Here is a 144,179-nt window from a genome sequence, read left to right as displayed (position 1 = left end):
TTACATGTGGGGTCCCACAAGGTTCCATTTTGGGGCCCTTACTTTTTCTTGTGTATATCAATGTCCTTTCATCAGTAACATTACCAGATGCCAAGTTTGTTTTGTTTGCCGATGATACAAACGTTGCAATAAATAGCAAATCAAGTGTAGTCTAAGAAAGATCAGCCAATAAAATATTTGTGGACATTAATCACTGGTTCCTAGCCAATTCTTTGTCACTAAACTTTGAAAAAACACATTACATGCAGTTCAGAACTTGTAAGGGGTGTCCCAAGAGTATATGTCTAACATATGATGACAAGAAGATAGAAGAAGTGGACAGTGTTAAATTCTTGGGATTACAGCTTGATAATAAATTCGACTAGGAGGAGCACACCACAGAACTGCTGAAGCATCTTAACAAATCTCTGTTTGCAATGCGAATTTTGTCAGGCATAGGGGATATAAAAATGAAAAAGCTGGCATACTATGCTTACTTTCATGCCATAATGTCATATGGGATTATTTTTTGGGGTAATTCATCAAGCCAAGCTAAATTTTTCCGGGCACAAAAACGTGCAGTAAGAGTTATATGTGGTGTGAACTCAAGAACATCCTGCAGAAGCCTGTTTAGGGAACTAGGGATACTAACTACTGCTTCCCAATATATTTATTCTTTAATGAAATTTGTCATTAAAAATATATCACTTTTTCAAACCAACAGCTCAATTCATGGAATCAATACTAGAAATAAGAATAATCTTCACAAGGATTTAAAGTCACTTAGTCTTGTACAAAAAGGTGTGCATTATTCAGGAACACACATTTTCAATAACTTGCCAGCAGCCATAAAAAGCTTAACAACCAATGAAATTCAGTTTAAGAGGAGCCAAAGGATTTATTGGTGGCCAACTCCTTCTACTCCATTGATGAATTTCTTAATAAAACCAACTGATTTGTATATAAGTACAACATAACTTCTGCACAATTTCAGTGCAGTAATGTGTTCATTGAAAATTTGTGTGTGTGTGTGTGTGTGTGCGTGTGTGTGTGTGTGTGTGTGTGTGTGTGTGTGTGTGTTTGTGTGTGTGTGTGTGTGTGTGTGTGTGTGTGTGTGTGTAAGTATAATCTAACTTCTGCACCATTTCAGTGCAGTAATGTGTTCATTGTAAATACACTCCTGGAAATGGAAAAAAGAACACATTGACACCGGTGTGTCAGACCTACCATACTTGCTCCGGACACTGCGAGAGGGCTGTACAAGCAATGATCACACGCACGGCACAGCGGACACACCAGGAACCGCGCTGTTGGCCGTCGAATGGCGCTAGCTGCGCAGCATTTGTGCACCGCCGCCATCAGTGTCAGCCAGTTTGCTGTGGCGTACGGAGCTCCATCGCAGTCTTTAACACTGGTAGCATGCCGCGACAGCGTGGACGTGAACCGTATGTGCAGTTGACGGACTTTGAGCGAGGGCGTATAGTGGGCATGCGGGAGGCCGGGTGGACGTACCGCCGAATTGCTCAACACGTGGGGCGTGAGGTCTCCACAGTACATCGATGTTGTCGCCAGTGGTCGGCAGAAGGTGCACGTGCCCGTCGACCTGGGACCGGACCGCAGCGACGCACGGATGCACGCCAAGACCGTAGGATCCTACGCAGTGCCGTAGGGGACTGCACCGCCACTTCCCAGCAAATTAGGGACACTGTTGCTCCTGGGGTATCGGCGAGGACCATTCACAACCGTCTCCATGAAGCTGGGCTATGGTCCCGCACACTGTTAGGCCGTCTTCCGCTCACGCCCCAACATCGTGCAGCCCGCCTCCAGTGGTGTCGCGACAGGCGTGAATGGAGGGACGAATGGAGACGTGTCGTCTTCAGCGATGAGAGTCGCTTCTGCCTTGGTGCCAATGATGGTCGTATGCGTGTTTGGCGCCGTGCAGGTGAGCGCCACAATCAGGACTGCATACGACCGAGGCACACAGGGCCAACACCCGGCATCATGGTGTGAGGAGCGATCTCCTACACTGGCCGTACACCACTGGTGATCGTCGAGGGGACACTGAATAGTGCACGGTACATCCAAACCATCATCGAACCCATCGTTCTACCATTCCTAGACCGGCAAGGGAACTTGCTGTTCCAACAGGACAATGCACGTCCGCATGTATCCCGTGCCACCCAACATGCTCTAGAAGGTGTAAGTCAACTACCCTGGCCAGCAAGATCTCCGGATCTGTCCCCCATTGAGCATGTTTGGGACTGGATTAAGCGTCGTCTCACGCGGTCTGCACGTCCAGCACGAACGCTGGTCCAACTGAGGCGCCAGGTGGAAATGGCATGGCAAGCCGTTCCACAGGACTACATCCAGCATCTCTACGATCGTCTCCATGGGAGAATAGCAGCCTGCATTGCTGCGAAAGGTGGATATACACTGTACTAGTACCGACATTGTGCATGCTCTGTTGCCTGTGTCTATGTTCCTGTGGTTCTGTCAGTGTGATCATGTGATGTATCTGACCCCAGGAATGTGTCAATAAAGTTTCCCCTTCCTGGGACAATGAATTCACGGTGTTCTTATTTCAATTTCCAGGAGTGTAAGTATTACAGTAGTTGTATTACATGTTTATTACCTTATAAATAAATAAAAAACTTTTTTATTTTAAATTCAGTGCATTAGTATTTGTAAAATGACTCTTAGTGTTCATTAAAAAATGACGATCATTCCACTTGGGACCTGTGGAACGGTACATTAGCTTATTTGTTTTAGTTGTAAATATTTGTCATGTATTGTTGTTTTTCTGACATGTTCCACATCCTGGAGGACCTCCTCACTACAGATCAACTGGAATGAAAGTAAATCTAATATAATCTAAGAACATGTGCCTTTACAAGTACGACACAACATGTGGTTCATGCACGATGGAGCTCCTGCACATTTCAGTCGAAGTGTTCGTACACTTCTCAACAACAGATTCGGTGACCGATGGATTGGTAGAGGCGGACCAATTCCATGGCCTCCACACTCTCCTGACCTCAATCCTCTTTACTTTCATTTATGGGGGCATTTAAAAGCTCTTGTCTACGCAACCCCGGTACCAACTGTAGAGACTCTTCGTGCTCGTATTGTGGACGGCTGCGATACAATATGCCATTCTCCAGGGCTGCATCAGCACATCAGGGATTCCATGCGACAGAGTGTGGATGCATGTATCCTCGCTAACAGAAGACATTTTGAACATTTCCTGTAACAAAGTGTTTGAAGTCACGCTGGTACATTCTGTTGCTGTGTGTTTCCATTCCATGATTAATGTGATTTGAAGAGAAGTAATAAAATGAGCTCTAACATGGAAAGTAAGCATTTCCGGACACATGTCCACATAACATATTTTCTTTCTTTGTGTGTGAGGAACGTTTCCTGAAAGTTTGGCTGTACCTTTTTGTAACACCCTGTATACAGGCTCAAGTGACCAGGAAAAACTGGGCTGCAGAGAGTGCTATACACTTGGGCATAAGAACTATGCCTTGTTTGTGTTGAATATCAGCATTTTCCATGAAAGAAAACAGCTGCCCTTAGTCTCTGGCATGATGTACTTATGCAAATATTTTATCCTGTGACTCCTGTTACAATTTTATGTTGACAAGAGCCTCTATGTGTGGGAATTTACTAGTGAGCATTCATTCTGAAGTACACTAAATGTAACCTGGCTGCTATCTAAATCCATGACTTGGGATAATTCTTGTTTTGTCACATGTACATATGACAAGAGCCACTCAGCCTCAGCTAATCTAATGTACCATCATGTGATGTAACTTCACAAATATTTTTCTATTAATATTTTGTTATGTTTGTAAAAATAATTTTGTAACTGCTTATATACATTTTAGGGTCCACTCCTTTGGAAGAAGATATTTTTAGAAATATTGAAACCTAGGTCAAGGGCTCATAAACCTTCATTTTGCAGCTGGTTGTCTGATTTTTTCAGCCTCTTCAAAAATGAGTATGATGGGTACTCTGCAGTGCATTAGAATCTTTGCTGTACATACACACCTGAGAGTAGGATGTTCCAATGCTGCCCTATTGAACAAGGACACACCTAGGAATTTCAGATAAAATGCAACATTTTAGAACACATTCCTTATCCTAAAACTGGAATACTACACCCTCTGGTCAAGATGCAAAATGCACAAATTCATCCTCTCAAAATGTGGCATTGGTGCAATGCTGACATTGTGTTGGCATAAAGAACCTGCAACTCAATTTATTTACTGTTCATTTAGTTTTCCATCACAGTTGCATATAATACACAGTCCAGTCACATTAATGTTCTTTGATGTCAATGTGCAATAACCACTCACAGGCAGCAGCTGGCAGCACTGGCAGCGATTTATCTGATGTCCAAAGGAGAATGATCATTGGCTTTCAGGCCAAGGGTGGAAGCATTTCTGAAACAGCTAAGTTTGTAAACTGTTTGCATGCCACCATGGTTAAAGTATTCTGTGCACAGCAAAATAGCGCTATCCAAATCTGGCATTGAGGCAATTGTGGTGCACTGTATGCCAGAGATGACAGGGGTGGATGAAAGCTGCAGACATGTGTGCAAAAAGACAGACATGCAGTTGTTGAGAAACCGATCACCCAGGTGAACCAAAGGGCCCAATAGTGTCTCCTCAATGAGTATTCAGCAAAATTTGCTGCACATGAGCCTCTGCAGCAGGCACCTGGTTCAGCAACCATGCTGACTGGATGAAGGCTGGAATTTGCATGTCAATAACACAGTTGGAATGAGGGTGACATGTGGCCTTTTCAGATGAATCATGTTTTATACTCTATTAGACAGATCACCGTTGGTGTGTATGCTGTGAAATGTCTGGAAACAAACACTATGGGACTGTTATGGTCTGGGGTGTGTATGAGCACCAGAATGAGTTTACCGTATTCTCTAGCCACCAGATTCCCTGGATTTAAATGCAATCAAGAATATGTGGGGCTACCTTGACAGGTGCGATCGCATCATGGATTCTCAATTGAGAAACCTGGCATAGGTGGCCACAGCACTGGAATCAGCATGGCTCCATATCCCTGTCAGTACCTTCTAGAACTTCTTTGACTCTCTTCCTGCATGTCCCACAGCGATCCACATTGCAAAAGGTGGTTATTCAGGTTTCAGACAGATGGTTACATTAATGTTACTGGACAGTGTATCTAATGGTGACTAGTTTCAAATGCTTGCATGAATTTTCAAACAATAACAAATGTTATTTTGACTTGATGTATGAACAAGTCTTTCCACTGGAATTATGTTATAGTCAAATATTAGAGCTGTTGGCATTTGGAAATGAACCCGAGCATTCAAAACTAGTCACCATTAAAAATTATATGCAGCTATGATGGAAAACTCAATAACTAATAAAATGTGGTAAGTCTTAAATGTATATACTGCAATGACTATAGACTGATTTCTCACTAGGGTAAAAAGCTGTAACTCAGAGCACAGCCCCCTCCATATGGTATTACATCAGAGTGGTTGGATGATGGTGCACTACAAAAAAGTTACACTTGTCATTGACTACAGCTTGTTGTCACATACTCATAGCCAATCTTGCTCCCACTGACATGACTCTCTCACTTAGTAAGTAGATGATGAATAGCAGGGGGTAAAACCAAAAAAACTCTGCCCGTACAGGCCGTGAAGGTCCAATGGTACTGAGTGGCCACCAAGTTGAGCCCACAGGTGTCACTGGATGTGGGTATGGAGGGCATGTGGTCAGCACACCACTCTCCCGGCCATATGTCAATTTACAAGACCAGAGCAAGGGCTGAGTGCACCCAGCTCGCCAACTGTGCTCGCCAGACTGGATGGTCACCCATCAAGCCCAGCTCAACAGCACTTAACTTCAGTGATCTGACAGTAACCAGTGTTACCACCACAGCCAGGCCTTTGGCAGCAGGGGGATAAAGGCACATTTTAAAGCAACTCATGCCTGACAAGCTTCTTGGGATGCAATCTGTCCTGGAAGTTTTGTATAATATTTGATCATTTCTCCATCAGTGACACACAGCAGCTCTGCAATTACAAAATATTAAAGAATGCAACTTCAGTTGCATTCAGAATAATTTATTGGCCTTAAAATTTTTATGTAATGATCAGGTGGCTGTCATAGCATCTGATGTTGAGCACTTTGGTAATCAAAATCTGTAGTGAATGACAAATAATAAATTTTTAAAAGCAATTGGAGCTGAAGTCTTTAATATCATAGTTCTGTTTGATTTTTTCTGTACCTGAGTGCATTTATTGCATTCTTTGGAAGACAATTAGAACAAGTAACACTGTTTGCTTGATCACACATTGTCTATTACATTTGCAGCACTTGTCAAAATTACATTAAAATGTGTTATGGAGCTTAGCATCATCACCAAATGACATGTGTCTGAGTGGTAGACATTCATAAAAAATACTGTTCTGTGCAGGAAGGTGCATGGGAACTGAAGCATAAGTAAAACATGGAATGAATAAACAAACATCACTGTATAATAGTTATGTTGAGAATACTCAACTTATATGTTGAAGATCTGTATGTGATGCAGCATAAAATCCTTTGCCTACTGGTGGCATTGATTTGCACAATTGTAAGTCTCTGTATCATAGTTCTGTTGTGCCTGACTGAAGACAAAGTTCCACAAAGCCAACTATCCTAGCTCTGAGCTGACATCTCTGAGGCAACATAAACACTGAATAGCAATGTACATCTTTGTACGGCTAAGTGGCTCCACTGGCATCGTCATAGACTAGACTGGCTGGGACCCAAAGAGCAACTGGGAAGTAACTGTTGAGTAAGTGGAACTGCCACTGCAGATGGCACCTCTATATGCAGTTGGGTCTCATGCCCTGGTGGTGCTGCAGCCTAGGGGGCATGGGCCTGGCACCGCTCAGGGTTGGATGGTGCCTGTTGCTGTAGTGACTGCTGGTGGACAGCTGCTGGACTTGTGCTGCTAACTTCAGAGTCTTCAACAATGACGGCCTGGTGTGGTATCAATTGTGTAATGATCACAAATCTAATGTACACCGCCATCTCTAAAATTGAAACCCTTGCCCTCCATCACCTGGAAGAACATTCAACACCATCTCCATAAATTTTCCTACCTGTTGACACCCTACTCCCACCTTAGAGCACAACTACCCATCAGTACTTATCCTACCAATGATGAACCCTCTTGTCAGCCCCTCATAACACATAGACCCTGCATACCTGACCTTTCCAATTTGCCACATCCTCCAAAACTACCTCCCAACACTCCACAAAATCCAGAAACCAAACCAACCCAAAATATTGTTTTTATCCTTACCCCCTGAGCCCCACACCCAAGTATTTACAAGTTGGATGTGTCAAAGACCACATCCTACCATTCTCTAGAGTGGAAACACTTTTCTACCAATCCTTCCAACCAAAGCCAACCTAATTCCAACACTGAACCCTCCCAATTTCTAGATTGGAAACACTTTGATACCAATCCTTCCAACCAAAGCCAACCTAATTCCAACACTGAACCATGCCTCTCCCAGTTCATACCACCATCCAACAGTGAACCTAGCTCCATTCCATCTAACCATCCACTGGTCACCTTCCAGGAATTCCTTACCTCCAACTTGGCCTCACCATTTTTCCCCACATCCCTTTCTGAGGTCACTAACCTTTCAACAGAAGAAAGGGCAGCCATCCACAACCTTAAAACATTCTAATGTAATCATACTCCCTGCAGACAAAGGCTCCACCACTGTCATGATGAATCACAGGACTATCTGACAGAAGGCTTCTACCAACTGTCTCGCTCCTCCACCTACAAGATCTACCATAGTGATCAGAGAAGTCCAACACTACCTCTAATCTCCATTGAAATTCTCAGTATCATCCTAGAGCTTTTCCCAAGTCCATTTCCATTGTCATTCCAATAGCACCCCACACAACCACCTTCTACATGCTCTCCAAAATCCACAAACTAAACAATCCTGGATGTCCCATTATAGCTGGTTATTGTGCTTCCACTGAAAGCATTTCTGCTCTTGTTGACCAACACCTCGAACCAACTCACATAAAAAGTACTGACCCTTTTCACATAAAGAATACTAAACCCTTCCTTTACTGACTCTCTACCATCCCAATCCCTCTACTGCCTGGATCCCTGATTATCACTGTTGGTGCCAACTCCCTATACATGAACATCCCTAATGTCCATGGGCCTGCCACTATCGAACACTACCACTCCCAACATCCTTCAGACTCCAGACCCATTACCTCACTCCTTACATATCTTACGAACTCTATCACCACACACATCTAGAGGAAAGCTTCCTAGCCTCCAAATCCCTTACTGCTTCAGGTTGATTGATGATATCTTCATCATCTGGACTCAGAGCCAAGACACCCAGTCACTATTCCTCCACAACCTTAACACTTATTTCCCATCCACTTCACCTGGTCCTCCACAGCTCAATGTGCCACCTTCCAGAACATTGACCTTCATCCCTCCGATGGCTCCATCCATGTCTCTGTGCATACTAAATTCCCTAAACACCAGCAGCACCTGCATTTTGACAGCTGTCATACCTTCCACACCAAAAAATTGTTCCCATACAGCCTGGCCACCCATGGACAGTGTATCTGCTGTGATGAGAATTCCCTTGCCCAGTACTCTAAAGGTCTCATGTGGACTTCGCAGACAGGCATTACCCCCTGAAGCTAATCCACAAACAGATTTCCCATGACATATTGTCATATATCACTAATCCCCCCACAACCCCCAATAATCAGCAACCCCCATCCCCCTTGTCACACAATATAATCCTGGAGTGGAACAACTCAACCATATCTTTCACCAGGGTTTTGATTACCTACAATCATGCTCAGAAATGAAGGACATCCTACTCAAGAGCCTTCCTGCCCCTCCTAATGTGGTTTTCTGTCGCCTATACAACATGCACAACATAGTGGTCAACCTCTTGCCACAAGTGTCTTATTTCTGTTGAAGACTCAGATACAAGACCTGCCCAATACATCCACCCATCAGTTCCTACTCCAGTTCTATCCCACGAAAGCAATCATGTCATATATCAACTCTGCTGCATTCACTGCACGCTTTTTGTGTCAGTATGGCAGTCAACCAGCTGTCCACCAGAAAGAATGGCCACCACCAGTTTGTGGCCAAGAACAAACTTGACCACTCAATAAGTAATGTTTACAAATGAACCATCCACAGGACATGAACTATAAAATTTCCACTGAGCAACACCAGCTATGCATTGACATATGTTTGTGTAATTGCATTATCAGTGCTAATGCAATTGTTGTATTGATTTTGTGTATGCACTTTATTTGTTTCATATCTGTCAAGAGATACAACAAAGTGTTCTAGCTGGCTATGGGCATTGCTGCATCAGATGTAGCTGGGCAATATTGAAGTCCGACTGGCAGCCAGCAAGCTCCTGCTGAGTTGGAAGACATTGTCGTACTTTTCCTTTGATTAAAACTGAAACAGAATTACATGTAAAAATGCTGTTAACATTTTTGTCTCTGAGCTAGTAAGCAGGTCATTAAAATTTTTTTCTGTGAAAAAAATCTTCATCCAATGTCTAGCAGTGATTGAGATGGTTATGAATAGAAGTAATGTGGAGATTCGACACACAGAGCAGATATAATGAAAAAGCTACTATTTAGTTTCAAAAGACTTTGAGAGTTAAACCTCACAAGACAGATGGAGAATTTGAGGTTCTAAGTAAAGATTTGCATATTGACATCTTACAGGATGTACAGACATTCTTAAGCACAGGTTATTATGAGTGTGATATATATACACTCCTGGAAATGGAAAAAAGAACACATTGACACCGGTGTGTCAGACCCACCATACTTGCTCCGGACACTGCGAGAGGGCTGTACAAGCAATGATCACACGCACGGCACAGCGGACACACCAGGAACCGCGGTGTTGGCCGTCGAATGGCGCTAGCTGCGCAGCATTTGTGCACCGCCGCCATGCGTGTCAGCCAGTTTGCCGTGGCATACGGAGCTCCATCGCAGTCTTTAACACTGGTAGCATGCCGCGACAGCGTGGACGTGAACCGTATGTGCAGTTGACGGACTTTGAGCGAGGGCGTATAGTGGGCATGCGGGAGGCCGGGTGGACGTACCGCCGAATTGCTCAACACGTGGGGCGTGAGGTCTCCACAGTACATCGATGTTGTCGCCAGTGGTCGGCGGAAGGTGCACGTGCCCGTCGACCTGGGACCGGACCGCAGCGACGCACGGATGCACGCCAAGACCGTAGGATCCTACGCAGTGCCGTAGGGGACCGCACCGCCACTTCCCAGCAAATTAGGGACACTGTTGCTCCTGGGGTATCGGGGAGGACCATTCCCAACCATCTCCATGAAGCTGGGCTACGGTCCCGCACACCGTTAGGCCATCTTCCGCTCACGCCCCAACATCGTGCAGCCCGCCTCCAGTGGTGTCGCGACAGGCGTGAATGGAGGGACGAATGGAGACGTGTCGTCTTCAGCGATGAGAGTCGCTTCTGCCTTGGTGCCAATGATGGCCGTATGCGTGTTTGGCGCCGTGCAGGTGAGCGCCACAATCAGGACTGCATACAACCGAGGCACACAGGGCCAACACCCGGAATCATGGTGTGGGGAGCGATCTCCTACACTGGCCGTACACCACTGGTGATCGTCGAGGGGACACTGAATAGTGCACGGTACATCCAAACCTTCATCGAACCCATCGTTCTACCATTCCTAGACCGGCAAGGGAACTTGCTGTTCCAACAGGACAATGCACGTCCGCATGTATCCCGTGCCACCCAACGTGCTCTAGAAGGTGTAAGTCAACTACCCTGGCCAGCAAGATCTCCGGATCTGTCCCCCATTGAGCATGTTTGGGACTGGATGAAGCGTCGTCTCACGCGGTCTGCACGTCCAGCACGAACGCTGGTCCAACTGAGGCGCCAGGTGGAAATGGCATGGCAAGCCGTTCCACAGGACTACATCCAGCATCTCTACGATTGTCTCCATGGGAGAATAGCAGCCTGCATTGCTGCGAAAGGTGGATATACACTGTACTAGTGCCGACATTGTGCATGCTCTGTTGCCTGTGTCTATGTGCCTGTGGTTCTGTCAGTGTGATCATGTGATGTATCTGACCCCAGGAATGTGTCAATAAAGTTTCCCCTTCCTGGGACAATGAATTCACGGTGTTCTTATTTCAATTTCCAGGAGTGTATATATCTGACTTTATCCAATTTTGCTATTGTGAAATGTGTGTAACTTACTATATTGTTTTGGAGATTTGTCTGGTCATGAAATGTTCGTCTAGTAACTAGAACTGAGCGAGACCGGAGTGCACCAGCCGATGGGCCAATGGCGTCATTGGGTAATTACCAGTACAATGCAGACACATACAGCAGGGATGTCTGACAACACAGACAACTTGGCAAAATAGCAAGACCAGAGAGCAAAACCAAATCAGATACCAATACATAGCAACTATCAGTGGGCAGAACAATGATGAATAGATAAATGATTATCAGCACTGTCAGAACACGACTGCGGTCTGAGGCTGAACCCCTGTACTGCCAGCTTTATAGGACCACTGTGAGTGCCAATGGGCTGGTGCAGCAGGTGTGGCCCATGCATTGCACTGTGGCGGTGACAGCAGCACTAGCAGATTCTAGGGGCACTGCCTAGAGGCTGTCATCTATGTCCATGTCTTCTGGCAAGCTGTCGAAATTGTCAGACTGGGATACCAGATCTCCCTCCCCCCCCCTCCCCCCCTGAAATGGTTGCATAGGGCCCTGGACATTGTTTTGGGAGGTGAACAGGTGGTGTCCCATCAGTGGAGGCTGCCAGCTAGTAGAAGGAATGTGGGACTTTGGGCGCTGCGCTGGATAGCTGCAGTTGGGGGATGACTGCAGAGCAGATGAAGGCTGTGATGATGTCTCAATCTTCACACCCGTGCTCACGGGAGGTACCAACAGAGCCCTGGAGCACAAATGCTAGTCATGGAGGGATGAGCGAGGGTGGGGACACCAACTTACAGCGATCCACCACTGGAGGTGTAGGCTGGACACGGGGATGGGGTTGGTTCTTGTGCCAATTCTCCAGACCTCTTGGGGTATCAACTGTTGTAAGGCACCACCCATGAGTGGCCACTACTGTAGCTGGCATCCATGAGGGTTTTGTCAGATACGAATGTGCAGAAACGGCCAAACCTGGAAAGTATTGTCCAGCATGTCAGGTCTAGTGTACCTTGGGTTGGGATGCCAGGAGATGGAAGAGGGTTCGAGGCAGTCAACCATGGAGGAGTTCTGCTGGGCTGTGGTCATGGACAGGGGTGGAACTGTGGGAGCTCAGGAACATTGTGAGTGCTGCTGTCATGGTAGATGCATCCGCAGTCTTCGACGTTTGTTTCCTTTGTTTCCTAAATGTGGGCACAATCCGCTCTGCTTTGCCGTTGGAGCAGGGGTGAAATGGAGGGCTACACAAATGTTTGATGCCAATGGTGGCGCAGAATTATTCAAAAGCCATAGCTGTGAATTTGGTGAGAACCTGCAGCAGGGCATTGAGTGTGGCAGCTGCGGTGGTGGACACCATGCTGACCACATAGGAGTAGTCCGAATAAGTATCCATGGCAATGAGCCACATAGAGCCAAGGAAGAGGCCAGCAAAGCCAAGATGAAGGTGATCTCAAGGACAATGAGGGGTAGACCAAGGGTCGAAAGACAGGTGGAGCAGCCTGATGGTGAGCACATGAAGAACAGTGGCACACCATAGCCTCCACATCCTTGTTCAGTCCTGGCCAATAGACAAGTCACCTGGCAACGGCTTTCATCCATGATATACCCCAATGCCACCATGGAGAAGTTCCAAGGTGTGAGTGCATAAGGTACATAAGGTAGTTGGGATGACAACAAGGTGGGTACCCACCTCCGCATCTAACAGGAGCACATTGGAGATGACGGACCAATGATTGGAGAGACGAGCCCAGGCCTGGAGCTCAGGATCAGCTGACTTTGAAACTTAAAAGGGCCACCCATGGAGTACATAGTGTATGACACACCTCGAGATAATGTTGTGGCGCGTGTCTGCAACGATGTGAGTAGTCGTAATGGGAAACCTGTGTTGTCATTCCATGTCAATGTAAAAACAGGAGATCTCCAGTTGGTCAAATGCCAGGTCTGGTCCTCAGGGTACATGTAAAAGTGCATTGGTGTTTGCGTGTTGTACAGTAGGCTTGTTGTTGATGGTGTAATTTTAGGAGCTAAGGAAAAAAGCCCAATGCTGGGGCCTTTGAGCCATCTACCCTGGAAGCTGAGAGTGTGGTCCAAAGAGTGCTACTAACAGTTTATGGTCTGTAATGAGGGTAAACCACATCCCAAATAGGTACACATGGAATTTCTTCATGGCAAAGACGATCACCAATGCTTCTTTCTTGACCTGGGAGTAATTGGGTCAGGCAGGCGTCAGCGTTCTGGATGCATAGGCAATTGGATGCTCTGTACCATCATAATTACGGTGTGCCTGCACTGTACAAATGCTGCAGGGAGAAGCTTTGGCAACCAAAACAACGAGATGTGACAGGGAAAAGGGGGTAAAGCAGGTTGCAGAATGTAACATGCGCTCCAGCTGTGTGAAGGCCTGCTCACAGGCTGCTGACCCCTGAAACGGAACACATTTCTTCCACAATAGGGTGACGGGATGCATAATGTGTGTTGCCTGTGGTAGGAATAATAATTCACTTTCCCACAAAAGCCTGCAACTCCTGGAGGTTTTGGGGACATGGGTGAGAGTCAAAATCACAAACATTATGGTCAGTGGGCTGAATCCTGTCTTTGGTGAGCAAGTGACCAAGGTGGAACACTTGTTCCTGAAAAAACCTGGCATTTGTGCAGATGGTACTTGAGCCCTGCATCACGCAATGTAGTAAAGAGAGTACATGGGTTATGCAGGTGGTCTTGGTGTGTAGTACCCATAACCGTTAAGTCATGAAGGGAACTGGTACAAGCTGGGTTGGACATGGTTAACTGTTCCATGTCTATCTGGAAGATTGCTGGAGCAGAAGATTATCAGCAAGATCTATTTAAAAAAAACATTCACTTCCAACAGGCTTTAAGAGGAGATCCTCTTGATGTAGTATGGGGTAGGTTTCCACCAGAGCTTGGGCACTCATCGTTGACTTAAAATCTTCACAAAGCCGGAGGGAGCCATTTGGCTTCTGGACCACAACTAGGGGTGTGGTCCAAGCATTAGTTTTGACCAGTTATATGACCCCAGCGTCATGAAGGTGATTGAGTTTGAGCTTAACGGCCGTCTGTAAGGAGAGTGGAAGAGGACATGCTCAACAGAAATGGGGCACTGCATCTGGACGTAAAGAAATATGCACCTCAAAATTGGTGATGCACCCCAGACCAAGCTCAATCAGAGGCGCAAAAGAGGCACAAAGGTCATCAAGTTCCTGTAAGAGGACTGTGTTGGAAATGGTTTGAACTTTGTCCATGATGGAGAATCCAAACAGTGAGCAAGCATCCAGGTCAAAAATTTTGCCAGTCGAATGGCTGCTGACAACATACAGCATTAGTGGCCATGTAACCATCTTGTATGTTGCCATTGTTGTGAATTGACCTCTGAGGGGAATAGAGCTGTCACCATATGCAACCAGTTCGCGAGAGGGTGGGGCCAGTGCCTAGTAACCCAGATGAACGTATGTCGGGAGACTGACCAGCGACATCATCAGTCCAGTGTCGACTTGAAAATGAATGTCCTGATGAACAATCATGAGGTCAATAAACAACTTGGGAGTGGGCCATAAGATGTTCATTTACTACCTGCGCGATCTTGAAAGAGTGTGCTATTTTCAGTATGTCATCTAAAGAAGGATTGCCTAGCTTGAGGGCCACAACGCGAACTTCGGGATTGGGAGCCAACTGGACCACTACGTCACAAATCAGGAAATCAACATATGAGGTTTTACCAGGTGGGTTGGCACAGGTGAAATCACAACAATGACTCAGACCTTGCAAACCTGTCACCCATGAGCGATAAGACTGGCCAGATTGCTTGTAGTACTGATGGAGCTCAGGCAGGATGTGAACAGGTGGAACTACTATGAATAATAGTTTGACAGCAACAAATACATTTCCTCGAAAGTGAGTGCAACTGGGTTTGAGAAGGGAGCAAACTTCTTAGTAAGAAAAATGTCTCCAGAGTAGCCCAGGAAAGGATGAGTGACCAATGGAGAGCGTCATCAGAAGCCAGAAAAGTGGTGAGGTACTGTTTCAGGCACTGCAAATACATGCCCCAATCCTCCTAGGTATCGTTAAATGCAGAATTGCGGGTGGGCAAGACTACAGCTGGAAGATGACCACAGTCTGGACATGTTGTGAGCCTGGTACCCATAATCATTCTGTCACAAGCTGAATTTCCTGATGCATATGGTCTGTTTGCTGCTGGAACTGCTGTTGGAACTGCTGCTGCAGCAGCAGCTGTTGCTCTCGCTATTCCACAAGCTGCACAAATTTTTCGCCCATAATGCACTATCAACCTTTTACCTCGACACCAATTCTAGTAACCGGAATCGATCGAGACCGTAGCGCACTGGCCGATGGGCCAAATGGTATCAACAGGGAATCACCGGTACAATGCACACACATAACAGGGTGACTGATGAGGCAGACAACTCAGCAAAATACCAAGACCACAGAGCAAAACCAAATTGAATACCAAGATGTAGCAACTATCAGCGACCAGAGCAAGAATGAGCAGAAAAATGATCATGAGCACTGTCAGAACACGACTGCAGACTGAGCCCCTGCACTGCCAGCTTTATACGACTACTGTGAGTGGCGATAGGCTGGCATGGAGGGCGTGGCCCATGCATAGTGCTGTGGCATGACAGTAGCACTTGCAAATTATAGAGCACTGCCTGGTGGCTATCGTCTACATCCAAGCCTTCTGGCTGTCAAAATTGTCGGACCAGGATATCAGAATTTCAGTGCTGCATTAGAAAAATATGCAAAGTCAGTGACTATATGGGCGAATTTCATATGCGTTTGAGCCATGCTGCATGGATGTAGCTTGCACCAAGCTTGTGAGTATGTCTGTGGTGCTGTGATGTGAGGCTCTCTTTGGTTTGCTTGGACAGAGTAGGCTGAGGCAGCATGCAGGGAGCAATTTCTAGTGGTTTCCATTGAAAGAGGTCACTGGCAGTCTATTTTGGCTATGAGGTGCTCAGTATGGATGAACTTGTTTTGGAGATTGCTGAGCGAGTAAGCAGAAACAGCATAAACACACCAAGGAGGACATTCCTGCACTGAGGATGCACCACGACCAGAAAACTTGCAGCCTGTGGCGACATCTTTTTCCAGATCTTCCTGTTGGTGGTGATTTGTCCAGAGGATGAAGGCTTGATGCTCCTGACCTTATTACGACTGGGTGAGCATCATAATTATCCTCATACATTGGTGGTTTTCCTCAGATGCAGGCAGTGGAGTGTTAAGTACAGTTCTTGGAATATTATTTGACAGCTTGCCCATTTGCTCTGTTGTGGTGCATCACTTTCTTCTTTATTTCGACACCTGCCCATATTGCTTATTTAGTATGCTTTTGGCGTGTTCATGCTGATCTAGCAATGCAATGCTCGGACTCCCTCTTGGATGTAATTTGTTTGCACCTTTGGCTTCTATTGCCAAGCGTTTGTGTTGTATTGCAATCACCTGTTGATTGGGATCTATAGGTTATCATTTTCAGACTGGTGTACCTGGTACAAATGTTTTTGCTATTTCATGTTTGAATCTGTTAAAAGTTGCAACCTCTCTTGTGGTCCCCTCTTTTTTTTAATTACATTAAAGAATTTTGGTGTATTATAGAAATCATTTATCAGTCTTGGCATGTGCCTGTGCAGCCTAGCCAGACCTTGTGCATGCCTGTTTTGGTTGACGTGTTGGCTGGGGCCTTGGCTAGTTTCAGGACATGCTGTTGGCAATCACACCTTACAGGCACCACTTCTGTCTGTATTCTGCCCATTATGTTTGGTATTTTTGTCTTTTAGTTTTGTAAAATTTACTATTGTGTGTGTGTGGATTTTTTTTCTGTTTATGAGGACATTTGAATAAAACTTAAATGTGTCTTGAAACAGCACTCACATTCTGTTACCTATCTTGTAAGTTTTAATGGGGTTCTGTTTTATGTTCTTTCTAATGAAATAGTGATTCCCTTGTTAAAGTAACTTTAATTCACAATAATTATCTGAAGCTCAATTCGCATTTGTAATATTCCTAATGTGTTAATCTGAGCACACACAGAGGTATCATAGTGCCATGCCACATTCTGGTAGCAAGAGCATGGTTTCGTTGTTTACTTTCTGGGATTTCTGGTCAACTGAGCATTGTTCATTTCTATATTTGTTATTTTTAGGTTTTGGTTAATTCTGTTCTTGGTTCAGAGACTATCAGTTGTTGAAGTATGCAGGTTTTCTCTGAAATACCAGGTGATTGGGCTGGATGTATTGTGAAGGAGCAGCTCAGGTACAAGTGCAAGAGTCATGACCAATCCAAAGAGGGTGACATATTGGATTTGAGTTTATGACGTACTCGTGCTCCAAGTGCAAATTACGCCAGAGCGTACTGGGTAGGTAAGTGCTGTGCTGGAATACTGTTCAGCCTCTCCCAGTGATTTGGGTAATAATATTGACTTCTTAGAGGGCATTCCCCTTCTCAGTCCAAAATCTATAGGCTTCAGAAGCAGATTTCTCACTTAAGTAATCGTACCGAGGATTTAAGTTTTGTAACAACTGACACTTCTTTAAAAGGTGGGGTTAGCAAGTTACTCATTGGGATAATGGTCTTGCACAGAAAGTTAAGTGCTTTAGAGTGGCAAAAGATGTTACATGGAACCATCAAGGACAGTTTGTCAATGGAAAACTCCATTTAGGACCTATGTCTGTCAGGCGCCCAGAAGGATTGTGCTTCTGGGCATTTTGCCAAGTTTCTGAACTCTGTCTGCAATGTGATACAGGGAATAGATTATTTATCAATTGATGCTGTTTGTTGTTTAGTAAAGTTTTTGTTGTTTTTGGTCTACCTGGAAAGGCAGATCAGTGTTTTTAATATTCTTTGGGCGGTAGCTTTTCAGACGATATCTCCTTTGTGTAAAGGTTCATTAGCTGACTTGATTAGTGCTCTTTTAGCTGTTCATGGCAGTATACAAGAGTTGCAGGCCCACATTTTAAGAGAACAGCTCTCTGAAAGAGTTCGGAGTGATTTAATTAATCAGCATATTTTTCGTTTTCAGTGCACTGGGGAATTACTGGTTATGTATATAAGTGAAATACACCCTGCCAGGGTCACTTTTGATGTGAATTTATCAGAGTCACAAGTTGTCAGTGTTATTGAACAGGGAGTTAATCCTGAGGATTGTTCCCACATTTTGTTTTCAAAATAACCAGCCACCTACTAAGATGTAGATCTTTTGATTACTAATATCATTGGGGTTTCTCAAGTGATAAAATGTTGTCAGATGGAGTGATTTGCCCTTCGACCTTCCCCTATGTGTCGTCCATATTTTTGCTCAGAAAGGCAAATGGGGTGGTTTTCATCCTGTGCTTCATTATTGCACCTTGAATCGAAAGGTAGTTTTCGAATCTGTCCCTCTTCCTGACCTTCACCATTGCTTCACCTGGTCCACTGGTAGTACTTTATGGTAGTTGATCTAAATCAAGTGTATTACTGGATACCACTGGTGGAGGAATCCAAGGTTGCCACAGCATTCGTCATGGACTGGAACTTGTATGAATTTAACAGGGTACCCTTTCGTCTCTCTAAGCCATGCTGTTTAGGTTGCTGGATTCTGGTGTGGGTGACCTAAAGTTCCAGTTCATTTATAATTATTTGAATGATGTTGTGGTATATAGTAAAACATTTTCTGAGCATTTGGAACAGCTCCATCAGGTACTGGGTAGGCTGGTAAAGGCAGGTCTTAATGGTGAAGTCATCAAAGGTCTCAAAGGTCTACCACGTAGGCCCTGAAATTTATTTTTTGGAGCACCTGGTTACTGCTGGTGACATCCATGTGGACCACTCACAAACTCGGCCGCTAGATAGGTTCCAATCTCCAAACACCAAGAAAGGGATACCGAAGTTCATGGGTATGATAAATGTTCTTCGAAATTATATTCCACATTTTGCCCAGATAGCGACCCCTTTGAATGCAACTTTTCACTAAAGTTAGGAATCTTTGATGGATAAAGGACTGCATGGCTCCTCAAACTGACTCCCAAATAAATATTTTCATTGTATAAGGTAAGATTTATAATACAAAACTGTCCTTGCACAACATGGTGATGTGAAACCCATTTTAATACATTTTTTGTTTTTAATTCCACACATTTTTTCTTTAGTAGTAATTTTATTTGTGTGAGTCTGCTGGGAGGAGAAAGTGAGCTGCACATTGATAGTGGTATCTGCATTTTACTGATTGCTGGAGGAGGCGACTTTCTTTGTAACTGATACACTTTTCTAAATTCAATTACAGACAAAAGTACCATCACTGCATGTCTGTGTAAGAACACTAACTTAAGTTTTTACATGACTACTCTGAATAGGGTTGAAATGTAGTGTTGTGCCTTACAAGACATTTTAACCTCGTTATTAGGGCTCAGAAATTCAGGTAAATAAATATTTTTATGCAAATATGTATTTTAAAGATTTTTCTACAATTACATAAATTCCTATTTTTCAATTATTAGCATATAATACAAGATTATTATAAATGATTGAAGTGATTTGACAGATTTGCTGTAGCTATATTATTTGACCTATTGTCACTGGGCTTTGCACACACATAGAAAATCTCAAAAAGTATTTTTATTTTTATTTTTTAAGTGCTCCATACGTGTCCCCCTACTGATTCTGCAGATAGCAAGTCAATAATCATGTTATGCTCACATTTGGTGCGCCACGTCAGTCTATTCAAAACCACTGTTGATGTGAGCTTTTAGTTCTTGTGGGTTTGTCAGTAGCAGAGGCATAAACACTATCTTTCACATAACACCCACACAAAAAACTGCATGGGGCTAGGTCAGTAGAGTGTGGTGGTCATGACATGATCTGCTAATAATCAACCCCAGTATGACCGATCCATCAGTTTCTCAATTTTCTGTTTAGGAATTCACAAACTTCATGTCAGAAGTGGAGTGGAGCTAAAGTACAAGCAACAAAAAATTATTGTCTGCAGCAGTATGTTTGGAACTGAGGGGTATTTTTAGTTCAGATGGATGTGTGCTCTTCTACCAACCAAGTGGGAAAGCAATAAAGGTTGAACAGCAATCTCAAGTTACACAACACTTGAAGTTGAAGAAAAATATTGCTGCAGTTTTATCGCTGATGTTAGAACAACCTCTAATTAGTGATGCAGTTCCAGGTTCTTCTACAGGACTTCATACATTTTCATTTTATTATGAAGATTTATATAGGACATTTGTATCAGTTAACATACGACTTTCTATGATAAATAATCCAGTGTTAATGAAGTTTCTCTCCAAATATTCAAATCTTGATACTCCTGAAGAGTCAATGTTGAGAAAAAAGTTACCAAAAAAGGGTACAATAAATTCGGTGCATGTGTGAAAATGAGAAAATCTGGGTTATATTATATGAAACTTCAGACTCTTCTGGCAGGAAAGTAGGAAATGTCATTCTTTTGAAGAAATCTTTTGTGCTAGCAAGCCACAAAATTACTACTGTTAACCAAATGACAGTTACAAGATTATTTCATGAAGCAATGCAAACATTGTGTCCTGGTGGTGTGGAGTGTTTTGCTGTTAATCATACAAGGTGTCTGACAAATGAGCACTTGATTTCAAAATTAAATATCTTGATAACTAAGATCAACAGAGGAGTGTGACAAATGCTATGTCTATTGTGAAAGCTGTAACAATTTTATACTGAAGTTTTGAAATACTTCAAAAACCTATTAACATGTGGCACTGTAATCTCAATATTGTTTGTAATAAATAGTGCGCCACTGCTCAGAGCAATCAGTTCCACAGTTGGGACGTGAAAAAAGGTTGGAGTACCCAATGAATAGGTTGACATCATGTATTCCATTGAAGATGTTTTTCTGATACTGGAATACCACAGGTTAGAACACAGCCCTGTGGTGATGATTTAATGTTTCAAAAGGACACAATGTGAAAACCATTTGCAAGCTCTTTGCCAAGTTCCAATGGACAGGAAGTGTGGATGATGATCTAACAGGGAATGTTGGCCCTAAGCTCACTGCAGTTACTCCTCAAAATGTTGTCACAGTTTCCAGAATTATTTAGCAAGATCCACAGAAATCCTTCCCAAGAACTGCACCAGAGACTAGATGAAACTGTTCCAGTACGCAGAAAATACTGAGACAGACCCTACACATTTCTGTTCCATATCCAAAGCCACCTGTGGGAGCCAGATTCTCACAATGATTGATAATGAAGGATTTGATGTTGGCTGCATCTGGTTCAAATATGAAGCACATTTCCAACTAAATGTAGTCATGAATAAACAAAACTGGTGATTTTGGGATTCCAAAAACTCCGATTTGTGTGAAGTGACACCACTGTATTCCGCAAAAGTTAATGTTTGAGCCACATCACACCACACAGAGGTTTTGCTTTCTTGGTGAATACTTTGGGAACAGAGTCATTGTGCTGGATTGTTGCACTTTTACTGGCACAGGGATGGACTGGCCTCCATATTTACCCAGTCTAATTCCATGTGAATTCTTTTTATGGGGCACATTGAAATACAATGTCTACCAGAACCACCCCACCATGCTGGATGAGCTTGCATTTGCACTCTGTGTGGCATCTGAATCCACTTCCATTGAGACGCCACAGGATGTGATGGCAAATTACATTGTTTATTTGCACCACCTCTGTACTGCGAGTGATGGACATTTTGAAAAGATTTTGAATGTGATTGCAAAGATTGTTTGCAGAGGACGAATTTACTTATGCACACTGATACTGTATGAGCTACACAGTGTACAGTGCCATCTGTTGGCTTTTTGAACTATTTCAAAACTTCTGTATAAAATACTTACAGCTTAGACAGTAAACACACCTTTTGTTGCACTCATCTATCATTCTTAGTTTTTGAGATATTTAATTTTGAAATCAGGGACTCCTTTGCTGGTCACCCCATAGATGCTGCAGCATATATCAAGAAGGCAGCAGATCTTGTTAGTTATCCCAAAATGATGTTTGTTACATGCACTGCAGATGGTTTACACAGAGTATGTGAAGAAAATAGTGCAGTATATCCTAATGTGCATAAATTCATTTCTAATAGGAAAAGAATGTTCATTAATTTGCTGAGAATAATCCACGTATTCAAGGTTAAAAATCACAATGTACCACTGCCATCCACCCCAGGAATAATACAGTGGTGGAACTTGGCTTGCTGCCGTCCAGTCCAGATTGTTTTGATGGTTTTGCCTTAGTGATTACTATACTGGACAAAGATGATGCAACTACAGTTGGAATCCTTCACAAAATGTTAAGTGACACAGTGTTAAAAAATGACTTGCCATCTATATCTGCTAATATTTGTTTCCTTAGCAGCACAATTGACAAACCTGAAATGAGGTGCATCCTACTTTCAGAAACAGTTGAGCATATTCATGACATCAAAAGAAAAATTAACACTCTTAGTGGATCTGCAGCACAAATGTTACAAAATAAATTCAGACATGTGTTTGATAACAAATGTGAGTTTCAAACTATGTGCAAAATTTAAAACGTGTTACATCACCATCAAGAAGAGGATACCAATGTGCCCTGCCATAAATTTCCCAGACTGACACTACGTGGCATGGAGTGCTCATTTTGCCAGTATAAGGCAGTGCTTCACGATAATTGTCAGTCATTTGTGATGGACTACTTGAGGTTTAATCTCTTTGTGCATAGTAAATCATCAGCAGTTTGTGAGGCATAACAAAGTGCATTCATGAATGCTGCATATTGTTCATATTCTCATAAATAAACTGAACTCTAATTAAATACTTTTACTTTTTTGTCACATGATTGTGATTGCAAAGATTGTTTGCAGAGGACGAATTTACTTATGCACACTGATACTGTATGAGCTACACAGTGTACAGTGCCATCTGTTGGCTTTTTGAACTATTTCAAAACTTCTGTATAAAATACTTACAGCTTAGACAGTAAACACACCTTTTGTTGCACTCATCTATCATTCTTAGTTTTTGAGATATTTAATTTTGAAATCAGGGACTCCTTTGCTGGTCACCCCATAGATGCTGCAGCATATATCAAGAAGGCAGCAGATCTTGTTAGTTATCCCAAAATGATGTTTGTTACATGCACTGCAGATGGTTTACACAGAGTATGTGAAGAAAATAGTGCAGTATATCCTAATGTGCATAAATTCATTTCTAATAGGAAAAGAATGTTCATTAATTTGCCGAGAATAATCCACGTATTCAAGGTTAAAAATCACAATGTACCACTGCCATCCACCCCAGGAATAATACAGTGGTGGAACTTGGCTTGCTGCCGTCCAGTCCAGATTGTTTTGATGGTTTTGCCTTAGTGATTACTATACTGGACAAAGATGATGCAACTACAGTTGGAATCCTTCACAAAATGTTAAGTGACACAGTGTTAAAAAATGACTTGCCATCTATATCTGCTAATATTTGTTTCCTTAGCAGCACAATTGACAAACCTGAAATGAGGTGCATCCTACTTTCAGAAACAGTTGAGCATATTCATGACATCAAAAGAAAAATTAACACTCTTAGTGGATCTGCAGCACAAATGTTACAAAATAAATTCAGACATGTGTTTGATAACAAATGTGAGTTTCAAACTATGTGCAAAATTTAAAACGTGTTACATCACCATCAAGAAGAGGATACCAATGTGCCCTGCCATAAATTTCCCAGACTGACACTACGTGGCATGGAGTGCTCATTTTGCCAGTATAAGGCAGTGCTTCACGATAATTGTCAGTCATTTGTGATGGACTACTTGAGGTTTAATCTCTTTGTGCATAGTAAATCATCAGCAGTTTGTGAGGCATAACAAAGTGCATTCATGAATGCTGCATATTGTTCATATTCTCATAAATAAACTGAACTCTAATTAAATACTTTTACTTTTTTGTCACATATTTCAAGTATTTTTAAAAGATAGAAAATTTCCTGTATTTTAGCATCCAAAAATTTGAGGCCTGCTCATTATGCACCTTTCATCCTGGCTCAAAATGACAAAACTGTCAAAATAATTGAGGCAGCATTGTTGATACAAATGTTGAGTATTGTTATTGTTATTCAGCACTGTTGAGTTAAACACACTGTTTCTGGTTCATGTGATGCTTTGGTATTATTGCCATACATAGGCTGGCCTTTACATGCTCACATGTTTGGCCCAAAATATGTCATTTGAACAAAACATACCATTTGAAACAACAATGAGATTTTTTTGAAGGGGTTTAGTTTAGGATGCATAACACCTGCTTTTACATATTCTGAAGGTATCGGAATGTGGAATATCAGTATTAATATTACATTTAATCTGACAGATGGTAACCAGTTTAGCAGAAGAGTCATATTTCTAAATAATTTTACAACTGTAAAACTGGGCAACTTAGTTACACATTTAATTTACATATATATGGAACTGTATAACCTTTGTCCTTTAATTTTGAGAGCAATAAAGTTTTTATGTGCAATGAGATATTAAAAACACAGAATATTAATTGACACAAAGTCCCCCCCACCTCAACCCTCCAAGGTGTGGACAACGTTGTGACATGAAGCCTTAGACAGCAAAGGTAGACTTAAATTCACATGTCACATGATGGGTTGATTTGGTGTTTCTTTATGACACGCAGTTATAACTTTTTTATAAATTTGCCCAGCTGTATGAATTTTATTTTGTCCATACACCATAAAACATGTCAAAGTTTGCCAATTTTGAGAGATTTATTTTTCTAATTTTGTTAAAATCCAAGTTATAGACCTATTCTAACTGAAACAAAATGAGAATTTAAAAACTAAACTGCAGTATGCAAGGTAATTAAACAAAACTTATACACTCATTTATGCAAATGTTGGGGTGTAAATGTATGAGGAAAAAAAAGGTTGCTACACTTACATTTAACAAACTGCCCTCTAGGTAAGGTATTTAGTTCAAACTGATAGACACTTGCTCACAAGTTCAGTGGTATCAGAAGAACAGAGTCATGACACATTTAATATAATTTTCTAAGCAACTGTAAACTATATTTGCAAACAAAGTTATAATGTGAAATTAAAGTGTCTTTTTTACTAAATCATCCCTAATTCCATTAATGAGACTTGCTTCCTACAATTTCAACTGTCACACTTGTTTCTGCAGGTATATGTGGTGTCAGAGTTACCCCCATAAACTACAGAAATAACTTTTTTTTGTTTCCAGTGGCCAAATAAAATCTGTTTTAAAATTTAATTCTTATACAAAATGGTCAACATATGTAACTTATTTATTTCAACTTACCTACAGTTAGTCAGCTATTCAAAGCTGTCAACAGTAGCAGTTTCCAAGAAATCTATAAAGACATTTTTCCACCTGCAAACAAAATGGCTTTGCGACCAGCTGAAGTGAATGCACGCAGTTGTAGCTTCCATCACTAATGGCAGCACTATCAAGGAGCATACTGGAGTGGCAGCACTATGCAAGAACATACCGCAGAAGAGCTTTATGTTGGATGTTGATGTGAGTTACAGCATGTACGAATAAAGTGCTAGAGCACACTTTTATCACAAAGTTATACCTCTACCCAGTTTTACAGTACCTTCAGAATTCCTGCTATAACATGAAATGCTGTTAGAATGTAAAATAGTGACAACTTTCCCAAATTTTCTTTTCTTTCACAATTTAAACATGAAGTAAACAAAGTAAATAATAGATGTTTTTCCTCTAACATGAAATTAATGTATGTTGAAAAGTGTAGGTGATGAAAACAACTGGTTTCCTACAAAATGTATGTAAGCAAATCCATGGCAGTAAACAATAAATTCATCTCTGTGATTATACGTGCACACTTGCAATTTTGAAATATATGTTCATCTCTCATGGAACTATCAGGAAGGAAACAAATACATTAATCAGTGACAACATTTTAATGTACAAAACAAACAGTATTTAATCAGAGGTATTATAAAGTTTACATCCAATAGCTCTAGTATAGGTGCTCCTGACATTAGCCACTCTTACAATTTAGAGGTTACAGTAACATGATACACTCTGAAAGAATGTTTCTACTGCACTCAATATTAGAACATTACAATGTTCTTTCCAATAATGAAGGTGATACAAATATTACATGTTTTTCACTGTACATATATTAATACAATCAATTTTTAAAATTGCAACTTATGACATGCTGCATGCACAACAAAGAGTATATTTCAAATATGTTTTAGAGATAATGTAGCTTACAACAATTATGTATGAAATAGATTCCAAATAAACAATCACAAAATGTGTGTTTATAGGAGTGACCCAAAATTGAATTTTTTTGTGTGTGAATAAATAAATACATACATACATACATACAACATACATACATACAAACTTATGGTTCTCCTTGAGAGGCGGAGGTTTTGATAAACTGCTATGACGGTTTTTGCCAGATTATGGAGTATGTTGTTGTTCTGAATTCAAGAAACATGTCAGACATTACTTTGATATTGACATCATAATGCAATGATATCCCGCTGAACAGGTAAGTTTTCTTTCAAAAATAAAGTCATACACTGAAACCTTGAAAATTGTTCTTCCCACATAAAACTGACATAGTGCCACCGTAGCTTTAAGTTTAACCTGCATAACAAGCTCTCCAGTGTATTCTATGGCAATACTTATGACAAACCAAGAAACACAATTTCACTGCTCGTATCAAAATTTTGTCACAGAATAAAATTATTGATCATTGTTTGCTCCAGTTATACTCAGCAAATATTCTTCCAAACCGCTGTTTATCTTCTGCCGTCATAACATTGTACTATAAAAGTTTAATAGTTATGATTTTGCAATGTTTTAAGTATACTGCCTTTACAAGATGAAAATGCAAACAGAAAGCTGATCCATTTCCCTATGTGAACACGAATAGTTTGTCCAGCTTGCAAAAAATATTATTGATTTTCAAATAACTCCCAATTAGTTTTCCTCTGAGACTCTCTCTGCACCTAAGCTCCCACCACACTTTTAATTTCTGTATTCATACATGCTCGGAAATAATTGTTTCTTATGTTGAACAAATACATTTTCTGTGTGTTTTGGTATACAATACTTGAATGAATTTTAGATACGGACACAAAATATTTTTAAGAAAGCCATCTTTCACACACTACAATTCCAGTGAGAAGTAGCATACAGTAAAATGTTACATGACAGCATTACCTTTCATATAACACCCAAGCAATAGGTATTGTATTTAATTCTTTACATATTTACACTAATTGCTCAACAGTATTTAACATTAGTACTGTTAATCATTTAGTAAGTTTCACTTAGAACCAGGAAAAATGCATAAATGTAAGAAAGATGAATAAAATGTAACACTGAGAACATATCAAGTTTGAAAAAGGTGAGGGAGTAGTGGCTTGATGTAAGAAACAAAGAAACTGTCTCATTGCAGACAGCTAGTATCTTTCAAAAGAAGACATGGAAAAACATTTCTTATAGTGAGGTTTTCTTTTAGTTTCAACAAAAAAGTCTAACACATTTACCTTTTTGCCTTGGACTTCAGTTTCTTTACAGAACCAAATGTATAAAATCATGAGTCAGAAATAATAGTCAACTATAATAGTCAAGAGCCAGTGGAATAACATGAAAGCTGTATACATAAACAGAGCATAACAGTTATTTCACATGATCTTTGCATATTTTCTGAAATGCCTCCTAATAAGATTATGTCTACACAATGACACTTACCAGAGTTTGATTACAAACTTCTATATCACCTCATGCACCCCTTCATAAACTCAAGTATATTCACCAATGAGCAATATACATGGTGCACTCCCAAATTGTCTCCACTGCACTGTGCAATATACTGATTCTCCAAAGTGGTACAGGATGGATTCCACTTATGGTTAAAGACTGCTGGTGAAACTGAATCAATACTGAAGTCATTACATTCAACATTTTGGTGATTTGTATGTCCTACCACTGATAGCAAGTTTCTAGACGACAATGTTCCATTTCACTGAGCTAAGAATACTTATTAACTAACCTTTTATGGGAAGTAAAATATACACAAAGTGAACTGAAGTGCCAAAAAATTCTTTTGTTTATTTCTATCCATAAAATGCTAAGAATGTCCTGTGTAAATTCTTAAGGTGTTGCCCTAAAGATCTTACTTTCTTTCAGAATTGTTCACAGTTTAGAATCTAACTACAAATGATTGAAATTATCTGATAACAGCCAAGAGGTAATGACGGTACTTCACTTACATCGTTTTTCATATGATCCCATGATAATTACTGCACATGAAAGCGTACCTTTCCTTTGGATAGGCCACCTTCTTTGAGCCAAATAATATTTGGATGTTTAAAAATTTGTTTATATTTCAAGCACAATTACTTGACAAGAGCAGGCAGCATACAGACCATAGTAGAGTTCACAACTTTTAGGACTGTTTTCCCACATACTTACACAGTCCCCCATGGTCAATCATTGTTAAAGAATGCATCTTCTCATGATATTCCTCATTGTAATGAAACAAATAGTATGACTTCTGGATGACTTGCCCACGTATTTTCTATTTCTACCATTTCAGTCATTTTTAAAGCTTTTTTATGATTAAAACAGTGAATGAGAGGACAGTCCACTAGCGATCTTTGGGACAAAGTGCTGAGTGGCAGACAGGCATGCCAAGAGGAGAAAGAGGAGGAGGAGAAGGAATGATCAGTAATGCTTCCAAACTTCTTTTTAGGATTGGTAAGGATGCCTGTACACATTCACAAGTGCATAGGGTGAGGAGAGGGACGGGAACAGAGAAATTTCAATTGCTGTGCAGGTGACAAGAAAAGTGCTTGGAGGGTAGGTAACTTTCCTGCTCTTTTATTACTTTCTTCCTTTTCTATTTCTGTCATACTGTACACTCTTTTGCCTCCAAACTTTTCTGAAGTTTCCTTGTTACTGTTATTTTTGCCTTTCACCAATATTTTTATCTATCTTGTCTTTTTTATGACACTTTCTTTTCTACTTGAATACTGTTTCATGACCCTTCTGGATGACCATCAACCACTCAACACTTCATATTGATAGTGAATGATCTGGTACCCAATTACTATTCAAAATTGTTCAATTTCATCAGGAAATTCACCATGCATATTTCTTACAAGAAAAATAAAACTTAAATAACCTGTTTTCAGTGAAGTTTCTGGCAATGTGGTATAAATGCAGCTAATTTATCATTAAAATTTTATTTGGCCATGTATCTTCTCAGAAAATATATTTCACCAACACTCACGGACCTTCTGCAATTACAAAAAATATGCTGTCACAAATTTCATTGCAGGAGATACAACAATGATGAGAAAGAGGAAGAGTTGGAGGAGGAGGACATACACAACAAATAATAAAATAGAAGGTGTATATTAATGTGGGTGGTGGTGGTGGTGGTGGTGGTGGTGGTGGTGGTGGTGGTGGTAGTGGTGGCAAAAAGAGGGGAAAGAAGGGGGTGAGATTTACCAAACTACAAGTGTTTTAAGTTTTGCATAAACCACAGGCAAGTTACTCCGGGGTTGTGATTTAAATTAATGGAGAGCCATTAGACAAACTGTGGATGCAACCATATGCATGCTTCCATGTTATAACTCAGTCACTTTTAGAATGCTGCTACGATAAAGTATAAATAACTAAGTTTTGATGAAAAACAGTACAAACCAAATTATTACCACTTACAGCACAGGTATAGAGGTACCCTTTATTACAGCACCTAACTACATATTTCTAATGTGCATCTGTAACTAAGTTAGTCACATCACATCAACAGCATTTTTATCAATATTAACTTCAGGGCAGTCAGTAACAGAAATATTTAATCTACCGATTATCCATTTCCTTTCAGTTCTCTGAGCAACTATTTTTCCACTTTATTTTGCCAAATAGCAGTGCAGTCATTATACATAGCTCCATATTCTTCAAGCTATTTCCATAATTGTTAGCATGAAGCTAAATGTGTATACATATCTATATGTTCCAGTATAAACCAATTTTCATATATCATTTTTATCTTATTTCTAATCTAGTTTTCTGCTTATGGTTTAACATCTAATATACTATTTGTATCACTGTTTTAGAAGGCATTTAGAGCAATTCACAGTACTTCCAGAAAAAACCATCAATGTTTTTGGAAAAAAGAAAAATTGCTGTCACCCCTCGAATTATATACTTTATGCTTTTGGCCAGAAAACTAAATATTCCAAGGATAAAGGAAAATACGTTTAGATACTATTTTTGAATGCCACTTTTAGTACTTTCACACAAAGAGGCATCCAGTTAAGAGCAATGTTACCCCATCTTATAAAGTGCATTTAAGTTTACAAAATAAATAATCTGAAGTTGAAAAGTGAATTTAAGTTTGGCAGTGGTAATGAGATGTAACTTATATATGCCTTACTTATTATGCACGGCATATTTCATTTTCAAAAAGATGCACGATTAATAAATTGCACAAAGGAGCCATGGAGAAGGAGAAAGATACCTCTTATCCTAGCAGCTTTAGTACACACATTTCATTAAATTCAGAAAAAGGTATGGATCTCACAAAATAGCTACTCTTCCAAACCATTCATAATTTCTTTTCCCTACTCCAGGCACCATAAAGTATTTTCAAATGTATTGTCCCCTTCTAACTACTGTTTCAATGATTCATTCAGAACAAGTAAATTGGATCCAGCCAAGATGAATCATTTCACAACATTGTGCTTAACAGTATTCTAAAATATACATCTCTACATCATTTTCTCCATAACTACAATTCCTGTAACTATCCTTATCATAAAACTGCATATCACTCCATTCATTCATAGTGATGCAACTACTACAGGTCTTATGAACAATGATGTTATGAAATACTTTTCAAAGGCCAAAATTACGTTCACATTTGTATAAAAGTAGATCCGTAAGTTTATTGAGATTTGAGCAATGAACTGTTTACTATCCTCAATGTCAGTCAGTCTTGCAGTATTTGAATTTGTTTATAACTCCAGTTCTGTGAGCGTAAGTGTTCAAATCAACAATAGTATTTTACACACTGTGGTATATGAGAAATGAGCTTCAATTAGTTAATAATTTTATACAATGAGTGATTAAAGTAAAATAGAAACCTAAATTACTTTATAGATCATGTGTTAAGTTTAAATTTAATTGAGCTGTCTGAATAGGTAGAAGCTAATAGTTCAGTTCACAGCTTTTAAAGTCAATGTATTTTCTCTAGTTGCCTTAGTTATGAACGAATTACTTTTAAAAATGAGCCTTTTTCAGTCTTTCTTCATTTCAGTTAAAACTATGATTGTAAATTTGTTACCATAAGCCTTTTGTATCCGCATAATAAATGTTTGTGATAAAAATCTCTAGTCATTTACTGAATGATCTGTACAATATCTGTCGCAGCACATGTAACACCTGGCCATTCAGGAAAATTTTCTATGCTGTCAACAGAAATTAATATTGCAGACTTTGGTAATCTTTTGGTTTTCTTCCTTTTCACTATTTTATTACATCAAATACAGACCCAAAGATATACATATCATCATTATCTGTTGCCTACTCAAAAAATCATTAACAGCAACTCCTTACCAATAAAAATACTTTCCACCAGAGCAATATCATGTCACAAATTTTATGCTAATTTTCATTCTGCAGTTATCTGCCCATATTAAAACTCCCAACCATCAAAGAACTTTCCTTAATGCTTGTATTAAAGATTAAAAATTCAGATTCAGATTGTAAAATCCTAACAATATAATTGCATACAATGCATTTTACCTGAGCATTCACTACTACTGATGATATTAACAATGAACAAAGACACAGAGCCTATCCAGCTAGTGGGGAAATCCTGTCAATATCAAATATTGTGCAAATCCATGAACTTTGTATCTGTTACAGGTTTCTGGCAGTGTGCGGTCAGGTTGTGTTTGTAATTTTTTTTCCTATTGTTGCACAGTTATACAACAAATCTCAATACTACTCTGGACATACTGCACAGCAATCCTAAATTTGCAGATAAATTACAATTATTAATTTAAACTAATAGTCTTATGTTAGACATGCACATACCATTACGTCTATAACTTAATTTGGAAAACAAGAAATATCTTAATTTTAATTCAAGACACTGATATGTTAGAGAACAATAAAGCAGACAATAACTTTATAGCTACTGCTGTGGGAGTGGCTGATAAATATTCCATGCAGGGTACAACAATCTGAAAGAAGAGACAAATTTCACATTAGCTTACAAGTCATTTGCAGGAGCTTCAAATCAATTAAAAGATTCACACAACACACAGGATAATTTTTGGTTTTGTTAATACATAAAAATAAAAAGTTAAAATTATTGAATATGTTAGATAAATAATAATCTGTCAACATCAACTCCCCCCCCCCCCCTCTCTCTCTCTCTCTCTCTCTCTCTCTCTCTCTCTCTCTCTCTCTCACACACACACACACACACACACACACACACACACACACACACACACAAGGGAGGGAGGAAAGGGGGAAGTATGGAGGCAGGGACGAGAGGGAGGGTACAGAGGGAAGGAGGGAGGGAGAAATGGGGAGGTACAAAGGGAGGAAGAGACAGATTGGGGAAGGAGAGAGACGAATACAAGTAATTTGAAATGGGGTGTCTTGAGTGAAGACTGTTGTGTGAGGCTCTACTATTATTCTTCACACACAGGCAAAGTTCACATTCTGGAGTGGGCAGTCTGGCAATGCGGTCTATCCCTGCGGTTGAACCGCATCAACATTTGACATACAGATCCCACAATATCTGGCAATTTAGCTGCACATCTGCCTACCCCCAGGGTGGTTATAATATGCCAAGTTATACCTGTGCATTGGGTTTCTGTTTAGTTTTGTGCAGCATTTAAGACGTGTGTGTGCAGTGAGTGCGAGCAGAGTTCGTGCCACTAGCTGGCTGGCAGTTGGCGAGTGGTCTGGTGACATTGGCCAGCAGCTGAGGCAGCATGGCTCTACGTAGGTTTTTCGTGGGCTGGTCATGACAACAAAACTTTCAAGTTGAATTGTACTTATTTGTTCACGTGCAACACAAATATTGCTGAGCACAGGGAAGCACAAGGTGTCAAATGAAAGAGAATTTGATTACAAATGCAATGATATAAGGATATGATCTGGAAATGACATATGTGGTGATACAGACACAAAGATTTGAATACAACTAGTGCACTAAATAATTCGTAACTCTTAAAATGTTAATTACACCAGAGAGATGAAGCATTCAATTTGTAGGTCTCAGTAAGACACGTCAACAGAACTACTTACATGATCATTAACTTTAAAAATTAAGCTGTGAGAGACATTTTAATTGGAAAATTATTTGAAATCAGCATATTTTTTGAATGAAGACAGATATTGATAGCATGGCAGTATATTTTGGCATCAAGAGCTATCGACCACAAACACCATGTAGATGTTAAGATCTATTACTTTATTATCCATTTTTATTGTTTTATGCTAAATTTTCATAGTTTTCCCCAAAATTTAACTTTGATTAAAGATATATGAATTCTAACAACAGCAATGGAAAGAGGAGACAAAATACTATAAAACTGATGTACCACTCATATTTGTACAATAAATAGTAAAGGTACTATGAAAATGAACAATTCTCACCACTGCAAGCAGAAATTGTAAATATTTGAATTTTGAGGGCAAACTACAGTGGCTAAAAATTATTATTAATTATGTTTACAGTGTGGAATTTTAGCGTGCAGATAATGGCGCAATATTGATCACACTTGTCTATAAAAAGTTGTATAAGAGGACTGGTGATCACATGAGCCCTTATGTGACATCAATTGGTGTGCTTTTTGTGGGTGGGGGTGCCAAGAGATGGAGAAGCATTACAGTTTTCTGGAGGGGGTGACTGAGGTCAGCATCAGAGCTCCTCAGGGTCTTTCATCAGCAGTCAGTCAGTCTTCAGTTGGTGATTCGGTATGATCAAAGTTGGGAAGAGTTGTATGAGTGGTGGTCCAGCCTCTCTAGTTAGGTGTTTGAAATATTTCCCATTCTGTGGGATGTTATATATATATCCCATTCTGTTGGAATGCATTTGATTTCCTTCATCATCATTTTCTCAACTGCTGAAAACAAAGAAATAGTCTTCTTGCACACTTTTATTAACTTTCCATGAATTTATGTTAGCAATCAACTGTGAGAAACAAAGAATTGAACAAGTTTCTCATATGCATTAAAGGACACCATGACTGTAATGTGTATTACCAATGAATGATTTAGTGATGGTATAGTATATTTCAGATATCCATTTCAATAAATCTCTCAAAACTAATTTAAAAAGTAACAAACAAAATTATTCCACAGAGCCAATGAGAAGATAAATTAGTGTCCAGAATCTCACTGACAATGAGGTCATTATAGATGGGGCACAAACTAAGATGAGGAAGGAAGAAGAAATTGCTTGGCCGTGTCCTTGACAAAAGAAACATATGAGCATTCACCTCCAGTTATTTACAGAAGACACAGTTAAGCTAAATAAGGATATTTGGATTGTGATTCAAAATTCAATGCAAATCCAGTGTGTTAAACACTGCACAATCTCACAATCTTGCTCAGTCTGACATTTCAACTGATGGTGATGGCAGGGTGGGGGTGGGGGTGAGGGATTGGGGGGGGGGGGGGCGGTTAGTAAAAAAAAATCAAGGCTAAGATACCAGAACAGGCACAATTAAAAGGGTGCACGTGACTGTGGCTAGGCGACTACTTAGAAATAATGGGTGTCCGAGCTATTCTGTGACACATCGAAATCCCACACCTAATATTTTGGGATGAAGTCCACACATCATACACAAATTTAAAACACAAACTACAACTCATCTCATTATCCATTAAAAACAGATAGCAAGTCCTGTGGGAGACCCAGATCTGCCCTCAGATTGTAATAGAAAACACACACAATACGAACATGTCATATCGACAGCTATATTTCACATCTGTGAAAAACTGGTGGCCCTTCGCAACACTAGGCAATATCCCACTTTATGATTTGTAAGGGCTACTTCGTGAGTTTGCTGTGGTCAGAAGAAGGTAAGTCATGGTCACACTGAAGGTTCCACCAAATGCAGCTTATTATTCCTCACTTTCAGCCACTGAGCCTCCCACCAACATCTGATCTTCTTTGCCACAAATAAGGTAACAGCCAGTAGGGCAACTGAACACCAAGCGGGAGGCAGAAAGAGAGCAGCTCTCTTTGGCAGCCGCATTGGCGAGTTCATTTCCCCAGACCCCTACGTGCCTTGGAACCCAGCTGAAATGTATTTCCTTGACCTGTCTTTACAAGAGATGAAGAACATCCTGCACTTCTGATCTGTGGGGTACATCTGATCAATGGCACAAAAGGCACCTTGGGAATCTGAGCAGGTGAGGACTTTCTTGCCATGTAGATATCTCATCTGCTCCAGAGCCCTCAGGATACCAAACAATTCCACATAATAAACTTAAAACTGCTCTGGGAGTCCTATCCTGAGGACAATGTCAAGGAAAACAACGAAACAGCCAATAAAATCCCCTTGGTTAGACCCACCTGTGTAGTAAAATCCAAGTGGTGACTTGAAATCTCATTAAATGTAAGTTTAAAAATATAATCTGCGGTACAACCCTCCAAGCATGCAGTCAATTCGAGAAGAAACTTGGGCCTCTAGTATCCAGGGGGACTCCTTACTCCACCTCTGCCTTTGGACCTCAATACCCTCCACCTGCAGGAACTCGAGGCTCTTCCTGCACTAATCCCAAATGGCCATGTTGGCCCCAGACAGTTATGAAACAAATGTTCCAGTGGCAGTTGGGCAACAGAGATGAATGCTGGTGATTTTGGAACAGAGTCCCATATGCTTGGTGTACCACGAAGAGGAGATGGCAAGTAGACATTAGAGGATCACCAGCCACAGCACATAGGCTAGCAACTGATCTTGTGCGATAAGCTCCTGTTGACAGCGTAACACCCTTGTAGTGAACAGTGTCCACCATTCTGAGGTACAAATGTCTTGCAGATCCATAAATCTGGCATTCATATTCAAGTCAGGGCCACAAGAATACTTTAAAGAGTTGGAGCAGATGTGCCCTATCGGCTCCCAAAAAACCTGTGACATGCTTTTAAAGGTGTGTTTACACCTGTGCACCTTGCAGCTCATTGCCATGCAGCTGTAACTTATCACACATGGAAAAAGATGCGACCAGTGTGAACACAGATGTCAATGGAATTGTTCACATGCACATGTTGAGGAAGATGCATGCACCTGCACGCGTGATTCTACTTTTGTGTGGGACAAGCTACAGATGCATGGTGACAAGCCGCAAGACACACAGGTGTAAATACACCTTATGGATGAAACACCTTATGGATGTTTAAAGCCTTCAGGCATCTTGAGTTTTTTAAAGTGTGGCAGCCACATTAGACTCTCATCAAAAGTGAGGCCAAAATATTTCACTATTTCCTTAAAGGTGCGAACAGTATCCTTCAGATTTAAAAAAAAGGTGAATTAAAAAGAGTGTGGCTGTGATTAAAAGCTACACAAACAGTTTTCTACAATGCGAATTTAAAACCTGTGCTGTTTGACCATTTCTCCAGCTGCCTGATCGTCAGATTCAATTGCCAAGTTGCTGTTGCAAGGCTGGAGGAGGCACAAAAGAAGAAGTAGTCATCCACACACAAAAAACATTATACTGCTAATGTAATATAGTTTATTGCAATGGTGAATGCTGCAACACTTAAATAAACTCCCTTGAGGGACACCACTCTCCTGCTTAAAATCGTCAGACAGGTGATTCCCAACCTCATATCTCATATACCTGCCAGAAAGGGAGGATTGTACGAACCCCACTGAAAGGGCCGCAACAAAATACTGTGCCTCCGTTTACTATTACAGGCCTTTTCCAAATCAAAGAAGACACCAATAAAGTGTTGCTTACAGAGGAAAGCTTGTTGAATTGCTGCTTCCAGCAGGTTCAGGTTATTGACTGTGGTGTGCTACCTCCTGAACCCACAATTGGAGCGACTTCATAGCGTCCTGGTTTCGAGAACCAATACTAGGCACTGGTTGACCATACACTCCAATGGCTTTCCTATGCATCTTATGACACTAACGTTATGATAACTACAGGGGTTTAGTCTGATCCTTCCCTGGATTTAAAATCGGGATTAAAATAGATTCTTTCCACAAGCTAGGAAAGTCTCCAGTCATTCAAATTTCATTAAACAGAGGATGGAGAAGCTCCTTTGACCCATGTCCAACAGTTCCAAAATGCTGTACATTATTATGACTGGGCAGAGTATCATGAGCTACTGACGTGGAAACCAACTTCCACAGAGAGAAAGGGTGGTTGTATTCCTCAATGTTGGTGGAATGGAAAACAAAACCAAACCTCTACTGTGTCTCCTGATAATGACAGAATGCTGGATCATTGCTAAAACTGACTGTAATGCTCTCATAAATCTGAGCCATTATTGGAGCAATGCCTTTTGGTGATGTTAGGAGACACCCCTGCTCTCATACAGTTGCTATTGGCTGTCATTAGTTCTGCCTTGAGATCATCTTGATGGCTCCCCATACCTTACTTGCAAATGTGAACCTACTGATGGAGTTCAGGAACTCTTGCCAAGTCTTCTACTTACTCCCTCAAATTATTCTCCTCATCTTTGCCTTTGGCATTTGAAAGGTTGCAAGATTCGCATCTGTAAGGCACTGATTGAATCTTTGCATAGCCACCCTCCTGTCCCCGATTGCAAAACAACAATCATCATTCCACCAAGAGACAGGCTGCCTCTTAGGTGTTCCCCTGAATTTCGGGATAGCTGCATCAGTGGCACCACAGATCACGCCTGTAATGTGATCCGCCCAGTCCTGGACATCTTCACACTGCTCAGAAACAGCAAACTGCCTGTTACCAGTCAGCCTTTCTGAAGAGCCGTCTTGGTGACACCCTTTCAGGATCTGCTACATCCGACAGATGTATCTTGACTGGGTAGTGTTCGCAACAATGAAGGTCGTTGTCCACTCCAAATTGAGCAGTGTCTGCAAGAGCACGTGAACAGGAGAAGAGGTCTATAGCTGCGGATGATCCCGTAGTGCTGCTAAAATGTGTAGCCTGACCCTTGTTCATCAACAGATATCTGTAATTTGTGTCAGATCCTCAAGTATCTGACCCCAGGGGAAAAGTGAGGTTCTCACTGTCAATGGGCGCATGGGGAAGTAGGTACACAGAGCACACCATGACAGCAACATAGACCAAAATCCAAACAGCGACCACTTGTAGCATAGTGGTTAAAGGCACATGTGAAGAGTGCAAAACGTCCATGACGAACACTGCTACCCCACCTTTTGCCTTGTCACCAGTAACACTGTCTTTTCTGTAGACGTGATAGCCTCCAAGTACAGGTGCAGTCAGTCAGTTTAAAAAGAGTCTCTTGAAGACAGAGGCAGAAAGATCCATCCTATATGATGATGATCAATTCCACCAGATGGGTACTGTATCCATTCATATTCCACTGGAGTATGGGAGCTATTTCAGCAGTGTGGTTTTGACTTATCACTATCCTTCACCCAGGTTGGCAAAGCAGTTGTTGAGTGAGGGGTAGTGCAGGGGCTGCCTGGATATTGTGAGGAGGCACCTAAACCCATGATGCCCTCATCAGTGAGACATGGCACAAAGACATCTGATGTGCCCCAGCACAGCTTTTGATCCGAATGTCGTGACACTTCGATGATGATGGGGGAAGAGGGCACTGAGAGGCACTCTGCTTTTCGGGTGCGTTGTCAATGCTCGCTGTGAAAATGTTGCTGGTACTTTCTGTCATAGCTGCCTGGATCGCTACGTCTTTGCTTACTTTCCTCTGTCACATACAGGTGAAAGTATAGGTGCTGGTAGTGGATTATGGTGCACTGGACACTGTCTGTGTGGAAGTGTCGAACTTGGGAACAGGTTTCTCCACCATGGAAGCATATGAAATGGCAAATAAAGACGGTTTTGTCGCACTATATTCTTTTTTGGCTTCTGCTATAGTATCTGCTTGGTCACTTTTATTTCCTTAATTTTGTGTCCCTCAGCAAAAACAAGACAGTCTCGGCTCCAGACTGGGTGGCTCCCAGAGCAGTTGATGCAGACTGCTGTACACATACAACTGTCATGTTTGGCCAAATCTCTGGCATTTGTAGGACAGTGTAGGGTTAGGTATACAAGGTCCAACCCTAAGATGAAGGAACCTTGCCATAATATGTTCAAGCAACATTGTAGAATTGAAGGTCACAATTTCTCCATCATTCCTTCGCATCCTTTGCTCCACATTCCTGTGATGTCCATTCTTGTTTAAGTTCTGTGATGTCAATGTCCATATATCATGGTATGTGACTATCCCCTTGCTAAAATTAAGGGAGTTGTGCTAATCAACAATTACATCACAGTCACCCACTTTTTGTGACTTCCTAAGAAGTTCCACCTACTGTGCCCTGTTAGACTCAACTGACAAGGAAGCATTTTGTAACTGCTTAACAGACTTTAAGGTACCAGTAAGCCCTTTTAAGCCTTTATGGATATAGAAGGGGTCACTTTTTCAAACGTCCCCCCCCTTCTTCTCAATCACTACAAATACATTTTGGCTGCCTACTTCTTGAGCCCTGTTACTGAATACAAGTTGATTATCAGGAGGATTAGCCACCCTCATTCATTTGGACGAGTGGGTGCAAGTATTCTCAGATGATACACCCGTCACTCTGGGAGTTCATAAATTTGAGCTCAAGGATTCCGTCCCAGTCCCATGAGCAGCTAGAGAACTAAGAGACCACTCACACAGAGCTCCACTTTCCACATTAAGCCTTCTACAACTGAGGGGCAATGGTTTCCCAAGAGCTTGCCTGCTAACTTCTGTTCTACCTCAATAGCCATGCAACTCATCGGAGCACAGCACACCTTCAGACTCTTTACATATAGATTTTTACCATCCTGAAGCCAATATCCCCACACCCTGTGACACAAAGTTTCACTGCTGCACTACACAGTGTTTGTTGATGCATGCCCAGAATTTATGGTGACAGAGGACTGGTGGCACTTACTAGTCCCCAGCTGAAGAACCCTGGGGATCACCAAGCCCATATCCAGCAAATGAATGCTGACCCCCTGGGGGCACTGAAGACACATCAGCTCTGTCTTCAGGCTGAAGACTGACCATGATCTTCTAACTGAAGACTGATCATTGTCATAATCTTCAGGATGAAAACTGGAAAATGTTGTCATCTGCAGGCAGAATACTGGTCATTGTCATCATTGTCACTGTCATAATTGCCATCATCATCATCGTCTTTTTCAGTTTGGAGATGAACTGTCATCATCATCATCATCATCTTCAGGTAAAAAATAGGATGTCTCATCATCATTGTCTTCAGGCTGAAGAATGGTTGCCATCATTACAAGTGTCACCTTCAGGTTGAAGACTGGTCATCACTGTCATTATTGTCTTTGGACTGAAGACTGGCTGTCATTATTGTTGATGATGTCACCTTCAGGCTGAAGACTGGTCATGGTTGTCATCATCGTTATCTTCAGGTAGAAGACTGGTCATCGTTGTCTTCAGGCTGAACAGTGGTCGTCACTGTCTTCAGGATGAAGAGTGGTCATCACCATCTTCAAGCGGAGCACTGGTCATCATCGTCTTCAGGCCAACGACTAGTTGTCGTCTTTAGGCAGAATATTGGTCTGATGCAGCTTTCTATTATAGTCTATCCTGTCCAAGTCATCATATCAGCATCACCACTGCAATTTACATCCATTTGAACCTCCTTGCTGTATTCGAGCTCAGGTCTGCCTTTTCAGTTTTCAGCCTTCTGCAACTGCTTCCATATCGTATTGATAAGTTAGCTCAGGATGTGTCCTATCACCCGATTCCTGTCAGTTTGTTGTTTATCCAATTTGAATCAGTACCTCCGCATTTGTTACTCGATCTACCCATCTAGTCTTCAGCACATTTCTCTAGCAATATATTTCAAATGCTTCAATTCTTTCCTGGTCTGAATGTGTTAGTGATGATTACAGTACTCAATGTGGACAATTTTACCATTCAGCTAATTCTTTCATTTCTTTCCCTTAGTCCACATTCTCCTGCTATTTTTGTTTCTCTTTCTTTTCCTACTAATGAATTCCAGTCTCCCATTTCATCTCCCTTAACTATCTCAATAAATTCTTTTATTTCACAGTAGACTGTTTCAATCTCTTTGTCATCTGCAGAGTTAGTTGGCATATATATGGGGTAGACAAATGAAAATGAGACAGACTTTATAACGAGCATGGTGTGGATGTTGGTAACGAAAGTAGGTGTGTGTGAATAGAAGTGCCCTCATAGGGAATCTGAAAGGTACAGTGCAAATATTCACCACGTATCATTTCTCTGTTAAACATGCTTGATGTGAGGTCATCAAGTCGTATGTGCATCCGACTTCACTATGGAAGCCAGGAAAGGGGAACAGCGAGGTGTAGTGCAGTTTTTGACTGTAGAAGTAGTTTCAGGAAGTGAAAATCACACCCAAATTTCTGCAGTGTATGGTGAACACAGTATGCCACATGCACATGTGGAATAAACAATTTCAAGGCGGTCAAGAGTCATCTAAAGACAACAGTGAGCCAGGAAAGGTTCATTGTGTCCATACTCCTTGTCATTTCTGCAGTGGTTGCTGCCATCAGAAATGACCAATGATGGAAGGTGGAAGGTGGAAGACATTCAGCTCATGTTGGGCATCAGTCATGATACCGCTCATGCCATCATGGCAGAGCACACACCATCATGACAGAGCAACTGAATTTGAACAGAATGTCTACATCACTATGCCACCAGGAATAATATCACTGTGAAAAATACTGTTTCCTATCCTCTAATGTTGTAGGAGATGAAACACAGTGTCATCATTTTGAGGCTGAGAGCAACAATGGAAGCACATGGATTCACCCCACTGAAAAAATCCAAAACAGTACACACCAATTCCAAGGAAGTCATGATCAGCTTTCTCTTTGACTGCAACAGAGAGTACATTGACTTTCCGGAACACGGCACCACAATTAATGCACAGGATACTTCACAAAAATTGAAGCACGCCATCATGTCCAAACACCCAGGAAAGTTGATGTACACCATCATCATTGTGTTGCAGGATAATGCCTGCCCAAATATTGCCATAGATGTTTCACTGTGAAATCTTTACATGTCCTCCATACAATCCTGACCTCTCCCTACATGATTTCCACATTTTTTGGTGTGCTGAAGAATGGAATTTGTGGCCATCAGTTTGCTTCATATGAAGAGTGCACAACTGGGTACAATCATGGTTCTGCATACAACCACAAACATTTCTTCATGAAGGCATTGACCACCTTGTCTCATAGTGGAATAAATGTATTGACAGTTATGATGATTACTTTTGAAACAATAAGCAGTTTACTTACTTTTCTTCCATCTGTCTCATTTTTATGTGACTGCCCCTTATAAACTTGCACTACTATGGTGGGTCTCATTGTTATTAGATCTACTCCTGAACTATTCCTATTTGATCTCGTACTTAGAACCATGTACTCAGCTGATTAGAAGTTATTTTCTACTGGCTACTGCATTTTACTAAATCCCACTATATTTAACATCAGCAATCCAGTTCCCGTTTTAAAATTTCTAATCTACCAGGTGATCAAAAAGTCAGTATAAATTTGAAAACTAGATAGAGAGGTAAAAATTGACACACATGCTTGGAATGACAGAGTTTTATTAGAACAAAAAAAAAAAAACACTATATTGCTAGACGCATGAAAGATCTCTTGCGCGCGTCGTTTGGTGATGATCGTGTGCTCAGCCGCCACTTTCGTCATGCTTGGCCTCCCAGGTCCCCAGACCTCAGTCCGTGCGATTATTGGCTTTGGGGTTACCTGAAGTTGCAAGTGTATCGTGATCGACCGACATCTCTAGGGAGGCTGAAAGACAACATCCGACACCAATGCCTCACCATAACTCCACACATGCTTTACAGTGCTGTTCACATCATTATTCCTCGACCACAGCTATTGTTGAGGAATGATGGTGGACATATTGAGCATTTCCTGTAATGATCATTATCTTTGCTTTGTCTTACTTTGTTATGCTAATTATTGCTATTCTGATCAGATAAAGCACCATCTGTCGGATGTTTTTTGAACGTTTGTATTTTTTTTATTCTAATAAAACCCCATGTCATTCCAAGCATGTGGGTCAATTTGCACCTCTCTATCTACATTATTCCGTGATTTATTCAGTTTTCAAATTTATACTGACTTATCAGCCGGTACCTATATGAATAAGGGATCTAATGTTCCATGCTCTGACATGTAGAACACCAGTTTCGTTCTTCCTGACGGCAACATCCTCAAGTAGTCTCCATCCAGAGATACAAATGGGAGACTATTTTACATTCAAACAATGGAAAATCCTTGCTGGAATGTTGGCTCCAGCTGTCAGAGACTGTGGTTAGGTGTGTAAGATATATATATATATGTGTGTGTGTGTGTGTGTGTGTGTGTGTGTGTGTGTGTGTGTGTGTTCGACAAACGCCTTGTTGGCCAAAAGCTTACTTTCTGACAGTCTTTTTGCTGTGCCTATCTGCGACCCTGTTATATGGTGAGTAATAACTATCTTTTTCTTAATATTGTTACTATTTTACATTCGGAGTATAATAACCAAAAGATTCAGGGCTGCATGTGCTTGTGAAAAATAATGTCTGTAGTTCCCCCTTGCTTTCAGCCATTCGCAGCACAAATATGACAAGGTCCTGTTGACAAATGTTATAAGACACCACCAGTTAATCATTCAGACTGTTGCTCCTGCTCCTACTGAAAAAGTTGTTGCCATTCTTCAGAAACCACAGTTCAATTTGGCCTTTCCACAGATATCTCTCTGTTGTGGTTGCACCTACAGTACAGCTATTTGTATCATTGAGGCACCCAGGCCATCCCACCTCAGAAAGGATCTCTGTTCGGGGATTGCGGCTGGATATGCAAGTAAAATTAAAACGATCATTTTCTTTCCTTTGACACACCAATAAATGTTAACAAATGGCAAACTAGTGATTTTGAGGCATTTCTTGACGACGAAAGTAAATATAAGATACTGAGAAAAAAGGAGTGGTACACCAATAAATTCTAATTCTCTAATGCAGTCAGGGTGGTGTTCTTACTGTTAACCAAGCGACCTACTTGTTGAGCACCACTTACTGAGTGTTAGAAGGGATTCCTTTTCTCTTTCAGAGGGAAACTGCAAATTAATTACATGAGAAATGAGTAGGCTGCAATAGTTTACAATGACTGTCACTAACAAAGAACAAGACAGCATCTGTGCCTGTAGATGTACACATTTCCTGTAGAGTACCTTAAACAGTTAAGGGCTGAATTGCACTGTAACAAAACCAAGGTTTGGTAGTGGGGGAGGAAGGGCACGGGGTGGGGGAGGCTGGTAAAAGGTAAGATTACAGGTGGTATTGGAAGCACTGATAGGGAAAGAAACACAAATAAACATGGCATAGAGGAACTGGGAGCCAATGACTTCTCTTTGTCTTTTTTGTTTGTTTGTCTGTTTTGCACATAATTAGAACCACACATCGTTCAGTGTTACTTCATTGCATGTTTTATATCCTTACCAAATATAAATTGCATTTCGTAAGTAAAAAAATTAGAAGCTCACATAACTGCTGCATTCTTATGTAGCCAAAACAATTACTTTTGACATAAATACAGTTTACATACACGAACACAAAATAATCTGTTTAGTTACTGGTGGTATTTTGTAATCAACAGAACATTTTTCATCCTGATTGAAGGCCAATGTAGTCACTGGGTCCCTTCCCAATTGAGAACATTCAGAGCATTATGGACAAGACCCTCCAACCAGCTCGGGATTTTGACAATCTAACATGACAATTGGACAGAATTGCATTACTGACCTGTTCAATTTGTGAAGCTCTTTCTCTTGAATAAATCATACATTTTTTATGGAATTGTAATCATTTATTTGTCTGTACATGTACATCGCATCTACTGATTTCCATCCCATTTGGATAATTCCTAAGTGGTGCGTCCTTTTTTTTATCTTAAGAGTGTACACATGTACCAAGGTATATGTATATGTGGATGAATGTCTGAATTTTTCTACATCTGTAGACATATAGAACTTTTTGATGACTGCTGTAAATTTATTTTAATATTTAATCTCTACTTAGAGAATGATTAACAATTATGTTAACATACACACACTTTCTACATGTTACTCAGTTTGTAACAACCGTACAAGAAAACAGGACATGAGGATGAAATGTATTCTGTAAATCAGCAGTCATCAAACTGCAGCCCACAAGCCGCATGTGGCCCAAATCAAGTACTCATGTGGCCCACAGTGCTCATCCACATTTTATTATAATACTAGTGACCCACCCTAACTCTGCATGGGTAGCATGAAGTAAGTGTGGCCAGGCAACTTGTCTGACAAAGCAGTAATTTTGTTTACGGGGCGTCGTGTAGAGTTATGATTAAAATTCAGAGAACAATATAAGGTAACTAAATATAAACATTTCATATAAATTAAATGATTTAAGCAGCTCATGCCATTTGCCAGTATAAGGCAGCTGCTGAAGGAATCAGAGGACTGTCCGACTGCAATCCGCTAAAAATGAGCAGGGCAGTCGCACCAGTCTGCTGTGTGTGTGTGTGTGTGTGTGTGTGTGTGTGTGTGTGTGTGTGAGAGAGAGAGAGAGAGAGAGAGAGAGAGAGAGAGAGAGAGTGTGTGTGTGTGTGTGTGTGTTCTTGTTATTATAATAATTTTACGTGGCCCATGTTCTGGTGCAAGTCTTTCAACTAAACTACACTATGGCGACTTCTTATGTCTCCCTTACCAGTTGTCTAACCTGGAAAAGGTGACACACAGTTTTTCTTCTGGCAATTTAATTCCATGACCTTTTAGTTTTCAGACATGCGCTAGACCACCAGGCCTAACTCGGATTCTGCTTAAGCTTTGCTACTGTCTGGAGTTCCGGTGGCTGTACTGTTAGCTGGCATTATTTTATCTAGCAACTAGTATTAAGATCATGTAGCTTTCCTTGTCACTGACAAAAATATTCACAGATGCAGCAATATTTTAAAATTGTTTGGTTGGTTGGTTAACATGGCCATGAGCTAAGTAAGTTAGCTGCTTACCTCAGAGGCAGAGGCATAAGTAGTGTGCCCACTGCAGTGTTAGAGGATGTGAGTGGTCGAATGTTTTACTGTTTGTCTTCAAGTTACAACAACACATGGGCATGCACGACATACACTGATCAACTGCTGTGATATAAATTTTGACACAGATGTTACATATTTATGTATGCGCATTAGAGAGATGGTCATCTTCAAATGCAGTCTTATTTGTAGCAAGGAACATTAATTACGGCTGTTCTAATACAATGCAGTGTGTAGGAGAAAACTGACATTAAATGTCATTTGCACCCACAGTGAAACCAACACTTGACAACACAGCTGTAAGATCACCGAGGGTGGTAGCAATATGAAATAGAGAACAATCAACACAAAGTTTCCGAGTGGTGACTACTTTTAACTACTGGTACTTGCCCGGCAGCGTACTTCTTGCACCAGTATTACAGCAAGTCTATGGGGGCTCATGAAGACACTAATTTATGTAGATTACCAATTAATAACAAGGATGGCACATATGTTGTATGAGGTTCCATCCTGCAGTGTCAGTATTGGCTCTTGAGCAAAAATGTTTAACGATCACTGCTCTAAATGGTGATTAATTATTAAAATAAATTTACAATAGCCTTTGAATTAATTATAGAAATGAATGATAAGCTACACAACTTGCTATTAGCTACTAAACACTGGCTGCCATGACCAAAAGGATACACAAACAAAGCACTTTTCGTTTGCAGGAACGAAATACTGATGTTGCTCTGTGCTCAGTTTTCGGTTGACGGAGCACGTAAGTTTTCTCATGTTGGAGATGGAATGAACAAGAATATAACCATTTTGTTTGAACTGGACATTCTTTGTATACTTTCCATCGGAAGTGTGGACTACAGCATTGACATTCTTCCAGATATCACTCTTCCTCTAATGGAGGACATTTACAATTTCATCACTTAATATTCATCTTACAACCTCCACAGACTCACAAAATGCAGCTTTGTTAAAGGCCATCTGATCCTGACAATCGGTCCTTTCACCTTGTCAGTGCACAGCATGATTGTGCACTCAACTTCTGTAAGCAGTCATTACTAACCTCACTCCGGCACGCTTCAGTGAGTCGACGAGTAGGGAGTGACTGCAGCACACTGCTCTCACACTCATCATATTTGCAGAACTACAGCAGGAAGGAAAGAAGGAAGCCTTTATAGCACTGACGGAACAACGGCATCTTGATCTCTGTATGCAACCCTCAACATTAGACTCGTACTCGCACCATTTCTGATCTCTAGGACTTACCTTCAGGAGGCAGAATTCCAGTACTATGGTCAAAAAAGTAAGTTCAAATAAGAAAACACTATTCCTTGCTTCCAAAAATAATAGTTGAGAACTGAGGAAGGACCTGATAGTTCTGAATAATAGGATTAGTTTTAAATGTGTCTGTTAACAGTACTGGAATTTTATCTCCTAAAAGTAAGCACTGGCTGGCCATTCTGGCTCCAAACATATGATGCATCTGTTTTGTAATACACATAGAATCCAATATGCAAGGGCTATCCACAAAGTACATTATGTTTTGGAATTAAAAATAAATAAAGTATTGGAATTTTTTTTATATATACAGACAAAAGCCACACTTAAATACTACTTTTCTACATAGTTGCCATTTAAATTAAGGCACTTATCGTAGCGATGGACGAGCTCAGAAATTCCTTCGTCGTAAAATTCGGCCGCCTGCGCCTTCACCCAAGTGCTTAGTCAGTAACCCGGTAGAAATACGATTTTTGTGGATTTCCTGGAAAGAGGCACTACAATAAACTCTCAAAGGCATTGCCAAACTCTGAACAACCTCAGAAGAGCAATACAAAACAAGCACAGGGGAAAGTTGGGCTCAAAGATCTTGCCGATTCACGATAACGCCCGGGCCCACACGGCAAATGCCACTCGTGAAGTTCTCGAATCTTTTAAGTGGGAGTTGTTTCCTCATCCGCCGTACAGTCCCGACCGAGTGACTTCCACTTATTCCCAGCAATGAAGAAGTGGTTGGCTATGCAGCGTTTTCATGACAACGCACAGCTTCAAGAAGAGGTAACCATGTGGTTGAAGGCGCAGGTGGCCGAATTTTACGACAAAGGAGTTTCCAAGCTCGTCCATCGCTACAATAAGTGCCTTAATTTAAATGGCAACTATGTAGAAAAGTAGTATTGAAGTGTTGCTTTCATCTGTATATAATAAAAAAATTTCCAATACTTTATTTATTTTTAATTCCAAAACGTAATGTACTTTGTGGATAGCCCTCGTATTGTACTATTAAATGAAGATATGGTTCTGCAGAGGTTATTGCTTTATGTTACAGCCCCAGAAGAAACACCTTCATTTGACCAGTATTTGATGGCTGTGAACACAATTATGGAGAAAATTATTGTAGTACTATTTGGAGCAGGAATAACTAGAAAGTAACGCCATCCATTTTCACACTACTACTTTATCCTCACATAGACAGCAAGAAAAATAATTGTCAATTTTCCCCCATTTGAATCTCTCTTTGCAAAATGATGTACAATTTTGTATTAAAATTTCTGAGGGAAAAACTTGGTTAAAATAATAAATAAGTAGTCAAATCAGTTAGGATCATTTATATGTGAGGTATGAGAGAGACTTCTCCAGCTGCTGGATCTGTGAATATAGTAGCTTCAGTAATAGCATTTTGCATAGCTTTAAGCTGTGAGTTGGTATGATTACATAGTTACGGACGATTCAGATTCCCTAGTAGTACTCTAATCATAAACTGATAAACCATAAATACAACTGTCCTTTTTTTCTGCAAAATTAATCTCAAACAAGGGAACAAAAAATCTCATTGTTGTGTGTGCAAGTTTTATATAAAATTGTACAAGGGGAAAGAATATATATGGGAGAAATAATTTTTCTAATGGTTTTCCATGCCCTGCTACTGCGGTTAAAACTAACTACGAGAAAGAAAACAAAATTGCACATTTTCACAGCATAGCATTTTCTTTCTACCAGTAAGTTTTAATAGCAAACCTGTACATTGTCATTAAAAATAAATAAATGTATTTCCAATGTCCGTCTGAATATTTATTAGTGTACTGTGGAAAATTCTGAAGCAAATCAGCAAAGAACTTTTGAAATTTTGACTAACAACACTTCCCTTTTATATATTGCACATATTAAAATACATATAGCCCATGTCCATTTGAGCGTTTATTAGAGCATCATGTAAAAATCTGAAGTAAATCAGTCACATACTTTTCGAGATTTTTGGTAACAACATTAAATGACGACTTCTTTTTATATGGTACGAAGATAGTTTGAAAAGTTCTCGGATCAGAATAGAAAAAAAGTACTTACATCACTGAAACTTTTTTATTTTTCAATGTAGTCTCCTTGCTGATAAATGCACTTGGTCCAACGATATTCCAGTGCCTTGATCCCATCTTGAAAATGAGTTTCCTCCAGGCCTGCAAAATAGTTGTCAACTCCGGCTATCAATCCTTCGTTTGAAAGGAATCCTTGTCCACGAAGAAAAATTTTCATTTTTGGGAAGAGATGGAAGTCTGACAGAGCCATATCAGGTGAATAAGGCAGGTGTGGCAACAATTCATTCCTTAGTTTGTGTAATTTTGCCACACCGACGACACACACGTGCAGGCGCGCGTCAAGAGGCACAGCACCCATCTTGCAGATAATTTTTTCATTTTTAATTATGCTGTTAAAATGTGATATATCCCTTCAGATGACATCTGGAAAGTGTGAGCAATTTCATGCTCTTTAAATCGGCAATACCCCGCAACCATTTTGTGCACTTTTGAAATGGTTTCTGGAGTAGTGACACATCTTGGCCGACCACTATGTGTATCATCATCTAAGCTCTCCCAACCAAATTTAAATTCATTTGTCCACTTGGCAACAGTTGAATATGAAGGAGCAGAGTCCCCCAGAATATTCTGGAAATCGGCACGAATGTCCTTCGCTTTAATACCTTTCTTTACAAAGTACTTAATCACAGCTCGAAACTCTATTTTTTCCATCTTCACAAATCACTATACGTGTACAACAATAGAGCCACGTCACCACCACAACTCTCTTCCAAGAGCACTGACATGGCACATATTTACAGGCAACAGTCCAATGACTATCATGTGAACAACTCATTGTGCTAGCGCTGATCTCTCGAGGAGATTCCGAGAACTTTTCAAACCACCCTTGTGGTATAGATGACGAGAAACAATGAGTGAAGAGAAAAATATTCTGAAATAACATGTGAATTTTGTTTATTTATAGAAGTACTTGTGTTCCAGAGGACCAGAACAGCTTCATCTATTACACTCTTAAGAGTGAAACAATACTGCCACTAAATCATACAACACAAACCATCCACATTGTAAATAGTGTAAATTTTCGCAACTTCTGTTGAACATGTTTACAGTAAGAATGAATTTTCAAAGTAGTCAAGAATCAAGTAAATTACTGTCATCATCATAAAATATTAACTACACAGCAATAAGTGTTATCTCTGTCTTGGATAAGAACTATTTATCATGGTCAAAATATATGATAGCATTAACAAACAATTACACACAGTTACAATTTTTTATTATTATTATTATTATTATTATTATTTCTTTCTATTCTCAGATGTTATGTCTGGTCAAAAATGGACAGTGACGCGGACCTTGATCAAGCGTGACTTCCTTTTAACTGTACGGTATATGTTATATTGCATTTAGGAACTTTCGTGTCATTGAACATGTATCAATAATTACAGATTTTTGTAGTTGTATATATATGTTTGGATGTAGCTGTATTGCATTGATGTACTGGTGGATATTGTGAGGTATGACTCCTGTAGTTGATAGTATGATTGGTATAATGTCGACTTTATCCTGATGCCACATGTCCTTGACTTCCTCAGCCAGTTGGACGTATTTTTCAATTTTTTCTCCTGTTTTCTTCTGTATATTTGTTGTGTTGGGTATGGATATTTCGATTAGTTGTGTTAATTTCTTCTTTTTATTGGTGAGTATGATGTCAGGTCTGTTATGTGGTGTTGTTTTATCTGTTATAATCGTTCTATTCCAGTATAATTTGTATTCATCATTCTCCAGTACATTTTGTGGTGTGTACTTGTATGTGGGAATGTGTTGTTTTATTAGTTTATGTTTTATGGCAAGTTGTTGATGTATTATTTTTGCTACATTGTCATGTCTTCTGGGGTATTCTGTATTTGCTAGTATTGTACATCCGCTTGTGATGTGATCTACTGTTTCTATTTGTTGTTTGCAAAGTCTGCATTTATCTTTTGTGGCATTGCGGTAATATCTGGTGTTTATTGTTTGATCCTGTATTGCAATCATGAATCCTTCCGTCTCACTGTATATATTGCCTTTTCTTAGCCATGTGTTGGATGCGTCTTGATCTATGTGTGGCTGTGTTAGATGATACGGGTGCTTGCCATGTAGTGTTTTCTTTTTCCAATTTACTTTTTTTGTATCTGTTGATGTTATGTGATCTAAAGGGTTGTAGAAGTGGTTATAAAATTGCAATGGTGTAGCTGATGTATTTATATGAGTGATTGCTTTGTGTATTTTGCTAGTTTCTGCGCGTTCTAGAAAGAATTTTCTTAAATTGTCTACCTGTCCATAATGTAGGTTTTTTATATCTATAAATGCCCTTCCACCTTCCTTTCTGCTTAATGTGAATCTTTCTGTTGCTGAATGTATGTGATGTATTCTATATTTATGGCATTGTGATCGTGTAAGTGTATTGAGTGCTTCTAGGTCTGTGTCACTCCATTTCACTACTCCAAATGAGTAGGTCAATATTGGTATAGCATAAGTATTTATAGCTTTTGTCTTGTTTCTTGCTGTCAATTCTGTTTTCAGTATTTTTGTTAGTCTCTGTCTATATTTTACTTTTAGTTCTTCTTTAATATTTGTATTATCTATTCCTATTTTTGTCTGTATCCTAGATATTTATAGGCATCTGTTTTTTCCATCGCTTCTATGCAGTCGCTGTGGTTATCCAATATGTAATCTTCTTGTTTAGTGTGTTTTCCCTTGACTATGCTATTTTTCTTACATTTGTCTGTTCCGAAAGCCCTATTTATATCACTGCTGAATACTTCTGTTATCTTTAGTAATTGGTTGAGTTGTTGATTTGTTGCTGCCAGTAGTTTTAGATCATCCATGTATAGCAAATGTGTGATTTTGTGTGGGAATGTTCCAGTAATATTGTATCCATAATTTGTATTATTTAGCATGTTGGATAGTGGGTTCAGAGCAAGACAGAACCAGAAAGGACTTAATGAGTCTCCTTGGTATATTCCACACTTAATCTGTATTGGCTGTGATGTGGTGTTATCTGAATTTGTTTGGATACTAAGTGTGGTTTTTCAGTTTTTCATTACTATGTTTAGAAACTGTATCAATTTAGGATCTACTTTGTATATTTCCAATCTCTGTAGTAACCATCAGTGGGGTACACTATCAAAGGCTTTTTGGTAATCAATGTATGCGTAGTGTAGCGACCTTTGTTTAGTTTTAGCTTGATATGTCACTTCTGCATCTATTATCAGTTGCTCTTTACATCCTCGTGCTCCTTTGCAACAGCCTTTTTGTTCTTCATTTATAATTTTGTTCTGTGTTGTATGTGTCATTAATTTCTGTGTGATGACTGAAGTTAATATTTTGTATATTGTTGGTAGGCATGTTATGGGGCGATATTTAGCTGGGTTTGCTGTGTCTGCTTGATCTTTAGGTTTCAGATAGGTTATTCCATGTGCAAGTGTATCAGGGAATGTGTATGGGTCTGCAATGTAACTGTTAAATAATTTAGTTAGATGTGAATGTGTTGAGGTGAACTTCTTTAGCCAGTAATTTGCTATTTTATCATTTCCCGGGGCTTTCCAATTGTGTGTAGAATTAATTGCTCGGGTGACTTCATGTTGCAAAATTATCACTTCAGGCATTTGTGGTATCATCTTGTATGTGTCTGTTTCTGCTTGTATCCACCGTGCATGCCTGTTATGTTGTACCGGGTTTGACCATATGTTGCTCCAGAAGTGTTCCATGTCTGCTGTGTTTGGTGGATTGTCTATTTTAATGTGTGTGTTATCTGTTGTTTGGTAAAATCTCTTTTGGTTTGTGCTGAATGTTTGGTTTTGTTTCCTTCTATTTTCACTTTTTTTGTATCTTCTGAGTTGTTTGGCCAATGCTTGTAATTTCTGCTTTTTTTTCATCTAATTGCTCTATTGCTTCTTGTTGTGAGATTTTACCTAACCTTTTTCGTTTTTTGTCTGATATTTCATTTCTTATAAATTGTGTTAGCTGTCCGATGTCTTTTCTCAGTTTTTCTATTCTGATCTGTAGCCTGTGTTGCCATGCTGGTTTTGTGGGTTTCTTCTGTGTGTTGGTTTGTTCTGATCTCTGCCTAGTGTGTATATTTAATGTAGTGAGTGCTCCTATATAAACCAGTAGTTGTAACTCTTCCATAGTTGTGTTTTCATTTATTTTGTTGTGTATGATTGTGTTGATAGTTTTTATTGTTGTTTCGACTTGTGGGTTATTTGGCGGTCTATGCAAGAATGGTCTAATGTCTGTATTTGTGTCTTTGTATTCTATATATGTCAGCTGAAATTTCTCTTCTATATCTAACACGTGTGTCTCTTCCTGTTCTGTTTGTGCTTGTTCTGGTGGCTGTCTTAAGATTTCGTTTTCCTCTGATTGTTTAATTGATGCGTGTTGGTCTTTGTTTGTTTTCTCTGGGATGTTTGAGTCCATTACTGTATTTTCTTCTTCTTCTGATTGCACATTATTTTGTTCCAGTATTTGTTGTACCTGTTGTTTGATGTTTTCTAATTCTGACTGGGGTATCCTGTTATTTTTTATTTTTACACGGATCTGATCAGCTAGTCGTTGTTCTGTTAAAAATTTTAATTCTGGGTATCTGGTAATAAATGTTGTGTATACTTGTGATCTGTATCCAGTTGTGTTGGTTCCTAGGTTTGTTGCTTGGTAATAACAGAACATGAGGCGTCGATTAACTTCATCTGACCATCTCATCCTCTGTCTTTGTTTTCCTTCTAGGGTGGTTGCAGGAAGCATATCCTGCAAAACACCTCTATTTGGATTTAAATCATTTTCCAGTTGGCTAGCAGTGTCGTTACCATTGTGGGCGGGCATAGGGTTCAAGCGTTGTCCCCGACCATGACGGCACTTGTCTGAGGCTTCTTTAGTTCTCTCCTGAACCAAGTAATCACACTAAAAGGGGGGTTAGCCCTATTAGTGGTTTGTTCTTTTCGTCGCCTTTTACGACTGGCAGAACATACCGGAGGCCTATTCTTTTCCCGGGCCTCCACGGGGGTGGTTGTTGTTGTTGTTGTTGTTATTATTATACATGACAACCAAAATATCTATGATAGTTACCTTACACTTTTTCTTTCTTGACTTGTACCACTTCCTCCTGCTTCCCTCCACGATACAATTTGAGCAATTCTAGAGCCTCTTGAGCTTGCCGTTTCTCTGATAAGAATCTTCCACTTGCTTCTTTCAGTTGCACCAAAAATATTTCACTAGAAAAGTCAATATTTCATTATAAATATAGCTACATAGTTTCAGCAAGCAGGTAACATTTATACTTAACAAAACAACAGATCAACATTAAGACGTTGTATGAGTCAGTATAAACCAGAATGCAACTTCACGTAACACACTAAAATATTTAAAAGCCCATAAGGGTCTGGACAGCACAGCATGTTGTGCAAATTCTCAGAGCTTCACAATTACATGTGGTGGGGCATATTTTCATTGTTACAACATATCAGGACAGAGTCACTTTCACAACATATACAGAACAAAAAGGAAGGCAAGTAAGTGGTGCCATATTGTGCACCAAGCTGCTTCACGTCAGCACCTGTCATCCAGGAACAAGTACGGGACTACCTGCAACATTCTGTGTCAGCCTGCACCACTGATTTGAGACTAGCAGCAGCTGGACTATGGAATTACTGCCCCATGTGTAGGCTGCCATAACACAACAACAGAAACACCTGCATTTGGGGTAATGCTGTGACCAGGAGGCACGGACTGCTGATGAACGGCATCACATTATGTTCGGCGATGGATCGCGGTTCTGAAAATATGATGGAGACCTGTGGAGAGGTCCCGTTCTTCCAATGTTATGGAGAGGCACAGCGATATTACTCCTGGTGTCATGGTATGAGGAGCATCAGGTTTGACTTCTGGTCATGGCTGGTAGTGATTGAGGGAACTCTGAGGGCACAATGATGTGTCACGGACATCCCGCATCCTGGTGTGGTAAGTCTCATGTGACAGTATTAGATCCCCAGATGTGTTCCTGACAGAACGTGTGTGGGACCAGCTCAGGAATCAACTCTGTCCCAGCACCAGTATCCAGAATATCAAGGAACAGTTACAACACTTACGCTTCAGAAGAGGATAAAATCGGTGCATGCATTCAGGCCAGAGGGGGTGCACCTCCATACTGATAAATGGGCTCATACTGCTATATTCTTTGTAACTTTGACTCAATTTGTAATTACTGAAATAACATCACACATGCTCTCAACACTTGAAGTTTCATTTTGTTTTCTCCTCCCCTTCTGGGTGCTTCTTCTGTCAGGCAGTGTATGTGGATGTATATGTACAAAGTAATATACTTTGAAACACTGAGCGGATACCTATCAGTTATTGTAATACAATAAGTTTTGTGTGCTTTGTCACATTTGGTTCTTGGGGCACAATACATTATCAAACTCTCTGAATGACTAACATTAAAAATCGAAATTCTGGATGCTTGCTCCCGCCTGGACAAATTTCTGTCCATAAAGCCTGACTCTAGTGAGGGTTGGCTGATCTTCTGGACATGTTAACCATCTGACAACATCCAAGAGGTGTGTGTAACTTATAGGGTTCTATTGACACAAAAAGCATTACTCATAATTGATTAACAGTTTCAATGGAGGAAGAACAGATGGCCTTACTGGAATCAACGTAACTTGGCAATCATATGTGAATCAATTGTTTAGCAGTTTTCAAGTCGTGTAGATAAGCCAAACATTGGATCAGAGTTTGCAGTTTGTCTGGATGGGCATGAGAAACAAAAATTCTGAAGATCACTCAAAATGTTCTTAACTTGAACATGATTTTTCCATCTTTTATTAGCTGATTATTGCTACATGTGATGAAGCTACAAATGTTTATCGACAGATTTGTTAGGTAAGGGTTGTTACAATGCTTCACTCTGCTGGTGCTGTACAAAAAGCAGAGAAGAAAAAAATCAATACAACAAAAAACTGTTCACCACTAAGCGAGACAGAGAGGTGTTTAGCAGTAATGAGAACATATTTTTAAAACATTTGTTGTAAAAGTTACAGTAACATAACGTTACACGATATTTCTTACTATTGCAAAATCACACTGTAAAATTCTATGTAAGTACTGCCAATGACCCTAATATGACATATTTTTAAAAAAGAGAGAGAGAGAGAGAGAGAGAGAGAGAGAGAGAGAGAGAGAGAACAGAAAGAACATATATGCACTACTAAAGTAAAAAAGAAAAATGAGATTTTTAATGAAATAGTAGGATCACATCCACGATTCTTTAAAGAATTGAACTCCCATGTATAAACCAGCTTCAAATGTCTGAGTGCTTCGAGTTATATGCATTGAGACATATGTACAGTTTATAAAATTAATACTTGACTTATTGTGTTTCATCTTTAAGTGGACACAGATAGAAGGCTGCTAATACTTTGTGTGTGCTGTCAGGACTGAGCACACATAAATGCTTACAAACTTTGCAAAAGCATTGTCGCAATTTGCAACAACAAAGTGAATGTTATCTCAAAAGATTACGTTTGGTCATCAGGCTAATTTTGTGGCAAAGATCTTTCAGTGTGATCTCGTATCAAGAAAATAATATGTGGTACAATGACTTTACACATAATGAGTTGCGTATAAAAAAATGTGAAGTATGTCATTTTCATTGGGAACAGGAACATGTATTTTTTGTAACAGAGAGAAATGGCACATGTATTTGTTTTATGTATCAAATTACTAGTGCTTTCCTGAAAAATACAAACGCTGAGAGGCATTTCAAAACTGTATACCTAAGTGAGAAGGTTGAGTGTCTTTTATACTGTAAACTGAGGGGAAAAAAAAAAATCAAGAAACTTAAAAAGCAATTAAGTTTTCAGCAAAATCTGTTCACAAAATCAGTAGACAAAAGTGTTGCTGCCACTCTTGTTTCTTATTGTGTTTCAAATGTATTGGAGAAGAGGAGGAAACCCTCTGAAGGAGAACTCGTAAAAGATGCATTTTGAGAAGTAGCTGATGCATTGTTTCAGAATTTCAAAAAGAAGTCTGAAATAGTGGCTGCTATCGAATCCCTCCAACTTTAATCAAGAACAGCCACAAGAGAAGCCGAAACAATGGCTAAGGATGTTTTTCCTCAATTGAAAACAGATTTGGATAAGTGTTGCTACTTTTCAATGCAATAATACGAGCCCAATGATGCAACATACACAGCTCAGTTAGCAGTTTTTTTAAGTATTTCATCCTAGCTGACAAAACATCTATTGACTAACTTGTAAGAGCACCAAAGGTGGAGCTCTAGTCATAAGAGTTTCTAAAAAAATGTCTCACCATCAGTCTCTGTGTGGAAAGTTTTTAAATTTGAATGAAACTATGAAAACTGTTGTGAATATGGTCAACAAAATTAGGTCTCATTGTCTTTTGCCAGCTATCGAACTGTTTTTGAAAAACTAGATGATAATTGTTCCAGTATCACAAAGATTGCTGCTCCCTCCAGGATTTTCCATTGTTTAAAGATAATATTTTTTTTGCTTATATTGATAATCCTCTCTGCCTTATAACTTCTGCTTTCTTAACTGACCTAACAGGAACACTTAATGGACTAAACTTGAAATTTCACGGTAATGACAAACATATTGCTGATATGATATCTGAAGTAACTTCTTTTACAGATAAATTGTGTTTATGGGAGTGCTGCCTCAAGTGAGGTTAATTAACACACTTTCCAACTCTGAAGAAGCAAACAGAAGAGAATGAGATACCTAATGATAGTCAATGTCATGTACCAATGACATCCAATTTAGGGAGGATTTCAATGGCTGGTTTTCAGATTTCAGTAAGATATCAGTGATAATCCAATTTCTATCTTTCCCTTGGGCTAGCCTTGAACTTCTGGATAATCTTCTTCCATTAAAAATGTTTTTGATGTAGATAGGTTAGCTGGTGAACTTTAAATAATATCTTTAAAAAATGACTTTTATCTTGAAAGTGTTGCAGAACACAAAAACTGTTGGCCTATTTCCTCATAAGTACTCTATATCAATTAATGCTGCACGTATGCCTTATTTGCTTCTGCTTACATTTGTGTATCATTATTTCCAAATATGAATTTTATTAAAAATAAGCACAAAACATGGCTGGCTGATGAACACCTGAACTACTGTATTCAAATAAGTGTAAAATGTTATACACAAAACAGTAAGGACATTGTTATCTCAAGTTTCACATTAAATGTAAGATGATAATTCTGTTATGAATATAAGAATATAGTTGAAAAGTATAATGAAATAAAATTCTTACATTTTGAACAAATAGTGAAAATGTAAAACTTTTATTGTTAAATAGTTGTTTTATAATATCCAAAAATTAAAAATGTAGCAATTATTTTATTTTTATAAGAAGTAGTGCACTTTGATATGTTAAGATGGAATAGTCGAATGTGATTGATTTGTGGTTCTCTACCCCTGTCATGATTGTACCTCTTAATGTGTAGTTGTGACAGCATTTTACATTTTTATTTTAAACTTGGTCAATAATTACATAAAATACTGAAAAATCAAATTATTCTTACCCCATGGAAGTTGTTACATGGGCAACCTGAAACTGGAACCGGGTGATCATTTAAGAGCAGTTCCAAACTAGTAGCAAAATGCACTGGTTAGCTTATTTCTTTCACTGTACCAATGGGAACTCCAGAATGGAATGTAATACACATATAAGGATAGATCACTGCTAACTAAACGGAAGAGCTGCTGATCAGTGGACAAGCACAGAGAAAAATTGATGAACTGATTAGTTTTCAGACCTTGGATTATAGTCCTTTAAATGTGGCTGTGTGCTGATTAGCATCTCTTCTGTTTGGTGAATAGCTATCTGTCCTCAAATATTCATTAAAGATGTGTTTCCGTTACAAATCATAATTATGAATTGTAAGCATGCAATGTCTCAACAAAATTTCTTTTAGAGAGTACTGATAAGAAACTTTGGAACCTTGTGAACTTCGGATAATTTTAGTAATTTATATAGGCACTTGAGTAAAAGATGGACTATGCAATTTCTTTTCCATTTTTGAGTTCTGCATTGCTTCTTGTAGCCAACATAAAGACATATCATACGAAACGAGCTGCCTCCTGAGGTGCCTCTTTCTCTGCCTCCTTTTGGACTTATCTGGTACGTCTAAGAAGTGAGATTTCTTTGTTTAGTTATGTAATGGGCCATGTCCATTGAATGTTGCACATTTTGGAGTTTCGTACCTAGTGATTCTGGAGACTATAAAAGTAAATCAAAAAATACAACAGTGGTTACAGATTTGTGAGTTTTAAGACAAAATTAATGTGTACTGCTATATGGGGGTAATTTCAAAATAACAGTACTGCTTCTATGGAAAGGACAATGTTACAGTGTACAGCCCAGCAAAAAGCCACAGTGACACTAAGATATCTGAAACTATGTTAATGCCAAGTGGCAGCAATGAATAATTCTCATCTACACTGTGCAGTCACATTGATGTGACCACCTGTCAAAAGCCTGAATATCCACCTTTTGCAGCATGTGTCACTGCAAAATGTGCAGGAAGAGAGTCAATGAGATTCTGGAAGGTACTGACAGGGACATGGAGCCATGCCAGCTCTAGTGCCACGGCCAACTACACTAGGATTCTCAGTTGAGGATCCGTGGCATGAACAGCGTGATCGGGGTGGTCCCACAGGTTCTTGATTGAGTTTGAATCTAGGGAGATTGATGGCAGTAAACTCATCCAGGTGTTCTTTGAACCATGCACGAACACTGTGAGCTGTGTGACATGTTGCACTGTCCTGCTGGTATATGCCATTGTGCCGAGGAAAAACATACTGCATGTAAGGGTGGACATGGTCTCCAATGATAGATGCATATTAGTGTTAATCCACTGTGCCTTCCAGAATGACAAGATCATCCAGCTAATGCCACAAAAACATTTGGCCGACTGTAACTCTCCGTCCTCCAGCCTGGAGCCTTCTGACGATTGTTACAGAGTGTTTGCTTTCAGACATTTCACGCCGTACACACTAACGGCAATCTGTCATCTTAAAAATGCCACCTGTCACCATTCAGTGGATGTCCACATGTGGTATATGCATGCAAATTAAAGCCTTTGTCAGTGATGAACAGTTGTCAGCACAGTTGCATGAACCACGCACCTGCTGTGTAGGCCCATATGCAACAACATTCACTGAAAGTCATTGAGGAGACAATGTTGGTAGGCCCTCGGTTCATTCATCTGGGCAGTCAGTTGCTCAACAGTTGCATGCCTATTTGCCCACACACATCTCCACAGCCATCATTCACACCTGTCATTTATGGCCCGTGGTGCATCACAGCTGCATTGGTGCCAGTTTTGGATAGCGCCATTTGCCGTGCATGGAACACTTTAAGCATGGTGACACCCAAACAGTTTCCACCCTTGGCTGAAAGCCAATGATCATTCTCTTTTGAATGTCAGATAAATCACTCTGTTTCTGTATTATGACAATGGCTGCACTGTTTTTCACATTCCCCAGACACGCTTCACGCTTCATACACCCTCCACTGCTAGTGCTGCCATCTGCTGTCTGTGAGTGGTTACTGCATGTTGATGTTGAACATATGTGGTAGTCACATAAAATGTTACTGCACCATGCAGTTTTTAGAAGTGTAGAGAAATTGATGCTTTCATGAATAATTTTGCTATTTCTGTTTCAAATCCAGACTTGTCCAGTCATAAATACAGGAATGACCGTACTAGTAATGTGGATGCTCAAGACATAAATATAGCTCACAGGTGATTTTAAGCTTTGGGAAATGTGAATACACAGAACAATTTTGTTCTGTTCAGAGAAGGGAAGTGGCATGCCATAGGAACTCATATGAGAGACTAGATAAAAATTTAAAAAGGGAAAAGCTACTATTACTAGCTCACTCTTACAAGATTTATAGCTGACTTGAGCCGCTGTTTCAATGAAAAGTGTACAACTTCATACCAAAATTCATTTGTTTCTAGTCACTACCAACCTTTGCTTTCAATAATGTGTGTGAGGAGGTCTTCACTGAAGGTATTAACGAATTTAAAGCATTTCACATTCACTTACATATAACATTTCTGTGATTTCTAGCTCAATGTGTTATGTCCACTTTTGTTTACAAATATGTAGACAAGTCGAACACATTGTCATCTGCTATAACTGTGCGCACATAAGAAGGCGGGTGTTGGGACAATGAGCAGGGGCAAGGAGCACTGCAACACATTATGCTCCAGCCGTAGCATCATTCCCTTGTGCTTGCAGCATGTGCATCATGGTGTGTGTAGAATATTCAGCATCAATTTTCATGTTGGTTTAGCTACAGTGAGCATTCATTATGGGCAATATAAAGCAGACACAACATGGATTATGTTAAGAAGTGACAGTGATAGTTTTCCTAGCACACAAATGCTGCTAGGTACAATCAGAAGAAAAAAATACTGGCTGTGTGCAGCTATGTTGTCAGTTACCATGGTAGGCAATGGCTGGAATGTTAGGTGTGGGATAGAGAGAGAGGACACTGGCAATACCGCAAAATATTATCTGTCTCTCTCTGCACAGAACTCCCTGGGCTGGCACTGTCTCATGTGTGCTCCACTATAACTGCCATTGACATACTTTGATTAAAATTACTTTGTGATTGATGTTTCAGTGAGTCAAGTGGTACGGGCTGGTCAGCATGCTCCCCATGCTTGCCCTGGTGCCTGTTCTGTGGAGAACAGGTCAGGTGATGCAGCCAGGCAGCGCAGGTCGCAAGGCAGGAACGGAGGGGATGGGGCACCAAATATGCAGTGATTTTTGCATGTTCGGTTGAGCCACTTTCAAAATACTTTTGTGCAAATAAGACAAAACTATATCTACAGCTGAAGATAGCACTTTAGTCTCTGCACTAAAAAAAAAAAAAAAAAATAAAAAAAAAAAATAAAAAAAAAAAAAAAAAAAAAATTGAAAAGAATGTCAGATTTACAGTTTTTAGCAAGTGACCATAAATTAACTACTTGGTTAAAAACTTCAATTCTTTTGCATCTTACAGTCTCATATCATAGCTTGCCTTTAGTGGTTGTAGTTATTACAGTGTTCTGAAATTAAGAAAATGATGGCTCATGTTATTACTGTTATTCGTCTATAAAATGTAATTACGGTATCTTACGCATCACCATATCTACAGCAGCTGTAGCTACCCTCTCCACTACCTACAAAGACAATGGCAACAGTCCATAAGTGGACCATTTGTTTCTTTTTTGGTGCATGTGCAACCATCAGTCACATGAGCACATGGCATGTTGTTTATGAGCCAGCAACTTCTCTCCTGACCAGTTATTTGTCAACCACAAAAGTAATTTTATTCTGAGTATGGGTTGGGTCCACTGTAAAATGTGTCAGCATGACCAAGACAATTCAATGGAGCTATTCCAATCAGCCACCACACAGGAACTCTTCTTAGAGTGAACAAATCATACATGTATCCTCACAATGCATTCAAAAGAAGGTGATGATGTGGCATGCAAGTCAGTCTTCATGCAAGTGTTACAAATCAATAGCTGTCAGCTAGATTGTCTTCTCAAAACTTCGGTTGATGGAATAGCAAAATTAAATGGAATTAGCAAACACAACTTTTATAAGAACACTGATAGATCAACTACTAAAGGATGTATAGTTTTGTTTCTCACATAGTTGAGTCATTACTTTAGAAGACAGCACATGGTTGAAAACTAAACAAAATATATTACTTCCAAACTAAACATAAAAAATATAAATGACATGAATTTTGCGTTTTGCAAGAAAAGATGGTTGCAACCCATTATGGAATGTTATTTGGCACAAAGGGCTTACCTCTAAAGAGGACCAGATGAAATTAGATCATGTATAATTCAATACTGTAGTGAGACACTGAATGTTTTGTGTCTATGTAATGAGCATTGTTGTTTGAATAGAAGCCCTGTGATATTATCCTTAAGTTTGTTGACATGTGCAAGTACAGCAAGCGGGTGGCGCTGTGGACACAAGGGACAAAGACATGGTTAACCAGAGCGGGCAGCATGGAAAAAAAAGATGCACTCCTGACAGCGTTGTTTTCAACATGAGAATTTATTTCATGGTATCAACTGAGAAATTTAAAGTTGCCAGCTGACGTTTATTGTTGAACAGTAGCTCTATCTTTCAGTCACTTTTGATCACCCATGGAGTACAGAAAAAGGAAATTTTACACACTAGATCAGAAAGTAAAATTCATATCAGAGGTGGATGCTAACCCACACAAAATAAAATCTGAAATTTCTTCCGACTTAGAAATTGCCTATGCCACACTATGTATGTTCATCAGCAAAAGAAAAAGTATTTTGAATGAGTTTTAAAAATTGAGTGCAAAATCAACCAAATGCAGCTGTCAGCACAAAGCGAGACATGCAGATATGGACAGGGCAATGGTTCCAGCAAAAGCAAAGACCATAAATGTAGCTAGAAGTATGAACTTCACTGCTGATTTCACGGCTTATCAGGATAGTTACAAGGATTTAAAGAATGTCATGGAATCGTAAGGAGAACAATTTCTGGCAAATGAAAAGCTGTGGATGACATCATGGTGCAACACTGGATTGATAAGGTTCTGTCAGGTATCTTAAGCGTTTATCAATCTCAAAACATCAACAAATGTGATGAAACAGGTCTATTCTTAAGTCTGGTTCCTAGTAAAACATTAGCTGAAATGGTGACTCATGCCACGGAGGGAAGAAAAGTAAAATTTGTGTGACAGTCCCTCTCACCACAAATGCCGATGAATCTGACCAAGTTTGCCCACTTGTGATAGTAAACTCTAAGAATCCGAGGTGTTTCAAAGGTGTAAAGACGAAACCTATGGAAGAATCCAACAAAAATTCTTGGATGACTATCATTATAATGGAACAATGGTTTAAAAAAACTGGAATTAGAGTGAAAAAGGAAAAGAAAAAAAGAAAGAATATACTTCTTCTTATGCATTGATGTGCAGCACAAACGCTCCAAGTAATTTTGGAAAATGTTCAAGTGCAATTTTTCCCTCCAATCTGTACCAGTGTTCTACAGCCACTTGATTTGGGCATTATTGCAAATCTCATATTGCATTACAGAAAAAACTGGTTCAACATTTGATAGCACTGACTGATGCAGGAAATGGAAATCTCTCCATAAACTTACTACATGCTATGGGATTTATTTTGACTGCCTGGTGGCTGGTGTCATCCTCCACAACAGCCCCAACAGTTGTTTCCCTATAGCTGGTGCCATGCTGAGAGGCTGCTGCTGATGATGATGATGGTGAAGTCATGTCTGGTAATGAGCTAGCTCTGCTGTAGGCTACAGATTTCAACAGTTTTGTACATTCTGGTGATATCTCAACATGTGTGCAGAACTACAAGATGACGAGATTATTGCTAATTTGTGCCAGCAATGTGATGATGATCAAGAAGGTGTACCAGTTTCAAGTGACAGTGATGGAGATGACAACTTGAAACTTGAAACACCTAAACTGCGTGAAGTGTTAAGTGCAATTCACATGTGCATGTGCTACATCAGAGCAAAAAGTTGTGGTGAAAAAGCTCTGAATTCGTTATTAATGTTGCAAAATGAGGTTTATTAACTCAATGCATGAAAAGTGAAACAACTCAAATTGTCCGACTTCTTTAAAGCAGGATCAAGTTCAAAATAATGTATTTTCTCTTCAATACTGTATCTTTGTTGTTTGTACAATGCAAAGCGACTAATTAGAATACAGTATCTAATTTCTCTAAAGCAGGGCCAAATAATATTTTTCTTTTAATACTGTACTCTATTTTATTCATTTGTGAACTTTACACATGAAGGCCCATTGTATGTTTTTATATTTCATTTATCATTTTTAGTGAAAAATATGATATTATTAATGTATCTACATCCGACTACTAAGTAATTCAGACTTACAAGTAATATTTTCTCTTCTCTTTGACACACATATAAATCAGGTTCAACTGTATTTACATGCCTGTACAAAGGATAAAACTAGCATCAAAATCCAAAAAGTATAATCTGAGGTGGTGAGACAGCAGATAATGACTGTCACTTGTTGAGTGAATTAGAGAGCTTGTTATTTACAGAAAGGAGGCACCAATAGAAAGCAGCAAGTGCAATAGCTATAAACTCAGAGGCTTTGAATAGAACAAACCCACCAAATGGCAATAAAATTCCATTACTCTATGGGTGATATTTAAGATTAATCAAGTGTTGACTTTGCTAGACACAAGGTGGGTCTTCCTCAACTCACGTGGTGCACCCAGAAGAGGGAATAATCTCTGAGACAAAGCTAAAGGACCTCGAAAAACTTTTTCCTTACAACCTCCCTCCCCCCCCCCCCCCCCCCCCCCCCGCCCAATCTACAATGCCTTTTATCTTAATGTAACACCACACGATGGAGTTAAAGAAGAGTATGAGAAACAAATTACTGAAGATGACTATACCAACAGCTCTAGTGCTTGCAACAAAGGAAATGCTTTGGTTTCTTGAACATTTAGATATGCTGTAAATTTAAGATATCTGCTTGTAAACTTAAATGGAAATGTATACCTTGGTCATGCACCAGTATCCCTCAAAATCATAGCTGCTCTGCAATAAGAATTGAACTTTTTTTAGCAAATGCAAGCACTGGCAGGCAAACTTCATTGTAACTATATTTTCTATTTTTAATGATAGTCTAAACAAATACAAAAAAAAACAAGTTTTTCATCTGTGTTATTTGTAATAAATACACAGAAAAGTGAATAGTGTGATCTTATCAAGTCACAATATGAACATTGTCCCTTTTCTTACTCAAGTGTCCATATGGCTTAAAGTGAGATGATAACTTTCAACCAACTGCCAACCATGCACTGCCCGTTACTTTGCTACTGAACTTTAAAACTAAAATCAAAATTTTTATTTTGATACTTTGCAGGTCTCACAGTCATAAAATATTTCTACATACATGCATATATGGATATATGCTGCCACCTATCAATGAATTCAACACATTAAAAATATGTCAGACTGTGACACAACCTTCAGGGATATAGTATGAAAATGTAAAAAAGTCATTAAATTACATCTTTATCACGAATACCATAAATTTCTGCACTTTCATACACTTTTTCAGGTTTTAAGATTTCAAGGCATTGGTATTAGAGTCTCAAACATTTTCCTCAAGACCAAGTACTATTTTCTCCCATGATGTCAAATACTACTTATAATGGAAAGTGAACACAAAAAAATGAAATTTTTTTTGAAGAGGTGACTGTAGGATGTCTTATCAGTTCTGATCAGAATTACAACAATGCGTTTTTATCAGTACAATTAATTGCAGGTACATTTTTAAAGTTACAAAAAGCTCCATTTTGAACATATAACAGCAATGTGGAGAGTCATATAAGTTTCTTGTTATGCTGAATATCACTGAGTGATGGGAGAAGATTATAGCTGTAGACACATTGGTACAACACACGGAAGCTGAAAAGCAATAGAGCTACATGCAATTGCACAGCATACATTTTTTATCATCTCAACAATCAATACAGAAGGAAAAAAAAATTATTTTCTTAGCAGTAGTCACCACTGTCTTGTCTATATGCATGACATGTACACTACCAGGAGGTACTGTTTCTGCCTACTCTTTGGGAATAAGTACCTATATCCCTTCAAATGATTTTATTTAGATTTAAAACAGTTAACAAGCAATTAAAACAGTCTTCAAATTTAAGACCACCACCACCACCACCACCACCACAGCAGCAGCAGCAGCAGCAGCAGCAACAATTTCTTGGCATTTAATGTATGGCCACATACTAATTATGACAATCTGAATATTATTGTTTAAGCAATAACAAATTTTGCAAACCCTCATTGATATTTCTATTGTTTTGTAGACACTTTCACTGGCTAATAGGTTACTTACTGGATATCTTTTGTAGTAGAGTCAAATGTAAAAGATCAAAGGAAGAAAAACTCTATTATAATGCATTAGAGTCTTCCATCAACTGTTCTCTAACAGACCTTTGGGACACTGTAGCTGCATGTTGTGAAGATTATTTCAAATGATTGCGACTAGAATAATGTACTAATCATACACTACTGAACACAAACCGATGCACAGTGTGTAAGTACTTGCAGTTTCAAGCATTCTCATCAAGTTGTCTGAAGAGGAATCACATTGGGCTGACAATCACATGCCCATGCCAAAAAGCATAGATTATGAAAACATCAACCAAGTGAAACCCAACTCACACTTTTCACACAGGTCATATTGAAAGCTTTGGATCAAAGCAGCCAGGTAGAAGTAGTATTTCTTGGTTTCCAAAAAGCATTTGACTAAGTGCTACATCTACACTTATTGTCAAAATACAATCATAGAGAGTATCAAGTGAAATTTTTGACTGGACTGAGGATTTTTTGGTAGGGAGGATGTAACATGTTATCTTGGAAGGAGAGTCATCGTCAGAAGTAGAAGTAACTTCGGATGTGCACTAGAGAAATGTGTTGGTACCCTTGCTGTTCATGTTGTATGTTAATGACCTTGCAGACGATGTCAATAGTAACCTTAGACCTCTTGAAAATGATGCAGTTATCTAGAAATAAGTACTGTCTGAAAGAAGTTGTGTAAGTATTCAGTTAGATCTTCTTATCATCCCAAAGTGGTGGAAAATATTATATTGCTTTAAATATCCAAAAACATAAAATTGTGCACTTCACAAAATGAAAAAAAATGTAATATCCTATGACTATATCAATGAGTCACAGCTGGAAAAAATCAACTCATACAAATACCTAGGTGTAACAATTTGTTGGGATATGAAATGGGATGATCACATAGGATGTCCTGAGTAAAGCATGTTGCAGAATTCAGTTTACAGAAGATGGAAGAATAATGGTGCAAATTTATGTAATTAGCAGGTACATCAAATAGTGTGGATCCCCTTTCAAGTAGGACCAATTTGAATTCACACTCATCTGTATTCATTCTTTCCACAACTCAAAAACATTTCTACATGTCATTTCCAGCGAGGCTTCACAGAAGCTCCACCACTGTTGCCTTTTTGTCAAGTTCACGCCAGGAACTGCTCAACAAATAAGTCTTAAGCAGCACAAAGTTCTTTCATTCCATTTATGTGCTCGTAGTAGACGATATGTCAAATGATGAAGCCTGGTCCACAAAATAAAGTACCAGTTAACCTACAAATATAAGGAAGGCTCCAGTGACTGCGGAACTCTTTGATATGTAACACCAATATCTTATATTCATATCATATGAGCAGTGCATATTAATTCTTAAATGTATTATATCTGATCTGTGAATACATTTTAGTTGTCTGGACTGCTTTATGAGATTTTTACAGAAATGGACACTTCCATGTAGTACCGCAATTTTTAGTTGAGTATTTATTTAAATAGCAAAAGATTCACACCACATTATTTTCCTACAACTGCAAACTTATTGCCTGACAAAGCGAACTGCAGACCCAGCCATAGTGGGAAGTAACTTGGTCACATTGTAGATACAGCCACACTAAAGTTGAAAGTAGTGCACACCATTACCACGCAGTATGAGCACAGAAAGTGCTCATGAAAATGTCTTTATGGGTAGCTGTAATGACTTGCAGTTAACATCACTGAATTTACTGACAATGAGAAGGACAAATAATGACAATGCTGAGAGAAGTTCATAGAGCGTGCAAGCAAAATTTGGAAGTAGGGTTGATTGATAGTGAAGAAATTATGGCAGGAGGGACACACTGCTGAGTAGAGTGTAATTGCAGTATCTAAAAGCAAAGAGCACACAATAAATATCCCATTGACAATAGGGATAAATGTGTTATTAGACAGAAATTTCACCAACTTTGTGAAAATTCACAGCTTTTCTTGAACATCACTGAATTTCAAGGCTAGCAGGCAAACTCTGAGAAAAGTTTTCTATGTTAAGAACTGCATTATCCAATGCACAGATGTAGCAGTATATTTTAGTATAGACAATCAATTTCAGTCTAGGATCAGACCACCACTGGTCCCAAAAAACCATCTCATGTATACATTTGCACAATTGCAATAACAGTTATTAGATATATATTATTCCATCACTGATAGTAGCTGTATATACGTAGCATTATGTCAATTTAATACAACTATGTTTGCCACAAGTATGAGGTTAAATTGACATAATGTTACATATATATAGTACTATCAGTGATGGAACAATGTACATCTGATAACTGTTATTGCGCAATTATGCAAATGAATAGCTGAAATGGTTTTAGGACCCAATGGTTGTCTGATCCTAGATCGAAATCAATCTTCCCTAATAAAATACACTGGTACTGTTGTGTATTCTATAATGCATTTCGTAACATTCATTAAAGCGTCACAACACCCCATAAAATATTTCTAAAAATGATTCTGCCTATAATATTTGCACGGGCGCTGACTCCATGGGGCCTGCGGCGGCCAAAGCCCCATCAAAAATTCGTTATTAGTTATATTATGCTTTGTAAATTCACAAAATTATGTTGGAAATATTTATCTTCCTTGTTTGACAATAGTTACCTTTTAAAATACATTCAGTAATGAGTTAAAAAAAAATTATTATTGACTAAAAACGAGTGGTGTGAATCATGATAGTGTTATGGTGCTGCAGGCACACTTAGAATTTGTTCTGGTGTGCGAACCTTCAGGTAAAGTCTGGCGCCAGCTGGCCAGTGCTGCGGCTGCGGCAGCATCAAAAGGACTGGAGCAGAAGTGCGTGGAACCCTCCGCCTCCCGTCGCCTTGACACTTCGAGACATTACGACATTGCAGCTATATAAAGCCCACCCTGCTGTCGCAGTCATTCAGTGTAGATAGTTTCGTTCAGTGCATGCTGCAGATGTGTTTAGTGTTCCAACATTAGTGTCTAGTAGACTCTTTTATATGACTATATCTTATTCATTTACTTTAGTCTCTTAGTGTATTGTGAATTAAGTTTGCAATGAAGATTAGATGGGTAGATCACATAACTAATGAGGAGGTATTGAACAGAATTGGGGAGAAGAGAAATTTGTGGTACAACTTGACTAGAAGAAGGGATCGGTTGGTAGGACATATTCTGAGGCATCAAGGGATCACCAATGTAGTATCGGAGGGCAGGGTGGATGGTAAAAATCGAAAGAGGGAGACCAAGAGATGAATACACTAAACAGATTCAGAAGGATGTAGGTTGCAGTAGGTACTGGGAGATGAAGAAGCTTGCACAGGATAGAGTAGCATGGAGAGCTGCATCAAACCAGTCTCTGGACTGAAGACCACAACAACAATAGCAAATTTGTTACCAAAAAGGCATGCTTGGAAGTTGATGATACTGCAAGTCAACCTCCAACAATTATTGTCTCATCAATTGCTTCGGAGTCTTCAGGCGAGTGCCATTCACAGCCAAAACCTGGACAATCTGGTAAGGGAAGATCATTTCAGAAGTCTTGGTTGATCAAATATACATGGCTAGAATATGAAGCATCTACTGAGAAAGTTTTTTGCAAAACCTGCAAAGAGGCAGATGCTAAAAAACTATTACAATTTTCTTCAGAAAAGAAGATGCATTTACTTCCGTAGGGTTTTCTAACTGGAAAAAGGCTTTGGAAAAATTCAGTCTTCATGAAAATACGTTTACACATAAAGAAGGTGTTCTGAAACTAAATTCTATCACTAACCGAAGTGTGGCCTCCCAATTGAATGAACAGTTAGACAGTGATATGAAGAAAGGCCGTTTGGCTCTTGAGACGATTTTTACTACCATGCAATTTCTATGTCGACAAGGACTAGCAATTAGAGGGCACGAAGATGTAAACTCAAATTTTTTTTAATTGTTGGAACTCCAAAAGAATGACATACACGAGTTTAAAGATTGGTTAAGGTGTTCGGGGTATAAGTGGATGTCCCACGATATTCAAAATGAGATCATTGATGTACTAGGAAAGTCTGTGTTGAGAAAGGTATGAGCTTCAATCAAGAAGACTGAACATTTTTCTATTGTGGTTGACGAAACAAGTGATTCTTCGATTCACGAATAAGTGTCATTTTGTATTCATACTGTCGATGATACCTTAATCATCGGCGAAGACTTTATTGGCTTATACGAGACCCCCAACACTGAATCACAAACTCTGTTTAGTATTTTAAAAGACTTTTGCTCATCTTTATTTGTCAATGGATAACTTAAAGAGGACAGTGCTACGATGGTGCCTTGAATATGAGAGGTAAGTTCAAAGGACTAAAAAAGTTAGTTTTGGATATACAACCAAAAGCACGTTATGTGCACTGCACTGTTCACAGTTTAGACTTGGCAGTTGTAGACAGTCTCCGCCATCTCACGTCTATGAGGGATATTATGGCTTTAGCCAAGGACTTAATAAACACCGAAAGGGAATGCAACAAAAGGATGAAACTTTTCAAAAGCATACGCTGTGAGAGCGCCAACGACCAAACTGGTCTATGACCCCTTTGCCTGACTTGATGGACTATGTGAGCTTCTAGTATCTTGAGCATATTGACAAAACTTTGAAGAACTTCTAGAGTTTTTTGAAACATTTTCTGCAGAGGACAAAACAGAGGCAGGTTACAAATGTGCAGGCTACCTTGAGTCAATGTTACAATTCAAGACTTATTTCTTTTTACATCTTTAGTGCCACGCAATGAACCCAGTAGAGGATGCCAATGAAAAAATTCAGTGCCCTCATGTAAGTGTTGCTGAGATGGAAAAAATATATGAGGGCTTGATTTGTATATTGAATGGAAGGCATGATAGTTTTGAACACTTTTGTGAATTGTGTTTAAAAGAAAAACCTTCACAAGTTGTTGATCCTTCGCTAACTCGGAATCTAAGTATACCAAAGAAGTATGAAAAGCCAGCTCACTGCACACTTTCAAAACCCCAAAGGAATACTACAAAGCTATTTACATTGAAGTTTGTGAAACGGTGCAATCTTGCATTACTGAGCAGTTTGCTTCAACTGGACTCACACAGGTAACTGCAGTTGAACAAGAGTGCTTGCTTTCAGTAAACAGAGGTGAAACAAATTTGGAAAAATCAACTGAGTTTTTGAAAAATGACCTAGACATTGAGAGACTGTGTTTACACTTGAATATGTTAGGCGATATTGCTAGTAAAAAACAACTGGTCTTAAAAAACATGCGTGATGTAAGAAAGTACATTACACAAGAGCCTTCAGTTGAAGAAATGTTATATGAAGTAGTGGAGCACATTAAACTTCTCCACGTAGTTCCAATCATGACAGCAACAGCAGAACGGTCATTTAGCGCACTTAGACGTCTGAAGTCATATCTCCGATCAACAATGGGACAGAAACCATTGAACAACTTGGCTGTTCTTCATGCCCACCAAGCTGTTTTGGATGAATTGGATATCCAACTAGTCATCAACAACTGCATATTCAGTAATCCACTCAGACGGGTGACATTTGCACCTTTCTAAAGACACTCTAGCCCTAATAATAGCATTTAGAGCAATATTAAAAATCTTTATAAAATAGAGAATTAAATACATACATAATGTTAAATTTTCAGTTTCGAAATATTAGTACTGGTTTAGTACTGTATTACTATAGTACTGTATTAGTTATTTTCAAATACTTAAATATTTTTAGGGTGTAAGACCCAATTAAAACCCACTATTTACATACTTTTTGACTGAAAGTATTAGGCATACTATATTAACTTTATAAACTGTATAAAAGCATTAACTTTGAGATATTGTTTTTATTTAATGAACCCTGAGCTTTATTCAAAGTAAGCTTAAATTAGCTATTTCACTTATTAATCAAAGTGCTATTACTGTGCAACAGCAATATTTTATGTTTTATTCTTTTAATGATAGTTTAGAATTTATTTAAATATAATTTCAGTCTTTTCAGAGCTACAAATTCACTGCTCTGTAATAGTTTATAAGCACGATTATTATTGTAAATTAAATTAGCTTATTACAAAAATACTGTTCATGTTTGTATTTTGTTTCTTTTTTCAAAGCCAAAAAAATGTGTCAGGCTTGTCAAGTTTCCTAGAGTGTCGAGTTATCGAGAGTCCAGTTATTGGGATTCTAATGTTGATCATATGATTCTAAAATGCTTAAAAATAACTTTAAAACTCACCATTTTTCATCTAAAATTTAGAAAATTTCCCAGGGCAGACCCCCAGTATGGGCTCCCACCTCAATATTTTTTATAAGTCGGCACCCTTGAATATTGTTTCTCGAATGTAAACATATTGGTGCTGCCACCCCGACTGCATCGTCAGTTTGCTTTGCTGGGTAATAAACTGGTATCGAGTAAACAAAGTTTCAAAATGTCAACAGAAGATTACAGGGTGAATGCTACCAGGTAGAAAAATTTTAGAAATGCCCTCAACTTAGGCAGAGTTTGGTGAAGCTGAATGCTTTACCAATGTTGTATATCCACTACACTACTTGCAAGTCACTGAGAGGACAACAAAGTACATTTAACAATTTTCTCATTCTTCCTTACAAATTCCATATGACTACTGAAATTAAAAAAACAATAACTCGTAGCAATGGTGGTTCTTGGCAGAGCTAACAAGGACAGACTCCAACTTCTAAATTTTACATGGTAGCAGTCTTTCCATCGTGAGACACAGGAAAGGCTTTTCTTGTCAACATAAAATATTAAGCAATTCAAGACTGCACATTTAACTCTGGCACCTGTTTTGTGAATCCACTACAGATTTCATTACACTGTGTAGTAAGACAGTAAATGTTCCCCTACTAATACACAGTCTAGTCATATTAATGTGATCATCATAATGTAAATGTGTAATAACTATTCACAAACAGCTGGCGCCAGCACTAGCAGTGGAGGGTATATAAAACACGGCCAGGAGACACGGAAAACAGTGCAGTCATTGTTCTAACGCAGAAATGGAGCAATTTATCTGATGTACAAAAGGGTAGGATCACTGGCTTTCAGGAAAAGGGTGAAGACATTTCTGAAATGGCTAAGTTTGTCAACTGTTCACATGCTGCCATGGTTAAACTACACCATGTGTGGCAAAATGGTGCTATCCAAAACCTCTGTCAAGGCAACTGTGGTGCACCATGGGCCATAGATGACAAGAATAAACAATGGCTGCAAAGATGTGTACAGGGGAATAAATGTGCAACTGTTGAGCAACTGACATCCGAGATAAACCGAGGGGCTACCAACAGTATCTCCTCAATGACCATTCAGCAAACTTTGTTGCATATGGGTCTTCATCCATGGTTCATGCACCCAGGCTGACTGCTGTTCATCAGCGATAAAGGTTGGAACGTGCATATGCCAATAGCACAACTTGACATTCATTGTGTGGCAACAAATGGCCTTTTCAGATCAATCACGTTTTATGCTCCATCAGACAGATGACAATTTCTGCACACAGGGTGAAATGTCCGAAAGCAAACACCTGCAACAATCGCCGGAAGGGTCCAGACCGGAGGAGCGGGCATTATGATCTGGGTAATGTGGTCATGGCATTCCCTGGTTGATCTTGTCATTATGGAAGGCAAAATGAATCAACAAATGTATGCATCTATCCTTAGGGATCACATTCAGGCTTTTGACAAGTGATCACATTAACATGACTATGACTGGACAGTGTACAAGGGTGGTTTGAAAAGTTCTCGGAACAGAGAAAAAGTACTTACATCACTGAAACTTTTTTTTATTTTCAATGTAGTCTCCTTGTAGATTAATGCACTTGGTCCAACAATATTCTAGTGCCTTGATCCCATCTTGAAAATGAGTTTCCTCCAGGCCTGAAAAATAGTTGTCAACTCCAGCTATCAATCCTTTGTTTCAAAGGACTCTTCATCCACCATGAAAAATTTTCAGTTTCGGGAAGAGATTGAAGTATGATGAAGCCATATCAGATGTGGCAACAATTCATACCTTAGTTCATGTAGTTTTGCCATGGTGACAGCACATGTGTGCAGGTGCGCTTCAAGAGTCGCAGCACCCATCATGCAGATAATTTTTTCATTTCTAATTCTTCAGTTAAAATATGATATACCCTTTCAGATGACTTCTGGCAAGGGTGAGTGCTATGTCACACACTTTCAATCAAAGATCCACCATCACCATTTTGTGCACTTTTCCAATGATTTCTGGAGTAGTGACATCTTGGCCAACCACTGCACGGATCATCATCTACATTCTCCCAACCAAATTTAAATTCATTTTTCCGCTTGGCAACAGTTGAATATGAAGGAGCAGAGTCCCCCAGTGTATTCTGGAAATTGGCAAGAATGTCCTTCACTCTCATACCTTTCTTTTCGAAGTACTTAATCATTGCTTGACTCTCGATTTCGCAAATCACTACTTCAAAGCACAACACGATTTTATTCTTACAGACCTGAATATTTTGTCCCCAGTAATAAGATAAATCTACCTCACTGCTCCTTTGTTAAAAGGTGATTATTGCATCTGATTCTCATGTTTAACTGACATTTTACAGATATTAAATTCACATATTGCCTGTTTCTATAGTATGCTACTAACAATTAGTCACTACCACACTTTTACTTAGTCCAAAGAAAACTATGTTGCAAATTATTTCACAGTATTTATACTGTACTAAGTAACCAAAGGTAACAAGGAGAAAAAAATGAATAATTTAGAATTCCTGAATGCACAGTTGTGGTCAGCATAACAGTGTACGTAATATTTGTGAAGATCTCTCTCATCAATTGCTGATATATTGTACAAATTCAGATGTTTCCCAAAGACAGCCAAAACCATTAAATCAATCGTGGTTAAGGCAGTGGTGAAGGTAGTGCATTAGAAATAATCTCAGTCAAGTGAAGCAACAAGTTCATTGCTACCAGTCACACCTGATTTATTTCCACAGTGCATATATATATATATATATATATATAGAGAGAGAGAGAGAGAGAGAGAGAGAGAGAGAGAGAGAGAGAGAGAGAGAGAGAGAGAGAAGGAAACATTCCACGAAGGAAAAATATACCTAAAAACAAAGATGATGTGACTTACCAAATGAAAGTGCTGGCAGGTCGACAGACAGACAAACGAACACAAACATACACACAAAATTCAAGCTTTCGCAACAAACTGTTGTCTCATCAGGAAAGAGGGAAGGAGAGGGAAAGACGAAAGGATGTGGGTTTTAAGGGAGAGGGTAAGGAGTCATTCCAGTCCCGGGAGCGGACGGGTATACACTCGCGCGCGCGCGAGAGTGTATACCCGTCTTTTTTTCCCCCCTAAGGTAAGTCTTTCCGCTCCCGGGACTGGAATGACTCCTTACCCTGTCCCTTAAAACCAACATCCTTTCGTCTTTCCCTCTCCTTCCCTCTTTCCTGATGAGGCAACAGTTTGTTGCGAAAGCTTGAATTTTGTGTGTATGTTTGTGTTCGTTTGTCTGTCTGTCGACCTGCCAGCACTTTCATTTGGTAAGTCACATCATCTTTGTTTTTAGGTATGTGTGTGTGTGTGTGTGTGTGTGTGTGTGTGTGTGTGTGTGTGTGTGTATTTGTTTTATGTTAGGGTAACCAATTGCAGTTTCTTCAGTGGTCAAAGGCTCCTTTTTGATTTGATTTTTTGTGGGTCCTGTTTTATCATACAGCACAAATTCTACCACTGATAGATCGGACAGGTCAAAATGATGATATAGTTACACTTAGTATAAGCAAAAATGAAGTCCAAGTAAGCAAGTAGCTATTCTTGTAATCTAAAGTCATCAGTATGTGTTTAAGGAAAAGTCAAAATAAAGATACAGTAATATATAGTACCAGCAAAACAGTAGGCAAATTTAAATTAGGTACATATTCGTAAAATTTAATTTTTTAAGTAACATTTGTTTTACATATTCAGAGAATGTTTTACAGAATAGAGAGAGTGCTTTATTAGAAATGCTTTTTGTTTCATTTTAAATATTGGATACAAAGCAATTTTTATTTCCTCTGGTATGACACCAATGTTAATTATGCTCCTCTGACTGGATGATTGTCTGGAACATATTTGGTGTATATTTAATTTCCCTCTGGTACAGTAGTTGTGTACATTCTTGTTATGCAGCTGCCTGTTTCCAAGAGGTGGTTCATAGTGAACAAGATAGTTTCATAAACGAATAAGCATAGAATATTAAGAACACCAAGCTCAGTAAAGTGAGATTTACAGGACTCCATCTTTTTTTAAGGCCAAAAATTATTCTTAAAACTCTGCATTCTAAAATCATCTGTGCTACGAGTTGGTGTTCCCATAAAGTGATCCCATATCTGTGCAGTGAGTGGAACTATATGTAGTACGCCTGCTATACTGTTGTTTTGATTGTTGTAAACTTTAATATCCTTAAACCATTGCACACAGTAGAGAGTTTTTTCAACAAAGTATTTATATGCAGGTCCCATTTTAAGTCCTGTTGAACACACAGGCCCAAAACTTGTCAGACTTAAATTTTCTAGAAGCCAATTTTTTTAACACTTGCCTGCACAGATACTTGGCTAAATATGGAAAAATAAACAAAAGTTGACAAATATAATTTTCTCAGCATTTACAATACATTTTTAAGGTTTCTGCCTGCATAAACTTAGAACTATGCTGATGTCCGCAGCAAATAGGATAGCTTTTTGTGGACTCGTATATTCAACAAAGGTGTCCACACAAATCAAGAAGAGTAGCAGTTCTTGTATTGGGCCCTGAGGCATACTATACTTTATTGATAATTCACTGGAAACGAAAGAGTTGTTTCTTGTTTGATTCACACACTGAAGTGATACCTTCTGCCCACGATTTTTTAGGTATGAATACAACCAGCAACGTGCTACATGTCTTATACTTCATACGGTCCAGGACATAAATGGCTTTAGACAGGCCTCGGAATATACCTGCAGATAATTTATTAAATGCCTTTAAAGTACAGTTCCAGAACTCAAAAATTGCTGTTTGCATAATTTCAGTCTTCCTACAAGCATGTTGTTGGATGGTAATTTATGCACGAAACTTATGAAACTATGATAAAGTTTACCTAGAATTTCTGAAAAGCAACTTAACTGTGATACAGGTCAGCATTTTGAAATTTTATCAGAAGTACCTTTTCTGGCAGTGGTGAAACTTTTTTCAGAACATCAACAGATAGAATGAAAATTTGCCAATGATATTGCTATGTGATGAGCATATGCTTTTAAAATGAAGTGAGATACTTCACTATGATCACATGACAATTTATTGCTATATGATTTAATTTTAGTTACAATTTCATCAGGGTTTGTTTCACAGATATACACAGAGGCATCCAAGACACCACATGACTTGAGAAACATGGGACTGCTCTTTTGCAATTTGAATGAGATCAGCTAGAGAAGTGAAGTATTCACCAAATTTTTTACTACTGATTTTGGGCCTGTGACTTTTGAACCCTCTAGTGTTAACAATATACTCTGTTTCTGGTACCAAGTTACAAATTACTTTCTTTATAACTCTGCATATGAATCTCACTTTGTGAAAAAAAAACCTCATAAAACAAACTGTCAGTATATATTCTTTAAGAAATCAATGCTGTAATCACTATAACACACTAGTTTCATATTTAATGTACTGATCCTGTTCTGTAGAACCTCTAATTTGAGCATGAAGGCTGACAGATTTCCACCTGGTGCTCTGTATACATTAGTACATATGAAATAAGTTCTAACAATTTAGTAATTTAAAGTTTTAAATTTTCTTTTACTGTGTCAATACAGTGTTTGTTGACAAAACAGAAATTTATCTTCTGTTCTGCAAAGATAGCAGTATCACCCGTATGAAGAACTATCCATTAAAATGGCTCACAAATGTATACAGCGCAGTCAAATGAAAACAAGACAGATGGGGAAAAAAAGTAAGTAAACTATTTATTATTTCAAAAGTAATCACCGTAACTGTTAATACACTTATCCCACTGTGAGACAAAATGGTCAGTGCCTTCATGGAAAAATTTGTGGTTGCCTATGGAAGCATGATTGTACCTAGGTAGGCACATCTTTGTCCAAAACAAATTGACAGCCTGCCCACATTTTGCCAAGATTTATTTTGACTATGCTGCAGAAGTTTCACTGGGGAGCCCTTACATAACCTCCATACAGTTCCAATCTCTCCCCATACGATTTCCATATTTTTGAAGCCCTGAAGAAAGACATTCGTGGCCATTGATTTTCTTTGGACAAAGGGGTGCATGCCTGGATACAATCATGGTTCCATAGGAAATTGCAAACATTTTTCAATGATGGCATTGACCATCTTGTCTCACAATGGGGAGAATGTATTTACTTTTGAAATAATAAACAGTTTATTTTTTATTCCATCTGACTCTTTCATTTGACTGCTACTGAAGTTAGTTTTACTTCGTCATTTTGTAGTCAATGTTTAGTTATGAACATTATGTCTACATTTAGATTATATTCAAGCAGTACTTCTGATGTGGTAATTTTATTCTTAAGTGACTGAAAATTATGATGTAATACAACAAAATCAGGGCATTTTGACACCAGTTGAAACGATTTCTAGTTCTTTATCTAACAGCATTCCTAATACAGCACTTATCTTAAGAAGTCTTTAGTATCTTTGTTGTGGTACATCTCATGCACCACCACACTTTGTGAATATCTTCGGTCTCTCAGTATTTACAAAGTGTGGCAGTGTATGTGATGTAATATGATAAGAGAAAGAAGCCTGTTACCACTGAAGACAGTGCAACAGGCTACCCCATAGTCATAACACAACACATACATGCCATTTTAATTCAAATACATCCACATGGTGATGGATGTTTAATCCTGTGAAACATACTGTGGAAATAAATGAATTGTAACTGGTAACTTTAAACTTGTTGTTTCACTTGATATCAGTTAGCAGTCACAGTAACACCAAATCAAAAATGTTCTCATTTAAAATAATCTCAATGTTTTTATACCCATTAAAAGGTATATGTGGAAGTAATTATTGGGTACAGACTGTTTCAGCTTCTACAACACTTGTGATATCTAAGCAGTGCATCATACACAGCGTTGATACATGCCAAAACATTCCATATTCCTGAAAGTTTTCCTTCTGCTTAGTCTCTAGACACCACAACATATTTATATATGCTTGGACATAAATTTACTGGATAAGGTTTAAAATCATGACACAACATCACAAATAAGTACCAAATTGTGGTCTTTTTTAAACATGTCTTCACTGTTGAGTGACATCAGACACCCAAGAGAAACAGGCAGAAGTAGAATAGAATGTGAGAAATGACATGGGTTGGGGTATTGGTCTTCTAAAAGATAAGTAACATTTTAATATCCTATCAAGCTCACAAGTGATAGATTTAATGTTCAGAATGGAGAAGGAACCATCTCAATATTTTCCTCAACTGATTTAAAGCAACTGTGGAAGACCTAAATCAGGATGGCTGATTATGACTTTTGAACATTGTTGCCTGACAATATGATTCCAGTGTGTTAACAACTGTGTGACCTTGCTCAGCCAGCCATTTGTAACTCCCAATCAATAGACTCATCCGATGCAAGGCAATGAGGTGAAAGGAAACAAGGGAAGTGGTAACATAAAGTGATGGATATGAATTAAACAGTAAACATGCAGCATTGGTTTCAAGTATAATTTCCAATTTCTCCTTTTTTTCTGCCATCTTCAAGGTTATTACAGAGATATTAGCATCATTATGGCATTATTATTATTATTATTATTATTATTATTATTATTTCTTTTCTCAGACGTTATGTCTGGTCAAAAATAAAAGTGACGCGGAACTTGATCAAGCGTGACTTCCTTTTACTGTACGGTATATGTTACATTGTATTTAGGAACTTTCGGGTTATTTAACACTTATCAATAATTACGGATTTCTCTAGTTGTATATATAAGTTTGGATGTAGCTGTATTGCATTGATGTACTTGTGGATATTGTGTGGTATGACTCCTGTAGTTGATAGTATAATTGGTATAATGTCAACTTTATCCTGATGCCACATGTCCTTGACTTCCTCAGCCAGTTGGATGTATTTTTCAGTTTTTTCTCCTGTTTTCTTTTGTATATTTGTTGTATTGGGTATGGATATTTCGATTAGTTGTGTTAATTTCTTCTTTTTATTGGTGAGTATGATGTCAGGTTTGTTATGTGGTGTTGTTTTATCTGTTGTAATGGTTCTGTTCCAGTATAATTTGTATTCATCATTCTCCAGTGCATTTTGTGGTGCATACTTGTATGTGGGAACGTGTTGTTTTATTAGTTTATGTTGTAAGGCAAGCTGTTGATGTATTATTTTTGCTACATTGTCATGTCTTCTGGGGTATTCTGCATTTGCTAGTATTGTACATCCGCTTGTGATGTGATCTACTGTTTCTATTTGTTGTTCACAAAGTCTGCATTTATCTGTTGTGGTATTGGGATCTTTAATAATATGCTTGCTGTATATCTGGTGTTTATTGTTTCATCCTGTATTGCAAACATGAATCCTTCCGTCTCACTGTATATATTGCCTTTTCTTAGCCATGTGTTGGATGCATCTTGATCGATGTGTGGCTGTATTAGATGATACGGATGCTTGCCATGTAGTGTTTTCTTTTTCCAATTTACTTTCTTCGTATCTGTTGATGTTATGTGATCTAAAGGGTTGTAGAAGTGGTCATGAAATTGCAATGGTGTAGCCAACGTATTTATGTGAGTGATTGCTTTGTGTATTTTGCTAGTTTCTGCGCGTTCTAGAAAGAATTTTCTTAAATTGTCTACCTGTCCATAATGTAGATTTTTTATGTCGATAAATCCCCTTCCTCCTTCCTTTCTGCTTAATGTGAATCTTTCAGTTGCTGAATGTATGTGATGTATTCTATATTTATGGCATTGCGATCGTGTAAGTGTATTGAGTGCTTCTAGGTCTGTGTTACTCCATTTCACTACTCCAAATGAGTAGGTCAATATTGGTATAGCATAAGTATTTATAGCTTTTGTCTTGTTTCTTGCTGTCAATTCTGTTTTCAGTATTTTTGTTAGTCTTTGTCTATATTTTTCTTTTAGTTCTTCTTTAATATTTGTATTATCTATTCCTATTTTTTGACTGTATCCTAGATATTTATAGGCATCTGTTTTTTCCATCGCTTCTATGCAGTCGCTGTGGTTATCCAATATGTAATCTTCTTGTTTAGTGTGTTTTCTCTTGACTATGCTATTTTTCTTACATTTGTCTGTTCCAAAAGCCATATTTATATCATTGCTGAATACTTCTGTTATCTTTAGTAATTGGTTGAGTTGTTGATTTGTTGCTGCCAGTAGTTTTAGATCATCCATGTATAGCAAATGTGTGATTTTGTGTGGGTATGTTCCAGTAATATTGTATCCATAATTTGTATTATTTAGCATGTTGGATAGTGGGTTCAGAGCAAGACAGAACCAGAAAGGGCTTGATGAGTCTCCTTGGTATATTCCACGGTTAATCCGTATTGGCTGTGATGTGATATTATCTGAATTTGTTTGGATACTAAGTGTGGTTTTCCAATTTTTCATTACTATGTTTAGGAACTGTATCAATTTAGGATCTACTTTGTATATTTCCAATATTTGTAGTAACCATGAGTGGGGTACACTATCAAAAGCTTTTTGGTAATCAATGTATGCGTAGTGTAGCGACCTTTGTTTAGTTTTAGCTTGATATGTCACTTCTGCATCTATTATCAGTTGCTCTTTACATCCTCGTGCTCCTTTGCAACAGCCTTTTTGTTCTTCATTTATAATTTTGTTCTGTGTTGTATGTGTTAATTTCTGTGTAATGACTGAAGTTAATATTTTGTATATTGCTGGTAGGCATGTTATGGAGCGATATTTAGCTGGGTTTGCTGTGTCTGCTTGATCTTTAGGTTTGAGATAGGTTATTCCATGTGTAAGTGTATCAGGGAACGTGTATGGGTCTGCAATGTAACTGTTAAATAATTTAGTTAGATGTGAATGTGTTGAGGTGAACTTCTTTAGCCAGAAATTTGCTATTTTATCATTTCCAGGGGCTTTCCAATTGTGCATAGAATTAATTGCTCGGGTGACTTCATGTTGCAAAATTATCACTTCAGGAATTTGTGGTATCATCTTGTATGAGTCTGTTTCTGCTTGTATCCACCGTGCATGCCTGTTATGTTGTACCGGGTTTGACCATATGTTGCGCCAGAAGTGTTCCATGTCTGTTATGCTTGGTGGATTGTCTATTTTAATGTGTGTGTTATCTGTTGTCTGGTAAAATTTCTTTTGTTTTGTGTTGAATGTTTGGTTTTGTTTCCTTCTATTTTCACTTTTTTTGTATCTTCTGAGTCGTTTGGCCAATGCTTGTAATGTCTGCTTCTTTTCATCTAATTGCTCTATCGCTTCTTGTTGTGAGATTTTACCTAACCTTTTTCATTTTTTTTTCTGACATTTCATTTCTTATAAATTGTGTTAGCTGTCCGATGTCTTTTCTCAGTTTTTCTATTCTGATCTGTAGCCTGTGTTGCCATGCTGGTTTTGTGGGTTTTTTCTGTGTGTTGGTTGGTTCTGATCTCTGCCTAGTGTGTATATTTAGTGTAGTGAGTGCTCCTATATAAACCAGTAGTTGTAACTCTTCCATAGGTGTGTTTTCATTTATTCTGTTGTGTATGATTGTGTTGATAGTTTTTATTGCTGTTTCGACTTGTGGGTTATTTGGTGGTCTATGCAAGAATGGTCTAATGTCTGTATTTGTGTCTTTGTATTCTATATATGTCAACTGAAATTTTTCTTCTATATCTAACATGTGTGTCACTTCATGTTCTATTTGTGCTTGTTCTGGTGGCTGTCTTAAGATTTCGTTTTCCTCTGATTGTTTAATTGATGCGTTTTGTTCTTTGTTTGTTTTCTCTGAGATGTTTGAGTCCATTACTGTATTTTCTTCTTCTTCTAATTGCACATTATTTTGTTCCAGTATTTGTTGTATTTGTTGTTTGATGTTTTCTAATTCTGACTGGGGTATCCTGTTATTTTTTATTACTACACGGATCTGATCAGCTAGCCGTTGTTCTGTTAAAAATTTTAATTCCGGGTATCTGGTAATAAGTGTTGTCTATACTTGTTATCTGTATCCAGTTGTGTTGGTTCCTAGGTTTGTTGCTTGGTAATAACAGAACATGAGGTGTGTATCAACTTCATCTGACCATCTCATCCTCTGTCTTTGTTTTATCATCATCATCATCATCATCATCATCATCGTCGTCGTCGTCATCTCCTCAATTTTAAATACCGAGACTAATTTGTAAAAAGACAAACACTACACTAAACCTAACATGCAATTTGCAGAATCAATTACATCATTATAATGAACATAAGGAGTTTTAACTCCAAAAGAATAACAGCAAGTACAAATGTAAGAATTACATTTTATCATCTTTGATGAGTTTTTTATCTCACCCCAACCCACAACGACTTTGGCATTTGCTGGCACCCAGTGTCAGGTCATTAGACAATCAACTCATCCAGCACTAACATATCTTACATCGCAATTTCCTTCCCTGCACTCTTTGGTATCACAGCATGTGATGAATATGCCAAAATCTTTGTTTAAAAATATCTCCTTCTTATTTTAAAATTGTATCTTGACTTTTGCTCTTCATCCTTCGATGAAGGAATCCACAGTTCTACAGTTTCAAGGTTTAATTTGTGTTGACTGTAGACATATTTCCTCAGCTGAAAGGAACAGGTTCCTTACCGTTAATAATTTACAATGCAACTTTTAGTTTTTAATTTGCCTGCTTACATTATGTGAACATTCATATTTATATTCCGTGAGTTTGGTAGCCAAGATAAATGAAATTTATGAGTCCTTATCTTGGTACTACATCAGACTGTATTGCAATGTCAATAGTAACTCTGGGTCTGACATAACAGACCATTTACCTATGATTGGGTCTACATATGAGTTTACAAAGAGAGCTACCAGCACAGGTCACTGCTTAATAGTAAACAAGGTGTTCTCAGCAATGATCTCCTATATTTTACCAAGCAAAGATAGGTTCAATAAACCTAATGACAATTAAGCCAATTATGCTACTCATCTATTCTGAGAAATTTTAGCTATCATTTCACTGTAATGATGAGGAGTGGTATTCCTTTCAAATTTCAAAAAGTGAGATGAAATAAATGCCACACTCCCAGTGACTGTTGATCACAGGACAACATCTCACTGCATACAGATACTCGTGTTTGGAGAAATACTGGTTCACCAACTCATTACAGGTGAGACACAATCTTTCCCCTAAATGTTCTCTAATTTTATGCAGTCAATTAAGAGCTAGAAAATCTAACTATTTACACCTACACTTTATTTGTCTAACTTCTGTGCATAACAAGTATCTAAACTAAAAGTGATAACCCCTGTTCACAAAACAAAAAACTCACATGCCAAACACAAAAAACAATGTAATGAAAACTAATAAAAACTCCCACCCTCCAAGAAATACTGCACAATACCTTTCCTGATCTGCTACACTTATTTTCTGACTCACCTCAAATGTTCTGCCTATAAGGGGCTTGATGTACCTTCATTCCATCCAAGGTAATCTACTGAAGAATCACCACTACTGCCATTAATATCTATACTATCTTCTTCACTATCACTTTCAACTGTATCAACAATTGCAGGTGTTCCCTTTTGTGTTTGATCCAAGTGACCAAAACTAGTTTCTTCCTCACTTGTATCACTTGTTATTTCTGTTTCTGTAACACTTGCATTTTGGGAAAACTGTCAGCAAATAATTTACCAATACAAATGGACAGAGTTCAACTGCCCGACACAAGGAAATAATACAGCTTACACTCTATATCAGGAATATTTACAATAAAATGTGGAATTGTGGAGAGAGACCCCACATAACAATGACAGATATCAAAGTGTATATTTTATGTATCTAATTTTGTACAGAAGTACCAAAGGTTGTTTAAGAAAAATATTAACTCCAATTCATGAGCGATACTTTTATAAAAAAATTTGCATCTTTAAATGGTGATAGTACTGAAGCATTAATGTCTGTTTTAAATTTATAATCACTTTTAAGACTCCATCTCATTACTGCTATGCGTAATGAAGCATTCTAGAAAAATATATATTTATTATGAATACAACTAGATAATTTTGTGATCGTGTTAACTTTACTTTGGGATTGCACAAAGTGAAACTCAGTTACTTTGTACCTAATACCTGTAGCCATACTTCTTAATATTATGATTGATGCAACACTGTTTATAAAAGCAAATGTGAAAAAAAGAAATAATTTTCAGCCAGCAGCAATCAAATCTCCATTCATATGAAACTTTCTTCAGTGTTCTGTTCCTCAAGTGTACAGATTCCAGTTGCCCTACTCATGCCTCTGTGGTGTGTGTGTGTGTGTGTGTGTGTGTGTGTGTGTGTGTGTGTGTGTGTGTGTGTGTGTGAGAGTCAATTTCATGCTTTTATTACAAGAAAAGTTAACATTCACATGAATATGAATTTTAATTATACAGAAAGTACACAGAGAGCAAACAAGAATTTAGATCACAGAAAGAGGATGAGATTTAAAAAGATCAGAAAACACTCAATGAAAGTGTACCAACTGAAGAAATCTATCACTTGAAATGCTTTTTATTGTAATATGAAGATGTGGAAATAATGTCAATGTTTCATGAATTTTGTACAAAAAATTTTCAGCTAGATAATTGCTAAGTTTACAGGTCTGAAGTGTCTAGATTTATATTTATAATTTCAGTATAATTACTTATTTGAAGTGACAGAAGGGAGCTATTACTTTTAAACAGTACAATTTCGACGGGAAAAAAAGAATGAAGGAGGTTTTCCTACAGAAATTTTGTAAAACTCAATTTATGAATTAATAAATACATCACTGTGGATTTGTAGTTCTTTAAAAGGATTCCACATAAAGTGATACCTAAACAAACAATTAAAACAATTATGGATTCATGGGAAACAGAGTTTACAGAGATAAAAATTATGAAAAAACACTTTTTTATCTTACGGCAAGGCAGATGGCAATAATGATTATTGGCTTATCAGTTCTAGCCATATGATTCAATGCATTATGCATCTGCTTCTCCTCAAAACAAAAAGAAAATAAACAAGGTAAAAAGCAGTTAGTAATACATACTCTGCACTCAAAAATAGCTGCTAGCAATATCTTGTTTTTCTTGGTGAGCTTCACAAAATGAACTTCAGGAATGGATCAAAGGTATTATATTTAAGAATTTAACATGCATTCACCACTATGTGGTAATCCATGCAGTGTCTTGCAACTAATTATTCCTCTGCAATGATTTCAATGCCATTTAGCATTGTTTGTTTTTTTCCTTTTTACGCCAAGCTTTCATATACTGCACATATTTAACATAACATATTTAATCTCTTTCATTTTATGTTAATGATGATGACAGTTCATTCAGAAACTTCTTCATTTAACAATAATTTTAATGTAAGATTTTTTCCTTATTAATTCCAAAGAGACCTTCATTTCATCAGGATGAGATGCTACAGGTTGAGAGGCAGGGGGAGGCAGTTCGAAATTTATTTTGTTCTAATACATGAAATTAAGTGGCATCTGACCTACTTGATAATAAAGATATTTGCATACTGTAGCACAACATGTACAGCAGAAGTCTTATTTGCTCTCCATCAACTGCTTTGTTGGACTGCCAAACATGATCTCTTGACCTTATTATTTCAACAAAAGGATATCTCTGCAAAGCCTTCAGCTGCTCTTGCTGGTACAACATATGCCACACTGTTTCAGCACTGAAAGACCTAAGTCAAAACAAGGAATCTGATTCATAGCTTTAAGATACTTGTCATTACTGTGTCATTACTGTTCCACCTGGTATGCAGCATATAGGGGACTTATGACAAAGCCTAAGTATTCAAGAAGAATGCAATCATCACAGTACTAATGAAAGTAGATGCAGAGAGGTGTGAGTGTTGGTAAACAATGAGTTGAGTAAGAGATGGCTGCAAATACTAACTCCAACAATGTTAACTGGAACACACTTTTTGAAATTTTAGAATATGATGATGATAGTTTCAGGGCACTCAAATGCATGGTGGCAGACTGTTAATGAAGGTACAAGTATGAGGAATAGGTTCCCAGATATGCGAGTGGCTCGAAGATTTCTTAAGTAACAGAACCCAGTAAGCCATCCTCAATGTCTAGTGTTCATCAGTGAGAAGGGAATCATCAGGAGTGCCCCTTGGAAGTGTGCCAGAACTGCTGTTATTTTCTATATACATGCATGACCTGGTGGGCAGGGTGAAGCAGCAATCCTCGTTGTTTGCTGATGATGCTGTGGTGTATGGGAAGGTGTCATCATTGAGCGACTGTACGAGGGTGCAAGATGATTTAAATAAAATTTCTTGTTGGTATGATGAATGGCAGCTAGCTCTAAATGTATAAAAATGTAAGTCAATGCAGATAACTAGGAAAAACAAACCCATAATGTTTGAATACAGCATTGGTAGTATACTGCCTGACAGAGTCACATCAATGAAATATTTAGGCGTAACGTTACAAAACTGTATGAAATGGAATGAGCTTGTAATGATTGTAATAGGGGAGGCAAATGATTGACTTCAGTTTATTTGTAGAAATTTAGGAAAATGTGGTTCATCTGCAAAGGAGACTGCATACAGGACACTAGTACGACCCACTCTTGAGCACTGCTCAAATGTTTGGAAGCCGCATCAGGTTGGATTAAAGGAAGACATCGAAGCAGTTCCAAGGTGGGCTCCTAGCTTAGTTACCAGTAGGTTAAAAAAGAAAAAAACATGCAAGTATTACGGAGATGCTTCAAGAGGTCAAATGAGAATCCCTGGATGGAAGGTGATCTTTTTGAGGAACAGTATTGAGAAAATTCATACAACTAGCATTTGAAGCTAACGTCAGAACAATTCCATTGTCACCAACGTACATTTCGCATTAGTACCACAAAAATAAGGTAAAATAAATTAGGGCTTGTATGGCATATAGGCAGTTGGTTTCCCTTGGTCCTTTTCTACTGGAACAGGGAAGGAAATGACTAGTAGTGGTACAGGGTACACCCCACCACACATTGTATGGTGGCTTGTGGAGATTCACTGATAGGAATATACTGAACCATCATGGAATAGTTAATTGGGCAATGGAGAGAAATGTGTGTATGTGTGTGGGGGGGGGGGGGGAGGTTGGGGAAGGGGGGAGGGGAAGGGGGGGGGGACCAAAACATGACTGTAGCAAGCAGTAAGCAGGTTCACAGGTTCAAAGGTATGTAAGGCTGCAATAGTTACAAAGAGATGACGAGCCTCACACAGTACAGAATAGCATGGAGGGTTGCTGGAGACTGAAGACCATAACAAAAGCAACATGCAAGTTGAAGCACATGATAACTTTTGTCAACTACCAAACTACATCTTAAAAAATGAAAGGAGAGTTTAGGGCTTAACATATATTACCAAGCAGAAGATCCTTGGAGACAGAGACCAAGTTCACATTGGGTAAGAATTGGGGACAAAATAATGCTGCCTTTAGGAAAGGAACCATTGCAGCACGTCTTACATATTTTAGGGAAAGCATAGAAAAATCTAAATCTGGACGTTCAGATGGGAGTTTGAAACACAGTCCTCTCGAATGTGAGTCAGTTGTCTTAACCACTATGTTGCCTTACTCAGCGGAAAGGCTGGCAGGATAGCACAGTCCTCCACTTTAAAAACAATTCCATAAGGATAATGCTCCCAAAGTCAAAACAGCAAAAACTGGATGAAGACTACTGCAGATGAAAAAACCTCAAATGTCTGTAGCACTACAGTATACCCCTAACAGCTGAAAAGCTGCATTTCGTGCAGCACACAGGGCTTTCACTGTAAGTGTCTATTGATATGTTTAGTCTCTTATGGTCAGATGCAGTCACTATTTTCCATGTAAGTGCACCTTCCTGCAAATTACAACTATAGTGAAGTCCAGTACATTATTTCATGTCCATTATACTTAGACAAGGCAATCAAGTTAGTTTGTCCACATACACATGACATGTCTGAAACAGTGCCCTAAAACTAGAAAATCAGGAATGAGAGACCTAATTAGCCACAAATTTGAGGTGTCGATGTCAATCTACCACTACACTTTAAACCATCATTTCTTCTCCCCCCCCCCCCCCCCCCCCCAGCACCCTTCTTCTCAGAAGTGCAGTGAACACTGTCCTCAAATAGGAAAAAGGAATGCGGTATCATGACTGACAGATGAAAAAAAGTAAATCTGTAAACACTATTCAAAATATATGAGCACCAGTACATCATCTCACTCATCACTTAGCGCTCAGCGCTGTGCTCTCTGTCATTTTTAAGATGATTCTTCTTCATTCAGAAACAATGGTGTTGCTTACATTATCATTTTATACATTACAGGTTAATAAAAGATTTCTTTTAATGTACTGGGTTCATAATATAACAGTTGTCTCTAGAGAGAGAATTATTTTTCTGTTGGCTGTTCCTGACATGAAAAAGTTTAATCTTTCATTACTGGTGTCTTTTCCACATTCAATTAATCTGTCATATTTTCAGTGTACGTATTCTCTGTACAGTCTAGCTGTACAAAGAAAAGGCAACATAATTTAAGGCAGATAAAGACTGCAGCATTCAGTAGATTCAAGTCAAGACTGTAGAAGGATTTAGATGTACATTTAAAAACAAAAACCGAATCTTGTAGGCTTATGGATCAACTACTTATTCCTAGTGGCATTACAGTACCAAAAACCTATGAAATCTAAGACTAACCTGAGAATGGTGCAGTACACAAACAGTGTCAACAATAAATGAGGCTGAGAAATTTGCATGTTACTGTTTAGTCTCTGTTGCCTATTATTATCTCCTTTGTTCACATACGAACCTGACCTCTAGTGCATCTTTCTCGAACAGTGGCTTGAAAAATGTTTTTAATCAAGCCACTTCTTTTCCTTCTTCCAGCAGTATGTCTGTGTGTGTGTGTGTGTGTGTGTGTGTGTGTGTGTGTGTGTGTGTGTGTGTGTGTGTGTGTGGCGCGCGCGCGCGCTTGGGGGGGGGGGGGGGGGGAGGGGGGGACCAGAGTGTGAAATGAAAGCATATGTTTGTTACCTTTCAGGAAAGATGTCTATCAGACTTTCAGGATCCATGTTACTCAACAGCTCCAATTCTCTTCCACCTAACATCGAAATGTGAGTCAGATCTCCTTGCAGTCTATCGACCAAACTACTAAGTTCCTTGTCCTTAGGGCCAAACCTTGGTCCATCTGTTTCATCTGAGATTCGTCTTACTCTGGAAGAAAAAACAAATAAATAATCAATGCACTGTCATAATTAATTACTGATATGACATAATGGGTAAATACCATATAGCATTACAAACTTAGCCCTTCCAGTAACATATGATCATTTCTATTTGTGTTTTGTATCAAATGCTAAAAATTCTTATTGTTATAACACAAGGCAAGGATAATACCCAGAAATCTGTTTCACAGTGTCAAGGTTCCTTCAGATGGACATATGAACTTTTCTTCTTAACTTGCTCCAGTCGATTCTGGTTGTTAACTGAATACTTTTACATTTATAGCCACAAACATAAAAGATGAATGGGAAAAATTTTATGAAGCCAAAAGTTTCTTGATAATGCAACAATAACAATTAAGACTGAAAAATCCATTTACATACTATCATCCCATCCTGTCCATAAGCAGACTCGGTATTTTCTCTCCATTTTCTGGGTTTCTCTATAGAACATAAAACTCCACTGCATAATAGTTCAACACTGACTCATCTATAATTCATTATTTTGTAATATTTAGTCTACATTACTTGCCAGCTAAGCTTCACAAGTTACTCCATATACCTTCCTTCACACATACACCGCACCATTTTTGAATGTGTGTCCATATTTTTTTCTCTTTTTCCATCTGCCTCCATTTCAATGGGAGGGACAATGGTTATGACACTGGGGTAGCATTAAGCAGGAGGAGTATACAAAATCTTGCCCAGACATCTAGATATAGATTTACTGGAGATTTTCCTAAATTGTATCAAGCAAATAAAGATGACTCCTTTTAAAAGGCAGCAACTGATTTTCTGGTCCACCTAGTAATCATTCCAAGTGTGGGGTCTTAATTTGGTTCCTTTCATTAGCTTAGCAGACTGTGAACCTCAGATGAAAGGGAGATCATGAGTATGCCACTTGTCTGTCAATCAGTCCAATGTATTTTCCTTTTTAGCTCATTGTGCTTTTTGTTTCTGAAACAGAATTAAGAACAAAACTAGCATACACCTCAATGAGTGTGGGTGTGAAAAATCACGTAAACACCAAACACATGTAGGCTTGGATCTTTGGTGTTCCAAAAAATGGTCTCATCCAGTCAATGGATTCCATGTTCACACACATTCGCATACACACACACACTTGTTAAAACAAAGATTTTAACTATTCTTACAAAAACAATGTCAGTATATTCTTCTAGTTTTTCTGTCTGTCTTAGCATGCTCTCTGAGGGAACAAGTGAAGCAGCAACAAAGATGTTCTTGTTTCCTGTAAACAGTTTTCCTGATTAGACAGGCCATACTAAAACAGGTAAAATGTTGCACAGTACCCAGACTGTTTTTGCACACCAATGATACACTCTTCTGCACTCTGCAATAAATATGCACCAAGTATCCTTTCTTGACAGGTATTGTGTTTCTGAAACAGGACCTACAGCTACATCTATACTCCGAAAGTCACCTTATGACATGTGGCAGAGGGTACTTTTGGCCCACTATCATTTACCCCCTTTCCTGTCTTACTCACGAAAGTTATACTGGAAGAATGACTGTCAGTAAGGGACCATATGAGCTCCAATTTATCTGATTTTCTCCGATTGTCATTCTCGAGATCGTAATGCATGAATATAAAACGTGAACAGTAATGGTAAAGAACACATATTGTAATATGGCCTGTTAATATGGAGACTCCTGCAATGTCACAGAACAACCGCTCACCTCACCACTATTATTTCTAATTACACTCTACAGTTCAGTTTTTGTTAAATGTTACAAGCAACGTTAAGCAATGTTCTGTTCAGCAAATTAATTTCTCAGTATGGAAAATAAGAGAAGGGCAACCACTCACCTATAGCGAACTGATGCATGAATCACAGAAACACGTAACAGAAAACAACATTCATACTAGTTTCTGAGCCACAGCTCTTTTTCTGACAAAAGTACACACATTCACACACACAACCTCACAGACACCCAAATGTATACTTCTGTGGCCACAGAAGCCTATGTTTGGATGTCAGTGTGATTGTGCGAGTGTGAATGTGTGTACTTCTGTTAGAAAAAAGAGCTAATGCTCAAAAACTAGTGAGAGTGTTCTTTTTCTGTTACATGTATTTGTGCTCTGTGCATCAATCTACTACAAGTAAGTGGTTGCCTTTTCCTAATTTTATGTACTGCTCCACCAGGAATTTCCATTACTGTTAAATAAATTTCTCAGTTGCAATATGTTTCAATAAGAAGATTTAATTTCAAGTCCACACAAACAAAGCTGTAATAATTTGACATCAACACATCCTGAAATACTTATAGTTAAGATCGGTAGAACAAAACAAATGAAGACAAACCTGTGGAATTTCCCAGGTGGTAACCATTTTTCGTCATTCTTCAGTAGCATTACAACAGTATTCTTTTCCACTGTACTGAAGTACTCATCGTCATCAACTTCTGTTCCATCTTGTTCCAACACAATTTTGACTGGAACATTGTCCGGGACACCAAGTTTTCCACGAGCTAACAAAAATTGCAATACTCCCGGTGAACACAGGACACAGAAAGCGAAAAAGGTATAAATAAAAACATAGTGTTAAGTTATAAACTGGAGACATTTCAGTTGCTAGGTTGTATTTTAGAAACCTGTCAGTATTGTTATACTTCAATTAACAAAGGGTATGTAGCTAAAAGAAGCAGCAGTCAGGGACAGGAAAATTTCATGAAAATGATAACGCGAAACATAACAAGATATCTGATATTTTTAGTGATATAACATGAAATTGAAGATTTTTATTAAATTTGGCATTTTTTCCCATTCTAGAGTAAGAATGTCATAAATCTCAGGGACGTAGTATACTATTATCAATAACTGATATTTACTCAATACTGAACCAGAATTTTGACCTCTTTTCAATGTTGAGAACTGATTTCTCACGTAAAGAACTATTGCTCGGGATGTGGCAGTAAATGAAAATACACAATTTCCAATTATCTCTACGCCAATAACAGTTTTAGCCACCATTTCTTGATACTTTTGCAAACTGTACTGAACAAAAAATTGACTCGTTTTAGAGAGATCTTGATCTTGGTGCATCAATTAAACAAGAAGTTTTTGTAGTACACAAGTATAAACATGAAAAACACCAAATATGATACTTTAGCTGTGCAGAAACATAAATGAACTTGACATCTGATCACCTTTCAAGCTAACTTAGGCCCCAGTCTACACAACAGATCACACTGTCACCACAAACTTAATTCCCAAAATAGAAGAAATAATATTGAATAAATATTGAAATAAACTTTCTCAGTGTTCTGTTCTACGAACAGGAACATGTTTGCACGATATCACATGCTATACTCTGATGGGCTGACCGTGTGGGCATTGTGTTGATTTGTATGTTTGTGAAGCTGAAGTGTTGTATTTGGTGATTTTCGTATTTATACTTGTGCACTACAAAAATATGTGGTTTAATTTATGCACCACACTGTCAATCTGCCAAAAAGTGTTGCTTTTCATACTTTTGTGGGGCCACATAAAACTATTATCTTGTTGACATGGCAAAGAGCCTGTTATAGGTACTTAGAATGCCACGCCTCAAGCATGTCAGATATTCTGAAGGGATACAAAGCCCTTCATAATTTAGTGGAAAAGCAACCTTCCTTGCCAGCTGGATATCAGAGATTTTATCCACTTGAGAACTAGTTGCTTTCATCATGACCAACACGCAAGTCGTTGAAGTGGCGTCAAATAAAAAGACTTGCACTAGGTGGCCAAACAACCCCAGATGGGGTCTCCTGCCCAATAATGCCATACAATCATTTCATCAGAACACTGTCAAAAGTGTTGTGCTATCTGAAGACAGTTTGTCTTCCTTGTTCAAATTTAGACTCCAGGTTGCCGTTTTCACACTATAGTGAAGTGCTGATGGATTGACAGCGTAATGTCTCAGAGTTTTGAAATTACGACGATGCTTTCCTTTGAAAACCTTTTAACAGTGTATGGTTGTGAAATAATTGGTTCTTTAATTGACTAGATTTAAGGTGTTTAATATAAATGATACTTTCTTTTCACAATGTACACAAATGAGATTTGCAATGTCAATAAATACAATGTAACTAATTGGTATATTTTCATTTTTAACATAACACCGGAAATAATGTACTTCACAATAAGCTCTTATAAAGTAAAACCAAAACCAGACAAAAAACAATTCCAATCTTGTCAGGAAATAACACATAATAATCCAAAATTGGGAGAAAATAACACTAAAATTGACAAATAACAACACCAAAATTGGCCATCAAATAAAATTATTTTTCCTGTCTCTAGCAATAGCCAATATATTGTGCCTGCAAGGCAGCATAGCATTGTGTAAATGGGTTATATAACCGCTACTCAAAATTTTTATAATACTCAAATTTCTCATTTACAATCCCATCTACTCCAAAATATACTGAGAACATGGATAAAAAGTAAAGTATTTTACACAGTGCAAAAATTTCGAAGGTATAATAAATGACACAATGTTTTACTGCCAAAATATGTAAAATAAGAAACTGTAAAATATTACAATATCTTTACATCTGATATATTTATTCGGACCATCAAATACTGTGGCACATTTGTTCATAAAGATCAGCTTCTAAAATGTTATGATACGGTGCACTACTCATGAACATAACAGAAACAATACCACTCTAGTGCACTGCCTTTCGTAATTGTCTTCTCTTAACATAATTCCTAACTTAAGTTCTAATAGTGTATTTTTTATCAAGACATCAGTTAAATGTAGAAAATTTAAATGTGGTTAACTCTGCTCTGTTCAGCCTCTTCACTCCTTAAATATCTCTACAGTTTTTTCAATACAAATGGAAATTCATGAACTGTACATCCACAGATAATTAATAGGTACTCATTTCCAAAGATAGCATGACATAACAATGCCTAGTGAGAAGACAACCATACAGTGAAAATGTGACCAGATTAAAATTATTCACAGCCACCACAATACAGAAGAAACTGAATTGTCAAATTCTTACAACTGAATTTAAATTCAAGCAGGCAGAGACAGACTGATTACCCAGCTAACAAATCAAACAGCTGTGACTAATACACAAAATGTAGCATACAGAAATTACTTTGAACCTGTTATTAGGTATGGTATTGCTTTTTGGGGAAACTTGGCTAACATTGTGTGGATACTAAAAATACAGAGAGAACTCATTAGGAATACATCAGAAAGAGCCACATCACCCATTATTTTTAAAATAATGTTCATCCGGCCAGCACCATGTAGGGGCAAGACGGGAAGGTTCACATGTGTGCCAAAAAGAATTAGTTGGAAAGATGAAAAGTTTTCTTTCTTTGTGTGTGTGTGTGTGTGTGTGTGTGTGTGTGTGTGTGTGTGTGTGTGTGTGTGCGCGCGCCTGTCGACAACTCAAGACTTCTGCTTTTTAGTGATTGTCTCCTTTACTCCAAAGTATTTACATTCTACCAGAAATAAGATTATTTAGAAATCTAAAAATATTAACTCTCCAATTCCTATATAGTTATGAAATTATTATCTTTTTGTATACCAGACAAGAATTATTTAAGAAAATCATTTTTCCCATAAACATGACACAAGCACCTAATAAAACTGCTTCCCAAAATTGTATGAAGATGATGATGTTGTTTGGTTTGTGGGGCGCTCAACTGCGTGGTTATCAGCGCCCGTACAATTTCCCAATCTTTGCACAGGCCAATTTCGCCACTTTCCTGGATGATGATGAAATGATGAGGACAACACAAACACCCAGTCATCTCGAGGCAGGTGAAAATCTCTGACCCCGCCGGGAATCGAACCCGGGACCCCGTGCTCGGGAAGCGAGAACGCTACCGCGAGACCACGAGAGGCGGACCCAAAATTGTATCCCTAGACACCTCAATATATGACAATGAAAATTTATAATAAATTAAAAGGTGACACGTTCATGCAGATGAATGGTCCTCTGAAAAGAAAAGTATATGACACACTTGTGCTGAAGTGCTACTACTTAGACGATGAAATCATGCAGCATGAACAGCTAATTTAAGTTGGCTAGAACTTGTTACATATCCACTAAGCAGACATAACGCAGCCCGCCCGGTTAGCTGTGCGGTCTAACCCACTGCTTTCCGGGCGGGAAGGCGTGCTGGTCCCTGGCACAAATCCGCCCGGAGGATTAGTGTCTACGTCTGGTGTGCTGGCCAGTCTGTGGATGGTTTTTAAGGCGGTTTTCCATTTGCCTCAGCGAATGTGGGCTGGTTCCCCTTATTCTGCCTCAGTTGCACTATGTTGGCGATTGCTGCACAAACACATTCTCCACGTACGCATACACTGTAATTATTCCACCACGCAAACAATGGGGTTACACTCGTCTGGTATGAGACATTCCCGGGAGGGCGATGGGGGGGGGGGGGGGGGGGGGGTTTCACTGGGGGCGGAACCACACAATAACCCTGGGTTTGGTGTGGAGCAGCAGTAGGTTGAGTGGACTGCTGTAGCCTGTTGTGGAGTTGTGAACCACTGAAGGCTATGGCAGGGACGAAGCCTCTCTGTCATTTGTAGGCCCCCAGTTACATACAATACAATACAAGTAGAAATAATACTTTAGTGGAATATTATTATTTATTTCTGTAAAAATTATTTTAACTGTAATGTATATTTCTGCCCACCACACTAGCCGAGTGGTCAGTGCAACTGACTGCCATGTGGAGGGCCCGGGTTCGGGTCCCGGTACTGCAAGGGCTCTTCCTTGGGTAGAGGACTAGTATGGGGAGCACTCAGCCTTCTGAGGCAAACTGAGGAGCTATTCAACTGATAGTAGTGGTTCCAAGGTCAAGCAGTGTGCCTATCACGTGCCCCTCCAAACTACATCTAATAACATCATTGTTAGATGATGACATGGTGGGCAGTCAGATCCAACTGGCCCGTCTACAGCCAGAACGCACAATTTTACTTTTACCTACCACATATTTCTAATGTCTCCTGCACGCAAACCAAATGGGTTGTAAATTTAAGTCAGGAGATGAATAAACCACTATTCACAATATGACATAATTACGCTCCTACTTATTATTCCCATTGTCACACAGAACTTATGACCATTCTGAAAATATTTTACCATTCAAATATTGTAACAGAAAAAAACAGTATCTACTGATCTGATCCCTTTAATCCTACACATCCATCTGTTTCTTTACGTGAACTAATCTGTCATGCTGAAGTAGATTTCAAGTTGCCAATAAACACAGATGCTCAAAGTCTTTGTGTACCTGTCCATACGTGCAATTTCTTAGTATTCGTGCAACCTTCCACATTAGCTGATTAAGATTAATACACACTTGTATTTTTACAGCCTTTTCACAGTCACTTTCATTTTCTTTGTCTCTCTTTTTTAACTTACATCTTGAAAAGCTTCATTCTACGTACTTGAGACTAGTCCTCAGCTACTACGTTTCATGTTGGTCATGCCTTAGTTGGTGAATGTTGTTACAAGGACACACAACCCAAGTAATTAAAATTTTTGGAATGAAGCATCCTGCATGAGATATAACTATTTGTATCATGTAAACGTACTCTCCAACATTACCAAAATGCTGCACATCAGTGATAATACTGCAAAGAAAAAGATCATGATTCTGTACTAGGGCACTCAACAATAAAGTTATTAATACTCATATTAAAAGGGTGTGGTTTGATAGCTGAGTGAGTAAGGCTCTCACTATAGATACAAAGCTTTAAGTTTTGGTCCCCAGTTGAGTCTGTATCTCTTCTGTCTTTCATTGCTACTTTTACCACTGACTGTTATTCATTAGTGAAAAATACAAACTGCATTAATTTTTGGATTTTATGTTACACTGCATGCCATCCACCCCAACTTTCAGTCTGAGTAGGCTTTAGGCATACCACTTTTAATAGCATCACACCTAATAAATATTGTGCTATTCAAACAAATCCCAGAGATGAAGCCTACTTCATTTCTTTTTAAAGTATAGATAACAATAACTACAAGACATAGAGAGATTTGTTCCTCAGTTCTCCTCCGGATAACAAGCCACATGTTTAAAATATAAAAACTCAGTGGGACCGCAGTAATGAACAAGCCACTGTGCAACACTTGAAGAGGTTCTCTTATAGTTTGGGCACATTTTCACTGCATGCTTAGGTTGTGTACTGAAACTGAACCAGCCACTGAGGGCAAATTCCAATCTGTTGCATGAAAACCATGTGGATCACTGCACATGCCTACCAAAAACTCTGATCCCCAGGGGCAGTTGATGATGTAATGATGTCAGGAGTGAGACTGTTGTTTAAGCCAGATTCAACAGATGTTTAGCCGTAACAGATTACCTGACATTAATCTTTTGAACTTGTCTGGGACATGCTAAAACATCATACAACTGTGTGCAGCTATAAACATTGAACACCAAATATAATTTGTGAACTCTATCTTTAGTATGCATTTTGAGACCAGCTTTGGTCTTAGTAGACAGCTTTAATCAGTTAATTGAGTCTACCTGTGACCAAAGATCCTGGGATTCTTTGACAGCTATACGGATAGAATTTTTCTCTCAAAATTGTGGAAACTTCCGACTCTCAAATCTTTCTTAGCAGGTTAATAACAATTTGTTGCAAACGTTCAACAGATTTTTACCATTCCTCCAGATCTTACTTGATGAATAATCAGCTTGAGTGCGCAGTAACAAATATGGATTTAAAGTTAATGAGGCCCTGTAATTTCTTCTTCAAAGCTATATATTTTCATTTTGCTGAGCAAACAGTTTGTAAATGTCTTAAGGCGTATGTAGTAGTTCTGCTACAAAATGTCCAGTGCTACGGAAATAATATTAACAATGAATGAATGTAAGTGGTCAGCAACAATGCGGACTGGTCTGTAGCACTCACAATGCCTTCTGTGAAAATCTGAGGCCCCAAGAATGCCCAAGTGAATGCTCCTCAAAGTATAATCACATCAGTGGGTCATTAGTGGGGCACTTAGCATTGCTCTTGTTGCAAAGCCTCATTTGCAACAACATATGATAAGTGGTATGATCTACAACTCTCTTCTTTTCAAAACTGTGCTCCACAGTAAACTGCAACACAACTTGTCAACTATTCCATTTTACAGAGTGTAGAACCTTCTGACATCAGTCTGTATTTTTACCACTATTAACCACCAACTCAACCTATTTTCTGCCAAATACTTAAAAATCAGCAGCTCTTGACATAAAGTTTAGTAAAAGATTTCTTTGTGAAGTTGGTGCCTGTTATTTACTTTTCATGCCACATCATCTGCTTTCTGTTTAACATGTGTACGCTCATTTGCAATGGAAGGGGGTGGACAAATTTGCCAGTACACAGTTCTCGTATGACTCAAATTGTGTAGGCAGAACTGTTTTTTTCCTTATCTAATTTAAGGATATAGCTGCACGACAACACCGGGAACTCTTACTGCAAACAACTTGAAAACGGCACATGCAACATGTGTTCATTTAACCAAATAGCCACTTCCCTTGTGTGATTCACTCTGGCATCCCTCGAGATTGACTTACCATATCAGAAAAGTTGTTATCCCCATCAAAGTAGAAAAAATCTCTGGTTGACATCCTCCATGCATTCCCAAACCAGAGGACCACAATTAATTCTGGGTAGATTGTGGCTTGGTGGTAAAGTGCCAGACTCTGGATCCACAGGTCTCAGGTTTAATCTCCAGTCAGTCCTAGGATTTTAATCTGTCACTTTCCACTCCTTTCACCTCTGGAAATTTTATGTCAGTGTGAAAAATGCTGAGTTTTAGCATGGTTTGCAGTCAGCAATAAATTGTAGGTCCCTTCATAACAGGCTGGGTAAGTTAGTTCAAAGATCAAAAGAAGGCAATGGAATACCACTTCTAATAGGACTGTGCCTAGTAAAGCACTGTGGTGTTCAAACCAATCTTTGGTTTCATGAAAGCTTTACCCTTTTACCTTTTAAATTTACAAAAACTGTTAATTTTTTATTGATGAAGCTTACATATTCCAAGAAATTTAATGCAATTTACAGTTTATGAGTGTTTACCAGAAAGCATTGTGGTATGGCTCAAAGGATGTATCCTTTCTGCAGTATGTAAATGCATAGTTACCGTCTTTTCTGCATTAATGATAAGGCTGCTCCTGGAGAACCAGTAAGTGATGTGTGACATGCATACTTTGATTCCATTCTCCTGTTCATTTATAGTCTTCCCTTTTATTAGAATGTTTATGTTGTCTGCAAATTTTATACATGTTTGGTATGGGGTTGCTGATTTTAACAATCAAAATCAGTCACGGCTCCAACACAAAAGCAACTACAAACAATTGGTGAAAAAACTTGAGGATAGCATCAGAAACCAGCTGACAAATTTCACTGATGCCTCATCCGTATTATGACACCCCTTTTTGGCACATAAACAAGGAGAGCATCAGATTTCTCTCCCCCCTTGTGGCACATTTTCTTAAAGGTTTAGTCAAACATCAAAGCACTGGAAGTAATTAATAAAAGGTATTTGTCAGTCCAGATGCAGACAGATGAATGACAACTGTCTAACAGATGAGGCAAGCTGTGCTGGCTCAGTTGACTTATCAGTCACAGACAATGCCTCTTATCTGTGCAGTTGCACAAAAGTATTGTCAAGCTGCAGCTAACATATTCACACATCATTCTCCACAAACAACTAACCAGTTGCATAATTAAGCAAATGACTTCCATCCCATATCCAATATCATGTGTGAAGCTCTTGTGCCTTCAACCAAACTGTTAACATTCTGTACCACACACAAAATGTTTGCCACTAAATGACTACAAATTGTGAAATGACTCTAAAAATCTGTTTTATAGCAATTTTCTTAGCCTGTTACAAGCTTTGATTCATTTATGTGCTCAACAATTTCTTGAATAAAAAGGTCAATGCTATTTTACAAAGCAAAAGCAAACACTGAAACATATTAAATGTCATATTTTAAGCCGTGGTGGAAAATGAAATATAAGTACTATACTTTTGTTATTCAATGGATTTTTGTAACTAATGAACACACTGAGAAGTGGTAGATATCAGTAGCAGTTCCAAACGGCTACAGGAGTGCAAGTGTCAACACATATGATACGAAATAGGACCCACGAACAGGGATTATGTGCCAGAAGAGCTCTCAAGTTTCCTTCTCTAAATCGGGTTTGGAAAGGGGCTTGTCACGTGGACACAAAACCACTCTTCATGGAGTACACAGCAGTGGGACACAACACTCTTTTCTGATGAGATCTGTATCAGTCTCTACCCTCACAATACTGACATTCATGTGTGGAGGTACCAAGGAGAACATTTACACACTAAATCCATCACATAGCAACACACTTATCAAGGTGATTTAGTCATGTTTTGGGGAGGAAGAACGTATGGCTGCAAGAAACCGCTTATGCCAATCCAGTGGAAGATGACTAGTGCAAAGTATCAGCATGACACCCTTGGACGCATTGTGGCTCCATTTGTTGAACATATTGGAGTGGTATTCACACTGACTGATGACAATGCACACCCCCAGCATCACAATCTTGTGAAAACCTTCCTAATGGAGCACAGAATCAGGTGGATGAAATGGCTTCCATATTCTAAAGATATGGCATGGGCCATGCTAAACTCAGTGGTTTTCAATCATCCTGTCACCAAAGACTCTACAGAGTATTGCTGAGGTCAATGTGGAGGAATGGGACAATATCTCACAAGCTTATCTGGACAATGTGGTAAGGTGTATGCCTAAATACATTCAAAAGTATCTCCAATTACAAGGAGGGCCAATTCATTCATAAACAATGTGTTATGCAAGACGATTGCGAGAAGAAACAGTACTGTTTGCAGTGGAATCTTTTTTAAGTTCTTTTTGTGTTTATTATGTGGAAATGTGTGTATCTTCTTTATTATTGTTTTCTTTTGACTGTGCCTGACAGAAGAAAACCAATTTTGTTTCCTGTTCTCTCCAGAATTGACAAAAAAGCAACATGCAACATACATTTTGACCTTTGTAATTCTCACCCACCACCTTTTAACATGTTGACTGACACATGTGTAATAATGGCTGTTTCACCTGCAGGCCATCAGGTCTGAGGCCCTGCTGTGGCTGCCGACAGGCACAAGGAGTCAGGTGTTAGGTTCAGCAGTGGCTGGCAATAGCCTCATGGCAGTCAAAGTGAGAAATAGAAATTATTCTATGGAAGAGGAGGAGTTGTCAAGCAGCAATTTTTTCAGTCTGTTTTCAAATTTAAATTTGTTGTCTGTCACACATTTCGTATGGTTAGCTAAGTTATCAAAAATTTCAGTGACAGGATTATGAACCCATTTCTGTGGAATAATTAACATCATTTTTACTTCTCATATTGTAATTAGGTACATAATTATTCCTTTTGAATTTTAAGGGTTCCTTACAACAAACTTCACGAATGAATAAATACACTGTAAAGCACTAGTCTAAATGCCTAACCCCTTAAACAGATGTCTACAAAATTTTATTCTACCAGGAAATTTCTGAACAATAAAAACAAACATCGCTTCAACATTCTTGAATAAAAATACACAAAATATTGTAAATTACTTATTCGTGTCTTCTCAAGATTTTCAATGATTTTATGTGCAAATGTGGTTGAACTGAGTTGTTTTGAGAGTTCAAAAATGTTTTCATTCAGTTTAAATTCTCATCATACAAACTTTTTTTTAGGCCTAATGTTACACCCTAGTTATTATTTCTTCACAATGTGTTACATTTATTATTGGTGTGCAAAACTGAATAAGTTGGGCCCACTGATTTTTTTAAATTTTAGAAAAACATCCAATAATTCCTTTAAATACATTATTTACCATTTTGTATGTACATTTCAAATCATTACAATACTAGTGTCAGCTGCAAAAAGAACTAACTCTGCTTGTTGTATCTTAAACAGAATGTCACTTACAGACATGAGTATGCCTTTCTGCATTCTTTTGGTCATATATGACATTACATTATTGACTGGTTGACTATGCCATCATACATTTGGTACAACATGGAGATAGCTGATGAATTAAGCAACTGAGAATGGAGAAAACTGATTTTCCAGCAGGTAGCACCAAGTATCCTGCAGCATGTAATGTTGACATGCTGCAGGAGATGGACATTCACTCATTGACTGTGACATCTAAAATATTTTTCGTGTCATATAGACAAAGCAGGTTTGTTTAAGTTTACACAGATCCACAAATTCTTCTTTCAAAAGTGCTTTACCTAAAATTATTATTAAAATTGGAATTGGAAAATACACATTTTTAGATAGGTCAAAATGGAGATAGTATATGAGGTAGCATTTTTAAAATGCGAGAACAAGCTACATGTAGACTGCGTGTGCAATCCTATGCCACAATGGGGGGGAGGGGGGGGGGTTTACATTTAGTCTCCACAATCAATTAAAAAATTTTCAATACAGCTGCATCAACTTTGTTGAGAGAGAGAGAGAGAGAGAGAGAGAGAGAGAGAGAGAGAGAGAGAGAGAGAGAGAGAGATTTATGTAGTAAAAATGTATTTAATATTAGGTTTTCCTGAGGTTTTGTGACTGGTTGAATGCTGCATCATTAAGAATTTTATGCTTCTCTCAACAATAAAACACTTTGTCAAGATGGAAAATACTCCATCAGTTGTGTGGTATCATGTGCTATCAATACAATGCCATGCCAGTGCACACTTGGAAGTTGGCAGCAGCCCATGTAACTGCACCTCCAATCTGTGGCCGGCTCTGAGAGACACCCTCTCTTCAGCCAGCACAGCTAAACACTGTCCCGACCTCCAATCTGCCTGTTCATTTAGTTCTGTATGTCTAGTCGAAGCAATGCCATTCAATCTCTATTAATATGGATATCAAACCAGACTATCTCAAGGACTTGCTGTTATTCAAGTTAAGTAAAAGAAGTAATCAAACACTACATGTTCATCTCATTATTTTGTTCCTTGTCCCAACCCACAAACTCCTTGGCATTAACCACCAAGATAACCACACATCTGACAACACGGGAAAATTTGGTTTGGTTGCTACTTTGTTCTACTTCTCACCATACCAATAACTGGTGATGATATTAATTGTGTGTCTTTCTTGCAGAAATGTTGTCCTTAGCCGTGCTTGCCCTGTAATTAACTGTGTTTCTGTGCTTTTCACAGGCTGCTATTCCACGTGATTCTAATCTGTACCTTCCTGTAGCATAGTAGTGGTTGTGCTCTCTTTTCAAGTGTTATTTTTGTGTGTTCCACTATGTGCAGTCCCCACAAGAATTGTCAGTAACTCAGATCATTCAGTTACAAGTGTAGCAATTCATGGAGATGATGACCAGACTGCTCATTGCACATGCAAACACACCACCACCACCACCACCACCACCACCACCACCACCACCACAGCAAGCAGCACCTGTTTCCATACTGCCATTGTGTGTATTTGATTCTACACAAGAAGAATGGTTCACGTACTGCACACATCTTGACTTGCACTTCACAGTGCATCACACTGCACATAGGCACAGGCAACCCCATTTTCTTGCAACAGTCAGAGTGTCTGTTTACCCGTTAGCCGCCAAAGTTTTTCCCACCACCCACACAGAAAGTGTTCCTTATGAAGAAATAATTGAATACATAAGCAGTGGGTGGCAGACCTGCAATGACTTACACACCATTGCACATTCAAGTGAGAATGTAGATGTTACTATAGTGATGCCATGATTAGGGAAGCCAGTACTCAAAATGGGTCAGATTGTTAAATATCCTACACTCAGCCTGCAATAGTTTTGGAATTTGTGGAGCATCATGACTCCTATGATAAGGCAGCAGCAGACTTTGATTTCACTCCTATTTGTGCAGTACAGAGTAACGGCAAACAGGTTGTGCCAGTAGGTCACGCACTGCAGCACACAAAACCTCAGCCAGGGCAGTGATGTAAACAAACCCAGTATGCTAGGCAGCATGCTAGTGGGATTAAATCCTGCCCTCAGTGTTTCATGGCTCACAAGCGGCAGGCTGTCCATCGTGAGGTTGAAGTGGTGTTATTGTGGCAAGCACGGTCGTGTTCAATGTGTCAGTCTGCAGAAACAGAAGTCCAACTAGGCCTCAGTCTATTTTTTATTTTTATTTATTTATTTTTTTAATACAAGTAGTAATTTTGGTGCTACACAATGCAATCAAATGCAACAGGGAAGAAGTTACACATTTATTCCCTTCAGTGTCCCGCCTGTAAGTTGTTCATCACTCTGCAGATTGCTGGTCACAAAATACATATGCAATTAGGACTGCGTGTGTCAGTGATGCTTTTCGATGGAAGCACACACAAACTGCTAGGTAAACCCTCTCTACAGAAGGCACACACAACTCTTTCCAGTTGTGGGGGACATGATATTCCTGTACTATGTATCTGCAGCCAATCTGCCACATTTCGTAACATTACTAACACAGTTTTGTGCTCACGTAAAAGTAAAAATATTTTTGGCATTGACTCTTTTGATCTGTTTGGTTTGAAAATTCAATGCAATGTCCTCTCTGTGAACTCCTCTGTGCCACAGATAAGGTAGCTGAACTTTGTGATGAATTTAATGATATTTCTTGATATGGCCTAGGCAATACTAGTAATTTCAAGGCTCACATTACCACAAAAGACAATGCTGCGCATTACCCATCCCTCACACTATCACAGATCAAGCGGTACAGGAATTTCTATCTTAGCATGCCAATGATATGATTTCCACTGTAGCAGCTAGACAGTGGGCATCCCCTTTGGCTAGTCTAATGAAACCTACATGCAAATTGTGCTTATGTGCAGGTTTCAGCACAACAGTAAGTCCACAGATTGTGACTGACTCTCTTCCTTTGTCAACACCTGAGAGACTACGGACAAGCTTGGTGCAGGTCATTTCTTTTCCAAAATCCACCTTCACAGCACTTACTTGCAGCTTGCCTTGGATGAACAGTCCCAACGATTTTTTGTGATCAACACCCATACGGGGTTATTTACATTTTTGTGATTGCTCTTTGGCAGCACCTGCCATTTTTCAACATTACCTATCAAAGCTGATGACAACAGTTCCTTCTTGTTTGAACTATTTTGATGACATAGTCAATTTGGCTCACAATCTTAACAAATATCTTCCCATTCTCAAGAAAACTGTTTCAAGTTGCTCTCAGATGCTGGGTTAAGGTGTAATAAAGCCACATACTCCTTCTTCCAGACAGAGTGAGGATTTAGGTCATGTGATCGGCAGTCAGGGCATCCACCTTTTGCAGTCACACTTAACCACCATACAGAACCTCCCAGCTCCTAGGAACATCGGTGAACTCCAAGCTGTGTTGGGTAAGCTAACTTATTACATTTGGTTCATTCCCAACACTGCACAGATTGCAGCTCCACTGCATTGTTTTCAATGAAAGAATGTTCCGTTTGAGTGGAATAGGGAGTGTCGAGTCACATTTCAGAAACTGAAGGATGCCATATTGAGCAAGTGTTCTCTGGCAGATTCTGATCCAGCCAATCGAGTCATGCTTGCGGTCGACGCACCCTCTTACAGGATTGGCACTCTTCTCTCACACAAAGTTGAATCATTGGACAGGGCAAATGCTTTCACATTCAAACCCTTCAACAAAGCACAATGCAACTACGCACAGATTAAGAAGGATGCTGTTGCTATCGTATATGAGGTGACCAAGTTTCATCAATACTTGCACAGCAATAAATTCTACTTGGTGACCAATCATAAGCCTGTCACCTCATTGTTCAGCAGTTCAAAGCCAGTCCGCCCATGCATGGTGCAAAAGTTGCAGCATTCGTCTCTGTGCATCTCCAGTTACCCGTATGAAATTGTGTACAGGCCAATAGCTAAGCATTTGAATGCAGACACACTTTTGTCAACCACCAGTTGGCACTGATTCCGCATTCAACATCTCAGAAGATTCTTGTTTTCACACTGATGTCCAGTGACAGGGAAACACTTAATTGTTTTCCTATCAGGCACATATGGACTGTTCAGACAACAGCTGCAGACCCCAGTCTCACGATTCTGTTGCAGTACCTCTGCACTGCTTGGCCACATTCAATGAAACAGATTAGTGATCTGGTCAAACACCATTATATTGCTCTTTGGCACAGCTTATCAATCCAGCAGGGTGTCATCCTCTTAATGCAGACAACGATAAGTCCTGTGTGGTTGTCAACATTTGCTTCAGAAGGAAATTCTTTGCCTCCTCCATCAAGGCCACTGGGGCAACTCACCCGACACCACTGCACATGGGTCAGCATGGTCACTCAAACAGAACAATTGACTGAAGTCAATCAGTTGTATCCAGAATGTGTGGGACACCAGGATGTTCCACCACAAAAATTTTTCAACTGTCCCAAGCCCAGTGCCCCTTGGTAACGTTTGTATATCGACTTTTCAGGGCCCTGTTGGAAGTCACATTGGCTAATTTTGCTAGACACCTTCAACCAAGTTTCCATTCATGGTATCCATGCATCCACCATAACAGCTATCACTAGCAAGACTGACAGCAACTTTTTGCATCAAAGGTTTACCTAAAGTGTTGGTTTTGGACAACAAACCACAGTTCACATTGTCAGAATTTCAGCAGTTTTGTGATGTCAACGGCATCAAGTATGTGACAACCACACCGTTTCATTCTCAACCCAAAGATGAAGCAGGACACTTCCTCAGAGCTTTCAAGCAAGAGGTGAACAAGTTACATGTTTCCCATGCACAGGAGCATGCTTCAGTTCTCTTCCTCTCATCCTACAACTCCCAGTCCCGCAATGGTTAAATCACCAGTGCAGCTCTTGCATGGACATTGACATAGGACACTGCTTCAGCTGCTGCACCCTCCGCAGCAGTCAGTTCATCCTCTACAGTGTTCTAACTGTAATGTGCATGATTTGGTCTTTTTCAGAGTTTTTGCCAGACACAGGCGTTGGGAGCAGTGTATTATCACCTAAGTCTCAGGCTGCCCTTTGTAAGTTGTACTGGGTATGACCAGGCTGCAAGGCACAGAGTACACAAAGGAACTTGCCCTCCTCCTTGCAGCGGTGTACTGTAGGTCTCTATAAGAGCGTGGCGTTCCAAAAGACTGAAAAATGGCACAGGTCACCCCCGTTTTCAAGAAGGGACATCGAACAGATGTGCAGAACTATAGACCTATATCTCTTAACATCGATCAGTTGTAGAATTTTAGAACACGTATTATGTTTGAGTATAATGACCTTTCTGGAGACTAGAAATCTACTGTGTAGGAATCAGAATGGGTTTCGAAAAAGACAATCGTGTGAAACCCAGCTTGCACTTTTCGTCCACGAGACTTAGAGGGCCCTAGATATGGGTTCCCAGGTAGATGCTGTGTTTCTTGACTTCCGCAAGGCGGTTGATACAGTTCCCCACAGTCGTTTGATGAACAAAGTAAGAGCATATGGACTATCAGACCAATTGTGTGATTGGATTGAAGAGTTCCTAGATAACAGAACGCAGCATGTCATTCTCAATGGAGAGAAGAAGTCTTCCAAAGTAAGAGTGATTTTCGGTGTGCCACAGGGGAGTGTCGTAGGACCGTTGCTATTCATATTATATATAAATGACCTTGTGGATAACATCAGAAGTACACTGAGGCTTTTTGCAGATGATGCTGTGGTGTATCGAGAGGTTGTAACAACGGAAAATTGTACTGAAATGCAGGAGGATCTGCAACGAATTGACGCGTGGTGCAGGGAATGGCAATTGAATCTCAATGCAGGCAAGTGTAATGTGCTGCGAATACATAGAAAGAAAGATCCTCTATCATTTAGCTACAATATAGCAGGTCAGCAACAGGAAGCAGCTAATTCCATTAATTATCTGGGAGTAGGCATTAGGAGTGATCTAAAATGGAATGACCATATAAAATTAACCACCAGTAAAGCAGATGCCAGACAGACTCATTGGAAGAATCCTAAGGAAATGCAGTCCAAAAACAAAGGAAGTAGGTTACAGTACGCTTGTTCGTCCACTGCTTGAATACTGCTCACCGGTGTGGGATCCATTCCAGATAGGGTTGATAGAAGAGATAGAGAAGATCCAACGGAAAGCAGTTACACAATCATTTAGTAATCGCAAAAGTGTTACGGAGATGATAGATAAACTCCAGTGGAAGACTCTGCAAGAGAGATGCTCAGTAGCTCGGTACAGGCTTTTGTTGAAGTTTCGAGAACATACCTTCACTAAGAAATCAAGCAGTATATTGCTCTCTCCTATGTATATCTCGCGAAGAGACCATGAGGATAAAATCAGAGAGATTAGAGCCCACACAGAGGCATACCGACAATCTTTCTTTCCAAGAACAATACAAGGCTGGAATAGAAGGGAAAACTGATAAGAGGTACTCAAGGAACCCTCTGCCACACACCGTCAGGTGGCTTGCGGAGTATAGATGTAGCTGTAGAGAAGGCACTACGAAAACCAGTTTTGTTTGCGTGGGCTGCATGAAGCTGCCATGGGTTTTTCCATTTACAGATTTGGTGCTAAGGATGACATTGCAGCCTCAGCCACCTTCGGCTCCCTTGGTCCACGCCACCTGCACTGGACACAGAAGTATGGTGACACAGCATTGTCACCGCAGCCCCAGCCATGAGAGATGGGGCCACTTCACCCTGCCACCTTCCACTGGGGCCGCCGTGAACCCTCAAGTTGTTATCATGCCCCAGCTGATAGAAGAAAATGCTCAGTCCCTGGGTTTGAATGCACACTCTATGGCTGGTTTGTCAGCTGATGTTTCCAGCTATTTGTGAGATGAATGGTGGGACACAGGCAGGAGCTTGTCAACAGCTGAATTGCAGGCTCCTGGCTCCTCACTGGCACCTGAAACCAGCTGTTGGTCCCGTTCTTGCAGGATCTTTTTCCAGCCGAAGCGATGTCGGAGATTTGATGTTTTACGGGGTTCCTGATATTCACGGTACATTCGTGAAATGGTAGTATGGGAAAATTCCTGCTTCACTGCTACCTCAAAGATTCTGTGTCCCACTGCTTGTGCACCAACTATAACACCACATTCAGACTCACTTAAATCTTGATAACCTGCCATTGTAACAGCAGTAACTGAACTAACAACTGCATCAGACACTTGTTGTTCTACACAGGCATTGCTGACCACAGCACCATATTCTACCTGTTTACATATCTCTGTATTTGAATATGCATCCCTATACCAGTTTCTTTGGTGCTTCAGTGTACATACGTACTTGATTATTAATCACACCTCCCGATGTTTCATTTCAATGAAAGGCAAAGGAAAGTCTGGTTATTAAAATGTTATCAGATACACATGCCTATGCCAGTTTTTTTGGTGCTTCAGTGAGTAACTGAATTTCAAAGTTGGTTTTCAATCACTAAAGTTGACATTTTTCTTACATTATAATACAAAAGCAGCATTTACAAAAGCACCAATTCAACATAGTCTTATAAAAAGCTGCTGCTTTAAATTTACATTCCAGTTAACTATAATAATCACAACTGTTGTTGTCAAACTTAAAAGTAGCATTAAAAGAGACACAGGCACTTGCAAAAAATATACAGATCATTCTAATACATGACGTGTGTATTTTGTTACCTCCTGAAAAAGCAATGGATTGCCACTGCATGAACCAGACAGTGCCATTATCCGAGAATGTTGCACCAACACTGTGTTGTCTCTTTTTTTGCATATTCAGTAGCAGAGAAAAATTTGTTAATACTGCTGCATGTGTCATCATTTCAATTTTGTATGCATAGTTTATAAACAGCAACTACAGCATAAGACAGAAATGTTTATCAGCTCATGAGACAAGAATGCTATAATTATTTTCAGAATCCAACCTATTTCCTGTCTTGTGGTAATGGTAACTACAGCACTTCCATTCTTTTTCTTATTTTATAGAAACTGAAAACCACAACTGCACTGTACCAATGATTGTATTATGATAATTCAACACAACAAATTTTCCTTACTGCCACAATATTGTTGCACCCCAGAATAATATTCATGGCAAATATTCAAGTGAGCAATATAGCAATGTGTTATCATGACATAAGATCAATATCATCATAATCGTGACTGCAGAAATGTCCCAAGAAAGCCCTGACCGAACGCAAGAGTTCTATTGAGTTACTGATATAGCAGGAAGGAGTGCCTAAAAGGCAAAATTGTGACATCCCAAAGCAACCAAAAGTGTTGATGAGCTCAGAAAACTAGGGCACATTCAGTCATGCCCACAAAAGAATAGCATCATCAATGTTGCCTGACAAATACATATATCCTGACTGTCACAGCTTCGATCTCAAATCGTAGCTCAGTGTTGCAGCTAACCTATAATGCTGTATTGGCAGTCTATTGAGATGACTATGAGTTACAATGCCGCCACTAACTAAATCTAATGTACTCTACTGCTGAGAGCTGCTGCTGCCGCCTCATCCTTGCCTTCGTTGATGGGCAGACTTTCGTGCCTTGCAACAGCAGGTGTCACTGATGGTCCCTGACAAGGTGATTAACCACCACTGTTATGGAGCAGTGCAGTAATTGCAATCCCCCACCACCCCCTTGACTCATAGCTACCAGCAGACTCCAGCGTTGCGAGCCAGTCTCTCGCATAGAGGCCCTGATGCAACTCTCCGCGACTACTGCCACCTCATTCAGAGCTGTTGGCTGCTTTTCCTGGATGTAGTCTACAAATTCAATGAGGGTGCCCTGGTAATTTGGTGGCTACAATACTGGCCACTGAGATGGCTCTGGCTAGCCATGAGATGCCGAGTATGTGTGCACTTACTCCCAGCAGGCGTGACTGAAAGACACTCTGGTGTCTGTGCATACCAGTGTGGCTGGTGCCCATCGTCCCACTGCTCTGCTGCGAAGGAAGCCAACATCATACCTCTGATCAATGAATGTGTATTCTGATAACAATGTCTCATCAGTGGCTTTGGGCGTTCAGTACATCACCACCATCCTATTCTGCTTGATGCTATCCTAATGAGACTGTAGAGGCCAAGGTTCTGGCCCCTCTATAATTTGTTACTTGTAACTACCTTCAAGCAACAATTAAGTCAACATAACCTATGTCTAAAATACATAAACAAAATTTCAGTTCGTAAAATGGAAAGACAGTACTACCATTAGCAATGGGTGATGCATTATAAAAGCCCCAGTTGAAATCTGCCTACTGTCTCCAACAGATGAAGAGCTGAGGAGAATTTTCTATTTCTTTCTTCCAGTATAAAAACTATAAAGCTTGTTTAAATCATTTCCACCAAGTGAGGTGATGCAGTGGTTAGCACACCGGACTCGCATTTGAGGGACAATGGTTCAAACCCACTTCCAGCCATTCTGATTTAGATTTTTTGTGATTTCTCTAAATCGCTTCAGGCAAATGCTGGGATGGTTCCTTGGAAAGGGCACAGCTGACTTCCTTCCCTAATCCAATTGGACTGAGGGCCTTGCTGTTTGGTGCCTTCCCACACACCCACATCACTTCTGTTTACTTAATGCCTTTTTGTACAACCCCACCTGTTTATTTCTGATAAATCTGAGCACTTACCTCATTCACTATCTTATAACAAAAAGAGCCAGTGACTTCAATACAAAACTCTTTGAACATATAGCTGTTTCGTTCACCAGTTTTGAGCATTACTGTTCTTGTCACTTCCCCTACTCTGGTTTCTTGTTTTATTTTTCGATTATGTCCATTACCTTGAGATTTTCTACAAGGCTACACAAATCCCATGACTTCCTCTCTTTCTTGCATGCATATGAGCTTACTACACACCACATTTCATCACCAGTTAGTTACGTTCCAAGTCAACAACTGCACCTCAACGAGTCAAGTACAGACACTATTTTCACATGCAATCACACCATAAAGATTATTTTGTCTCATTATCATCCAGTTTCACTTATTTCAGAAACACGTTTAGTCCTCAGGTAATTGCAGCACACACTCCATATGACAATGCCAGAACATTTAATACAATACTCCTTACAGATTGCTGCAGTATGACAGTAACACATTTACTTAGTATATGTGTAATAGAGATATAATGGACAGGAAGACTGCAGATGTGCAAGATGACACCAGCTACTCAATGAAAGCAAAAGATCAGGGTTTAAGATCCAATTGATAGTGATGGCATTAGAGACCAAACACAAGATACGATTGGACAAGACTGGGGAAAGAAATGTTACTTATCCTTTTTTCATAGGAACCCTCCTGAAACTACCTTTAACTGATTTAGGGAAACTACAAAAAATCTGTATCTGAATGGCTAATTTCTTTCCCAAATTTGAGTCAACTACTATGCTACCAGGTCAAATTAGGCTTGCGATACCGCTCACCTGTTTTGATCCACGACATAATTGTGTTTTCTTGCATGTCATCATGGTGATGTGGTGTATTTGAAATGAGTCATGTTTGCACAAGACTTGTAAGCAGTAGTGCTCTCTAATGTGAGAAATGTGGCCGCCAACAGCCACATAGGCATCAGATATGAACTTCTGTTATGTCCTCCAGCAGCTTTGTGGCAGTCAATGTGTTACCTGAAGAGTGCGTGAATGTCTAGATTTGTGGAGAAGGTATGAGACTGGCCAAAGTTACTGTACTTTGGACCAGGGACCAGTATATGTGTTGTTGTCAGCAGGACCATGTCTAGTGTTCCATCCAGAGGAGTTCCTGGTTTGAGGTGTCTAGGTTGGCTGTCCGAGAGATTGTGCTGACTCTTGCTATCGCTAGATTTGTGTCTCAGCTGACTTTGGTTGGCAAGTATGTTTCTTTGGTTTTATTTTTCTGTTGTATGTATAGTAAATTTCACATCTACATTCTTTTTTGTAAACTTTCATCCAAGACTGATGGATCATACTGACAACAAGGCAACATTACTCAACACTATGAAATTATAGAATTGCACATCTTTCAATTATTGGTGTATTGTGATCCCCACACATTGGTCAACGCAGGAAGGCATTATTCTGAACATTTCGAGTGTGTGTGTGTAAAAGTACTTTATTAGCCACTACTATTCAGAATTAGCTTGGCTGCTTCTGCCAACTGACATGCAATTTGATGTGTTTCACATCCCTGACAAATCCTGTACCATTGTATATAAAGATCTACGAGGATGGTAATAACTTGAACTTAAACACTATGTGCGAATGTATGAATCGTGTCAATATATTGGAAACATTTTAGATAACCTTTCATATGATTGCATGGATAGTCACGGACCTCAGATGATCTGAAACTTAATTCCGGGTTAATACTGTATAAGACGATTAAAGTAATACCTAGCATCACATCACCCCCCCCCCCCCGAAATTCCATGGTGTCAAAGGCATTGTCAAAGAAATATGGCTTTAATTTATTTTTGCAATATTTATATTAGTCATTATATGATAAGTGTGAGAGCAGCCAACTGAAACATATATAGTTTCCAGTTCCACGTGTCACTGTGTAATTCCTTTTTCCACCATTAAAGTAGGCCATGATGAAATCAAGAAGTTCCTAAGCTTTTAAAAAATATTACCTCAATATGTATATTGGTGGCAAAGATGCTAGATGTATTGTTACCAGTTAGACATATGGTGAGTTAAGCAGAGAAACTTGCGTTGCCATTGGATTTATTGTTTTTCAAAAAGTCACTTCATTTTATGTAATTTAGCTAATTATATACCACAAGTGTATTTTTAAAAAAAAGTACAGACTTCTAGTTTTAATGATTCCCATTAATACAAGATTGCACCTCAAATAACCAGAACACTACAAAAAATTATCTGTTATACAAAAGAACTAACAAATTAGAAAACTGCTCATATGTCATCAAATATATAAAAAGTGAAGAAACCAAGGGACTGAACAGAGGGATTTGGATTACAACTCACACAAACTTTTTTTAAAAAAAAAAAAAAAAAAAAAAACACCCTCAAAAATAAGTGGTCTTGCTTTAAAAAAAAAAAAAAAATCATAATATAAAAGAGTACTATGATATGGATAATGTTTATTTTAATGTTTAAGATTATAATGATATAGGCTATGATTTACTTGATTTGTACATGTAATATCAATATTAATTTAATACTTTGGTTGTAATTAACTTGATATCACTAGAAAGTTAAGTCTACGAAATAAGTTACAAAGCCTGACAAAACATTTCTCCTCTCCTGAATCTACTCATCAAATACAAATCCATCTGAAAACAACATTGGTACACACACCCAAAATTACTGTTAATTCAAGTTTGTATCACACCACAAGCGAAAGGAGGAAATTTGGCATTCATAAATATTTGTCTCCTATCTACTCCTAGGACATACCGAAAAAAAAAAAAAAAAAAAAATTCCCTACTTACTCGTCTTTCACTACTGCGCAATTTTTTTTTTTTTTAACGTCTGTGCTACATACAATTAGAGAATGACGCCACCATATTCTGAATTGAAGACCAACAGCAACACAAATGAAATATAGTTCACAAAATAATTTCTCATAACAACGACCTGCGACATATTATGAGCGCCTTCTCACACATGCAAACATGCATAAATAATTAGACATACCTCGACTTATTAATTCCTGCAGAGTCGAGGCTACGACACCTTTTTTACATTCACGAGCTAAGTCAACAACTTTAAGGGGTATCCCTTTAACTGACTGCGCTTCTTCGGTGCTCTTTTCCATTGGTGGTATGCCAGCTTATGGAATACTTTCAGAAATACATTAGCACAGAAAAGTAATCCGGCTACACAGGCAACTCGTCTCTGACGAAAGGATAAAAAGGCGTTATTTACATAGGACTATAAATTATTCAGCATATTAGGCTCGTTTCACACTACTACTGATTTACTTTCGGTATACTAATTTTTTTTTCTTAAATACACCATGCTCATATTGTATTCATACATGGCAAAAGAATATAACATAGCAAACATAAATACCGTTGACTACATTTATTTCATAACTACCACTACTCATAAACATATACACTTCATAAACGTCATGTTACTCACAACTAGGTATCAACAGACACGCCTATTTAAATGTCACAGTCACATTAAGCAATGGTAATCTTTGGTAGTAAATACACCGATGTTAGATCGACAAAAGATGGGTTCTCAAATGCAACTAGTGACGCGCCAATCTGCAGTGGCGCCATGAGCAACGATTTCTACACGCTGCAACCAAAACTTCAGTGGCGCAGTTTTCAATGCGTCGTCAACCTCGCCCTCCATTAACTTTTGTATTTATTTAGCACCTATGACATTCATGATATTGAACTTGTCAAAGTACAAAACAGTATAAAATTTTACATGTTTACATTCATGCACAAAATAAAGTCGTATATAACTGGAAATATTTCATCAAGTCTGGATCCTTTTTTTATCAACACACCTTCGTGACTGTAGTGACATAAACAGTTTAATTAGGCATAACAAAATTTTGTACATACATATAGACAAAAGTAGACATGTTGCTGAAAAGTTACTGAAACATTTTGGTTGATTTTACATGCAGAATTTCATGTCAATATATATGGCACATAATGTAGGTACATGATTAGACATATGAGTTCATTAATTAAAGAAGTTTAGTTTTACCAAGGAATACTTTGGCAATTATATATAATTGTTTAGTGAGATTATGAGGCAGTACCTACAGATTTGAGCAGTATTCCAGATATTCATAAATGTTACAGAAGCTGTTGTTTTTAGTAGATTTTTTTAAGTTCTTTTATTAAATATATTAATGTTTGGTGTTTTTTTATGTAATCTGGCAATTCACTATAGAGGATTTTCTGTTTGTATAGTACACTGTCGCAATGTATTGATTGTCTGTATTCATCCTTATTCCTTGTTTGATAACTGTGGATCTCACTGTTCAAAAGTGAAAATTCTCTATGGCTATAGTATCAAATATAAACACAGCTGAAGGGGTCATGATTTCTAATTCCTTAAAAATACCGCGCTGTTCACCTCTGAAAACTCTCTATGGCTCTTAAGGAAGCCTATACTTTCAAATATAAATATAAATAGTAGGGTCATGATTCTTAATTCCTTAAAAATGTATGGGTGAGCATATGTCACGCAGGTCATGCAGTAATGTTATGCCAAGAAGAAAATAAGGTTGGTTAGTTAGTTTCATGTCCCATGGATCATTTATATGATAAATCATAATCAAGTGGAATGGGTCTTTTTATATTCACATCACAAATATCACATCAACGATATTTCATGTCATAAAAAATAGCTGTATTCTCAAAATAATAATTACTTAACTTCAGGATTCTCTTCGAACTCTCGAAGTTTGAACACATTCTGGTACACAGAGCACAATTTTTTTTTTTACCTCACATCACTGCTTCTGTCTACTTCCATGAAACTTATGTAGCTCTAGACATCCACAATTTGGCTTCAGTCTTCCTCGTAGGTATCAACAGATGCCAAAAACTACTAAGCCTAAAAATCCAAAAATTCCGATTTTAAATAAGAGAGAAACGTATATGATACAGATTAAAACATTTATTTGTAGCTATCACGGTTCATTTTTATCACATTGGTACAGGTAGTAAATGACTTAACAAATGTAGCCTAAGTATGAGGAATTATTCAGCAGAGGAAAGTAAATAAATAACACTTTTCAATAAATCTCGTTTGTAGGATTAATGGCATTCTTTTAATAAGCTAGTGACGTCTCTTTTGATATATAATAAGCCGAGCAAGCCTAATCCATTTTCTTACTGTGATAGAAATACTGCACTGGAGGAAATGGCTAGTATCCACGGAAACTTGGGAATCCACTCTAGATAAAATGTTGCGACTGAAGTAAACTTCCAGCTGTCATGCAATTCAACAGCCACAGTAAAAGTACAAAATTCCCTATGTTCAATGAGTTTTACTCCATAATTTCTCATCAGAAAACTACACATGGACTCAAAACCTGTTATAATTACCATATTTTTGTCTCAGAGGGGGATATCCAATGACACCACACTAAACCCTCTACCCATCCATATGTGTGCATGGTGAGGGCAACTTCGAAATCTTCAATCGAACAGCTATTTTTTATTGCAGATTACGATTCTACAGCAAAATTGATATACTTTTGTCTCAAGCATTTTCTTCATTTCGCCACATTTTGTGCTGTAATCAGAGGAATAGAAATGGGCACACAATCGCAATTTACGAGATGCTGCTCAATGACACATAGGACCCCATCTCCATGCTGCAACTGTAGGACAGGTCATTATTTCACAACTTCTAATTGGGAACCCCGTTTGCAACGTTGTATTCCTGTGACATATCAAACAGGGGACTACTCAATTGCACCACTGTGGCCATGGCTCAAGGGGAACTCTACTCTATTTTTTCAATTAGAGTAGGTGTTCAAATGTAGTACGATCAACATCAGGACACTTAGTGATCCTCTTTTCAAAGGACCCTACAAATATTTCTGGGAATGTCAGCACAGGCGTTTTTGATGCGATCGACTGTATCTTCAGAGCCTGTTGGTACTTGCTGCTACACCTTATCTTTTAAATATCCCCCACAGAAAGAAATCCAGCGACATTAAATCCGGCGACCTAGCAGGTCAATTAATAGGGTCACCTCTGCAGTTCCATCTACCAGTCTAAACACATTCTAATACCTCATGTGATTGAATTGTGTAATGCGCTAAAAAACCGTTATGCTGAAATCACATACATTGTCGAACGTCCTGGGCAACGTCCTGCAGTAGTACCAGTAGTTCCTATTCCAAAAACGTTCGATAATTGCGTCCATTCAACGAGCCGTCGATAAAATACAGACCAATAAGTTTGTTCCCATTATGCCACACTATACATTAACCAATCAAGGATGTTGGTTGTCAGCTTACCATAAGCAGTGTGGATTGTCTTCACTCCAGTAACGCATGTTATGCTGATTAATGCTACCATGGTTTGTGAATGTAGACTCACTATAAAACAGTATCTCAGCAAAGAACATGTAGGCTGTTTGCATTTGTTGACATGCCCATTCACAAAACACCATGTGGTTAGGGAAATTGGTGCCATGAATTTCTTGTTGCAGTGACAAGTGGTACAGATAATACTTATGACGATGCAGTATTGTGAAAATATTGCCTACAGATATACCAGAATCGCTGTGTAATTGCCAGGCACTTATCTGTGGGTTCTGGTACACTGCCACTAGGACAGTTATTTCATTAGCTTCTCCTGTAACATGTTTGCTTCGATTCCATTTACTGGTCTGTCTGATGCCATCACACACTACAGTGTTCACAGTACTGATGATACGAGATGTAACAGTGCTAGACAGCAACACTTCTGATGCCAGATGTAATTGCCTGGTGACTGGGCGGTACATTAGGAGACAGTGTTAAGTCTTCAGTATCACAATCAGGCCAAATTGTCACCACTTGAGCATTGGTGAGACTTAACTCAGTGGAACATGGCTTACTCAGCACCTGAAGGTGCTAATGAAACGACATTAAGAAACAAACATTTATTGTTCCAAAATAAACTGTTGTCTTCATTCACAGCTGCCAGCAGTAGTGGTGGGCAGAAGGGCGCTAGCCACATCACCATCCACTGACACCCTCAGGAACTGATGACCTCAGATGTTAAGTCCCATAGTGCTTAGAGCCATTTTGACACCCTCATTTGCCACACTGTCTCAGCTGCTGCAGCAGTGGAGGCATGTACTCAGTGGCCTATGGCATCATGGCACTTTGGCTTCAACTTGGCCAGTCTTGCCTATGCTGACCTGGTGTTAGCCCCTTGTGGCAGTTGGTTACCAGAGAGTTCTCGTTGACATCATAGATGGCATCCCAATAAGCACTCACTGGCCCTGAACTGAGTGTGCGATATTGGCCTGGGTCACACTGCAGCATTCGACAGGAGGAAGGCCTCCAACAGCATCGGAGTATGTCTATAGGAAAGAAGGTGGGCAGTGGCTATGGCATGCCCCTGCCCATTGACAATTGTTGACTGGTCGCACTGGGTAGCCCTCCAGAAGGCATGATGATGAGTGTCTTGACTTGAACTGAGGATTGATTGACACGTCCTTCTGGGCTGGCCGGCTGTGAATTGAGCAAAAGCAGACCAAGCCACTGCACAGGAGTAATAGTCGTACAGATCTGCATCAATTGTGTTGATATTGTGAGACAAAAATAACTTCACTTGGTCTGCTTTTCATGGCTGGTCAGCTTTGTGGACTCTTTGGCTGTAGCTGAAAACTGTCTTAATTTCACCTTTCAGAAGCAGTGGTGGATATATTCTGCAGTATCAGTGATCTAAAAAATCATTCTTGCCTCTGACTTATGCCTTGTTATTTGACCCTGTGTGGTTGACACATTGATGGCATTTCCCTCTCTGTATGATGTCATTCTGCTGTATTGGCATTTTCGACACCCAGCTCTTACAGTGTGACTGTATTGTATGTAACATCAGCAGTTCTTCCCTGTTGACATTCCAGCTATTATTGCATACGGACCTGCTTTGCTCGCCTTTTGCATTACCAAGGGAAGACTTCTAAAGTTGTTCCCCAGTCCCAAACCTCTTATTTAAGAGTGCCTCAGTAACTTCCTGATTGTGATCCTGAAAATGTTTAGTGTACTACTGAACCGAATTCACTGTCAAAAAACTAGCCCAAAAATGTGGGAGTATCCCAAAACAAAAGAAATGTTATCGAGTAGACAGTCAGGATAATGTAATATTCAGGCACTATGAGATGAAAGAACATTTCATTATAAGACCAACCCAGCTGTCCAGTAAATCATTGATTAAGTATGGTGTGTCACATGGCTCTACCCTAAGACCTCTATTATTCCTACATTATTGTAACAATGTAAATGATCATAGTAAAGAAAAAAGTATTTATAGGTAACACTAGCATTTTAATAACAGCTTTATGTAGATATCCAGTGAATCAGTGTGGGACACTTCGATGTAAATAAAATAACGTATCGCATGTATGTAGGGAAAGAAATCCACTGCTGTGCAACTACACTGTTGATGACAAATTGCTGGAAACAGTAACGACCGTAAAATATCTAGGAGTATCTATCTGGAGCGACCTTGAGTGGTATGACCACGTAAAACAAATAGTAGGAAAATCAGAAGCAGTACATATTCAGAGAAAGAATCTTAAGAAAACGAAAATCATCCACTAAAGAAGTGGCTTGTTCGACCGATTCTTGACTATTCTCCATCAATCTGGGACCCTTACCAGATAGAATTCATAGAAGAGATAGAGCAGATCCAACGAAGAGGAGCTCCTTTCGTCACAGGATCGTTTAGTTGCCACGTGAGAACTACAGAGATGCTCAAAAAACGTCAGTTGCAGACACTACAAGAGAGGCGTTGTACATGATAGGGAGATATACTATTGTAACTTCGAGAGAGTACTTTCTGGGAAGAGTTGGATACCATATTACTTCCTGCCAAATACGTCTCGCGAAATAACCACCATGAGAAAATTAGAGAATTCAGAGCTAATGCAGTGGCTTACCAACAATCACTCTTCTCACGCGCCATTGCGAATTGAATATAGAAAGGGCATCATTCAGTGGCATCAGATGTACCCCCCCACCATACACCATCAGGTTGTTTGTGGATGTAGATATAGATGACTATTATTACGTCGAGTTTTCAAAAAAATTGTCATTGGTTGGTCCAGTTTGATCCCTCTCATACTTTAACAGTACACTGTATATCTGACAAGTCTAATGCAGAATGAGAGAGAGAGAGAGAGAAAGAGGAGTGGCCGACGGGAGGGAAAGGACAGAAAGATTGGGGAAGAGACAGCGAGTTAGAACACCAAAAATTTCAGTTTACAATTTGCTAGCATAAGTTACAAATAAAAGCAGCATTTTTTCTGCTTAGGATAGTATTTATTTAATATTTTTCCTATCCACAACCAGTTTTGGCTTATGAAGCCATTCTCTAGTGATAATCTTTAAATTTGCCAAATACCTAGACTTACAGCGTCTTCACAATGTGTTTGTCAATTCTTACTGGTTTACAAAATCCAACTTTTCTTGATGTTTCAACAGTTCTGAAATTTGCTTTGTGCACATAAGGTGAGAAACACAGACCACATGTCAAAACTTTGTAAACCAATAGGACTGGAGGCACAGATTGTGAAGACGCTGCCAATTTACATGATTGTCTAAATTAAAGATTATCACTATACAGTGGCTTCATGAGCTGAAACTAGTTGTGCAACGAAAGAAAGGTTAAACAAATAACAGTCAAAGTACAAAACGGCCTGCAGTCATTCGATAAATATTTGGCTGCAGTACCCTCCACAAAAAAGATATATCATACACATAAATTAAAAATAAAAGCAACATAATTTATATGGTATAATTCTTGAAGGTTTTTAGGAAAAATGGCTATTCGCAACAGCAGATAAAGAAAGGCCTGCAAATAAAAACTGCAGAAAAATCACAGGAAAAGGATGAGGAAGTGGAAAGGGAAGTCAAAGCTTCAGCCTTTCTCCCATATGTGGGTAATGTTTCTTCTAAAATCGCTAGAATCTTGAAGAAACATAAAGTGGATGTGATATTCCGCCCACCAGCTAAGACTGCAGCCTTGTTGGGATCCATTAAGGATGATCTGCTCTTGCGAAAGGCGGGAGTTTATGAAATCCCTTGTGAGTGTGGCAAACGTTACATAGGGCAAACCACGTGCACTGTACAGGAACGATGCGTCGAACACCAGCGGTACATACATCTTCTTCAGTCCAACAAATCAGCAGTTGCCGAACATTGCATTTCTACTGGCCATGCCATGGATTATAAAGATGTTAAGATTTTAACTACTGCTTCATCTTTCTGGGACTCAGTTGTTAAGGAAGCTGTAGAAATACAACTAGCCGACAACCTGCTAAACTGTGACGAAAGATTTCATCTTGACAATGCTTGGAAACCGTTTATTTCACACCTTTGTTCGGAAAGAATTTCTGCATCTTCACTTCCGACAGATGTTACCACTTTTAAAGATTAATTATTTATTTACAAGCACGGAGGATTCGCAGCAGCACTATTTTGTTTGCACTCTGGACTTATATGTTTATCTTTGCTATATACATCTTATCTATGACTAGCGCAGTAGTGGCGACTTTGATATCTTTGACGCATGCGCTTTCAATCCTCAGCAGCTTTGTATCACGTGACTCTCCGTATAAATAGGCACGCGCAAACGCTACGAACTCCACCCCACCATCTGCACTTAACACTCCCATCACTACACAGGACATCAGCCTCACACTCCGCACTAAACGCAACACTGCTCCCGGCCACGACTGCGTTACCTACCGCCACCTCAAACACTGTCCTCCCTCCTTCCTTTCCCTCCTTGCCGCCCTCTACAATGTCATCCTTGCCACTGGCTTCTATCCCGACCTGTGGAAAACCTCCCGTATCCTGATGTTCTCCAAACCCAATAAGCCTCCATCTGATGCCTCTTCCTATCGTCCTATCTGTCTCACGTCGGTGTTCAGCAAGCTCTTGGAATCCATCCTTTCCCGGCGCATCCATCTCCACCTCCACCAAAACCACCTCCTCCCAAACACCCAATGTGGCTTTCGACCTTCCTTCTCTGCTGATGACCAACTCCTCCGCCTCACTCATCTCCTCTCCCTCCAGCTTAACTCCTGTCGCTCCGCCATTTTTGTCTCACTTGACCTTGAAAAGGCCTACGACCGTGTCTGGCATCCCGGTCTCCTGTTTAAACTCCAAACCTACGCCCTTCCTATCAACTACATCCGTCTGGTGGCCTCCTTCCTCTCCCGCCGCCCCTCCTACGTTACCATCCATCATGCCAATTCCCGCACCTTCTACCCCTCTGCCGGTGTGCCCCAGGGCTCTGTCCTCTCCCCTCTCCTCTACCTCCTGTACACAGCAGATATGCCCCAACCCCCCCCCCCCCCTCCAGTGCACCTCTTGCAATATGCTGATGACACCGCATTCCTCGCCCTCGCTCCTACCCTCCAACGGTCCCAACGCCTTCTCCAGAATCACCTTGACCTTTTTGCTGCATGGTGTAACCAATGGCTCCTGAAACTCAATCCTTCCAAGACCCAGGCAATCATCGTAGGTCGTACCACTCGCTCCTTCCGGCTCCTGGATTTCTCCCTTACTGTCTGCGCACGTCCTGTCCGTCTCACCCCCACCCTCACCTACCTTGGCCTCACCATTGACCGTCACCTCACCTGGATCCCTCATCTCCGATCCATCCAATCCAAAGCCCACAACCGCCTCCGCCTCCTCAAACTCCTCTCTGGCCGGACATGGGGGTTGCACCCCTCTACCATCCTCCACACCTACAAATCCTTAATCCGTCCCATCCTCTGTTATGCCAGTCCTGCCTGGATATCTGCCCCCCCCAAATTCTATCAGTCCCTCCAGATCCTTGAGCGTCATGCACTCCGCCTCGCCTTCCGTATCCACCTCCCGTCCCCCACGCGGATCCTCTATGATCTCATTCCTTTCCCCCATCTGCTCCTCTTCCTCGAACATCTCCGCATCCTCTACACCTCCCGCCGTCTTGAACCCCCTCACCCCCTGGTTGCTCCTCTCCTCTCCCATCCTCGCCCCCTGCCCCGTCTTCACCGTTGTGTCCCCCCTACCCTCCATCTCTACACCCTCCATCTCCTTTCCCAAGGTGGCTTCCGTCAACTCCCCCTCCCGGATGATGCCCTCTCTCCCTCCATTTATCCTTCCTATCAACTCTGATCCTCCCTCCCCCTCCTTTCCTCTGTCCTTTCCCTGGGCTCCCTCTTCCCCCCCCTTCCGTCCTGTTTCCTCCCCACTACACCTCTCCCTACCTCCCTTCTCCCCCCCAGTCCTTTTGTATTCCCCTCCTCTGCCTACCCCCCTCCCTGTCGCGTCTGCCCCCCACCCCTCTTATGGGTCCTCATCCTCCATCAGCTCCTTTCCCGGTTCCCCCCCCCCCTTCGCTTTTACTCTCCTTTCCCCCCTTTTTTGTTTTCCCATCTCCTGTCCAGTTTCCCCCCACCTGCTCTCGACTGTGGTGTCACCTTTGCCGACTTTTTCGTGCTGTGTTCTAGTGACTATTCAGTGTTGTGTTGCGAACAGAAACCATGCTGTCGCTGGGTGTGCATTTTATCTACTTTGCGAACAGAATCCAGACTGTCGCCGTGTTTTTTTAATTGTCTATTGTTTCCACTGTCTGCTCTGTATGTATTTTTATTCGCTTCATCATCCCTCTGTTGTTTGTTTTAATTTCCCCATTTTCTTTTCACCTTGTTACTCACTAAGTCCCCGATTTTATCGCCTGTTTTTTATTTTTATTATTATTTATTCTCCTGCTCTTTGTCAGAAAATCTGTAGGCTGCAGAGCGGCGTCCTAAGCTGCTGCCAGCCCGCCCCCTTTGGGGGGAATTGAAATTCAATAAAGGAAAAAAAAAAAAAAAAAAAAAGCTACGAACTCAACAGCGAGAGAGCGGCCTGAGCTGGCGAGGCGAGCGCATCGCTGCCGTTGCGCGCTTCGCTTACTCGGCCGTTGAGAGCTCGTGAAGAGGTTTTCTGTGCTGTGGGCGCCGCGGAGAGCAGATTGTCGTGCGTTGTTCTTACAACGCGTGCAAATTGTCGTGTTCCGCGCCTCGCAGCATGGGAAAGAAGGGTGCACAGAGGAAACCTGCCGCTACGAAGGGTCCTTCGGTTGTGCAACTCACTGAGTCTGCCGACCGTGCAAGGAACTCGCGAGAAGACGAGTCGCGGCCTGTTCCCCCTTTGTACGTCAAGTGCAAAGGCGGGTGGACAGCGCTGTTCGCCACCATCACGAATTGCGCTCGGAACGAGGTGGTCTACGAGTCTGTCGATACAGACTCGCTGATCTGCGTTCGAGCTGCAAACATGGCCGACCACAGGGCGATCAAGGTCGCAGTGGCCGACCACGTCGTCGACGCGCCGCCGGCGCGTGATAAGGCACCTTCCGTCGGAAGGATGAAGACGACCAAGGCACTCCTCAGGGGGTTACCTTGGTGCTGTGACGAGGCAGCGGTCCGGGAAGGGCTGCTGCGAGCCGGGTTCGGTTGCCTGCGACCGCGGCAGCAACGTTCTACCGACTTGTGTCCAGTGTGGCGGCCCGCACGTCGCCAGCTGGCGCGGTTGTGCAGCCTTCTCAAGCCGCAACCGTGCCGGGGGCGGCGAGGCGGCCGCGGCCGTACCGACGCAGCGGCAGAAGCGAAGACGACGTCGGAAACGGCGTAGGGCGCAGAACAGCCCGGCGCAGCTGAGGGACGGCGCAATAGCAGATCCACCTGCCAGGGGCAGGGACGACCGCTCGGAAACGGGCAGCCAGGACGCAGCTCGCCCTCCCGTGAAGAAGTGTGACCTCGAACTCGGCGCCGCCGTGAAGTAGGCCACAGCAGCCCTCAAAGCCGTCATGGCGGCGGAGAGGGCTGCCTTCGCGGCCGCCGTGGCTGCAGAGAAGGAGGAGGCCTTGAGGCAACTGCGTGCATTCTTCGCCCAAGGCCCCAGCGCAGTCGTACCTGCGAACACTCCTGCGACCTCGCAGAAGGACGTTCGCGCGCCTGTCCCAGCGGTTGCCCAAGCAACACCGCAGGTGTAAGGTGCAAAGAAGAAAACCGCCGCCCCAGCAGAACCGGTGGCGACGCCGACCGCTGCTGGAGCGGCCCCTCCAAGGGACCGAGAAGACAGAAAGGCAGCCACATCGCGCAAGCGCGAGCGACCGGCGTGCATTTCTCCGACGCTGAAGCGGCGCAGTTCGCTGAGCAAGCGGAGCTGCTCCAAGCTACAGTGCAGAAGGGCTGCGCCGTGCAGTAGAGGAGGACGCTGAACGGCAGACGATCGCCGCCGTTCTACACCAGCCTGATGAAGCTGCACCAAGTCACTGACGACAAGGCGCAGCAGAGGGCCTAACAGCAGCGCCTGCGTTGCCGCGCTGAACTTTTATGTTACAGGGAGGAAGCCACTGCGGCCGGCCCAGGAGACTACAAGCGAGCCCAGCCGCAGCAACCGGAATGACCCAGCTAACGACCACGCAGTACATAGGTAGCGTTGCACGATACCGCACGCTAACCTTCCCTCACCTTGCATGCTCTGTCGCAGCTAGCAAGCCGCTACTGCCCTTACTACCCGTCCTACTGTCGCAGAGGTTTTTTTCCCTTGGCGCTGGCCTTGGCACTTTTTTTTCCTCTGCCCTTACAACCGCTACCCTTCAATCGTTTTCGACCACTTCTATGTCCTGATGGACCATGTTAATGAGTAATCTTACCCAGATGCATGGATAACATCACAGCCTGCATCCTGTGACGCCTGATTAAAAAACTAACATGTTTACGGAGGTGACAGTAGAACTTTTGGTTTGGTCAGGTCACCACGTTGGTGTGGGCATGGAGGGGCCCCATCCTCTATTATGCTACGAACTCAGTCACGCCCATTGACCACGCGTTGGTTCACGCGTTGTCGTCCGGCGACGCCTCCTCACACGTTTCACGCACGCGGAAGCAACTTGTTGTGTTCCTGTACCTGTTGGTTGTGCAGTCCTTTCTTCAGGAATAAAACACTGCACATCTAGGGACCGATAGTGAGGGCTTTTGCGAGTCAGGGCCCCTTTCGCATGGGACAACCCGCGCTGGCAGAGGCCAAGGCTAGCTTTCCTTCCTCTATGTGCAAATCTCTTCGCCTTTATTGGCATTATGTCTGACACGCGTAAGGCGCCCCGCTCGTCCGAGGCTTCGAAGAAGAAGCAAGAACTCGATGCCAAGAGAGACACTGACTTGCATCACACTGGCAATGCAACGTCCAACCAATCCGAGCAAGATCCAAATGAAAGCTTGAAGCTTCTTACCGACATGATGCCAACGACTATTATGTGTTCTACACCAACAGAAGAACTTCCTGGACCTGCCAAGTGGAAAAAGATGGACGAGACAACCCCGAACTCGTCAGCCAGCGAAAACCGACACAAGAAGTCCCGCCCCATCGCCGATGAGGAGGGATTCATTCCAGCCACTTGGACGGCTCCAGCCCGAAAGATTACGAATGCTGCTCCTATATCAACAAACAACTCTTCCGCGGCTATGGACGCTGAACCAACCGACCAAAGTGACACCTAGGCTACCACGGCCCAGATTTCTACAAACGCACAGAAACCTCCTCCCATCATCATTGAATTCAAGGAGGCGTATAAGATACTATTGCAAACTATTAAGGGCCTTCTTTGCAACCCTTTTCAATTCAGAACAGCTGGTAAAGACCTCTATAAGCTTCAAACCGCAAATACTACGCATTTTATGAAAGTCACAGAAGAAATCTCAAAAAGGCAATGGGGATTTTATACCTATTCGCCTGACAAGCCCATCAAAAAAGTCATTCGAGGGTTTCCCTTCAGTTTCTCGTGTGATGATCTGAGGGAAGAACTGGAAGCCACCGGAATTGTCCCTAGGTCAATTTCCAGAGTGCAGTCGCCTAGAACTCATAAAGACACCCCTCTCTTTATGGTAGTGCTCACCAACACACCAGATAACCGAAAATTACTGACAATGAAGATCATAGCCAACACAGACGTCACAATTGAGGAGCCTCGGGATAAACGTGGCCCCACCATCTGCTATCGATGCCCAGGCATTGGCCATGTAGCCAGACACTGCAATGCCTTTCAAGTGTGTGAAGTGCGGCCAAGAACACACTTCCAAAGATTGCCCTAAGGACAAAGACACTCCTTCCACATGTGTCCGTTGCAACAAAGCTCATCCTGCTAGCTACCTTGGCTGTCATTAAAGCCTATAGGACTAGACAAAAGGCAACCACTCACCAGGGTCTCACTTATGCTGCTATTGCAGCTGCTAGGAGAAATACAAATGTAGCAACGACCAACACCAATAATGCTTCATCCTCTAAGGCCAATGCCTCCACTGCAGGCATACAGAGACTCAACCTACACCACCACAGGCGTACTCAGTTTACTCCCCATCGCCCAGCTCCACCTCCTCCGACCATTGCTGCACCTCAGCAGCACATAATCAGTGCCGGACCACCAACAACTCAGGCACAACACAACACCTCTTGCCAAGAGTTTAATCTGACCTCAGTCATGCAAGTCATGACGAAAGCTATCACTGACGCCCTTCAGGCTATCATGGCTACTATTCCGCAACAGATTTCTGCTGCAGTTCAAGTTGCCCTACAGGCCATTCCACAGCCAACCTCCACCACCCAACATGGCAGCTAGATTTGGGCTAACTGTGTGCACATGGAACGCCAATGGAATTCGCAATCAAGTAGGAGAGTTTCGTCAATTCCTCCAAGATGAAAGAATCGACGTGTGCCTGGTCACCGAGACACACTTGAAATGCGACATCCAAGTACGAGTCGCCAACTACAGCTGTTTCCGGACGGACCGGCTGACTGCTGGTGGAGGAACAGCAGTATATGTAAGAAAATCCTTGATGCATCACCAACTGCCACTTCCAGCATTAGCCACAGTAGAAGCCACATCAGTTGCAGTCCAGACATCAAGAGGCCGCCACATACAATTCATTGCAGTGTACAGGCCCCCCCGTGGCCATCTAGAAGAAGCAGACTTTGAGGTGCTACTGTCACAACAAGGAAATCTTTTTCTTGCTGGTGACCTTAATGCCAAAAATAGCATCTGGAATAGCCGCATCACTAACATCAGCGGACGTCGTTATCGTGGGACCATACGACCCCACTTGCTTTCCGAATAGAGGACAGAGCGACGTGTTGGATATAGCCATCATTAAGGGATTTCCCAATGGTGCTACTGCCACTACCAGAAGGGCCCTTACATCTGACCACGAACCTGTCATTTTTGATGTCAACCACGTCAGAATCAATAAACCGGCTAGACACTATCTTGATATTCGATGAATCAGCTGGTAAATGTATTGTCAACTGCTTGAAAGAGACCTCCTGGATGCACCAGACCCAGGGACAGCAGGAGCAGAAGCCACTCTATTGTACCTAACATCTAAAGCACTAGACGCTGCAACAGAAGCCACACCACCGAGACGGCCTCTACCACCAAAAACTCACCAACTGCCTCCACCTATCATAGCAGCCATCAGGGAAAAAAACCGAGCATTCAGAGAATGGCAGGCAACGCGCAATCCAGCCACAAAGCGCCTAGTAAATCGCTACAACGAGAAATTAAGGCAGAAGCAGAAAAACACAGGAATCAAGTCTGGGCAGATAAGGTTGCACTGCTACAACTACAAGACCAATCGGCCTGGAAGATGACGAAGTCTCTACTAAGAAGCGGACAGAAGTTACCCACACTACATGTGGGCAACCATATAATCTGTTGTGGCGTAGCAAAACAGCCACGCCACTCTGAGGTAGCCGAAAGGCACGCGTACACACACGCCGGCTGGCGTGAAGTCAGGAACAGGATACCTAATTAATGCTATAAGAAAAGTATGCAGCTCCATGAATACTTAACTTTATTATCCTTGTGGTATACATCGTTCTTGTTGAGACAGGCTTTGGACGATAATTATCAATTGCTATGTAAGGCTAATGGTGCCTTGCTAGGTCGTAGCCTGGACTTAGCTGAAGGCTATTCTAACTATCTGCTCGGCTAATGAGCGATGCTTCGTCAGTGTAGTCGCTAGCAAAGTCGTCGTACAACTGGGGCGAGTGCTAGTCCGTCTTTCTAGACCTGCCATGTGGTGGCGCTAGGTCTGCAAGTACTGACAGTGGAGACACGCGGGTCTGACACGTACTAATGGACCGCGGCCGATTTAAGCTACCACCTAGCAAGTGTGGTGTCTGGCGGTGACACCACATTCCTCCCCCGCAAATCGGCGAACGGTCGTTTTATAAGGCTTCCGCCCGCCGTGGGGAGGGCCCCATGTTGACGTATGCGATGAGGTGGGGAGCCTAACAACAGGCGAGGCTGTGCCACCCGCACCCGGCCATTCGGTCCGAGGGGAGCTAGGAAACGCCTGGAAACCTACTCCAGGGTGCACGTCAACATGCGGTGTATGCGCCCGTAAAGAGACAGGAGTGGCCGAAGGGTCGACCTCCATTGCGTCGGGGTATCCGACGCGCGACGACGCCATGTGGTCCGGAGAGGGCAAGTGTTCCATGGCGGAGGACAGCTGGTCACGGGAAGCGATCGGCGGCGCGTGACCCAGGGAGGCGGTTGGCGGCTGCAGCGAAGCGTCCTCTGTGGGCTGCGCCGGCGGCGGCTGCGGCGGCGGCGCGACGCCATGAGGCAAAATGGAAGGCATCGTCGGTAACACCTGGGGATGAGGCGAGCCAGTAGATGGGTCCCCAGGGCGCTGACCGGACGGCTCCGTCGCTGAAAGCAGACGGGGAGCGGCAGAACCCAGGCGACGACAGAGGCGCAGCTGATTGAGATGCCGACGCACCTCACCAGAGGCCCCCAAAACCATATACATCGCGCGGCCGAGGCAGCGAAGAATGCGCCCTGCGAGCCAACGCCGTGAACCGCGATAGTTGCGATAGAATACCACGTCGCCAGGAGCAAAAGCAGGAGTCTGCCGCTGCACAGGAACCCGATGTGGCGGATGCAGCAAAGACATCAAGGTTCGATGAGGACGACCGTGAAGCAACTCAGCCGGCGAGCGACCATCTCGGGGCTGAGAGCGATACGAAGACAGAAATAGCAACAACGCGTCCTCCCGAGAATGCGACTCTTTCAATTTCAACATCTGTGACTTGAAAGTCCGGACCAAACGTTCAGCGGCACCGTTGGACTGAGGCGAAAACGGCGCGGATGTCAGATGTTGAATACCATTGGCCTTGCAGAATGACTGAAATTCTGCGGACATGAATTGTGGGCCATTGTCGGAAACAATAGTCTGTGGAAGACCTTCAATGCAAAAGATAGCAGACAACGCTTGGATGGTGGCAGAAGACGTCGTGGAAGACATCCGGACAACAAAAGGAAAATTACTGAAGGAATCGACAACAACCAACCATCGAGCATTCCAGAATGGACCAGCAAAATCTATGTGTAAGCGTTGCCAAGGGGAAGTAGCTTTCGGCCATGCAAAGAATTTCCGCGGCGGTGCGGATTGTTGTTCGGCACACGCCATGCAAGAAGAGCACATATTCGTAATCGCAGCATCGATTCCGAACCAAGTACAGTGTTGACGAGCAAGTTGTTTCGTACGCACTATACCCCAATGTCCTTGGTGGAGAAGCTTTAAGACAGAGGACTGTAACGAACGTGGGACCACGACCCTAGACTGATCATTATCAGAACGCAACAACAAAACACCACGTCGTACAAAAAGTCTCTCCTTGTGAGCAAAAAATCTGCGAACCAACGGATCCTCGATCCGCGACTTTGACAAGGGCCATTGCGTAGCAGCAAAACGAAAAACCGTAGCAAGGACAGGGTCAGCAGCTGTGGCTGTAGCTACACGACGAAAATCAATCGGAAACGATTCGACCACGTCATCAGTTTCCGCATCAATGAACATGCAAGCAAGTTCGGAAGAATCAAATGCTTTATCCTCGGCAACAGGCAAACGGGACAACGCATCTGCGTTGCCGTGCTTAGCAGTGGACCGATACAAGATATCGTAGCGGTACTGCGAGAGGAAAATAGACCAGCGAATGAATTTCTGCGCGGTACGCGGAGGGACAGGCTTGTTCGGATGAAAAAGCGATGTCAAAGGTTTGTGGTCTGTAATGATGGTAAAGTGACGACCATACAAGAAATCGTGAAACTTTGTAACACCAAACACGAGAGCCAAAGCTTCTTTCTCTATCTGGGAATAATTTCTTTGCGCTGACGAGAGCAATTTGGACGCAAAGGCAATAGGGCGATCATGCGAACCATCTTTGTGCGCAAGCACAGCACCGATCCCGAAATCCGATGCATCTACCATCAACAAAAGGGGTTTCTGGGGATCGAATGGCGTAAGGCAAGTATTTGAAAGCAACGCCGATTTCAATTGGCGAAAGGCGCGTTCGCATTCCGTCGACCAGACGAACGGAACACCGTTACGGCGTAAGCGATGAAGCGGAGCTGAAATGGAAGAGGCATGCGGAATAAAGTTATGGTAGTAATTTATTTTTCCCAACACACTCTGTAGCTGCTTCAAATTCTGCGGCGAAGGCAAGTCCTGTATGGCACGGAGGTGCTCCGGACTCTGATGTATGCCTTGGGCATTAATTACATGTCCCAGATATGGCAAGTCACGAGCAAAAAACACACATTTGTCCTTCCTCAAGCGAAGACCATTTTGTCGCAAGACCTGAAATAATGTTCGGAGATTTTGTAAATGTTTCGCTTCTGTCTTTCCGGAGATCACTATATCGTCCAGATAGTTTGCTGCAGTAGGGACCGACGCACAAATAGTTTGTAAATATTGCTGAAACAATGCAGGGGCGGATGCACACCCGAATGGCAGTCTTTTGAATCTGTACAATCCAAGATGCGTGTTAACCACCAATACGCGCTGGGATTCTTCGTCCACCGGTATTTGCAAGTACGCATCTGCTAGGTCCAACTTTGAAAAATATTTTCCCGGGCACAGTTTGCAAAAAGATCTTCCGGGCGGGGCAAAGGAAAAGTAGCAGTCACTAGTTGTGGATTCACTGTGGCCTTGAAGTCCACGCAAAGTCTCAATTTTCCGGAAGGTTATTGCAAAATTACTAAGGGTGAGGCCCAGAGAGAAGCCTGCACACGTTCAATTACACCTTGGGATTCTAAATCGTGTAATGTTCTTGCGACCTCATTACGCAATGCGTGGGGAACATTGCGCGCTCTGAAAAATTTCGGTTGCGCGTTGACTTTGAGTTCCAAATGTGCTTCATAGTTCCTAGCGCAACCAAGGCCCGGTGCAAAAATGTCTGCAAATTCCTCACATAGTCGAGAAACACTGGCGGAAGGCACAGTCTGGTTCACTGATAGGACCCGATTTACGATAGACAAGTGAAACAATTGAAATAAATCTAAACCAAACAAATTCACTGCAGAAGAAGAACGAAGAACATAAAATGACACAAGTTTTGTTTGTCCCTTATATGTTGCAAGAAGGCTGCACTGTCCTAACACAGGGATATGCTGTCCTGAATAACTAGTGAGCTGAACTTTTGCGGCACGCAACGGCGGGGCGCCCAGTTGTTTGTACGTGGCGTGATTGAGCAATGAAACTGCAGCTCCGGTATCGAGCTGGAATGGTATCACTTGTCCGGCAAAGTCCAAATCTACAAAAAGTTTATTATCCTGCTGACGACAAGAGCGACTGTTTTGTGCAACTTTAACAGACACTGGTACAGAATCACTGGCGACGTGACGGGATTGCCGTCGACGTCGACGCACACTGTTTGTGGGACGAACACAGTCACTATTAGAGAGAGGAACACTGGGCGGAGTGGCATTAACTACATGAATGTCCATGGGCGAATGTTCCCGAGCCTGAGTGTCCTTGGTTTGATTCCGGCGCGAAGCAAAGGGCCGGGAATGGTTAATAGTGTCCGATCTAAGCTTTTTCTGGCAAACACTTTGAACATGTCCTTTCTTATTACAGAAAAAGCAAATAGCTTGGCGTGACGGGCAATGTTCACGCGAATGTCTAGTTGCACACCGCGGGCATGATTTCAGCACTGCATTCGCTCGTTTTCGCGGGGCACGTGATGGTGCGCTTGGCGTGCGCGAAGGCTGTTTACAGTTCCTTGCAGCGCTCCCGGCGGGCCGGTTAATGCGACACACAGCTGGCGAAGTTTCAAATGATGCCTGAGCAAAGTCAAGTGTGTCTTGCCTGTCCAATATGTCTATCACTTGTTGAAGGGAGGGATTGACTAGTTTCAAAATCTGTTCCCGTATACGAACATCAGAAACGTTCTGTGCTATTGCATCACGCACCATAGTATCTGAATAAGGAAGGCCACAGTCGCATTGAAACGCACAATCCCTTGTTAGGCCTTGCAATGTTGCAACCCACTCCCGATTAGTTTGACCGGCCGTACGTTTTGTACGAAAGAACGTATACCTTTTTGCAACTACATTAACTGTTTCTTTGAAATAGGCATCTAAAGCCGACACAATTTCTTCGTATGACAGAGTTGCTACGTCGCGTCGGGGAAACAATTTCACTATCACACGGTAGGTGGACACACCTACACACGAAAGCAAAAACGGCAGCCGCTCATTACCTTGAATTCTGTAGGCGGCGAGATGGAATCCAAACTGTCGGGACCACTCAGGCCAAGTCTCGTGGGTTTGGTCAAACTGGCGAAACTGCGGTGCAACTGCATGTTGTGGCTGCGGTAGCGATGAAGCGGCGGCGGCCGCATCGTTTTGCAGCGCACGTTCACCCTGGACGAGCTGTCCCAGGGCATCCAATAACGCCTGCGTCTGCTGATTCTGCAAGCGATAAAATTCGGACAGTACATCTGGAGATTGTGGCGAAGCCATGACACAAGCAAATTAAAACAGAGCAATACGAACGCGAAAGTCTTTTTTAAGACTCGTCGCCAATCTGTTGTGGCGTAGCAAAACAGCCACGCCACTCTGAGGTAGCCGAAAGGCACGCGTACACACACGCCGGCTGGCGTGAAGTCAGGAACAGGATACCTAATTAATGCTATAAGAAAAGTATGCAGCTCCATGAATACTTAACTTTATTATCCTTGTGGTATACATCGTTCTTGTTGAGACAGGCTTTGGACGATAATTATCAATTGCTATGTAAGGCTAATGGTGCCTTGCTAGGTCGTAGCCTGGACTTAGCTGAAGGCTATTCTAACTATCTGCTCGGCTAATGAGCGATGCTTCGTCAGTGTAGTCGCTAGCAAAGTCGTCGTACAACTGGGGCGAGTGCTAGTCCGTCTTTCTAGACCTGCCATGTGGTGGCGCTAGGTCTGCAAGTACTGACAGTGGCGACACGCGGGTCCGACACGTACTAATGGACCGCGGCCGATTTAAGCTACCACCTAGCAAGTGTGGTGTCTGGCGGTGACACCACATAATCAGCGAACCAAATGCCAAAGCAAATGCTTTGGCAGATGTATTCGCAAAAAACTTCACACCGATGAATGACCCTGCCGACGCTGACCACATTGGCCTAGTCAATGAGAGACTTCCAAGATTCCTCGCCAGTCGAGCCGAAGATGACCACATTCAACCGATCACGACAGCAGAAGTTACAAAACAGCTCTAAGAATTAAACAGAAAGAAGGCTGGAGGACCAGCCCTTCTAACTAATGAGCTGTTGAAGCAATTACCACCTACTGCAGTACCAATAATAGCGGCCGTGTTCAATGAGATCCTGGCAACTGGCGACTTCCCCCTCACATGGAAACATGCAGAGATCGTCGCCATACCGAAGGCAGGAAAGGACCCTCGATCACCTGCTAGTTACAGACCAATCAGTCTTTTACCTGCCATATCGAAACTTTTTGAACGTTTATACATAAAGAGACTTCAACAGCATGTGGAAGCAGAACATCTGATACCAGACGTCCAGTTCGGCTTTCGCCAAGGCCTTTCCACCACCCAGCAGCTACTGCGCCTAGTTGAGGAATTCTTGGGGGCTGTATTTATGGATGTTTCTCGTGCCTTTGATTGTGTGTGGCACGAGGGACTCCTCTATAATCTCCTAGATATAGGGGTCCCCGTTTCACACGCAACACTCCTGAAGAGTTATCTAGAAAACTGGACTTTTCATGTCCGCACTCAAGACGGTATATCGTCCACCAGACCAATCAAAGCAGGAGTACCTCAGGGCAGCGTTCTGGGACCACTGTTATACATCTAGTATACATCCGACCTACAATCGACGGCCAGAACACACCTATCCTTATACACCGATGATACAGCCATTTACTCCCGAAGTATGAATGCTGCACACCTCCAAGCAAGACTGCAACAAGCATGTAATAAGCTGAGTGAATGGGCAACGAAATGGCGACTGTCTTTCAACGCCACAAAGACGCAGGCAATAGCAATCTGTAGAAGACCACTTCCACCTAACATCCAGCCCATTGAGATAAGGGGCACCCCAGTTACGTGGTCAAAAACAGCAAAATACTTGGGTGTGACCCTTGATAGGCGATTGACATGGCAACCTCATATAGAAGATATTCGAGAGAAAGCCAAGAGAAGAATGGTACAGCTCTATCCATTATTAAATCCAGCGTCAACACTACCATCAAGACTGGGGGTGATATTGTACCTCACACTAGTGCGACCAATCTTAGACTACGCTGCTGTCGTGTGGGGCAATGCTGCTCCAACCCACATACAATGGCTACAAAGAATTCAGAATCGTGCTCTGAAAAGAGCACTACATCTTCCATACCGGTTCCCAACGAATGAGCTTCACCAACTCGCAGGGGTACCCTATTTGAAAGACCGATTTAGAACCAGTGCAAAAACCTTTTATGAAAACACGCAACAGTCAGATAACGGACTTGTACGACAACTTGGACACAGGGTGCACTACCTGGCTTCCACTAGATGGCCCGATGACCTACGTGAATAACGAGATTAGACATCTTGTGTATATATTTTTTATACACTTTAATATTTTACCTTAATTTAAATTTTTATTTTCTTATTTTATTTATTTTAAATCAAATTTATTTTATTTTAATTATTATTATTTTTAACCTTATTTTATTGTATTTATCATCTATTTATTTATTATTATTATTTTATCAAAGGTGAATGAATGAGTGTGAGAATGTGTTAACTGTATATGTATGTGTGAGTACAATGTATATATTGTGTAAATGTGTGAGCGAATGGGAAAAAATAAAAAATAAAATAAATAAATAAATAAAAAATTAAAACATTAAAAAATATATAAAAAATATAAAAACAAAAAATACAAAACAAAAAAAAACAAAAAAATTACCATACAGCTAACGTATTTTAAATCATTTAAAAGCAGACAAATATATGACAACCAAAAAGCTATTGTTTTAATGTTAATTTTTATTATTGAAGACGTAGCCGCATGGCTTGAACTTCCATTTTCAGAGTGGGCAATCCTTGATGCCCCAATATATTCTGCAGCGCTACGAACTCAGTCTCTGACTCGCCTTGAAGATGGCTGGGAGGTTTCTAGCCGAAATATCGCAAGAAGAATTGTCGCTGGCCCGAGTGCACACCTGAAAGATGATGGAACATTATGTCCGCTGGGAAAACTTCAAGAATCATTTACGAATCTGTTTTATTGTTTTACAAATGAATTACGTTTCAACAGATGTGGGAACCTGCTACAAAATGAAGATATCTATAGATACATGATAAGATAAACGTGTAATACACACATAACCCAGTTCAAAACTTGCACATAACAATTAAATTATTCAGTGTCTACCTTGGCATATAACACCACAGCAAAATAAAAATTCCTTTAATTATTTTCTGCTAAACCATTGTTTTTATCCAGTACAAGTATTACAATACATAAAATTTGTCATATGTACTTTTAAATTTAAATTATTTTTAATGAACAGTGTTGTTTATCATATGTAATTTGTGATTTTGTTGTATATATTCGAATTTTAACTATTTAAATTTGATTTTAAATTTTCTGTTTTCTGTCTTTCTCAAACTTAACTTGTCTTATATCCAATGTACTGCTAAAGTATGTAAATTAATGAATTAAAATGAACGAATAAATCATTAAGGTGGAGTGGTATAATCATTTTTTTTGGCGAGGGAATTGCGACTAACTGGACTGCAGTGTACTGCTAATGAAGCATCAGCATCTTTAATATTACACTTTAAATGTAGTTATAGTACCCACTTCATTGCAGTGTTTTCACTGTAATTTATATGTATTCCTAACGCAGTCCATCCACTTTCAACTGAGCATTGATGTAGCAATTGTAATGATGATGGAACAAATTTGATTATGTTACAAAAGTGGATGAGTGCTTTCTAAAACATTAATATAAATCCTCTGAGACCTCGTTAGGAATTGCTCTTATTCATATTGGTTGGGAGAGTTGAATCCATCATTTTAATATATGGTTTCAGAAATTTGTATGTGCTTCCCTCCACCACTGTACCTGCCAGTCAGATGGCATCTGGGAAAGCAGCACTGACTAATTATTATGCCAGCTAGCATGACTGTCAGAAAAAGTAAAAGCTGTATGACTCACTGGCAACTTGCACCTTCCCCCAATACTGCCTGAGAGGTTCAACAGTTACCACTAGGTGGAGCTGTTCCCATTCTGCAAACTGAAGGGAGATTGAAGTTTAACATCCTGTATACTATGAGATCAATATAGATAGACCACAAGCTCGGATTTTTTTCACTTATGGGGGAGGAAATCAGCCACGACCTTTTAAACAATTTCTCTGGCCTCATTTAGGGAAATCATAGATCATAGAAGACCCAAATCTGGTTGACCAGACACAGATTTGAACTATCATCATCCAGAATGCGAGTCCAAAGTGGTAACCACTGTGGTACCTCACTCTGTCACAGATGCGAATCATTTGTGTCTGTGAGCACTTGATGTCATCGCCATAAAATTAAATCTATTTTAAACTATGTAGATAAATACTAGTGTAATTGTCAATAATGGAATGTATTCAGAAGGATTGTAGCTCAGAGTGTGGTCTCACTGAGACTCACATGTCTGAAGGGATGTCAATATTTTAGAGGTATTCTGATTTGAATGTATGGTACAAAATGATAGCGAATTTTTGCTTATTTGCGGATTGTTCTGTCACTTGTTGGTAGAACTATTCCATATTCAAGGTTGAAAAACAAACAAAATGCCTATTTCAATAAATGTTACATGCCGTGTGAAGCGTTTATTGAAGTATGCCTCCGAGAAAATGCAGTTTGTTTATTTTTCAATCTCAAATAATGATATTTTCTTTTTATTCAGTAAGTAAACATTACAGTGAAATGGATATTCACTCGTGCCCAAAGAGATTTAAAGCCACACTTGACCTGAAATAAAATCCTATGCAGCTACAATAGTACTGTTGTTGATATAATCACTGTATGACTTGTTCTGGACGATGATTTTTACCAAATTAGTTGTAGGAATAGTTATAGCAACAGTACCAGTGACCTCTCAGAACCCAGATCTGTGTCTGAGTTCTGTATAGAGGAAGAAACACAGTCCAAAATGAACTAAAAATTAATTTCATTCGTTTGAAGGTGAATTTCAATATCCCTATGTTCGCTGCCAATAACTCTTTTACTAGCGTGTTTGACTCTGATATACGTTTTCTAGGATGTATCTAGTTTCATATCCATTATTGGGTGGGTTTTTTTTACTTTGTTAATGTTTCTTTAGGCTATTGAGTTAAAAACTGATCAATTACATTTGTTCACTTCACCAATTACTTCAGCTGACAAGCTTAGTCACAGGTAAAGAAGGTGGCTAACTTCAGTTCATTGGTAGGACCCTTGTAAAATCAGTCTACAAAGATGCCTGATTAAAAAGCGCTTATGCAATATGGCCTAGAATATTTGTTCAGGTGTGTAGGACACATACCAAAAAGGACTGACAGGGGATATTGAGCACATACAAATAAATTGAGCATGACTGTTCACAGGCTTGTTTGAGCCACATGCTCAAAGATAGATGTCAATTAGCCCATAAAAGCCTAGTCATAATGTTTCAAGAATCAGCTTTAAGTGAGGAAACAAGGACTATTCTATAACACCCTACATATCACTTCCATAGACTCCAAAGACAAGACTAGAGTAGTGTGCAAAGGGTCATTTAAGCAATCATTCTGTCTGACTTGTAACATGAACCGTACGTACTCCCTGCCATTCCCTATGACTTCCTCACCCACATAAACTGTACTTTTTCCACCTAAATTATTGCCTCTCATTTGAACATCCATAGTAGATCCTTGCAGTCCTCCAGTGGTGCCACCAGTTTACTTACACCCTCCAAGGTGACGTAGCCCCCATCCCACAACACACCTGACCTGAAAATAACACAACCCCAAATATCATACTAGCATCGCCTAACTCTTCAGATGTATCATTGCAGAAGTTCTGTTTTCAGTCAAATTATCACATACTCAGCCTGCTCGCCATCAGCTACCTTCTAACTCATCCTCATGTGCCCTATTTTAGTACCTGTCCCAAATTTATCCAAGTCTGCCTACCACGAATCCATAAGCATCCATATCAGACTCCAGACACAACCTTTAAAAACCCTGATGTTATACCTGGTATCATTTCCTTCCTTCAGCAGGCCATGTTAGATGCCATATCCACCCACATCCCTACCAAACTCATTTAACCTAGCCCCCACACCCTTCTCCCACAGGCTCCCCTCCCCCTACATGAGTCTTCTCATTTATACCATTCTTTCCAGACTTGTGGCCAGAATACACTTACATGCCACTGGCTATGCAAGGATTGGAAAGCTTCTCATCGACTCATATGTAGAAACTCCATTCCTCATTACCCACTCTGTCACAATAATGAACCCCCATCTATCGCCCTGAAAGAAGCTAATCACTATCTTTCCGAAATCTTCACAATTCCTGATGACCCTCTTTTCGACTACTCTCTTCCCTACAGTCCGTCAACATACAGACACCACTGTCCCGCCACTTGCTCCAAGGTTCTGATACTTGAACAATATTTGACAGACAGAAATGAATTCACTCATCACAACACAAGACATAAAACAAGTATTACACAAAAAATGCAACGTTGCTCTTAGTCATGATTGCATCATCAGCAAAAAAGTCTAAGGCTTCTATTAATGTTGTCTGTAAGGTCATTAACATATAACATGAATGGCAAGGGACTCAGCACATTTCCTTGGGGTGCACCTGAAGTTATTGCCACATCTGTCAACAACTCTCCATCGAAGACAACTTACTGTGTCCTCCCTACCAACAAATCCTCAGTCCAGTGGCAAATTTCGCTTGATACCCCATATGATA

The 144,179-nt window shown here is 40.1% G+C and overlaps 1 protein-coding gene across 3 annotated transcripts; it reads right to left on the bottom strand.

Annotated features, from left to right (window-relative positions):
* Positions 1-26,191: 26,191 nt before the first annotated feature.
* LOC126183282 (DNA fragmentation factor subunit alpha-like) lies at positions 26,192-118,401 on the bottom strand. 3 transcript variants are annotated; one of them, XM_049925113.1, is made up of 6 exons: positions 118,300-118,401; positions 117,850-118,050; positions 94,589-94,754; positions 92,077-92,256; positions 54,968-55,113; positions 26,192-32,518 (listed from the first exon to the last, which is right to left on the bottom strand). In XM_049925113.1, the coding sequence occupies exons 2-5, from the start codon at positions 117,968-117,970 to the stop codon at positions 54,969-54,971; spliced, it is 612 nt and encodes a 203-aa protein (XP_049781070.1). In that variant the 5' UTR covers positions 117,971-118,050; positions 118,300-118,401; the 3' UTR covers positions 26,192-32,518; position 54,968. The 3 variants fall into 3 exon arrangements, with proteins under 3 accessions (XP_049781070.1, XP_049781068.1, XP_049781069.1); XM_049925111.1 differs by lacking the exons at positions 26,192-32,518; positions 54,968-55,113 and adding an exon at positions 86,471-86,683; XM_049925112.1 differs by lacking the exons at positions 26,192-32,518; positions 54,968-55,113 and adding an exon at positions 86,471-86,683 and having other exon boundaries at positions 118,228-118,318.
* Positions 118,402-144,179: the final 25,778 nt, after the last annotated feature.

This window comes from Schistocerca cancellata, chromosome 4 (assembly GCF_023864275.1).
Source record: "Schistocerca cancellata isolate TAMUIC-IGC-003103 chromosome 4, iqSchCanc2.1, whole genome shotgun sequence".
Taxonomy (NCBI): Eukaryota; Metazoa; Arthropoda; class Insecta; order Orthoptera; family Acrididae; genus Schistocerca; species Schistocerca cancellata.
The sequence above is the reverse complement of the archived record's forward strand: the minus strand, read 5'-3'. Positions and strand labels throughout refer to the sequence as shown.

What these genes read in the sequence shown, in the direction of transcription:
- LOC126183282 (XM_049925111.1), bottom strand. Translation starts at nt 117,970, where the DNA reads ATGGAAAAGAGCACCGAAGAAGCGCAGTCAGTTAAAGGGATACCCCTT. An exon ending in GCAGGAATTAATAAGTCGAG is followed by an intron (nt 94,755 to 117,849) that starts GTATGTCTAATT and finishes AATTTTTGTTAG; the next exon opens with CTCGTGGAAAACTTGGTGTC. An exon ending in CCACCTGGGAAATTCCACAG is followed by an intron (nt 92,257 to 94,588) that starts GTTTGTCTTCAT and finishes TTTTTCTTCCAG; the next exon opens with AGTAAGACGAATCTCAGATG.